General features: G+C 41.7%; 2 protein-coding genes, 1 long non-coding RNA gene and 1 pseudogene across 5 annotated transcripts; 2 read left to right on the top strand and 2 right to left on the bottom strand.

Annotated features, from left to right (window-relative positions):
• The first annotated feature begins 23407 nt into the window (after positions 1-23407).
• Positions 23408-23514, top strand: LOC121279481 (annotated as a pseudogene).
• A 5449-nt stretch (positions 23515-28963) lies between these two features.
• tram1 (translocation associated membrane protein 1) lies at positions 28964-56428 on the bottom strand. The gene is made up of 11 exons (XM_041190171.1): positions 56277-56428; positions 50662-50725; positions 46840-46958; positions 46643-46759; positions 46492-46550; positions 43202-43286; positions 41389-41459; positions 40849-40953; positions 38365-38508; positions 32513-32673; positions 28964-31669 (listed from the first exon to the last, which is right to left on the bottom strand). The coding sequence occupies exons 1-11, from the start codon at positions 56394-56396 to the stop codon at positions 31596-31598; spliced, it is 1119 nt and encodes a 372-aa protein (XP_041046105.1). The 5' UTR covers positions 56397-56428; the 3' UTR covers positions 28964-31595.
• Positions 56429-56656: 228 nt separating this feature from the next.
• LOC121279175 lies at positions 56657-60624 on the top strand. The gene is made up of 3 exons (XR_005943337.1): positions 56657-56869; positions 58387-58520; positions 60114-60624. It is a non-coding gene; the product is annotated as an uncharacterized LOC121279175 (long non-coding RNA).
• Positions 60625-64010: 3386 nt separating this feature from the next.
• On the bottom strand, positions 64011-130474 carry lactb2 (lactamase, beta 2). Of its 3 annotated transcripts, XM_041190172.1 has the most exons (8): positions 130316-130474; positions 121458-121621; positions 105106-105232; positions 90380-90469; positions 89348-89526; positions 86762-86910; positions 76074-76155; positions 64011-69978 (listed from the first exon to the last, which is right to left on the bottom strand). In XM_041190172.1, the coding sequence occupies exons 1-8, from the start codon at positions 130435-130437 to the stop codon at positions 69938-69940; spliced, it is 954 nt and encodes a 317-aa protein (XP_041046106.1). In that variant the 5' UTR covers positions 130438-130474; the 3' UTR covers positions 64011-69937. The 3 variants fall into 3 exon arrangements, 2 of the variants coding, with proteins under 2 accessions (XP_041046106.1, XP_041046107.1); XR_005943336.1 differs by lacking the exon at positions 86762-86910; XM_041190173.1 differs by lacking the exon at positions 90380-90469.
• Positions 130475-144179: the final 13705 nt, after the last annotated feature.

Here is a 144179-nt window from a genome sequence, read left to right as displayed (position 1 = left end):
GTAACATCAAAGCAACACAATATACCCAAAGTTATACATACAGGGAAATCTTTTATTGTTTTTACTTAGATGCATTAGTATATGAGAATGTATATAGCTAAGATAAAACACACTCTGGAAAAAACACAAATATCTAAATAAAAACAATGTAAAGGATTTGAATGAACCTGTTTCCTTTTAATTATAGCTTCTTATTATGTTGTACAAATGGTTTTATGGTGTATTAAACCTTTAAGAAGAGGAATCCCTGAGAATATGTTTTTAAATATCACATACTTATTTACAATACTCTTAGGAAAACCAGTAATTATCAACCACGAGTACGTGAAGTCAGGCAATATAAAGACACAAGGGAAAAGCTTCTTCATTAGTGATGGATAATAGGGAAGCCGTTAAACATGAATTGCTTTGATATTTTGGAATATTTTTGAGCCAGTGGGATTAGTCTCACTGCAACAGAATGAGCAAGCAAGTGTGAGGATATTGGGCAGAAAATCCTTTCTTCAGATCTTTGGCCTGTTAAAAATTCAGCAGGTCAGCCTTTAATAAACCACTTGCTGAAATCAGGGATTCCCTACCCCATATGCTGCAATGGATATGCAAGGCCAGGCACACTGTGGCCTTTCAGTAAATGACTTTTTAAATGGTGAACTGCTGCATTTCTCACTGGAGCAATTGGTGAAATTTCACTCTGAGTTTTTGACAGCTGAATTTGTGATTTTTTTGGTATCATCATCTTTTTATTTTTAATTGCAACAATTAAGACAATATGAGTATTTCTTTTTAGCTTAGATTTTTAACAAAGGAAATAAAACACAAAAGGAACTGTGCAAGGGAGATTTGGTTGCACTGTCCTTGACAAAAAGGCTGCTCTTACCCACACAGGCCTTTGTGCTAGCCCAGTTAATGCCCACCTGGAAATGTCCAAAGAGTATGCAAAGGCTCTGTTTCTCCAGGAGTTGTGATGGAGCACCATCTACTGGAATCTAACCTACAGATAACCTGCTGGACAGCGAGTCTGCACCGTCTTCAACTTTAATGCCTCAGGCTCATTTGAAACCAAAGACAACATTTATCAGCCCGGAGTGCAAAATGCATCAAATATTAATAGCCAGAACAAAATAATTTTCTCATTGGAAAAATTGCAACTATGAGGTGAGTTTAGCAGTTAGCATAAAAGGGAACCTAAAAATCTTTCATAAACGCCTAAAATGTTAAAGGATATTTAAAGGAATGGTGGGGATGATTAGGGACAAAACAATATATGTGTGGTTGCAAAGGGCATAACTGAGGTACCGGATGAGTACTTTGCATCTGTCTTCACAAAAGAAGAGGATGAAGTTAACTTTGGAGGATGGAGTAGATATTGAACAGGATGAAAAACGTAGATTGAAAGGAGGTGCACTTTGGCACTCAAAGTTGACAAATCACCCGGTCCAGATGGGATGCATACTAGCTTGCTGAGGGAAGTTAGGATGAAGATAGCAGAAACCTGACCACAATCTTTCAATTTTCCTTGGAAGGTTTCAAACATGGAGTTTAGGGCAAAAGGGCACAATTTGGGAAGCAACAACAATTAAAGGCATTTGGAGAGGAAAGGGATGTTGGAGATGGGGCAGTAATTTGCAAGGACAGAGGGATCAAGGTTCTTTTTATGGTGAGCGGTGAAGTTGGCAGATTTGAAAGAGAGAGGGATGGTGACTGACAAGGGAACCATTAACTATATTAGCTAACATGGGAGCCAGGAAAGCTGGGTGGTCAGCAATTTTGTGGGAATAGGGTCAAGGGAGCAGGAGGTAGGCCTCATGGGCAAGGAACTCAGCGAGGATATTGGGGTAGATAAGAGAGAAAAAGAGAAAGATGTATGTTCAGATCTAGGGCAAGGAGGAGCCTTAGAATAAATTTAGCACTATAGGCTAGAGGAAGGGAGGGAGGTGGCTGAAGCAGCTGAGTGGATGGTCTCCATGAACTCCTTGCACATGTTGGGGATGAGGATGGAGGAGGCAGGGTTCTGGGATTTAAGAAAATGGTTTTCAGTAGAGAAAAGAAGCTGGGAACTATATTGACGTTCCAGTATGATCTTGGAATAATTTTGGCAGATAAGAGCAGGACCTGAAAGTGCTTTATGAGGTCCAGGCAGATCTGGCGAAGAATGGCTAAACCAGTCATCTGCCATATCCATTCAAGTTGGTGTCTCTTAGACAGTTGGTGTTTTGAAAGTGTAAGTTAATTGGTAGAGAATCTTCTTTCAGGATGTGAACACACAAGGCAGTAGCTTTGAGAGGAGGCTGAGGGATGAGAGTTATAAAGGAAGCCACCAGTGTTGCCCTTATCTATAGTGGGACATGTGAGATGGCAAGGTCAAGGGGAGGGCTGTGAAAATGGTTTGGGAGTTTACATGGAGGGAGAGATTTAGGGAGGATAAGAGGGTGTGAAATCAGAAGAGAGAATATCATGAGTTGAGATGGAGGTTGAAACCACCAAGGATGAGAAGTCACTTGGTACAGAGGCTGAGTGAGGAAGCAATGAAGATATCTCAGTGAGAATTTTTTTTTCAATTGTCCTTGGGAGGATGATAGAGAATGAGAATTTTGAATGAGAAGTCCGGTTGTGGGGTGGGGGGGTGGGGGGGGGAGTGTTGGGGCGGGGTCGGGGGGGGGCGTGATCAAGGTGAGATGCTCAAAGAAGGAGAGAGTGTCAGAGGACTATGGGGCACACCAAAGTATGATGTGGTGATGTGTTCTACCACCATGGTCTGGGTGTGGCAAGGATAGAAGGTACAGTCTAGCAGGGAGGTTTCATTTCATCCCTTGGCCAGGCTTCCATCAAGGCCATGATGCTGATGCAATGAGCTCATAGACAGCAAGGTATTTGTTCACAAGTGAACAGAAATTTGGCAAGGAGATCTGGTGAAGGGTGGTGAGAGCTGATTGCTGGCAGAACCCACAGGGTTATGACTGGGAGGGGTAAGTGTATGGTGAGGAGACTGGCAAGATTACCTCCCCAATTGTCATGCTGTGCAGGAAGTTCGGTGAGATAATTGGATGGGGCAGTTGTGTTTAATTGCTTGTAAGGAGGCAGCAATGAGTGCCTCGAAGGACCATTCAGAGGATGCTAATAGAGACACAGAAAGAAGATGTACACTTATCTAACAGGGGGTCAAACTTGGGAAGATGGCAGGAGAGGAGGAAAGTAAGGGAGCACAGATTAGGTGGGATAGGAATTTTGGAAAAAAGAGTAGTTCAGATTCTATAAGTGAAAGGAGCCGTGATGACAGTAGGAACAGATCTAGGAAGGATAGGAGAAAATAAGTTAAAGGGATAAAATAAAAGTGGAAATAGGAATAAATAGTAAGCATGATAATAACAGACTTCAGGAGGACATGGTGAAATGGGAAGATACATACCAGATAAAATTTAATGTGGAAACGTGTGAAGTTGTGCACTTTGGAAGAAACAACATGAAGCAGCAGAATAATCAAAATGGCACTCTTTGGGGTGGGATGGGGTGGGGTGGTTGTAAGAGCATGAGTACCTGGGGCTGCATATACACAAACCTTTGAAGGTGATGGGGCAAGTTCAGAAGCCAGTTAATTATTAAAGACTATAGGATACTTAGCTTTGTAAATTGAGGCAATGAATTCAAAAACAAAAACATCATACTAAACCTTTACAAACCTCTTGTTAAGTCTCATCGAGAGTATTGTATATAATTCTGGGCACCATGCTTTAGCAAGAATGTGAAGGACCCAGAAGGGAACAGAGACCTAATAGAAGTATTCAAAATTATGAGAGCTTTTGATAGAGCAAGTAGGGAGAAACCATTTAGCTGGCAAGTGGGTCAGTAATTAAAGGTTGGATTTAAAATAATTGGCAAAAGGACTAGAAGGAAAGTGAGGAGATGTTTCTTCACATAGGGTTTCAAGATTTGGAATGCACTACCAGAAGAGATGTGGAATCAGATACTATAGGAACTTTTAAAATACAATTGTATGTGTTCTTGAAGAAGACTAATTAACAGGGATACAGGAGGAAAGTATGGGATAGGGAACCAAACTGGACAGCGCTTTTAAACAGCTAGCGGAGAATAGCCTGCTTCTATATTGCAACATTCTATGACATCCTAAAGTTCAGTGTCTTATTAATAGCATCCAAGTGACCACTCGGGCTCCTGTACACAATTCTCAAAGCCTTCACTAACCATAAGTGCTTCTACTCTGTCAGTGCCTAGGTGGTCAGTCACCAGCAGCATCAGAGAATGCAAGTTCACTTCCCACATAGCGATGATGCCTTTATTTTAATTTTGTTGCCTGTGGCAGTGCAATTTGAAAGAGAATGGAGACTGGAACAAAGACTGCAAAGATTCAGGTCTACCCTCATTCTCACAGTTATCAACATTAGCTGAACAAAGATACGGTGGCTCAAACCTTCTGGTATCTGGATTGTCAGAGATTGGACATAGCTTGGGAGATACATGTCAGGATACTGCATGAGTCCTGATGCACACACATGTTGAAATTGCCTGGGGAGTTTAAACTGCTGACGGTTTGATTTCTGCTGCCCAGGAGCCTCTGTGAATATCTCCGACACTGAGCTCAGTGTCAGAGATGTGAACCAGATATGTGGGACTTACCTGGATACTTACCCTGGAAATGTGATGCTGGTTAATACCTGGTTTAACTCAGCATTACTGAACTGAGCATCACGACAGATCCCTCCAATCATGCCCCCGACCCAACTCAACTAGCCCCCGACATGACGCAACTAGCCCTACAGCTTACTACCCAACCTCCACCCCACTACCCCACCCAAACCCAACCAACCCCACCCCCTCAGACCTGATCCAACTGCTAACCCCCACCTAACAACCTCCTTCCCCCAGCTACGCCCCCGACCCGCCACCACAACCCGACCCGACTACTCCCTGACCCGAATACACCCACTGGACTATCCCTTCTGACCACTTGGCTACCCCTGACCCAACTAACCCTGACTACCCTCTCACCACCCAAATGCTCCCCGACCACCTGATTATCCTTGACCTGACTTATCCACTCACGCACTCACCCACACACTCACTCACTCACCAACTTCGCTCACCCACTCACTCACCCACTCACTCACTCATCTATTCACCCACTCACCCATTCATCTACTCATCCATTTACCCACTCATCTGCTCACCCACTCACCCATTCACGCACTCACCCACCCACTCACTCACATCCATCCTCGCTCACCCACTCACTCACTCACCCACTCACTCACTCATCCATTCACCCATTCACCCATTCACCTACTCACCCATTCACTCACTCACCCATTCATCCCCTCATCCATTCACCCACTCACCCATTCACCACTCATCCATTCACCCACTCGTTCATTCATTTACTTATCCATTCATCCATTCACCTGCTCACCATTCACTAACCCACTCACTCACTGAAAGGTTTGAGACCTTTTAAAAGCTTACCTAAATATGGCAGCTACAGTGATGAAAAGGGGGTATGTCCTGTCCATGTCTGTCTTTTCTTGGGCTCAACGGTCTTCCTCATGAATGTCTGTGCTGACCCATCGATGCTTCAGCTGAGATCAGAGGTCCCAGCTGAAAAATCGCAAAAGGCCTGGGTCACAGAAATCTTCACAGGCAGTGGCAATGTGCGCAGCATCAATGCTGACCAGAAGATCTGGAGCAATGGCTTGTATACAGCCATTTCAGTCATTGTTGAGCATACTATAGTCATTTTGAAGCATCTCAAATGTCTGAACAAATCCGTGGGCGTATTACGTTATGGTGCTATCAGTCTTTAATTTGATTATGCTCCTGTGCATATTTATTCAGGATGTAGGCCAACATTTATTGCACATCCCTAATTGCCCTTGAGAAAGTGGTGGTGAGCTGCATTCATTACCGCTGCAGTCCATGTACACTCACAGTGCTGTTAGAACAAAAACAGAATTACCTGGAAAATCTCAGCAGGTCTGGCAGCATCGGCGGAGAAGAAAAGAGTTGATGTTTCGAGTCCTCATAACCCTTCAACAGAACTGAGTGAATCTAAGGAGAGGGGTGAAATATAAGCTAGTTTAAGGTGGGAGGTGGGGGGAGGTGGGGAGAGAGAGGGGTTGGGTGGGGGGACAGAAGTTGGGGTGGTGTGGTGTGGTTGTAGGGACAAGTAAGTAGTGATAGGAGCAGATAATCAAAAGATGTCACAGACAAAAGAACACAGGAGGCGTTAAAAGTGGTGATATTATCTAAACGAATGTGCTAATTAAGAATGGATGGTAGGGCACTCAAGGTACAGCTCTAGTGGGGGTGGGGTGGAAAGGCTAGCAGGGCATAAAAGATTTAAAAATAATGGAAATAGGTGGGAAAAGAAAAATCTATATAAATTATTGGAAAAAACAAAAGGAAGGGGGAAGAAACAGAAAAGGGGTGGGGATGGAGGAGGGAGTTCAAGATCTAAAATTGTTGAATTCAATATTCAGTCTGGAAGGCTGTAAAGTGCCTAGTCAGAAGATGAGGTGCTGTTCCTCCAGTTTGCGTTGGGCTTCACTGGAACAATGCAGCAAGCCAAGGACAGACATGTGGGCAAGAGAGTAGGGTGGAGTGTTAAAATGGCAAGCAATAGGGAGGTTTGGGTCATTCTTGCGGACAGACTGCAAGTGTTCTGCAAAGCAGTCGCCCAGTTTACGGTTGGTCTCTCCAGTGTAGAGGAGACCGCATTGGGAGTAATGAATGCAGTAGACTAAGTTGGGGGAAATGCAAGTGAAATGCTGCTTCACTTGAAAGGAGTGTTTGGGCCCTTGGACGGTGAGGAGAGAGGAAGTGAAGGGGCAGGTGTTGCATCATTTGCGTGGGCATGGGGAGGTGCCATAGGTGGGGGTTGAGGAGTAGGGGGTGATGGAGGAATGGACCAGGGTGTCCCGGAGGGAACAATCCCTACGGAATGCCGCCGGGGGGTGAAGGGAAGATGTGTTTGGTGGTGGCATCATGCTGGAGTTGGCGGAAATGGCGGAGGATGATCCTTTGAATGCGGATTATTTGAATGCGAATTTTGATTATCTGCTCCTATCACTGCTTGCTTGTCCCTACAACCACACCACCACCATCCCCCACTTCTCCCACACACACACCATCCCCCACCACCACCCCCCACCCCACCTTAAACCAGTTTATATTTCACCCCTCTCCTTAGATTCACTCAGTTCTATTGAAGGGTCATGAGGACTCGAAAAGTCAACTCTTTTATTCTCCACCACCGCTGCCAGACCTGCTGAGTTTTTCCAGGTACTTCTGTTTTTGTTTTGGATTTCCAGCATCCACAGTTTTTTGTTTTTATCCCAGTGCTGTTAGGTTGGGAGTTCCAGGATTTTGACACAGCCACAGTGAAGGAACAGCAATGTATTTCCAAGTCAGGATGGTGTGTTGCTGGGAGGGGACATTACAGGTGGTGGTGTTCCCATGCATCTGCTGCTGCCCTTGCCTTACTAAGTGATAGGGGGCAGGGGGTTGGAAGGTGCTGTCAAATGAACTTTGGTGAGTGGCTGCTGTGTGTAAGTGGTACACACTGCTGTCACTGTTCATTGGTGGTGGAGGGAATGAATGTTTAAGGTGGTGGATGGGGTCCCCATCAAGTAGGCTGCATTGTCCTGGGTGGTGTCAAACTTCTTGAGTGCTGTTGGAGCTGCACACATACAGGCAATGGAGAGTATTCCATCACACTCCTGAATTGTGCCTTGTAGGTGGTGGGGAGTCAGGAGGTGCATCAAATGCAGCAGAATTCCAAGCTTATGACCTGTTCTTATAGCCACAGTATTTGTTTGGCTAGCTCAGTTTAGTTTCTGGTCAATGGTAACACCCAGAATGTTGATCGTGGAATGCAGTGATGGTAATTGAATGCCACGGGAGGATGGTTAGATTCTCTCTTGCTGGAGATGGTCATTGCCTGGCATTTGTGTGGCGTGAATGTTACTTGCCACTTGCCATCCCAAGCCTGGATGTTGTCCAGGTCTTGCTGCATTGGACATAGACTGCTTCAGTATCTGAGAAGTCGCAAGTGGTGCTGAACATTGTGCAATCATCAGCAAACATCCCCACTTTTGACATTATAATAGAAGAAAGGTCATTGATGAAGCAGCTGAAGATGGTTGGGCCAAGGGCACTACCTTGAGGAACTCCTGCAGTGATGTTCTGGAGCTGAGATGACTGACCTCCAACTACCACAACCATCTTCCTTTGTGCTAGGTATGACTCCAACCAGTGGAGAGTTTTCCCCCTGATTCCCATTGACGCCAGTTTTGCTAGGGCTCCTTGGCACCACGCTCGGAGGAGGGAACCAATTTACAATGTTAGCTGACATGGGACTCAGGAAGTGAAGTTGGGTGGTCGTTAATTTAGTGGGAATGGGATTAAGAGAACAGGGATGAGTCTCTTTAACAAGATAAACCCAGTGAGAACATGAGGAGACAGGAGAGAAACTAAAGAAAGGCATTGGATTGGGCTAGGCTAGGGGTTGGGGTGCAGAGCTGAGGGATCATTTGATTTGGTGGGAAAGGTCAATGTGGCAGAGGCAGATGGATGGGAAGCCCATGAGTTCATTGCACTTGTTGGAGGTGGGGCTGGAGGGTCTAGGGGAAGGGGGATAAAGGAATGAATGGTTGTGAAGAAAAAGAGTTGGTGGTTATCCTGAAGCAGTTATTGCTTTTAGCAGTAATGCCCAATAACGCTTGATGTAGTCCAGCCAGATATAATGATGGATGATTAACCCTAGCAACCAAGACTGTGTCCTTTGGACTTACAGGAACAATGAGGGGCCCTTTCAGAGGGAACAGCTGTGATGGGAGAGAGTAAACATTTATTGGGACAAGAACATCAGAGGTAGAGGGGGAAGACTGATTGAGATAATCAACACCTACAGAAGTATTATACTGAATGGAAGGCCAAAGGGATTTTGAAAGTTTTATTTTAAGTAACTTGGGTGAGAGTTTTTCCCAGGGCTAAACAGAGGAAGTAGAATTAGCAAGGGGTTATACAGGAGTAAAAGGTGTGGTTGAGGTGACCTGAGCTTTCCATGAAACCATGCGAGATAGTAAGGTCTAGGAGTTGGCCATAAATATGGTTAAGGGAGATTATTTGGAGGAAAAGGTCTAGGGAGAACAGGAGGGCAGTGAAACTAGAGGATAGAAGACACATAAATTGAGATGAAGATTAAAATCACCAAGTAAAGTGAGTTTCTCGGTGCAGAGGCTAAGGGAAGAGAGAAGAGACAATATCTTAGGAAGAAACTCAGGATGGGCTTTGGGGGAATGATAGAGAATAATGATTTAGAAGGACAGCTGAGAAGATTAGAAAAAGATGAGGTGCTTGAAAGAGGAGAAGATACAAGAGGATTGGGGGGGCGAGTGCATTTTATGATTTAATAATTATGAAGTTCTTGGGAAGAAATGGTAATATTCAATTAGAAGTATTCAGAACCAGAACTGCCCGTGTTATTAAAACATGGATTCCTTTTACTCCCTTCTAGACTCCCTCTGCTGGTGTATATGTATGGTAGCCTTAAGTGGACTAAATACCCAATGCAATTTTCAATACATTGCAGTAATAAGGGCCACACCATTGTCACAGTGGTTTGGATGGGGTAATAATAGAAGGTATAGACAGGAGGTTTTTGTGTCATCACCCGTGAGTCTAGTTTCAGTCAAAGCAACGATATCAGTTAAATTATCCACATGTTACGACCTCAAGGAGCGATAGGCAACTAACTTTACTTTTAAAAGTAGATGAAATTTGAAATCCCAGCTATTTACTAAAAGAATAAAACCACAAGATTCTACAGTTTAAAACAAGAATTTTTTTATTACATAAGACTCAACAAAGCAAACAATAAATATTATCTATCTTATATGCTAATGTTCAGAATTAACATGATTGAAAATGAATTAACAGGCAAATTGTGGTTGGAAATAAATAATAAATTCCACATTAAATGACAAATACAACTAAGACAGTTCTTATGAGTTAGCTCAGCAGTCCACTCAGATTCCGGTGATCACGCTCAGTCACAAAGTCCTTCAAACTCTGTCTTCCTCATGAAGAATTTCAGCTCCTCTTCTAGGAGCTAGTCTGATCCCCAGCCACAATGCCCAACCACTCTGATACAGATACAGTCTTCACCACAAATGGTACATACCTGCAAAACTTGCTCAACGCAGTCTGGATGGGGTGGATCCACCAGTGTTATCTTCCAAAGCCAAAAACAGCTGCAACAACATATTCTCAGCTTCTGGATCTGCTACTGCTACTGCCCAGCTTGGACTGATAAATGTCCTTATATTTCCTTTAAGCAGGGTCAGTTTGCCCAGAAGGTTTGGTTTCCAAACCTCAGTTTGTTTTTGTTTCCTTAGAAACTGGGAGAATCAGTTTCCTTTCTTTGTTGACCTGTTCTGTCTCCCTTTCTGTTTCCCATTTCAGTTCAGTTTCTGTTTTAGCTCATGAAAATTAAATTTAAAGACACAGATTCCTTCACACACAATAAGGGTGTGGATTGCAAGGACAAAATTCACAAGTGAATGGATATTCTGGACAGAGATCTGGAGAGGCTGGTGATTGTTGGTCCTCTGTCAGAGTCCAAGGAGGCAGTGGCAGGTGGGATGAATGGATGAGTAGGGGGTTATTGATAGTGGGTACACTGGGTTCAGAGCTTCACAAGAGGAAAAAGGTGCCTTGATGAAGCCTTCAGAGAATTCCAAGAAAGGCACAGAGTAACAATGGCCTTATCAAAGGGGGATTGAAGCCTGGGTTAGCCTCAGAACAGTAGAAGGCAGAGGAGTCATCATGGGTTAGGTCAGAATTAGAAGAGTGAGGTGCTTGAGAGGGTGACAGCAAGAGTAAAGCCTAAGAGAGGGCATGGACGAAAGAAGGATGGAGGTAAAAATGGATTTGAATCCAGAGTGGCAGCAAAATTGGGCACCACAGATGAAACTCAAGTTCCAAAGGCACAGGGGAGATTAGGAGATGTATGTCCTGACTGCAAACAGGGGGCAGGGAGGAGACAGTATAAGAAAGTCCAAAGTTAAAGGCTGACCTTTCATAGTAGTTTGAAGTTGACTTGTAAACAGGGTGGAGTCAGCTTGGGGCATCAACAAAGTCCAGATCTAGAAATAATTGTGGAGTGAGGGTAAATTCAGGAGCTGTTTCGTGGACTGAATGTCAGTGGATTCATTGCCCAAGGCTGTCCATGGGAGCAGAGCACGGAGAAGAAGTGGGAAGCCAACCTTGAGCTAGCAGAGGTTGATTCAGGTATCCAGCAGAGTTGTGTACAGCCTTAGGTTAGCAGTAGACATTGGTAGATTTGGTACACATCGGTAGATTTGGCACACCGGGGGACTGAGAAGCAGTTATAGCGAAACTCAAGAACCCAGAGCAGTGAAACCCAGTGAGCTGGAGGACAGAGAAAGGTAAATTCATCGAATCAGTACAGGTGAGAGAGTGGGTCTGTAAATAGGTGAGGAGCACACAAGATCAGACATGGAAATAAAAGCACAGAATGATGATGGAGATGTGAAGGATGTGTGGAACCAGCAGCCACAAGAAGCAATAGGAAAACAGCAAAGCAAAGATCGTTTAGTAGTAATTGAGCAAAGTGGAAATTCACAGGAATAAACTCAATGTAGAGTGAAAAATTCCCAGCTAGGGGGCAGATAAATGCCCGCAGAAATCGGGGCAGAAAACAAAAAATATATAGTGTCAGTAGAAAGCAGCAAAGGTAGAGATTGTAATAAAGCCCAGATGTCAGCAGGGAAATGGACTTAAGCCCAAGAGAAGATGAACTTCTGTTCAGAACTCAGAGCAGCTGAGTAAAGCTAAGAAGGCAGGATTGCATTGAAATACACTCTAGGCAGGAATAGGCTATCTTAAACCTGAAATGACCGAATGGCATAACAGTCACAGCAACCAAAGCAAACAGCGTAATCCAACAAAGTAGTGCACCCCTGAAAGCAGGAAGTCCAGGAGTCCAAGAAACCAAATGTGAGCAGAGCTCCAGGGCTTGAAAAGAGAGCAGAGCAAGCTCTACCAGGAGCTGTTAAACTGAGGCCCTGCCTACAGTGGATGTTAAATATACCACGGTGTCCTGGTCAATTCTTAGCCCTCAAATAACATCACTGAAACAACACTAACATTACTAAAGCTACCACCTTTGCTATATGGCAACAGTGACAACACTTCAAAAGCTACTTCATTAGCTAAAAGCACTTTGGGATTTCTTGAACTTGTGAAAGATGCTGTACAAGTCTTTATTTTGAGGCCTATAAAACAGGAATAGGTCAGAGTGCAGACTACAAGAAGTGCCTTCAAACAATGCTTTTGTTGCAGTACCCTTACTGCATATGATATTTTCATGGTTGTTTTTATGCCTATGACAGTAAGTAAGAGACAAGTGCAGGATGTTACTGGCTCTGAGCTTTGCTTGGGTTTTGGCACCATCCTTCCCCTAATCCTTTGATATTCTTATGCCTATCCAGGATAGATTGCTTAAATAAACTCAAGGATTTGTGGTGTTTGTGACCTTCTCCAGTTCTGGTCTGTTCCATGTTATTCTATGAGATCTTGTCCTGTAAATAGAGGTTTTAGGCTTAGCAAGTTTTGGGAGTGCACACAGTGACATACACATGTCACCCTGCAGACCACCTTTCCTTACAGTAAATAAACACACATCATGCAGTTAGATAATTTTACGAGGAGTTACTGCTTCAAACCTGTGTACGTTTCAGTTTGGCAACATTTCTGGTTCTAAGTTGCTTATTTTATTTGTGCAGAGAAAGCATCCAGTAGGCTGGTCATCTCTCTCGGTCACACAGGATAAGCTGGTCCAAATGGTTAGGATAAGGTAGCACAAAACAACTTGCAGGTTATGAATTTATTCTTAGCATTGGAGCTGGCATACAAAGCTTTCTTCAGATCCACCAACTTCTTTCTCATCTGCATCCATGCCTTAGGGTTGTGTGGGCAATATTAACTCTTTCTGCTGTGTGCTACTTTTGAGAAAGATGCATGTAAGGCAATAGTCCTTTCCCATACTGTTTGTATTATCAACTTCAGTGCTGCCACACCAAAACAAGAAACTGCCATCTTTGAATAATATTAAAACTTAACCCCTGTCTTGCTGTTGCTGTGCCCTGAACAGTTGCAGCAGTATAAATGGCTGTCTAAGCTACTGAAATAACGCACAGCTGCTTAATGATACAGTGCAAGTACTCCATTGACAGCATACTGTGTGGGCAGGAGAGGCATAATTTAACCAATTTGCTTGAAAGAAACAGCAGTATTGGGGGTGGGTCAATTGTCAGCAGGCTAGTATTCTGTAATCTTTTTCTTCCTTGTAGGCAATCCTTCAGGATCAAGGATGACTTGTTTCCACTCTGATCCATTGGGTTCTGAAATGGCTGATAAGTCCTATGGGCGATCTGCAGACCCAGCTACATGTGGGCAGGCGATGCATGAAGAGTCGGGTAGATAGGTTGTTTGGAGTTTTGTGCGCTCCCTCCAATGCATCGAATTTATCTCTGCACGTTCCCAACAAATTCTCATGATGATCCTTCTCTATTTTGGTCAGTCACAAGCCAGGGACTCCCATGAGTCAACAGGCATGTTTGACCTCTTCAGGGATGCTTTGAGGACATCCTTAACGGATTTCTGCTACCTTCCTGGGAGTCTCCTGTTGCGATTGAACTCCAAGTAGAGCAATTGCTTTGGGAGTCTGGTGTCAGATATACGAATGACATATTCTTCCCAGATATAGTTTTGAATGATTAGCATCCTAATGCTGGGCAGGTTGGCCTGGGAGAGAGCACTGCTGTTGGACCAACTTTCTGACCATTGGATTTGGAGGAGCATTAATGCATTATTAGCTCCTAATTAACATAGCTACAGAATTTTCCAGACTCCAAAAGAGTTATGTGTATTAAATGGAATAATGGCTTGATAACAATAAGGAAAATGAGATGGTTTCCCTTTTAGAAATCAGACAGTTAATCCTGGCATTTTCTTTTTAATTTAACAGGAAGAGTGTGTTCGTTCAGTTTCATTTCAATTGCACCAAGTCTGATCAGTGAGGGTTCACCTACAAAAATCTTGATTTACATGGCTTAACAGCCACTTATCTATCTGGTCAAGTAACATTCTGTAATGATTGTGAGTATCAAACCATTTCCTTCTGTAATGGGGATCATGTGACTATATAGACCAATCATCCCTAAGTGTGAAGAATCTTAGGGGTGGAGCTTTTGAACCTTGGTCTTGGGAACTAGCATGTAGTCTCATCTGGAGTCTGTTCATATAGCTCACTGTTTCTTACAAGAAACCCATCCTGCACTCTCCAAGTTTATTACACATTCTAAGACATTAATCAAGTGAGGAATTGCAAGAAATGAACTACAGCAGTCAAACTGTACAAACCAATCGATTGGATTTTGGAAGAATTACTTAAATATTTGTAGGCAAAAGAGTAAAACTATTTGCTTTAGGTGTGTAATCAAAGCTGAATTTACAAATGAATAATAAAAAAAATTGCAATTCAACTTTAAAAAATGTATGTGCCAGCCTTGTGTATAGAATTAATTGCAAATATTTACATTTTCTGGTTTGTTTTGACATTCTTTGAGTTCATAATTATTAATTACTGGCCAAATCTTCAATTTGAATTTGGTTTATGCAATGTTTATTGCTGCCATCTAGTGGTGACTTTGATCACTTCAATATCAGTGCTAATTTAAAAAGCCTGACAAGTTGTTAGTAAGCAAGCAGCAATGATTTCATAAGCCATTCCAGCTATTCCACTGAAAAACATCGAAATAGTTACCCTGTCAGTCAGCAGAATTGAGTGTTTTTTAAAATTCTTTCACGGGATGTGGGCTTCGCTGGCTAGGCCATCATTTATTGCCCATCCCTTGTTGCCCTTGAGAAGGTGGTGGTGAGCTGCCTTCTTGAACTGCTGCAGTCCCCGTGGTGTAGGTACACCTGCAGTGCTGTTAGGAAGGGAGTTCCAGGATTTTGACCCAGTGACAGTGAAGGAACCGCGATATATTTCCAATTCAGGACGGTGAGTGACTTGGAGGGAAACTTCCAGAGGGTGTGTTCCCATCTATCTGCTGCCCTTGTCCTTCTAGGTGGTAGTGGTCGTGTGTTTGGAAAGTGCTATCGAAGGAGCCTTGGTGAATTCCTGCAGTGCATCTTGTAGATGGTACATACTGCTGCTACTGTGCGTCGGTGGTGGTGGGAGTGAATGTGGTGCCAATCAAGTGGGCTGCTTTGTCCTGGATGGTGTCCAACTTCTTCAGTGTTGTGGGAGCTGCACTCATTCAGGCAAATGGGGAGTATTCCATCACACTCCTAACTTGTGCCTTGTGAACAGGCTTTGGGGAGTCATGAAGTGTGTTACTCATCGCACGATTCCTAGCCTCTGACCTGCTCTTGTAGCCACAGTATTTATATGGCTAATCCAGTTCAGTTTCTGGTCAGTGGTACCCCCCAGAATGTTGATCGTGGGGGATTCGGTGATGGTAATGACATTGAACATCAAGGGGCAATGGTTGAATTCTCTCTTTTTGAAGCTAGTCATTGCCTGACACTTGTATGGTGCAAATGTTACTTGCCACTTGTCAGCCCAAGCCTGGTTATTGTCCAAGTCTTGCTGCATTTGGACATGACTACTTCAGTATCTGAGAAGTTGTGAATGGTGCTGAACATTGTGCATTCATCTGTAGTTATTCTCACCTCACCTCGGGAGTTCAGCTCTTTTATCCATGTTTGAACTAAGGCTGTAATAAGGTCAGCAGCTGAGTGGCCCTGGTGGAACCCAAACTGGGTATCAGTGAGCAGGTTATTGCTCAGCAAATGCTGCTTGATAGCAATGTTGATGACCCTTCCATCACTTTACTGATGATGGAGAGAAGACTAATGGGGCGGTAATTGGCCAGGTTGGATTTGTCCTGCTTTTTTAGTACAGGACATGCCTGGGCAATTTTCCATATAGCTGGGTAGATGCCAGTGTTGTAGATGTACTGGAACAGCTTGACTAGGGGCACGGCAAGTTCTGGAGTGCAAGTCTTCAGTACTATTTCCGGAATATTGTTTAAAGATTACAAGGGCTGTGACAGGATTTCCAATTGGATCCATGATGCTGCTGCAGATGGAGGTTGTGAGAGTCAATTTTACTGTCTGCTTCCAGTTTTACATGTTAGTGGCTAGTCTAGTTCCCTCACTCCCAGGCACAGGTCTCTCCAACAGACCCATCTCACCTTACTACTCCATTCTATATTCTCTAAAACCAAAAGGTATAGAAAACTTACTTACCAGTTTATTTTGTGATCATATTCATAAACAAAATCTCAATTCCATAAATCTTGTTAAAGTAAAGGTGTATAAATGTTGGTCAAGGGAGATATTTGATTACACTACCTCAGAAAATCAAAATCTTTTCAAGCCAATCCTACAATCATGAAACTCTTCTTTACGGCTGTAAAGAGTGTTATCCTTCTTGGGTGTCTCATCTGATACTGTTATCTTAGGAAAGCAGACTCTTTAAGGGGGCAGAGATTATTGAACCAGGAAGGAAGGGTATTTGATGAGCAGATCTTTCTTGATGAAATTTGCTCTTGAAGAATTTTAATGAAAGTTAAGAGCGTCATGAACAATGAGAATCACCCCTCATCTCGGTATTAATGCTATGCTGTTTGCATTCAAGAGAAGGGCTACAAACTCTCAGATGCAGGACAAGTTGGTTCCCGAACTCATTTGCGCCCTTTTCTACAAGAACTTTTAACAGGAATTTGATGTATGGATGAGGATATACACTCATGGTGGGACTCACTGACTGATTATTTTAATTGGAATGGTTTTTTAATACATATTTAATTAATGTTAGATCTCTGTGAAAGGGTAATTTTATTTATTTTATTGTTATTATTCATTTATATTGTCATGGATGCTTTAAATTGGTGTTTCCCCAAATCACCCCGAGCAATGTATTTGTATATGTGTGTGTATTTTCTTATCTGTGGAGTGAGAAATTCAATTTAAAATAAAATAGCAGCAAAGCCTTTTTCTTAGAAAAAGAAAAAGTTAGTTTACTTCACTCCATTGCTCTGAAGGTTACTTAAGAAAATATAAACTAGAAAAGATAATAACACTTACACATACAAAGATTAGTTACAAATAAAGATAAAATGATACTTATAAAAATTAGATCAGTTTAGTCCATATTTAATGCATGCTTGCTTGATATTTATGAAGTTGAGATGTTGCATTGTCTGAAGTGAAGGTTTTGAAGTTGTCGGATTGTCTCTGCAGCTATGATGGCTTCCAATGTCAAATTACTGGAGGTTGCTTTAACAGGTGAGCTTAGGTGAAATCAGGTTTACAGGGAGGAGAGAAAACTCCCTTTTTCTGGTTCTGTAAGCTTGGCACTTTCAAACTGCCTAGTTACTTACAACAGAAGCTGTGGCTGTTTCCAGATTACTTTCTCTGTCTTTCCCTGGGTTGAAGCTTCTTCAAGATGACCCTCTGTGGATTTGCCCACCTGCTACCCTTTTCAATGCTCTTTGCAGGTAAGGCAAGATGGCCACAGGGGTTCCGATGCTGACCAGAAGATCTGGGTGAATATATTGTTCTTTATTCATGTGGGGTACGTTTGGAGTCCTATGTGACAACAGCTTTTACCTTTGAGTTTCACAGGTACGATTATCATCAACAAGGCATGCTTCTATGAAACTTCCCTCCCTCAGGTAATTACATTCCTGATGGTGTAGCTTTCCAAAGTTCCTTTTCAACTGACCAACCAATGACAGCCCAGTTCACGGTTTGGCCACTTCTGGGAAAGCACCCAGCTCTTTACTGTCTCGGAGCTATTCACACAGCTTTTCAGGTTTTAGATCTTTGTAGTCAGCTCACACAGTACCTTCAAGAACTCCTTCTGTCAAACAGAAAAACTGATCTCTTCCTGACAGTAATTTGCTTCATCTCCTCACAAGAACTCTGTATGTTCCTCTTTCTGTCTCTATCTGATTTCTTGTTATGTCTGCATCTGTGCACTTCACCCTCCAGCTTGTCTGCCTGCAGCTCTCCTCTGTGCTTGCAGCTCTGCTTTGTGTCTGCCAGCCCACACAGCTTCTCTATTAATATTCTTCCTGTTGGTACTGCTGCCAGCTCAAGGGTTGCCAAGTCACATGGACTAGTATTTCTTATTATCCAAGAAAATTACAATTGATCCCTTTATAATTGATACAAACTCTTAAAAGTCCTTTTCAAACATTCTTGAAAACAATTACAGATTCCAGAGACCTTTTAAAGACATTTCAAATTTTCCTTACTGTATTATGTCAGGGTCAAAGATCATCACAGTATCAAGCTGAAAATGGGATTGGAGGTTATGGAGAAAAACAGACAGAAATAATCAAATATTCCAGAGACACATAGATCCCATGATGCTGATCATCATCTCATCTGCTGAGGGCAGTTGTTTTACAATGCAAAATATCATTCTACAGCCTTTATAATCAGGGTGGATTCTTCCTGGGCTTTCAGGTATAGCCCATAACAGTAAATTGATGGAAGGTGTGCACATTGAAATGTCATAGGTTGTCCTTTCCCTTTCCAGATTCCTCACAATTGACATTTAGCTTGTTACTTTACAGTGTAGATTCCACTAATGTCATCCCTTCCCTGATCAACGAACCATATCATTGCCCAATTTCTTAGGTAAAAGATAGAAGATACCATATGGCCAGGATTGAGGTACCAGTGCTTTTTAAAGTTGGTTCATGAGATGAGAGAGTTGATGGCAAGGCCAGCATTTATTGTCCATTCTATCTGCTTTTGAGAAGGCAGTGGCGCACTCCTTCTTGAACAGCTGCCGTTCATGTTGTGTAGGTATACCCAAGTGTTGTTAGGGAGGGAGATCCAGGATTTTGACCCAGCGACAGTGAAGGAATAACAATATAGTTCCACGTCAGGATAGGGTGTAACTTGGAGAGGAACTTGCAGGTACTGGTGTTCCCATGCATCTGCTGCCTCTGTAGATAATGGACAGGCTCTGGGAAGTCAGGAGGTGAGTTAATTGCTGCAGAATTCTCAACTTCTGACCTGCTCCTGTAGCTACAGTATTTATATAGCTGGCCTAGTTAAATTTCTGGTAACACTCAGGCACATCAATAAAAAAAATGGAATTCTGTGATAGGAAGAAAGCCATTAAGGGAGACACAGGATAAAACCACAGGGACAGAGAGAGAGGGCTGAAATATTAAATAATTAGAATAATTGGAATCAAAAATACAATTTTGAAATTTTCAGATGATACCAAATTGGGTGCAGAATAGTCAATCCTGAGGAACACTGCAATAAATTACAGCAGGATATTAAAAGACTTGCAGAATGGGTAAATATTTGACAAATGAAGGTCAACATGATAAATGTGAGGTAGTATAATTTAGTAGGAAGAATAGAGAGGTCACATTACTTGAAAGTTACAAGTTTAAGTTTGGGAGAGGGACAATAAATACACCAATCGCTAAAAGTTATGCCACGGTTCACAATGCCATTTAAAAAAAAAAACAAGCCAAGCACAAGGCTGCATTTCTAGACGCCTAGAATTGAAAAGTAGGGAAGATATACTAAACTTGCATTGAATCCTGATGAGACCGCAAATGGAATACTGTCAGGAAACTATAATAATTTTCATAATATTATTGTGGGTTATTGTAAAGTAGGTTTATAGGGGTGAGTATGGATGATTCTGTCTGTGTGATTTAATTGAATTGGAGTCAGCTAGACTGCAAGCTTGAGATTATCAAAAGGAGTGAAGTGTAGAGGGTACTTGAAGTGCTAATGAGGAAACATGGATGAGCATATAAATTGTGAAGAAAATGTACATTTTTCGATAAGTGAAGGAGTTATTTGGACTTCAAAAGGATGGTAGGATATTTACAACTGGCAAGATAAGCAAGGTCAAGTAGTGTGTTTATTTTTTCCAAAAAGAAAGAGATCATATTGGCAACATGAAAGCTTTTTATATTATGGGAAAAGTAAATTTGCAAAGACATATGGAACAATGGAATTTACAGATTAAAGAGAGAGAAACGTTTTGAAAACGGAAGGAAAGACCATGATGGGGGTTGGGGGGGGGGTGGGGGGGAGGGGCGGTGGGATACCATGTAAGATCTAACAGAAGTGTGTGAAACAGCCTTGAAGAAGCCTCCAGCCATTTTTGTAAAAGTCTTTTATGTCCATTAACTAAAGTTGGAGAAACGCTTTTGGAATTCTACTGTCAAGTGTGTGTTGTGGTAACTTGCTGGCTTACTTTTAAATTTAAAATCAATTTTGGACTGTTGTCTTAAAGTGGGTATGTAGTTGTGAGTTAGGTTAATTAAGAATTTTAGGATTTCTTGTAGTATCAAGTAACTGTAATCTTTTGTATGTGCTTGAAATTTTTTTGTTAATAAATATTTTAATTTAATTTTTAAAATCTCTAAATGTCTTAGTCGACTCATTACTTCTGAATTCAATGCGCACATCTTGTAATAAATATAAATTGCAAAACCGTTGTGATAGCTTGACCAAGTTTCCCTTGTGGATTTGGTCCGCCTGGCACATGTCACCTGCCACATCATAACCAAATTGGGGGCTCTTTATGGGATTTTTGAGATTCTTTGATTGGTTTGGAGTTGGTGAATTTTACAACTATGAGTACAAGAAGAACTCAGGAGCTGGTGTTGAGGGATCTTAAAGTGATGAGACTGCAGAAATGGCTTTATCCATAGCTAAGACTTTTCTGGGAGTAGAAGATATAACTCTGAGTTGTTAACAAAAAGTGTCTAAGGGTAAGTTCATAGAATTGATGGATATGTTGCAGTTGAAGTTAACTGTAGGGGCAAAACAAACAGACATCATTGAAGTGATGGCACAGCATATGAATTTGGAAGGGATACCTGAAACTAATGAGTCACAGCTGGAGGTAGTGAGACTTCAGTTACAAATGAAGAAGCTTGAACATGAACAAGCAATGGAAATGAAAAAAACTGAAATTCGAAGCAAAAGGAAAAGAAAGGGCATTTCAGAGGAAGCAAACAGAAGGCAGGAGAGAAAAAGAAAACAGGAAAGGGAACTGGCATTGGAGAAATTAGTAAGGGAAGAAAGAGAGAAGGAGAGGGAGAGAGAATATCAGATTAAAAAGCTGCAAGTTAAAAAAGAGACCTCAGAGGCTGAGGGAGGCTCTGAGGATCAAATGATCACTTCCAATCTAAAGCCCAGTGGGGAGATGTTTAAATTTGTACAAGCACTTCCAAAGTTTGAAGAAAGAGAGATGGAAGCATTCTTCATTTCATTTGAGAAGATAGCTAAGCAGATGAAATGGCCACAAGAAATCTGGACATTGCCTTTATAGTCTAGGTTAGTAGGTAGAGTTCATGAGCTTTATGCTTCACTCAGAAGAAATATCGGTGGATTATGATGCAGTAAAAAAGGCTATTTTGAGTGCATATGAATTGGTTCCTGAGGCATACAGGCAGACATTTAGGAATGCAGCATGGTTTTGTGAAGGGGAGGTCGTATCTCACTAACTTGATCGAGTTTTTCGAGGAAGTGACAAAGATGATTGACGATGGAAGGGCAGTGGATGTTATATATATGGATTTCAGTAAGGCCTTTGACAAGGTCCCTCATGGCAGACTGGTACAGAAGGTAAAGCCGCATGGGATCAGAGGTGAGCTGGCGGGATGGATACAGAATTGGCTTGGTCATAGAAGACAGAGGGTAGCAGTGGAAGGGTGCTTTTCTGAATGGAGAGCTGTGACTAGTGGAGTTCCACAGGGATCAGTGCTGGGACCTTTGCTGTTTGTAGTATACGTAAATGATTTGGAGGAAAATGTAACTGGGCTAATTAATAAATTTGCAGACGACACTAAGGTTGGAGGAGTTGCAGATAGTGAAGAGGATTGTCAAAGGATACAACGGGATATAGATCGGTTGGAGACTAGGGCAGAGAAATGGCAGATGGAGTTTAATCTGGACAAATGCGAGGTAATGCATTTTGGAAGGTCTAATACAGGCAGGAATTATATAGTAAATAGCAGAACTCTTAAGTGCATTGACGGGCAGAGGGATCTGGGTGTACAGGTCCACAGGTCACTGAAAGTGGCAATGCAGGTGGATAAGGTAGTCAGGAAGGCATATGGCATGCTTGTCTTCATTGGCAGGGATATTGAGTATAAAAGCTGGGAAGTCATGCTGCAGCTGTATAGAACCTTGGTTAGGCCACACTTGGAATATTGTGTGCAATTCTGGTTGCCACATTACCAGAAGGATATGGAGGCATTGGAGAAGGTGCAGGGGAGGATGCTGCCTGGTCTGGAGCTTATTAGCTAGGAGGAGAGGATGGAGAAACTCGGATTGTTCTCACTAGAGTGATGGAGATTGAGGGGCGACTTGATAGAAGTTGACAAAATTATGAGTGGCATGGACAGAGTAGATAGTCAGAAGCTTTTTCCCAGGGTGGAAGAGTCAATTACTAGGGGACATAGATTCAAGGTGAGAGGAGAAAACTATAGAGGAGATGTGCGGGGCAAGTTTTTTATGCAGAGGGTAGTGAGTGTCTGGAATTCACTGCCAGAGGAGGTGGTGGAAGCAAGTACGATAGTGGTGTTTAAGAGGCAGCTTGACAAATACACGAATAGGATGGGAATAGAGGGATATGGACCCCAGAAGTGCAAAATGTTTTAGTTGATGGGCAATATGATTGGTGCAGGTTTGGAGGGCCGAAGGGCCTGTTCCTGTACTGTACTTTTCTTTGTTCTTTGTTCTTGAAAATAAGGAAACTACCAGGTCAACCTTATATTGAGTTTGAGAGAGTAAACAAAGTAATTTTGACCAGTGGATACGGCCATTCAAGGCAAAGACAACATATGCAGCTCTTAGGGAAGCAATTCTTTTGGAAGAATTTAAAGATTCAATTCCTTTGGTAGTGAGAACTCGTGTTGCAAGGCAAGCAGCAGCTGATGATTTTGAGCTCGTCCATAGATCTAAACCTTTTTTGTCATGAAATTCCAACAGGGGGGACATTTAGGAATTAAGACTCAGGCAAAAATCCAAAAGCATTTCTATTGGCCTGGATTGCAGAGATGTAGTCAAATTCTGTAGAAAATGTCATACATATCAGGTTGCAGGAAAACCTCAAGCAATGATTAAACCGGCATCTTTAATTCTGATTGAAGCCTTTCGAGGACCTTTCACTTGGGTCTTGATTAATTGTGCAGGGTCCCTCCCTTAGACTAAAAGTAGAAATCAGTACTTGCTGACAAAAATGGATATCTACAAGGTTTCTGGAAGTGATACCATTATGAAATATTACAGCATAGAGAGGGGAGAAACAATGATCATGAAGGTTGTGCTCCCAGGATGAGGCTATCCCTTTGCACTTCGGGTGTGCTGACGCTTGTGATGTTCCCAAATGTGGGCTATTCAACTGCAAAATAGAGAATTGTAGAAGAGTTGACTAAATTTTTTTATCAGATATGGTTTACCAAAAGAAATACAATCAGATCTGTGTTCAAATTTCATGTCACAGCTGTTTAAGCAAGTAATAAACAGTTTTGGGATACAACAGTTTAAGTCAACAGCCTATCATCCTGAATCACAAGGTGTTTTGGAAAGATGGCATCAAACTTTAAAAACTATGATGAGGGCTTATAGTCAAGACTGTCCGCGAGATTAGGATAGGGGAATTCCATTCTTGTTTTTTGCTATTAGGGATGCTGCTAATGCATTGACCAGATTTAGTCCTTTTGAATTAATCTATGGTTATGAGGAAAGGGGACCACTTAAGTTGATTCAAGAGAAGTCAGTGAATCAGAATTCAGAAACTACTCTTCTGGATTATGTGACAAACTTCAGAGAACGATTGAACAGGGCATGAGAGTCAGCCAAGGAACATTTAAAGATGTCACAGCAGGTGATGAAGGTGAAGGCAGATAAGAGAGCCACACCGCTCGTAATTTTGTTGCCAGAGAATAAGTGTTAGTTTTATTACCGATATTGGGTGAGCCGTTAAAGGCAAGGTTTAGTGGGCCTTACAGGATTGACAGCAAACTGAGTGGAGTAAATTATTTAATAAATACTCCAGATAGAAGAAAGAAGCAGAGAGTGTGTCATGTGAAAATGCTTAAAAATTACTTTGACAGGCAACATGACAAAAAGGAAGTATTAGTGGTGGTAGAGAAAGAGGTAAAAATGAAAAATTCTAAACTTGATTTTCCTCTAATAAAATTGGATAATGAGGGCATATTTAAACATTTAAGTACAATATTGAGTTATCTTCCAGACAAATGTCAAAGTAATTTGGAGAAGTTATTGCAGTTATACAAGGCTATTTGTGGGAATAAACTAGGGAGGACAAATTTAACTACACATAATGTAAATGTAGGTGATTCAATTTCAATAAGGCAATGTCCTTATAAATTAAATCCAGCAAAATTATCACAAGTACAGCAAGAAATCAAATTTATGCTTCAAAATGACATCATTGGGTCTAGCTGCAATAACCGGAGTTCGCCTATCGTGATGGTACTGAAACTGAATGGAGCACAAAGACTGTGTGTGGATTAACAAAAGATGAATGCAGTGACAAAAATAGATTCATATTCTATACCATGGTTGGAAGATTGCATTCAGAAAGTGGGGCAATCAAAGTTTATCACACAGATTGACTTGCTGAGAGGATCTTGTGCTGTTTATTTTGATGACTTGATCGTTTCCACTCACACATGGGAGGAACACTTACAACATCTGAACAAACTGTTTCATCGACTGCAAGGAGCTAATGTGATGGTGAACTTGGCTAACAGTGGGTTTGCAAAAGCGCAAGTTACATATCTAGGCCATACCACTGGACATGATAAGGTGGCTCAGAGGGACGTGAAAATAAAACCCATCATGAATTTCCCCTTGCCTACAACAAAACAAGAAGTTTTGATATTCTCGATTTTACCGGCTGCTTGTATCAAATTTTAGTAGTGTGGCTGTGCCATTGACTGAACTATTAAAAATAATAAATTTCGATGGACACAAGAGTATTAGAAATCAATCAACAGTTTAAAAACTGTATCAACTATGACAGAAGTTTTGGTAATACCTAATTACGCCAAGCAGTTTAAGTTGGCAGTCAATGCAAGCAATGTAGGCATTGGTGCTGTACAGTTGCAAGAAGAAACTGGAATTGAGAAACCAATAGGATATTTTTCACGGAAGCTGAATATACATCAAAGAAGATATTCAACCATTGAAAAGGAGACTTTGGGTCTGTTGTTAGTGTTGCTGCATTTTGAGGTTCATGTTGCAAGCAATTCATCAAAAACAATTGTTTATACAGACCACAATCCTTTAAAATTTCTGGACAAATTTCAAGACCAAAGTGCAAGACTGTTCAGATGGAGTTTATTGCTACAACTGTTTAATTTACAGATTATATATGTGGCTGGACGAGAAAATCTAATTGCAGATGCCTTGCCGAGAGTTTAAAACTCAAGAGAAACTGGACAATTAAAACCTGGACACTGGACTGAAATGACCTCTGTTGGCACAAAGGATTTGTATATATTATGATGTTAATGCATGCACCTGGCAATATAATGGTTTGTTCATATAGATAAGTATAGTAAGTAATGTAAGATAGGTTGAGAAAATTAAGCTGTCCTTTCAAATTACGATGATTCATTTTTCCATAAGAGGTGTCACAAAACTATAATAATTTTCACATTATTATTGTGGGTTATTGTAAAGTAGGTTTATAGGAGTGAGTATGGATGGGTCTGTCTGTGTGATTTAATTGAATTGGAGTCAGCTAGACTGCAAGCTTGAAATTACCAAAAGGAGTGAAGTGTAGAGGGTACCTGAAATGCTAATGAGGAAGCATGGATGAGATCTTAGCATATAAGATGTGAATGAACTTTGCATTTTTAGATAAGTGAAGTTGTTTGGATTTCAAAGGGATGGTAGGATGTTTACAACTGGCAAGATAAGCAAGGCCAGTGTGTTTATTTTTCCCAAAAGGAAAGAGGTCATATTGGCAACATGAAAGCTTTTTATATTATGGGAAAAGTAAATTTGCAAAGACATATGGAACAATGAAATTTACAAAGAGAGAAACATATATAAAGGAGAATGAAATACCATGTTGGGGGGCAATGTAAGATCTAACTGGAGCTTGTGAAACAACTTGAGAAAGCTCCAGTCATTTTTGCAAAAGTCTTTTGTATCCAGTAACTAAAATTGGAGAAAAACTTTTGGAGTTCCATTGTCAAGTGTGTGCTGTGGTAACTTGCTGGCTTGCTTTTAAATTTAAAGTCCATTTTGGACATTTGCCTTAAATTGGGTGTGTAGTTGAGTTAGGTTAATTAAGAATTTTTGGATTTGTTATATTAACTTATGTATCTGCTTGAAATTTTTTTGTTAATATTTTAATTTTTAAAATCTCTAAATGTCTTAGTGGACTCATTACTTCTAAATTCAGTGCACACATCATCTCATAATAAATATAAATTGCAAAGCCATCGTGATAGCATGGCCAAGTTTCTCTTGTGGATTTGGTCAGCCTGGCACACATCACCTGCCACTTCATAACAATATTGCATGCAGTTCTAGTTGCCATTTAAAAAGGATAGAGGGGTGCTGGAGATGGCACAGAGAAGGTTTACAAAAGATGATAACAGATAAATGCATTTCAAGAAAAGGCGAACAGGCCAGGGCTCTTTTTTCTGAGGTGACTTAATAGAGGTCTTTAAGATTCTGAAAGGTTTCCGCTTCTGAGGAAAAACATAACTAGACACCATCAATATAAGATAGTCACCAAGAAATCCAATAAGGAATTCAGAAACTTCTTTATCCAAAGAGTGGTGAGAATGTGGAACTTGTTACCAGTGAGTGGTTGAAGCAAATAGTACAGATGCATTAAGGGGAAGCTGGACACACATATGAGGGAGAATTGAGGGATACGATGGTAGATTTAGATGAGAAAAGATGGGAAGAGGTTTGGGTGGAATATAAACGTTGGTATGGAATGATTAGACTGAAAGACTATACAACACAAATAAAAGACCAATGTAATCCCATGTTGATAGTGGGGGATTCAGCAATGATAATACCATTGAATGTCATGTTGATATGGTTAGATTCTCTCTTATTGTAGATGATCCTTGCCTGGAAATTTTTGGCATGTTACTCACCACCTATCAGCCTACATTTGAACGTTGTGCAGGTCTTGCTGTACGTGGACATGGACTGCTTCAGTATGAGTTGTGAATGGTACTGAACACTCTGCAATCATCAGTGAACATCCCTACTTCTGACCTTATGATGGAGGGAAAATCATTGATGAAGCAGCTGAAAATGGTTGGGCCTAGGACACGTCAACAACCACAACCATCTAACAGTGGAAATTTCTCCCTCTTCCCAACCTGATTCCCATCGACTTTAACTTTGTTAGGACTCAACGTTGCTGAAGAGACACATACGTTACCAAGCTTTTCATTTTGCACTCATCAGGACAGACGCAAGAATGCCAAATTTCAAACTATCACGATTTATAGTACAGGAGAAAAAGTGTGCTGATTGGTTGGCAAGTCAATTCTAATTGGCTGAGGTGTTGCCATGGAGAAAGTAACAGGGAACTATAGGCTTCCCAAGCTCCTGAGTAATTCAAAAAAGACACAAGGCTTGAACATATTTCTTTTGTTTGCAATGGATCCCCATGTATGAACTTATACATGTGCAAATGAGCCACATTATGAGCTGGACTTACATTGATTGTTGGTGTAGCTATTCACGCATTCTGGACTGATGAGCAATTGCTGCCCAATCACATCTAACAGGTGTTTTGGCTTGGGCTTTGCAAGAACTGCCTATTACAAACAACTGGAGGAACTTGCTGCATGATTTGATCAGTGAATTGCTCGCACTTACAACCTACATACCTGACATCACACTAGCTCTGAAATTCATACACAATGTTTGTCAACGTGTGGGAGGCCGAACGTTTTTTTGGACTGGTGGCAGCATCCTGTTAGTGCAAAATACCATTTGTGTAGCCACTGCATAGTAGTAACTCTTTAATGCCACTTGATCAAATGTTGCCTTAATGTCAAAGACAGTCACTTTCACCTCATCTGTGGAATTTAGCATTTTGCCACCTTTGAACCAAGGCTGTAATGAAGCCTGGAGTTGACTGGCCCTGGCAGAACCCAAACTGAGTATTGTGGTGCAGGTTATTGAGGTGTTAAGTGCCACTTGATAGCATTGTCAACAACATCTTCCATCACGTTGCAAATAATTGAGTACACTAATGGGGCAGTAATTGGCTGGACTGGATTTGGCCTGCTTCTTGTGCATATCTGGGCAAACTTCCACACTGGATAGATGCCAGTGTTATAGCTGTACTGGAACTGCTTGGCTAGGGGCACAAGTCTTCAGTACTATAGTCATACATGGCTCATCACCTTTGCTGTATCTAGTGTGTTCAACCATATTTTGATACCATGTGGAGTAAAGCAAAATGGCTGAAGACTGGCATTTGTGATGGTAAGGACCTCAGGAGGAGGCAGAGATGGATCAGCCACTCGTGCCATTGATTTATCACCAAAATATTTAAATGAAAGCCAGCTGTGATTATTTCCAAGTCTTCCTTTTCTCCCCATTGGTTAGGCTCTAACTTCCTCATTAGGATCCAACTCCATTTCTTCACTTGACAAAACTCCACTGCAAGCTGAGTAATGCAAGAATTTAAGTGCATAGTCATTAAGGTCACAGGTCAAAACATACAGCATAATTTCACCATTTACTTTTTCAATGATTGTATAATATTACTGAAGATTTTAAGAAATCTAATGATTAGATGTGTAAGAAATTAACAAATTCAGTCACAAAGTAGGATGGACAGTTTTACTTCGCGTTTGCTCTGCAATAACTGCAGTTACAGGAAACCAGGCTGCTCTTTCAGAACTGAAATTACAATTTTTAGACAATACACTTTTTAATAAAACCATGTCTCCTGTATTATAATCAGAACCTTGATCTTAGTTCTGTAAAATGTACCGCATCTTAATGTACTCACAACAGATGCTAGTCAAAAGATTACATTTTTCCAGCAACTTTAAGTGTCTAAAATAATAATCTGTACTAAGCAAACTTGAAGTTAAAGAAATAATCCCTGGATGTTCCATTCAAAATTACAGCATTGGACTTATTGTTTACAAGTATATTTTGGCAGCAAGATGAACTGGTGTGCTCACTGATGTGAGGAAGGATAGTACTTGTGAAGAAAATACTTTTCCACTTCAAACACTCAGCAACAATCAATCCCAGGTCAGGTTTAGTGGTCAGGCACAATAGGAAGCTGCTTTTACTCTGTTTCTACTCTTGACGACATGACTCATCCCAACTCCCAACCACTCCTTGGCCACCCTGAGACTGTCACTTTAATGAAAATTGTGGATGGTTTTTGTGCTTTGGGTCATTAACTGAGTTACAGCTACCCAAATTCATATCATTCAGGAACCACAGCCAGAGACAGAGGCCTTCACCTCATTACTCTGTTCAACTCAGAAGCGAAGAGACAGACCCCATTGTGCCACCTAGTCCCAGTGACCTTTGCAGCAGAGAGTGGTCACCTTCTTGGGTTTGAGGCTGCATTGCAGCAAAAAGAACAATCTGCAGCTTATCCTCTACTTCTAGCCCTTCATCCGCATACAAAAAATTAAGTTATATTCCAAATAATATTCAGGACTGTATTTTCCAGGAGAAAAGTATTTGAAGTGCTTCATCCAGGAACATTCCTTAATTTACAAAAAGAAAATGTATTGTAACAAGGCTCCATCATTCGTTAGCAACCTAGGAATGACTTTAAGTTTAAGGTAACAAAGATCTTCGTATATGAAATTTTCATTTATCTAAATTGTTTTATAAAATTAATAAACTTCTTTTGAAATCAACAATTCCCTAAGTAAAGATTGTTGTACAATAATTGTCCCCATAATAACAGTCACATAATTATCTATCACATCAGCCATTTTGCCACACTAAGGCCTAGTTTAAGTTTTATAAAACTGCTATTAAAATTTGGCAGCCCTTTTTGTGTCTTTTATTAGAGTAAAAAAATAAAAAAAGCATATTTCTTTTCTCCATGAAGCTCTACTGCAATGTAACTGTTGCATTTTAAAAGAAAAACTTTATTGCAGTGGTCTCTTCACAGACTGCTCCTGTTCAAAATTAACCTGAGAACATAGAGTTTGGCTTTGAAGTTATAAAACTGATTGAAAATAGTCAAGTAGATTAATGGAGAAGAATACTGCTGTTCCAATTACGACAAATTAAGGCATAGAAAATTAATCTATTAGTAGCCTGTCATAAGAACTTGCATTTATTTTAATCCAATTTATTTAGCTTTGAAAATATACATATCTCCTTTTCGATAATTTCACTTTCAAAATCATTTCCCATAAGTATCAGTACCAACAATGAACAATAATTAGAGACTCTTATAGAACTTGACAACTTATAGCATTTGAAATTAGAATTTAGGTGATGAGTTTCTGACTTCTAATATAATCAAGCTTGCAATTGGCAAAACAACCCTTCTTACAGGCGGGAATGGTTTCCAAAATATAACTTGACACACACCACAGGTGAAAACAAGCATAATGTTAAAAATCATTCTATTTTTCATATTGTGTCTGCCTGAATTCTTTCTCTGCAGCCCATCACAGTTTTACATGATGTTGGCAAAATTTTTCTTACTATTTTATTGGCATGCGGCACCCACCACCTCCTGCCAGACCAGTTGCTGGCACTTCCAGTGGGCAGATCATAGCAAATGCAGGCCCCCCTGCAATGTCTGTAGATGTGCCCATGCAAGTGCCACGCTGTACAGGGAGAACCAGATCACTGAATCATCCATGTAAGTTTTTAAAAAGTTATAGCAGAAGTTTTTTTTTGACACGTTAGCACAAACATGTTTCTTACTAGCACAGAGATCCTTAATTGCAGTCCTCCATGCTCAAAGACATCACACTGCGTCTCCTGAAGTGGTTCAGTTAAAAAAAAAATCAGGGATTTGTGGTTCTCTGACGAGTCACAACAGAGCTGTCCAAACTTGAGAAACAACACTATGGATTGAGAAACCTGGACTCTAGCTATAGTGTGGTTTCTCGAGGATAGCAGCTCTAAACCTGATCTCAGATCAGCTTTAAGTTGCTTCCCTCCATATTTTCTAATGGTGTTGCTCTGGGAGGCAAGATCTTACTAAAATGTCAAAAATAAAGCATCTGTTCAAGCTATTATTTTCCTTCTATAAAACAGGGGAATTATTTGAATAATGAGTAACCTCCCACCCTCCGCTTTTCTTTCCCTTTAGCTTTATTGGCTTTTGAATGCACAGCATTACACAAGTACTTAGAAGTAAATGTTGCTTGCTGCAGCAAATAAATAATGTTTGAGGGGAAATTGTCAAAGCAGAAACAAATCATGAAATTGGCAATTTATGTACCGATGTAGTATAACTTTCAAGACGATTTGACTTTTCTTGCACGAGGAGAATCTCTATCTTCAGAAGTGACGGTCCCATTTACTCCATTAGCTGTAAAACAGGAAGACCAGTTACAATTGTTTTTTTCCTGTGGGAGACCTGGGATTGAAATATGATATTTACAATTTCAATCAATTACAGTTCTGGACTGAAACCAGTCTGTACAATGGGGAATACAGACAAAAATCGGAACCAATATAAAAGCAGATGAAGTGGTAATAAAATACAGGCTAAACCATACAGGGCAGGACTTTCAGCTTCAGTGGCGACAAACTGGCAGTATCAGATGTAAGTCAACTTAAATGAGAAGTGGTTGAGGTGTATAATGGGCGGCCAATCAGACATCGCTAGTTTACTCTCCAGCTGGAGCACCGCTATGGACTACAATGCTTCAAATAAGAAACTAAGATGCAAGGAAAAAACTTGAGATCTTCGAACACATTTCAGAAATAGCATATTATTCCTAATAAACTTGCAGCCAGAGTCAAGAACCTTTAGCATTTCTTCAAATGAGAGAGAATACAATTGCTCCTCACAGAAGTACATATGATGCCTAACTAGGAATAGCCTAAAGATAGGGCAGAATAAACACAAAAAAACAGAAATGGTGCAAATCTGGTATGAAAACAAAATGCTGCAAATTTGCAGGTCGTTATCTGTAAGAAAAATAATAGATAAAGGAGTTCAACCTGAAATTTTCATCTATTTTTTCCCTTCCGCATGCCTATGGACCTATGAATTTACACCACTTTCTATTTTTATCAGTCAGAGAATCATTGTAACATGTTAGAATTGAATTCAACTTGCAACAGATTGAACATTACAACATGATCTGCATTACTGCAGTATGGAATCAAATGACATTTTTGCATTGTTTTAAATGATTAAACGAACCTTTATTTTCTCCTTTTTTAGCTGCTTTGCTCTTTGTAATGGTAGCTTTCTTTTTTAGAGCCTGAATTTGTGCATGCTCTTTCCACCTCTTAAGTTGGAAATTAATGAACTTCCACATCATATATGCTTGTGTCAGGCAAATGGCAGCCAGGGCACTTATTCTGGAAGTAATAATAGAATTATATTTGTGGTTAAATTTCTTCAACTTCAATTTTATTAGCTTCACATATATTGTTCACAAAAGACAAAAGTCTGTCTTACACATGTGCCTTAGTATATTCATTTACACAATCTGTGACTCAGTTTTAAAATAATTTCAATTTTCTTCCTGCCTGCCCATAAAAACTGCTGTTCTTGCTGGGGTACAGTTCAATAGGTAAGCCAGTACTTTCCCCAGTACTTATCTCTTCATGCCTGAGCCAATTGCACTGCAGAAGGTATCACAGTTGATCCTAATTTCACATGGGCCTGATTCTTCTGGTTGGTGGGTCCCGCTCACTGATGCATAAAATGACATGTGGTGATGTCTGGCGTGTGCTCCGATATCACTGCGCGTCATTCTGATCCTCAGTTGGGTGGGCATGCAGCGGAGTCAGCTGTGCGCCCGCCAAACTGTCAAAGGCCTATTAAGGCCATTATTAAAACTAATTGTGGTACTTGTCTGGGCTGCCCGTCCAACCTTAAGGTTGGCAGGCAGGGGAAGAGCCCAGGCGGCCTTCGCATTTTTCATGGAACCTCATCGATGGGCAGGATGAGCTTTCATGAAGCGTTTATAAGTTTAATCAAAATTTTTATTAACATTCATTGACATGTCCCAGCTCATGTGAAATTTAAAAAAAAAATTATTTCATTCAACTTTTCATTATCAAAGTAATCTCCCTGAGGCAGCTCTGTACTTCAGGGAGATTGCCAGGCCCTTGCGAATCTTTGCGTGCACGTGTGTGAAGGAGTGCAGACCCTGACTTTCCCTCCTCCCCCCACCCGCACAGGGAGCACTGAGTGCTTCCGGGTGCGCGTCACGCTGGGCGGGCCTTAATTGGCTCACCCACAGAAAATGGCGGCGCACAGCCGATCACGGGCAGCAATCGGCTACACGCCCACTCCCATACTGTCTACCCGATGGCGAGAAAATTCTCCCTATGGTATACGTACACGCCAGCCAGGAACAGGAACTCTGGTTGCTTTTTTACCTTGCTTATTAGCCCAGAGCCACTGATGTCAATTGTAGTTCTCAAACTGATCAGCTAACTTGGTATAGACAAAAGACTGAAAATTTAAAAAACAAACTCGTGGAGAGCGTGTGTCACTGGTAAGGACAGTATTTATTGTCTATTCCCAATTGTTCAAGGTGGTGGTTGAGCGCTGCCATCCTGAACTGTTGCAATCCTTGTGGTGTACGTATGTATGTCCCAGTGCTGTGTTATAAAAGCATCTGAAGACATTCAGCAATGCTGAAGGAATGGCAACAGATTTTCAAGACAGGATGGTGGATGATTTCTTGGCTTAATACTATACCACTTGGTTCAGTTACCAATGGGACATGGAGGGATGCATACCCGAAAATAGTTCTAAACCAATATAAAACCAGTTGGGTGGTTTGGTGGCACTGTCTATTGAGAAGCAGGCTTGTACTCTTGATTCCCCAAAATTTAAAATATTACCATAATTCAATAGGAAGGATGGCAAAAATGACCACCAATCAGGAACTGGTACAGTTAATGGAGAGGAGTGTTTCATTTCTCACGCACCCTTCTTTATTTCACAAAAGGCACCGACACAGCCATCATACTTGTCCACATTTTGGGAGACTGACAAATCTACATTGAGAATGAATAGTAGGGGTCTGTGTCTAATTTTACAAGAGCAGCTCATTTGAAAATAATTAGCATAAGCTCCTAACACAGCTCTGGCCTTGCATAGGCAGGTAACTTAAAAGGAGAAAGTTCAAAATTTGGCTAGCAGTTAAAGTGCACGCATTTCCTTAAATTTGAAGTGAAGTGTTGTTTCAGCATTTGTAAAGGATTAAAATGGATTTGAAATATGTCGCTCTTTGCCAAGGTTCAAAAGTGGGCGAGAGGAAGAAGCGGCATGCTCAAATGTGGCAAATAAAGTGACAGAAATTCCTGTTGAAGTGTAACACTAAGCCTACGGGTAAGTGACCAAGTGGGGCAGAGCCCTACCCAGTCTGACAGCTGGCAATGTGGACGCACTGCATGAGGTGGGCCTGAGGGACCTGACCCAGTTTGGTAGGATCTACTGAATCGCAAATGTAATTCATTCAGAAGATGCGCTCTTCCTAAGTTGGCTGCAGGTGGATCCAAGAGTCAGCATAACTATATATCAAGTAAAGGAACTAAAAAGTCTCTTGTCTGGACTAGCAAATGTAGGTATTGGATTAAGCACAGGCGTATACAAAACTAATTAAGTACTCTCACAACATTTCTTGCGCTCACCATGGGAGTATTATTTGTGAAGATTTTCTGTATCTGTTTCTCCCTGCATCTTTAAGAGGTACCAATACTGGCTATAATTACAGTTAGTCACAGGTAGCGCTTCAGTACCTTGTGCAACTCATGGTTCTTCATGTGTGCGCTTAACAAGGGAGTAGTGGTTGGTTATTAATGCTGTACCAATTCCTGATTGGTGGACATTAAAATTCAATCCTGATTCTGTCCTCATCCAACATCCACACTTACATTTTGCAGCAGGGGGATCTGGATCCTAAACAGGAATCACCACCTTAGCCAAGGGATGGTGAAACCAACTTTAAAATCCAAATACACACTGACCAGGATCAGCTAGTTCAGCACAGGCCAAGAAATGAATCCAGGACCCCTTTGACCATATGGCTTTTAACACAACACAAAATGCAATTATCCATAAAGCCACGAGGGAGCTATGGAGGACGATAGCATTTTTGATGCAGTGCAGCCAGCTTAACACTGAAAAATTCTTCCATGTTAAATTACACTTTATAATTGATACAATATAATTCTCTCTCATTGCCATTAACTGCATTGCTGAAAGTAGATGCAAATGCCCACCACAGGCCCTTAGTGCTGGACACCACAGACACACAGAAATTACCATAGATTGCAGCACATAAAGTCACTTTTGAAGCCTTGAAAAATCCTTCCAAAACAGGGGTTGACTTATACTCAAAGTATAAAATGTGCACCACCAATGTAGGGCAGCCAGTTGCCATTTCGAAATGAGAAAAAAAATGTACTGCCAGTAACTCAAATCAATGAGATATGTTTTATTGAATTAATTAATTATACAAAACCTCTAACCACAATCAAAATGTTTTTTTTTTTAAATTTATTTTTTCAAGGGATTGTAGTTGTCGCAGCATGAGAAGCATTTGCTGCCCATCCCGAATTGGCCTTGAGCTCAGTGACTCACAAGGCTATTTTCAGAGGGCTGTTAAGAGTCAACCACATTGCTGTGGATCTGGAGTCACATGTCGGCTAGGCAAGGACAGCAGATTTCCCTTCCTGAAGAGCATTGGTGAACCAGATGGGTTTTTATGACAATCGATGATAGTTTCATGGTCACCATTACTGAGACTAGATTTTAATTTCAGATTTTATTAACTGAATTTAAATTCCACCAGCAGCTGTGGTGGGATTTGAATTAATGTACCCAGAGCATTAGGCTGGGCCTCTGGATTACTGGTCCAATGACTTTACCACTATGCCAACATCTCCCCCAAAAACCACCAAACTAATCATCTTTGGCCAAAAATGCAAAGAGTTCATCAAATACATTATGATTCACTTTGGCCCTGGCATCATTCGCATTCTGGATCAGATTTGGCACTTCTCAGTTTCAGAATCATCCCTCCACAACAAATCATCTTTCTCTCCATCCATGGAACTGGGTATTCCACATTTTTTGAAGGATTTAATGACACAGTGCACAAATAGTATCCCACGATTTGATGATGAAACTACACAAAACATCAAACGGGGCAGTGTGCCTATCTCTACTCCATGCAGTTTTTTCCTCCAGCAACCATACATCTATTCCATTCAGTGCAACTATGATCCTTGAATGGCTTGTTGAGGCAAGGGTTGAATATGGACGTTAGGCCACTGCATTATCTGCAGTGTGGGTGTTATTTCTTCACAGGCGCCTCTTGATCTCATTGGTTATATAGGATCTAAATATGTCCCACAGTAATAAGCTGCATTCTTCGAGGAGGCCACTGGGATACCTATTCTATACATTATTGGTCCACAACTTCACTCCACCCTCATCCATCCAACCGTTGTCATGGACCTGCACAAAACCTCCTGCAGGGAACTTGATTTTACATTTGAAAATTACCATAGGCTTTAAATTTTGTTCCTATGGCCATGCAGGCTGGTACCACCATGAGTATTTTTTCTTTAGTCTTTCACAGGATGTGGGCATCGCTGGCAAGGCAATCTTGTCCTCTCATATCCTGTGGTTTTCAATAAACCCACTTTTGAACCTTCCCACTGCACAGGTTGCAGGCATATCGAAATTTATGGGAGTTTCATCCACCTTGCTGATGTGATTTAATGGATACTGATGTTTTTGCCGCTGTCTGATGAAGAATCACTGGAAACTGGTAATTTTGACATGAACATCTTTTGGTGTTCTGAGCAATCTTGGTCTTTTGCCAGAACACTAAAGATTTTCATTCCATAAAGTGGCTACACCAACTAGCTATTGCTCTGAAATCTTGGCTGGACTTGAGGTTTGATTTGCCCCACTTATATGTGCCATTTCGACAATTTGGGGACCCATTCTAATACATGCTTCTCAAGATCAGGCCAGTAGCTGGTCCCTGTTCTCATGGTGATTTTGGGCATCTTCTTCAGGACAAAATCTTCCTTCTTCCATTCTCTTAGCAGTTTTTCACCAACACCAAATTCTTTTGCTGCAGCAGTTACTTGACAAGTTAGCAAATGCTGCTACTTAGAGATTGAAAGCAGCTTTATACTTCATCCTTTCTGCCAGAGGACCCATTTCTATCCATAATTTGCTGTGCATGGTATTCTCTGTGTGGTTGTGTTCTGAACGCCCATGCATCTTCTTGGCAACACAGCCCATATGGTTGGCTTGATCCCATACACCAACTTATAAGGGGAGTAAAACATACATTTCTAAGGTGAAAAATTGAGGTTGACTCCTTAAGCAAGTCCAACATTTGTTAGCAGAAAAAAGTTTGGGAGTAGGGGGGTGTTCAACTTACATGCAGAGTATAAAACTAAGCATGATTTTTTGGCACTGAACAAAATGGGGGCGTCTTGTATGTTGGGTCAAATTATTCACCATGATCTATGGAATATCATGTAATGTTATTTCCTTCAGCTGAATGGTATTGTGACACTCCTGCATGTGCTTCAAGTGGTCTTTTTGATGGATACAAAAAGAGCTTAGATGTCCATCTGCCCAAGCAATGCTAGTTTCACCATGTAACTGGAAAGAAAATTCAGCATTGTGTTAGAAGTATACAATAATAATTGAGAGGTGAATTGTGGGTATCTGAAAAGAATCCCTTGGTAGCATTAAAAGAATAAGGCGGCAACTTTCTACCATTAAGATGTTTTATTTTACATGTTTTATCTCTGATGGACCATGATTGTCTTTTCTGTTTATCTCCCTTGGTCTGAAACAACTGAAATAGAATGTTGAATGTTCAATTAAATCAAACAGATACCATTTGAGATATACAAAGATCAATTTTGCAGTGTCTGTATTTAAAGATGATCCAAAAATGCCATGTCATTATTGACCTTAACACCTATTCTTCTATCCTGAACAAAAATTCAAGGAAACAATATATTTTTCAGCATTAATAGATGTGAAATGTTTACCTTACAGCCAGTATGTTAAAGTTTCCTGAAGCTAAATCCAGGCTTTGATTTTGAGCTCCAGCAAGGCCAAATCCAAATGTGAGGACAGATAGAGAGAGAGTAAGCAGACGTGCCACTACAAACAAGAAGGCCCAAAGGGTAAATCTAGAATTAGAAAGATAGATTAAATCGAAGATATTGCATTCAATACACACAGAACTGAGAAAAACAAGTGTCAGAAGGCTGGAAAATTCATTTAAAAAGCCAAGTGAATTTTAACTTGCTCTTCAGGAAGGAACCTGCAACACCAAATTATTTTTGCTCTTCTGTATTACGTTTCCTCCTCCAGCTCAGGGTAAAGAAATAATTTCTATTTATATAGCACCGTTCATGGGCTCAGGACATTCTAATGTGTTTCATAATTAACAAAGTATTTTTAAAATGTGTAGTTATTGTTGTAATATATGGAAACATGGAAGGCTTTTAAAGCCCAGCAAGGTCCCACAAAAAGCAACCAGATAAAAGACCAGATCATCAGTTTAATGATGTTGGTTGAGGAATAAACATTGGCCACGACACTGGCAGAATTCACCTGCTTTTCTTTCATTCATTAGGCAGAACAGACTTGGTCTAATGTTCGCTCATAACAGTACCCATGATAATGCAACACTCTCTGTACTGCACTGAAGTATCAGCGTGAATTATGTGCTTAAGACTCTGGAGTGGAGCTTGAACCCACGATCTTCCAGAAATCTGGACAGATGATCAATGCAAATTGCAAGAAGCTGCTGCTGGACTAAACCATTGCTTTCAATTCTTTCTCTGAGGTGGGGTGATTTTTATTTTTAGGTAGGTGAGTTACAAACTCAAATCTGTATGATTAGGAATCCGATCCTCCTTGCACGCATATTTGTAAGCTGTAGGTCAGTAGAGATGCCACAGAACAAGTCATTACACAATTGTATTATTTGAATTTGTGACACATCAATAACCATATGGCATTCTAGAATTAAATTGACTTTGTCTGCCAACAATGATTTATAGAAACCAAAGTGGTGGTCAGTATGACAAATGAAGCAACACACTATTTACACTTTAAATCATTTTTCTGTAACTCAGATAATTGGTTGTACAATGAATCCATATCAACAAAGGTAGAGTGTAAGGGTATCGCAAATACAGATCCATCCAAATATGTTTTCCTTAATTTTTCCTTTCTCATGAATATATTACAATTAGTTCTTGAAGAGAATGCAAATAATTCAGCTGCAGACTGCATGTAATCCTAATCTCCAAACTAAAGGGACCAAATAGTAAATCTGTTAAACTTTAAAATAATGCCTCTTATTTACACAGTCTAATTAATGTTGCTCCTATCCTGTTTCAGTGGACTATTCTAATGCTGGTTTAAGTTGAATCTCAACCATGCTCTTTGCTTTGTACTTGGCTAACTAAATGTTTTGGTGTTGTATATTAGGTGGCAAAATAAGAGTAAAAGCTGAAGCAACTGCAAGAAGGGTTGATGTCTCATGAAACTAACCTCAAATTGTTTTGTGTCATATTGTAGGTGTTCTCTATAGGTGAGGGAAATATCTGGTTGGATTGTGTTGATGCTGCAAACGGTCTCATTGTCTCTGTACCAAGAGTAAAAATAAGATCATCCAGGGGTTCTCATTCTGGAGCTCTGTCTGGTCAACCCTGCAGCAAAACTCATGTGTACAGCCAATCAAGTATTGACATGCGGTGGTGACTGGATTAGGTTAGGCTGTGATACTCCCAAGATGCACTGTTTCTGCTACCACCTGAGAATGGCCATTTTGATAAAATAATGGGGACCTAGCAATGCTCTTGGGAACCATATCACAATATAAGTGACCACACTAAAAAGGATGAAATCAGGAGCAAACAAAGGCCCACAAATATTTTTCAGAGGTGTCAAGTGAAGACGCCAGAGATTTTCCACAACCTAATGCATTTTCCAACAATAAAGATTCAGCAAGTAACCTGTGGAAAGAGTAACAGAGTTAACGTTTTGAGACCATATGACCCTTCTTCAGAGCTAAAGAGAGTAGAATATGATGGATATTACACTGTTTAAGAGTGGGTGGAGCAGGTGGAACAAAATAGAAGGTCAGAGATAAGTGGGAGTTCAGGAGAGATTGACAAGGATGTCATGGACACAAGACAAAGGGAGTGTTAAAGACACTACCATCAAAACATTAACTCTGTTTCTCTCTCCACAGACGCTGCCAGACCTGCTGAGTTTTCCCAGCATTTTCTGTTTTTATTTCAGATTTCCAGCATCTGCAGTATTTTGATTTTATTTCAGCAAGTAATGGTTAACTTGTATATGAACTTTTCATCAAAGGAACAGAGCTTCAAGGTGTCTTATTTTGAGTATTTGGATCACATTGAATAATTAAGCTTTCAGTGGTCAAAACTTAGAACAGTTTGCTCAACCTATCCACTAATCATTGAGCAATTGGAAATACTAGATGTACTTACCCCCTTTCATTCTTTTCATCACTGAAGTAAAACAGGCGAGAAATATGAAACAAAAGTTCCACAAAATAATGCAACACCAGTAGTACTAGGCCAAAACGGTTCAGGCTAGAAAAAAAAAGGTAAAATTATTCACAAAACTCTTTGTCATATTAGCAGGTAAAGGGCAATGGCATCTGCAAGTTTTGCTGAGGAGTTACCCCATTCAGAGCAAAGGCTAAAAGATCAGCATTGAAGAGCCCGATTCTCAATAGCTAATTATAATATGCACAAGTGAAAGCTGTCCAAACACATAACTACTAGTGTATTAGAGTGTTCCATCTCTAGATTAGGGAAAAATTCAGCTACAATTTACAGCATACCGAATTCCTAATTGAAGCAGCTGTGCAAGGCAAGACATGAAGGCCTTTTTTTAAAAAAAAGTATGTGGATGGATAAAAATCTGACTCCTGTACATAAGCTCATAGAAGACTATTTGCAAGATGCTTGTCTACTCTCTGGTTTGCGAAATACAAATAAATAAAACAAAAAAACCCCACTTACTTTAGCAGATAAGCTCCAGCAATATGAAAAACATACAAACTGGTATACAGAAGCTGCCGAGGAATATCCTCCTGAAAAAAGGTACACAATTAACAGCACAGAGTATAATTTGAATGTTCATTTTACAGGTCTTTGATTCAAACAAACAATCTCACTGGAATGCATAATGCAAAGCATTATTTTAGTAACATTTAGTAATCAATAACTTAAACCTCTGACTTATCAGGCCATAGTACAGCATTAGTACACCAACCATTTAGCTCTTTTAAATATAAATGACAAACCTTGCAAACAGTTAGTAAGCCCTCTCCAAATATTCACAAGGAAACCAATCTGCTCCTTCTTAAGGGAGCAAGGATCTGCGCAAGGTGTTGTAAAGCATTTACTCATTAGACACACTAGAAATTGCTTTACCCAATCTCCTTTCTTCTGAAAAGTACTGTTTTGTTGGAGTGTGGCTCCACATGTACTGATCATGCTCTGGTATCTCTCCCAATTGACCACTGTATGGGTGGAAATTAATGCTCTTCCTTGGAAGTAGGCTATAATCGGGCAGGAAGTTATGGGGTGGAGACCACATCACCTTCCCAACTCCCCCCCATTAAGTCCAGGTTGTGCAGAATCAAGGACAGCCTTCTTGCTCAGAGGCCAATTGAGGCCTGTGAGTGGTCAGTTAAGGGCCTCATTCCACTGCTGCTTGTATTCATCCTGGGGCCATGACATGTGGGTAAACCACCAGGTAAATCCTTGTGGGTGCCTGTGGAACTGTTTGGCTGGTGGGGGTGGGGGCTTGCCTCCTCAGGCAACCTGTGCCCAACTGAAGGCAAGGGAGGGACCACTGCCCTTCCCCCACCTTCACATAAGCGTCTCCAACCGGCCCAGGGTTCCCACTCCATTCACCTTTGTCTAGGGGGGACTCCAGTAACAATCTTCATTCTCAGGCTGCCAGCAGCAGGCCACCACTCCTCGTGGTGCTGCCAGTACTGAGGAGCTGTCAGCCTGGATGGCCAGCATTTCTTTGGTGGGACATCTGCACAGCACCAGAAACTGCAGCAGGAAATTGCCCTAGGGAATCAGGAACTGATGGCAGGCAACAGACTACCTAATTTGGTCACAATCCTGGAGGGACTCCCAGAAATGGCCATACCTCTCCAGCCAGTGGACTGGTCTACTGCCATGCCCATTAAATTCCACCATGGGCGAGAGCCTTGGCATTGTACGTTAGGCTATTCAATGACTAGGCAGGATAGGGGTTGGTGGGGCAGTGGGGGAAAGATGATTTGAGACACAAGTGTGGCAATGTCCTCATCCAATGATCACACACACTTGTACCCACTTTCCGGTCCATCATTTGACTGAAATCAGGAGTTTAAACTCTGGTGGTTTTTGTTCCTCTTCCTAGCTCAGAAGCTCTAAGACTAACTTCAGCTGCCTAGCTGCAAAAAACACAGAGTGGTAACTTAAACCAGAAGCTTCTTGTCTATATAGCTATGCCAAGCAGTGGCTTTGCTCTCTCAGCTACAAGGAAAAACTCAGAGTTGCTTTCTATAACATAACCTACCTCCAATATCTATGCCTACTTCCAATAACTAAGCCTTAGATATTGGAGGTAATTTGTCAATGGCCCATCATGGAGCTTTGTTAGCCATTAGTGTGGATTGGATCTGCCATCATGTTTGCTGCTAGGGACCCTCCACTGGGAGAGCAAAATCACTCCTATTATCTTTACTCAATTTTCATTGTTAAAACACTCATGCCTCCCACCTGTTGCTACAAAGATATGCACAACATCTTCTTAAGCCCTCAAGCTCACCTTCCGGGTTTTCTGAAAATAAAGTTCTGGCAAGGCATGAAACCAATATGCCAACTGTGCGATGTAGAAAAACTTCACCTGAAATCTAAAAGGACAACAAAAGCTATTACAAAAAATATACAAGAGAATGTGACAATTTAGAACAAAATATGTGCTGTATAGTCCCATGCCAAAGTCAAAAAATGCACAAAACAAAACAGGAATACAAACAGTTAAAGACATACACTACTAAATCAGCAGTACAATATTTTGAGAACCTTAACATTACTATAGGTTATACATAGAATTTCAGGCATTCTAAGGATTCTACATTATCCACGATCATCAAATAAAATTTTGCTGCAGCTCTGAATGGTTACTGCTAATAGCAGAATATAACAATTTTGTTCATTTTGAGAAGACATTACTTCTCTTTCCTACATTCATTCTGACAGGATGACATAATTATGATTGATAGTACTCTTTACCTGGGATGGCTGTAAGGTGCTCTAGCTAAGTAACTGAGTGATCAAATACACAGCATCATATTTCACCTATATAAAGAGTCATACGGACTCGAAACATTAATGCTGTTTCTCTCTCCATGGATGCTGCCAGACATTGAGTTTTTCCATCATTTTCTGGTTTTATTTCAGATTTCCAGCATCTACAGTATTTTGCCTTTAATCATATCTCACCTCTTGTACAAATGTTGCGACTGGTCAGCAAAATGTAACACTTTGGAAATTAATCTTCATTCTATTCATTGTCGTTATTGTTTTGAGCTTCTCACATTGAACATTGCAGTCCTAAGATTTATACAAATTTAATTAAGCAGAAAATGTTACAATTAAAATTGGGGTTACAGCCATAATCTCACATCACATGAAAGATGTGGCATCATGCCCAGTAAGTTTATCACAATGCCCAAGTTGGAATTTGGCTTGGCCTTTCCTTGTATCCTCTTCTGAAGGCAGTCAACTCCAGTGCATCACCCAAGTTACAGTTTTCAATGCAACAGTCTGGATAGTGAGTGTCAGCACAATATTACATTGTAGGGAACAGTAAAATCACAGTGTGGAATATCAACATTTTGGAAAAGGTTGGTGGGGGGAATAGTCTGGCCCCATGATAAGTCCCAGGATGTTGATGGTGAAAATTTAGAAAGATGGGCTCCTAAATGGACAGTGGGTAAGGACAATGTGTAACTCAATTAAACAAACCAGAAGGTCCCTGATTTGATACAAGTCCAAATGACCTTATCTTGTGGGTAAGGACAATGTGTAACTCAATTAAACAAACCAGAAGGTCCCTAATTTGATACAGGTCCAAATGACCTTATCTCAACTGAGGTGCCAGCTGTTATGCTCAGTGAAAGCATGTTAAACATGGACTCTAGTATTCATATAGAAGTTTCTGGAATTGTCTTTTATTTAAAATGGACACTAATGAACTATTAAGATGGCCACCCAGGGTCAGGTGGGTGGCCTTTGCAACTTCAACACAGGCAACCTGAAGCTTCTGGAAAGTTAATAATTGCATCACCCTGGGTGGGGCCTCCCCCTGGAATGAGTATATCAAGACAAATACTTTGTGTAATTTACACTCCCTGTTATCTGGGGATTTACCCAAAGCACAAGTCCAAACTCCATGGGCAGAATTTTACAGACCCATTTTGGCAGGGGCAGGACCATAAAATGCGGCATGGATTTTGGTGGGACTATAATATCCCGACCCCTGTCTCGGACTTGGAACCCTAATCCTGAGAGCTGGGCAGAAATCCTGAGTAAGTGTGAACAAATCATCCATTACCCCATTGTATAGCAATGGGTTTCAGCTAAGATATTCTGAATGGACAATACCAGTTTTGCTCATGACTGAAGCCAGCTGGAAATAATGAGTTTTTATCCAAAGACCCAGAAAGACCTGGGCAGTCTGCAGAAAACATGGAAGAGACAGCAGGTACCACAAAAGGCTGTGTCATATTGGCCTTTAAGGACCTGGAGGCCATACATCTTAAAAGAGCCTCCTAAGCGGATTCCAAAATCCCAAGTCCATCTATAAAGAAATTTGAGCCGCTATACAGAAACCACAAGTGCCTAGCTTCATGACCTACCGAACATTCATCTCTTCAAGGGAATCCTGCAACAATCCGATGTCTGATTGCAGCTATTTGAACCCATCTGAACTAAACTCAATAGTGGAAAAAGATTCCTTTCTTTATTGGGCCTGCAGTGACTATTCTTCTACTATGAACTCAACACACACTACGAACTATTCTTTTGATTTTCTTTAACTGTACCTTTCTTGTGTGTGTGTGTGTGTGTGTGTGGGAGTGACTGACATGGCATTTAGACTTTTGGGCTGAACGTATGAATAAATAACCCTCTATTTAAACCCACGAAAGCTTGCTGCTGTTACTTCTAAATTGACCACAGACTTTGGGAGCTAAAAGCCATATCTATCTTCCTCTCCAAAACCACACTGATTACGGGCAGTAACGGGAAGGGAGTTAGGGGTTTCAGTTTATCTCTTCTCCCCTGTCGTAACACAGCAAAATTATCAGTCAATGATAGAGGAAAGCTATCTAAGATCCCCTGCTTGCCACCCAGTTATTCCGACTAAAAAGCATTCATGTGTAGAAATGAGATAAACATGGAATCCAGCATGGCTGTAGTGCTTCCAATGTTTAATAGGCTAAAATGGTTACTGTGTAAGCTCATATGTAAAGAACTAGGCAGAGGAATATGATTGGTGCCCAATAAACCACAGGGATGATTCTATAGTCCTGAACTCTCAGCACAGAGCTGTGCTCTACAGGGGACACAGGGCAGAACAAAAATTACAACATTGCTGCCCCAATTCTTTGAGCCATACTACCTGCAAGTACATCTTTGAGAGTGCACCATCACCCCTCATATACCAGTATATGTCAGTGCTTCAGATATGGAAGGTAAACGGATAAAAATAAAGCAAAAAGAAACTATTTTTAGGAAGATAAAAGGTATCTCTATGATATATTTCGCAATCTCTCCTTTGCCTCCACCTATCGCTGGCCTTCTATCTAGCTTCACCTATTCCACCCCCCTTAAACTGTATACATTTCACCACATTCCTACTTCCCTTTAGCTCTGAAGAAGAGTCATATGAACTCAAAACGTTAACTCTGTCTTTCTCTCCACAGATGTTGTCAGACCTGAGTTTTTCCAGCATTTTTTGTTTTTATTTTTAGGAAGGCCCATGTTTGAATATGGCACTGATGTTTTCCAATTTGTGTTTCTTTTACTTTCAGGAATTAAAGAAGTACTCACGGCATCAGTGTGTGGGGATAGCTTTCCCATAAATTTGTAGGATTTGTTGCATAATTTTCCTATAAAATAAAGGAAGTGTTTATTTCGGCCATGTGATAATGCACTATATTTAGTGAAACTAATAACCATACAAAATAAATGTTATACTTACAGAGTATAGAATGCACGTTCCCCAGACAAAAGAAACCAGGTAAAAGGCGCCGAGTTGTCCAGATTCATTGAATTTGCTATGCTTTGTTTTTGAAAAGTGCATTCGCCTGTTGATTTTCTGTAAAGAAAGTTCGTGGTCATTTTTTGAGTGGAGAAATGCATCACTTTAGGGATTCGAAAAAATGTAACCATACTCACATCAAGCACGTACTCTTGTAAGATGGCATGGAGAATGATTGCAACCAACGTGTAAAAGAAAATTGTGGCCAAATCTTTCAAGCCGTAATGGTAAAGAATAAATTGTTCAGTCTTTTCATCTAAGAAATTAAACAAAGAATTCATGATTTATCAGGATAATCAAGACTCAAATTTTATATATAAAATGAAAGCACAAATAGGTCTATTATAGGTGATTGTCTCTAGGAATTAATACATGCAAATTGTGGAAGGAAATGGAAAAGGAAATCTACAGGCAAGGAGAGATGAAAAGCAACATTATCTTTGGGGAGGTTTTCAATTGTCAATTGGAACAGAAAGAAAAGAAAGACTTGCATTCATATAAGCACTTTTCATGGCCACCAGATGTCTTGAAGCACTTTACAACAAATTAAGTAGTATAAAATGTAGTCACTACTATAATGTAAGGAGTGTGGCAGCCAATTTTCACACAGCAAGCTCCAACAAACAGCAATGACCATGCAACTTTTTTGTGAAGTTGATTGAGGGATAAATATTGACCAGAACACAGAGGGTAACTCCCATGCTCTTCTTCTTCGAAATAGTGTAATGGAATCATTTGCAGATGGTGGCAGGACTGGTAGGGCTTTAAGAGTGCAGGTGTTCCTGAACCCCTCAGTAATGAAATAGATTAGCTATATAAGCTAAATAAATGAGTATCTTGAGAATAATGATCAGCATATTTTTTGGTTTAAGATTCAACTATAAAGGGAAGATATCAGTACACAAACTGGAACTCTAGATTGGATTAGTATATTTTAGAAAGATGAGCTGCAAGCTAGCTCAGGTGAAGTAGCAGGGGAAATTGGCATACAGGACTGCAGAGCAAGAATAGGATTAAGGACATTATATTCCATTAAATTAAAACAACTAGCAGTTTTAAGATGCCATGGATAAAGTTAGAGGTTAGAAACGAATTAAAATTGAAGAAAGCTTACAAGGATTATAAAAATAAACAAAAAACAAAAGGAGAATTAGAAAAATAATGAAGTGCAGGACAAGGTAGGCTAAAAACAGCGGAAATTTATATAGCACATTTACTGTAATAAAACATCCCAAGCTGCTTCGCAGGAGCATTATAAAACAAACTATGCCACTGAGCCACATAAAAAGATATTAGGTCAGGTTACCAAAAGCTTGGCAGAAGAGATAGATTTTAAGGGGTGTCTTAAAGGAGAAGAGAGAGTTAGAATGCTGAGATGATTGAGAGAAAGAGGTATAACATTATGGGCAAAAAAGAAAATTTTAGCTACTTTAGTTAGGCTAAAGTAAGACAAAGCACCAAGGTCAACCAGCTACATTCTCGGATCCTGAGGGAGATTAAGGAGGAAACTGCTGAAGTCAAAGGAATTATGGATGCGATTTTAACCTCTCCAAGGAGGTGGTAGTCAGTGGGACAGAGTCGGGGGTCGAGGTTAAATTGTTAAAAAATGGAAACCCGACCGTAAGATGCTGCAAGTGTGCTGACATCCAGTTTAACTGGGCTGTGTTTTTAGGTCAGATAAGTAACGTGCTCTGGAGAGGCCAGCTGGTAATTATAATATATGAATGAGGACGTCTGCTTCAGTTTTTAGCAATTTGAATGTAATGGCTATGGATCTAGTTTCCCAGGGCTCAGGAAACCCGGCAGCTGAAGGGAAGCAAGAGCGACCAGATGTGGGCTGGCAGAGCAGAAGTAAGTTCCCCTGGCCTCTCAAGGAAACCTGCCACAATCTCTCCCCTCATCTGCTGATCTCTACCCCACTTCATGTTAATCTCTCAGATGTCATCTTCAGAGTTTCCCCTCTCTCTCCCTCTACACCCTGCATTCTGAATCTCACAAGCTCACACCAATTGATATTCTTGATTGCTGGACTAAGTCCTGCTGCACTTTTTCCATAATTCTTCTTTCTGAAAGTTATTATTGAATCTGTTCTCACCACCATTTCAGGCATTGCATTCCAGATCATCATAACTCACTATATTAAAAAAAAACTCCACGTCTCCCCTGGTTTATTTGCCAATTACATGGTAACGGATCCTTCTGCCTCCGGAAACAATTTCTCCTCATTTACCCTTCACGATTTTGAACGTCCCTATTAAATCACCTCTTCAGCTTCTTGGCCTTAAGGAGAACAACCCAGTTTTTCTACTTTCACCACCCTGCAATGCTGGGACCATTCTGGTGAAACTCCTTTGCACCCCCTCTAAGGCCTTGACTGGCTTTCTAAAATATAGCACCCAGGATTGGACACTATACTCCATCTGCAGCCTCAGTGACTCAAAAGTTTAAAATATCTTCCCTGCTTATCTATTCTATATTTAACAGTTTCCCAATTTGCCCCACCATGTTTAAAGCCTATGTACATACACTCCACGCTTCTCTGTTCCCCTTAAAAATTGTAAGGCGTTAGAACAGGGAGCAGGAGAACTGCTCACAAAGGAAGAAATGTCACTCAAATGAAGCACAGACAGCACCTCAGCAAAGAGCCAATGCCTTCAAGACAAAATAGAAAAGGGAGAGAAAACAAGTCAAATAGTCCAGGACTCCCAAATATTAAACTCATAATTAATCACTAATCTACAACAAATTAACTGCAGTATGGTGAGGACACAAATCTATATATCAATACTGTGCAATAACCAATCCCACCCTTTTTTTCTTGCTTTGGTGTCAGATCAGAAAGAGGAAGAATGGAAAATGCATTAAATGAAAAATATAAAAATGGAACTTTATTTCAGTAGAAAATTACCTCAAAATATGTTTATTTAATTCTCAAAGTCTAGAGATATTTTGCAATAGTACTTGCCTCACTTTTAGGTAACTTAGCACCTTTGAGAACCATAACATTTAAAAAGTAACCCAATGAATTGGCCGATCTTAGTTACAGCAGTAATAAAGAAACCAAAGTTGGTCCAAGTTCCCATAGGAAAAGGAAAAAAAAACTCAACCAAGTCTCCTGATTGCTACCAATCCTGTCTGAAAATGTACATGCAGTTGGCAGATAAAGCTCAGCTGACTTACATCACTGCTTCTGTTCAGTCAAATAGCCTTCCAACATTCACCATCCATCTTCATAGGCACAAAATACGTGTGGGCAACCAATGCCCATGTGCCAACAAGGAAGCAATAGACTTAGGAGAGGATGGGAAAGGGAGAAAGCTGGTAAGGAAACACCACCATCATTAAAATGTACAACTCTGCTATGAAGGCCAGTGGCCCACATTAGCAATTCTTCTCCTCAACTTTTTTGTTGCTTCTCAACTCAGCTATTTCACAACTCTCCTAGCCTTGCACCCTCCAACACTTTGCTGCCTGTGTCATGAATCGCACCAAGACCCATTCAGTCTTTATCTCTGTGCTCACTTGACGTACATTGGCTCCCAGTCCAGCAATGCCTCAATTTTAAAATTCTCATTCTTCTTTGCAAGTCCCTCCTTAGCAACACCCCTCCCTATCACTGTAAACTCCTCCAACCCTCCGCGATCTCTGCACCCTCTTAACTTTTGCCTTTTGCACATTCTTGGTTTTAAGTGCTTTACCATTGACGGCCATACCGTCAGCTGCCAAGGCCCTAAAGCTCTGGAATATCCTCCCTCAACCTTTCCACCTCTTTACGTTGCTTTCCTCCTTTAACATGCTCTTTAAAACCTACCGTTGTCCTAATATCTCCTGACATAACTCTGTCAAATTTTGCTCGTTAACATTTCTGTTAAGCAACTTGGGACATTTAATTACATCAAAGGCAGTATACAAGTGCAAGTTATTGCTGTGAGAAATCTTAAAAAGGTGAGAAAACATACCTGTTGCAGTGAATGTAACATTATATTGAAGAGTGACAAAAGAAACAGCTATCTTAGCGGTCATCTGCAAAACAGGAAAGTTAAAATATCAGCTCAGCTACCATAAATAAGAAATGACATCTTAATCATTAGAAATCTTACCCAATTTGCAAGCACCAAATAGAATGTAAAATACAGCACTTGACCTCCACCTCCTTTTCAATGGCTATGAACCAAGTCCAAGAACTCGAGAACAAAACTAAGGTACCATCCCAAGCTCTGTTTTAACCTTGTCTTCCACACATTCCAGTCAACAATGCAGCGGTCAAAATATTATGGGCCACATACACTACAATAGCTGCAAAACAGTATTATTCTTTTCAAATTTATGTACATGCTGGTGTATGAACAAAATATGTTTTGATCAGTCTTAAGTCAGTGCTGGAAGGAAGGACTTTAAAAGTTGTTCATCTTGATCTGATAAGGGCAGCACTTGAGGCAATAATTTATTTAGGAGGGAAAAATAACATCCACAGTTCACATCTGATCATGTGCATGTTTTGGCAAGGGATGAGGTCAGAATTGGACTTCACAGTCAAATGTTAATCTGTATGGTTTAGAGTCACAAGTGAATTAATGGTCACCATGGTGAAATAACAGGACTGTAGGGATGTATGGTGGGTTGTAGGACTGGAATTTTGAATGTTCAGTTGGAAGGTGGAAGTCAGCAGGAAAACATTGCAATAGTTGATTGTGGAGCTTACAAAAGCAAGGATGAGAATTTCAGGCATAAAGGCTGAGGAAGGAGCAGAGGTTGGAGATATTATGGAGCTGGATGTAGGAAGAACGTATATAGAATACAGAATTGGAATTTCAGCTCAGGGTTAAAGAGGATGCTAGAGTTGCAAATATGCCTGATGAAACATTAGACAATGGCTAGTCAAAAGAACTGAAAATTCCCAATGTTTAGTTGGAGGAAACTGTAAACAGTCCAGAGAAGCTTTTTCAAGACTGATTTGGTCAAATAGTCAGATAACACAAGAGGCAGAGGAGAGATTGATTGGTGGTGAAGAGATAAAGCTGGGATGTCAACACCATGCAGCTGACTCCACATCTAACGCATGGTATTGTAGATAATGCATGGTATTGTAGAAAAGGAAGAGAGTTGATTCTTAGGGGACTCTAGATCATTGGTTTATGAGGCAGGAAGAGAAGCCATTAACTGGAGATGACCTGTCTACATTGGAGAGGTAAGAGTAGAATTAAGTGGGGCAGTTCCACTAAGTTGTACATTGGAAGAACTGTGTTAGAGCAGGGTGGTATGGACAAATGTCTCAAATACTCCAGAAATCAAAGAGGGAGAATATACCATGCTTACAGAGGATGGCAATTGTGACTGATAGGAGAATTTCAATGCTGAGGCAGGGGCAGGAAACTGAGATCAAGAGATGCAAATGTACCGTTGTGGGAAAGATGAGTATGGGAGGTGACACATGTTCAAGAAAAGGAGATTTGGAAATGGACAAATAGATTGTGGGGTTTTTTTTTCCCCCAGAAGGGATTATCAATTCTCTAAGATATGGGAAGCCAGTAAATTTTTAGTGAGAATGGGGGTGATAGGTGTGCAAACTATAGTGTAGATGAGTGGAAGGAGTCTGACAGCCAACAAGAACTGCCAAAAAGTCCATTTGTAAGATTATAAAGATAAGTTTTTACTGGAGAAAGGCGAGAAGCAGCCAGGAAATGTTGGAAGGGTGAAGATTGGTATTCGAGGATGATGTGTGGACTTCCATGTCAAAAGCTTTAGGGCGGTCAAGGAGCTGCTGGATGACTAATGCACCAATGTTCACACACTGGTGACAGATTGAAACTGGTGCAGAAAGCTGAGCTCAAGTTCAAGCAATAAAAGAAAGGTTCCATATCTCTGATGGGGCAACTGAGGCAGGCAATGGATTTGAAGCTCAAGTCAGGTAGGTGTTTAACAGTGGTGTACAAATTCTACAATTGGGAAAGTAGCAAGTGTAATGACAAAATAGGAAAAGACATTCAATGAAGGTTTAGGAATGGAGAGATTTTAAAAAATGAACTTTAATTTAAGATGACAAATAACTTGACCCTACTTCATGAAATTTTTTTTAGAAGTGACTTACATTATGTTTATATTTGTTCTTTAAGCCATCTCTTAGTTTTTCAGATGAAGAGTCAAATATACTCTTCAGGCGAAGCAGCTTGAAAGAGCAGAGGATAACTGAACCAGGGTACACACATTACTTCAGTACCATTTTAAAACCAAAAATGTTACCCTTATTTTTTTTTTAAATAAATTATAGGTTCCTATGTCTACATTTATGTTGGAAACTGCTTATAATGCAAACAGTTTATAACTATACCTTTTTGCCAAGCAGGGCCTCCTCCACGGAGAGTATAATCACAGTGTGGCAAGTCTGTTGTGCAATTTGATTTTAAGCACAATTATAGGAAATTAAGAAACATATGGATATACAGGAGAGGTTTTCCGGGGAATCAAGGAGTATGGAGAGTGGGCGGGAAAGTACAGTTAAAGTCGAAGATCAGTCATAATTATACTGAATGGCAGAGCAGCCTTCACAGGCTGTATGGTCTACTCCTCCTCCTATTTATGTTATGTTCTGTTCTTATGTCAAGTGTGGTTAAGATACAGGGTCTGCCCCTGTGATTCTACACGAAGCAAATTTCCTACATCAGTGAGGCCATTTAGGACAAAAACAGCATTAGCTGCACGATGTCTCCAAACGTCTCTAAGAGGAACATGTGAAAGAGACGCCAAGTTAAAGTGAATACAACGATAATCTAACTCTGCATTTGGATCAGGTTGTATTATCCTTTGACCCAGTTCTGAAGATGATTTATATTTGACTTGAAACGTTAACTTTATTTGTCATTGGGAAAATGTTAGCGTCTATAAGGACGTAGTAGCAGAGCATTTAGAAAAATATAATATAATCAAGCAGAGTCAGCATGGCTTCATGAAGGGGAAATCATACCTAACAAATTTATCAGAATTCTTTGAGGAGGTAACAAGAAAGATTTATAAAGGGGAACTAGTGGACTAATATATTTGGATTTCTAAAAGGCGTTCGGTAAGGCATCGCACATAAGACTACTTAAAAAGTTGAGCGCTCATGGTGTTAGGGGTAATATATTAATATGGATAGAGGATTGGCTAACTAATAGAAGACAGAGTTGGGAAAAGGGAGGCATTTTCAGGATGTCAACCTGTAACTAGTGGAGTGCCAAAGAGATCAGTGCTGAGGCCACAATTATTTACAATATATAATAATTACTTGGATGAGGGAAGCGAATGTACTATTGCCAAGTTTGCAGATGACACAAAAATAGCAAATGGTGAGGATGATACAGAGTCTACAAAGGGATATAGATAGGTTAAGTGAGTGGGCAGAACTTGACAGATGGAACATAATGTGGGAAAATGTGAGATTATGCACTTTGGCAGGAAGAATAGAGGAGCTGAATATTACTTAAATGGAGAAAGACTGTAGAAAGCTGCTGCACAGGGAGATTTGGGGGTCCTCGTGCATGAATCACGAAAAGCTAGCAGATAAGTTTGGCAGGTAATAGGGAAGGCAAATGGAATGTTGGCCCTTATTTCAAAGGGAATGGAGTATAAAAATAGGGAAGTTTTGCTAAAACTATCCAAGATACTAGTTAGACCACACCTAGAATATTGTGAACAGTTTCGGTTCCCTTATCTAAGGAAAGATATACTGGCATTGGTGGCAGTCCAGAGAAGCTTCACTCGGTTGATCCCGTGTATGGAGGGATTTCTTATGAGGAGAGGTTGAGTAGGTTGGGGCTGTTCTTATTGCATTTTAGAAGAACGGGAGGTGACCTTAATGAAACATATAAGATTCTTAGGGGCTTGACAGGGTAGATGCTGAGAGGTTGTCTCCCCTTGTGGGAGAGTCTAGAATCAGAGGGCGTAATCTCCAAGGGGTAATCCATTTAAGACAGATGAGGAGGAATTTCTTCTCTCAGAAGGTAGTGAATCTGTGGAATTCTTTGCTGCAGAGGGCTGTTGAGGCTGGATTGTTAAGTATATTCAAGACTGAGATTGACAGATTTTTAATCAGAAAGGGAATCAAGTGTTTTGGGGAAAAGGCAGGAAAATGGAACTGAGGATTAGATCTCATTACATGGCGGAGCAGACTCGATAGGGCAAATGGCCTACTCTTTGCTCCTATATCTTATGGTCTCTCTCCATAGATGCTGCTCATTATTTCCGACACTGTTATTATCTTTTTAATATCTTTTGCGTGTATTTAAAACAAGTACAGGAACATCCAATAATTCATATATCTAGATATTAATGTTGGAAACTATGGGTAAAGATAAAGCAGAAAGAGCTGGGAAACTACACAACACAGAATTGTACACGTCAGCCCAAGCTGTTCCTCCAGAATGAACAAGAGCAGAGCCCCCGCCTCTCCCATCGCGCACGGCACACTGGGTACTATAGTCCACAGCCTCGCCGCCTCCATTCACTGACATCGCAAGGGCACTACAGCTCCCATAGCACTCCGCGGCAAGAGCCCGTGGATGCAGCAGGCAGTGTGGTCGCCGGACGGGGGGGGGGGCGGTGTAGGTCGGTGTCGTCGGGGGTTGGGTGGGTGGGTCGGGTCGGGGTCGTCGGGGGTGGGGGGGGTCAGGTCGGGGTCGTCCGGGAGAATTGGGTTGGGTCGGGGTGCTTGGGGGGCGAAGAGTTGGGTCGGCCCGGTGTAGTTGTGCGGGGGGGGGGGGGGGGGGGATCGGCCCGGTGTGCTTGTGGGGGAGGAGATCGGCCCGGTGTGCTTGTGGGGGAGGAGATCGGCCCGGTGTGCTTGTGGGGGAGGAGATCGGCCCGGTGTGCTTGGGGGGGAGGAGATCGGCCCGGTGTGCTTGGGGGGGAGGAGATCGGCCCGGTGTGCTTGGGGGGGAGGAGATCGGCCCGGTGTGCTTGGGGGGGAGGAGATCGGCCCGGTGTGCTTGGGGGGGAGGAGATCGGCCCGGTGTGCTTGGGGGGGAGGAGATCGGCCCGGTGTGCTTGGGGGGGAGGAGATCGGCCCGGTGTGCTTGGGGGGGAGGAGATCGGCCCGGTGTGCTTGGGGGGGAGGAGATCGGCCCGGTGTGCTTGGGGGGGGGGGGAATCGGCCCGGTGTGCTTGGGGGGGGGGGGGGGGGGGTGGGAATCGGCCCGGTGTGCTTGGGGGGGGGGGGGGGGGAATCGGCCCGGTGTGCTTGGGGGGGGGGGGGAAATCGGCCCGGTGTGGTTGTAGGGGGGGGGTGTCGGCCCGGTGTGCTTGGGGAGGGGGGGGTGTCGGCCCGGTGTGCTTGGTGGGGGGGGGGGGGGGGGGGGTGTCGGCCCGGTGTGCTTGGTGGGGGGGGGGGGGGGGGTGTCGGCCCGGTGTGCTGCGGCCCCCCCCCGCCGCCGCCGCCCGGCCGAGAGTGCAGTGACTCATGGGCAGGGCGGCTCTGCCAATAATCGGCTCCGGTCCGCCGGGGACACTGAGCAGAGCCGAATGCCACGTAATCCGAGCCCGGACAGCCGGCCCGATTCCACTCATCCCCGTCCCAAGCGCAGTTTCCCCTGGTCCCGCTCACCTCGAACATGAGTCCGAGCAGGAAAACCATGGCGACACACGACACGATGTCGGCGTGGTTCTGGATGATGAATTCGTGGCTGAGCACCGGCGGGTTCTTGCTTTTCTTGCGCAGACCCATGGCAGCGGCTTCCGAGTTCAGCTACACTCGGCAAATAGCGATGGGCCCCCGAGCCGGTACCACGTCTACAGGAGCCGTGCTAACCCCACCCCCCTGGAGCAGGGAGGGCCAGGCTGAACCTCCCACTACAGCGCCCCTTTATAGCCCTCGCTAGTCATGTGTGACCCTTTGTATGAAAGACTGTGAGATGTAACTGTTCAAAATCACACGTGAGGAACTGCAATTTAACTAAGATACCAGGGGGCTTTTGATGTCAGTGATATAAACATCTCCTGGGAGTTGGAAGGATCATTGTATAAGTAGGATTGCTGGGACAAAATGAATGTATGTTGAGAACACGGAAAAACTTGTGACAAAACCACAAAGCAAGATCCAGGAGCTATGTGTTACAGCACAGTTTGGGAAGTCAACAAATTAATGTGAATGCAGGACCATTAGTTGAGAATTAGATTGGGTTTCAACGCAGGCTGCGGGTAAGTTCTTAGTGCCGGGGTCAGAAAATGCCGAGAGTAGTGAGATAAACTGTTTTTTGAGGAAGAAGCTGTTCAATGTTACGTTTACATTAGATAAGGAAAGGTACTGAGGAAATACATCTGGCTACAATAACGTAGCTTTAAAGGCTTCCTATATCACAATGAACTTGTTTTTAAATTAGCAGTATACTATATATACTTTGATCATATAAATATTTTTATACTATTGTGAAATTTTCTGTGAAGGCTGGAATGCAATTTTAAGGCTCTAGACCTGTAATCAAGTACAATCAATGTAAACACTATGGGTTGAAGGAGCTGAAACGTCACTAATAACATCCTGTTGAGATCACAATTAAATGTTACATTACCAGAATATTTATAATTAATCTCCTAATGAAAATGTAATTTACTATTTCTGTTCAAAATCTCAATGGATAAGCATTCCATAATACTGCTCATGTAGAAAAGTACTTTTCTTACAAATATTCTCCTTGCAAAATGTTTCACTTAAATGCTTCAGCTCTCTCGCACTCATGTCAACTACACCATGATTGAGCATAAACATACTTTATGAAGTTTCCTTCTCCTGTTCTCCAGATGTCCACCACAATTCTTGATTAACTATTGTGCTTCTATCCTACTCTAATCCTTCGTGTATCTCTTATTGTTTCTTTTTCGTTATACAGTTGTCACACTTTCAAATTGGTCCATATCAGAACATTTTTCTCACATCTTTCTTTCAGTCTTTATGTAAGCCTCTCCTCGGCTTTCTCTCCAGCATTTCTCTTAATTATTCCATTAAACTTAAGCCTTTTGTCAAATTCCAGGGTATACAGAAAGATGGCAGCCAAATTGCAGTAGCTTGCATGTTAGGTACCAAGATTGGTTGCAGACAGACTGCTTAGGTGTTGGTATAACGTGCTTGAGTGAAAGAAAGTATGTGGAGTTCGGTTTGGAGAATGTGGCTTGGAGGAGTCTGGGACAATTTGTGGTGGGTACTTGGAAACATTGGATCAACAGCCTTGAAGATTTTGGGGAATTGTAGTTTGAAATAATAGAACACTTGGAGGAGTGCAGCAAGTGTTTGGGATCTGTGGCTGTGGATGTTGTTTGATGTGTATAAGCACTTGAAGCAGTGAGCTGTGTCACTGTATACATGGCAAGGCTGGGGAGGAAAAATGTCCCCAAAATGCAGGATTAGATCTAGAAGGCCTGGGCCTGAGCAACAGAGTATTTCACAGGGCAGGGATAATGAGAAGTCACTGTGAAGGGGAGTGGGCAAGAGCAGTGTTGGGGCACTTCCAGAAGGAGCATTACAACAAAATTTAGGCTTGGAATTTTCATCAACACATGTATTGTAAAAACATGCGGTGGATTCAATACCAATGCTTTTGGATTTTAGTTGGGAAAGGTTGCCCAATACCTGCGCATTTTAATCTTTCAGTTCATCTTTCCTGTTGAGCTATCAGTTTTTATATGTTCCTGGTTGCTCATCTGGTTTGCACTCCATGCAGTGACTCATCAGGCCCAGGCAGCTGAAGAGCACTGTAGGGACAGAAGAATCTAAGGCTGGACAATAGGTCTTGGAACCAAGTTGATGATGAATACATGAATGAAAGAGGCCAGAGGAGACAAGTCCAGAGTGCAGGTAAGTGCTTAAAGTAGTCGATTCTCCTCTATTTTAGTGTTCAGAGATAATAATGAAGGAAGTCTGCAACCAAGAGTGGCATGAGCCTATGTCACATTTAGCCACTTTCAATCATTTGTTCTGATGAAGGGTCACAGACCTGAAACACAAACTGATTTTTCTTTCTATAGATGGCACCAAACTTGCTGAGTTTCCACCATTTTCTGTTTTTATTTCAGGTTTTCAGCATCTGCAGTATTTTGCTTTTGTGTTGTTCCAATCATTTTGTCTCTGAAATATCTCCAATTATCACACAAGCAACAATGCTTGTCCCAACAGGACAGTTTTCTAAAAAGGGATAGGTCTAGAAAAGAACAGATTGCATTCAACGTTTTAATATTATATTGATAGCTGGTATTTTATTGGAAGCTAAGTAAAATATAAAAATATCTACATACTTAGGAGAACTTACATACTGATTTCTTAAAATTGAGTGAAAAACTATTTTAGTATCAGACAAAATAAATATTTACTGATTGATAACATAAAACAGACTTGGCATTGCATTGTGGTATTGCAAGTACACTACATGTTCACCTTCACAACTGGGCTTAGCAGATCACTTGCCTATTATAGTATATGGAATTAGGACACAAATCAACCATGATCTCATTGAAAAGCGAATCAGGTTCAAGGGGCTAAATGGCCTACTCCTGTTCCTATATTTGAGATTTTCATCCCATTGATTTGAATTAAACAAAAGTAGCTGGATTCTACAGTAGGTGGGCAAATTTTTCCCAGGCAGTGATTATTCCTTGAATGTCTTAACAGTGATACCTGGATGTGGATCCTGCCTAGATTTTTAGGATGAATAACTCCTTTTTATGCTGACTGTAATGGACTTTTATGAACTGACTCTATGAATTCTGAATCTAGTTTTTAGTGGTGAGCTAGCCTAAATTTGGACAAACTTGCAATCTCATTCAAAAAAAGGCTGGATGCTTGGCTAGTTTAGGACCCTGGTACATTTAGAACAAGGTTCCTTTTTCATGTTGCCATTAGGCATTTTACTGGAGCAAAATAGGGATACTGTTACCTTATGTCTATCTCTGCAGTACTTAACTGGGAAATGTTTGATGTTGTCACTAGGTACAGTGTTTCATTCTCCAATATTAACATTTACTTCGATGACTATTAACTATTTCAAAATATATTTGCAAGGTGCAGTTTTTAATTATTGAATCATAGATATGATATGTTGTAGTTCAAGGAAAGTCTCAACTAATATTTAAATATTTTTGAATAAAACCTGCAATTTACTGTTATTAATCCAAAATATACCCGCAATTATTTAACTAAAAATAGCAAAAGGTTACTTATGAAACTATATAAATACATGAAAAAGGACAGTACAAAATATTCATTAAAACGGAGAGAATAAACACATTTTTTGACTGAATAGTAATACAATTTCTGTCAAGTCTACTCAGGTTAACTCACTGTACAAGAACATAAATACTTAAGACTGTTATTAAGTAATCAATCTTAATTTCTCAATTATCTAGGTGAAATGGTAGGTTACCAAATAATACATTTCTATTGTCTTCTTACTAGGTTTCTGATGTTGCCTGAAGAAAGTCCTTGCTGGGAAATGTTTCAATGGACATTGATTGTGTTTTGGTACCACACTCAAGTAGCCGTTCTTCATGTATGAGTCTGCAGAATGGTGTCACTGAATTGACAATTGAGTGGAATCACAGGATCCTGCTTTCTTTGAATGTTCATAAATACATTATTTCATGGCAATCAGGAGCAGGAACTCTGTTGCACTTTCCTCCTTATAGCTTGGATACCGAGGCCAACTGCTGATTTAACAGATCAGCTTGCCCAGTACGAACAAGGGATCAAACTGGAGATATTTCTGGACTGTTTAGCTCACCTATATATCCAGCTTTCAAGGCATCTCTAAAATTAAGTGTCTAATCCTCTGTATATTTGATTCATTGGACAAACCATTTTTTTTTCATTGTGCCAAGTCTGGATTATATTTCTAATTTTACTTTTTATGTAAAAATTAGAGTTAAATTAGGTACAGAAATTGTAGAATATTGTTGCTTCAACCCTGGTTAGTCAGTTTCAGCATTTTAATGACCAGAGGGAACACTTCTCAATGTCACATTCTTATTTTAGAACAAGTTTTAATAAGCAAAATGAGACAAGTACATAGAGGCTTTCCTTTCTACACCTGTTGTTTTTATCATTTTATCAAGGTAAACACTCATTTCAGAGTTTCCATTTGAGGCAGGGTGAATGGTTTAAACACATGAAGTAATAGATTAGGGCCTGCAATTCCGGGAGGGTGCTACTGTGCTCGCATTGACTGGAGACCAATGGGAAGCCCAAGGAAAGAGCATTCATGGCAGTTTTTAGCTATTTACATCATTTTTCGGGAGGGCTGGAGTTGAGTAGAACTCTTGCTGAATTTCAGGGTCTAGATTTATTACTTATTTTAATTAGTTTTGAATTTGCTTTGTACTCCATCACATACATTAGAAAGCAACATTTGTGCAGGTACAAATTTACATACGATAGCATTTTCATTTGGAGTGGTTGCACTGTGGAGCCCTGTTTAACTTTAATTTCAGTTATGGAATAGGAACTAGCATATTGGATTCTTTGAGAGTATTCAGTTTTTCAAAATGTTTGTTGATGTCCTTATTCTTTATATCCTTGGTCAATTAAATTAGATGTTTTAACACCTGGACTCAACTAAGTGCAAGCACAAACTCCTGTGGGAATAAATATTCCTATAAACTTTAACAAACATTTTTGAATGGGTGATGGGTGACCTTTTCCCTCTAGTACTTGGGCTTGAATTCAATCCTGTATTATGACATTAAGGATCATCCATTCTCTGTTGGTCTTAAGTCTGAAATGTGTTTAGATGGTCTCAATTCAGATTTTAGTGGATGTGAGCCCAGAACACAAGACTGCCCACAAGTTAGCATTAACTGTGCAGTCTGATCTAAGAGCTCACTTGCATGGCTGGTGTAGGAAATGGAATAGATGGTTTTCTCCTAAGGCTGGAGATAAAGCACATCACTGAAATAATTTAGGGGGAACCTTAGGGGATATGTTATAGCTTTCCTGGAGACTGGATGCCCTAGATGAAAAAAGTTTGATTTCTAGCATTATGTTCCAAGAGAGGAGACTTTTATTTTCAAAAAAAGTTTTCAATTGTGTTCCCATGGTAAGAAGCAGAAAGGGAAAACAAATAGCCTGCCTAAGTACCCTGCCAGTTTTCTCAATGAGCTATCTTCACAGATTTCCTTGCTGAGCTTCTGCACTGAGTGACTTCTCATCCTCAGTGACTTCAAACTTCATCTAAATTCATCATGCTCCCACCCCACCACTGCCCTCTTAACCTCCCTAAATCCCTCCCTCCATGTAAACTCCCCAATCCATGTTCACGGCCATCTGCTTGACCTTGCCACCTTATGTAGCATTGCTACTCCCATAGTATCCATCAAAGATAAGGCCATTCCTTATTGTTCTCCAACCATATTGCACACCCTCTTCCAAACTCTACTTCCTTCTGTATCTGCCCCTGAAGTTTTACCAAAGTTTGCTTACAACTGCACTATTCACAACTGTCTAGCCTTTGGCCTTCCGTTCACCACAACATTTTTGCAGCTACCAATCTGTTCAAACACACTCTCACCTCCACCTTTGATGCTCTTATCCCCATTAGTAAGGACATAAGTACATAAGAAATAGGAGCAGGATTAGGCCATTTGGTTCCTTGAGCATGTTCTGCCATTCAATAAGATCATGATTGATCTTCATTGTCACAATCTACTTTCCTCCTTTCCCCCATAACCCTGGACTCCCTTGTAGATCAAAAATCTGTCTAACTCAGCCTTGGATATATTCAATGACCCAGCCTCCACTGCTCTCTAGGGTATAGGGTTCGAAAGTCTCAGAGAAGAAATTCCTCCTCATCTCCGTATTAAATGGGAGACCCCCTTTAAACTTGAATGGATATGACAAACAACAGATTTAGCCATTCATTGCCTGATCTGGTTGACCACAAAACACTATTGGTCCTGCCTTCATCTACTAGAACTGCTCACTATTCCAGGATCATTCTGGACCGCACAGATAACCCACAGCTTCTTTTCTAATGCAAACTGTCTTAAACCCCTCTTCCCTGTCCCCTCTACTCTCACCTCCAACAACAAATGTGAGGAATGACAGAATTTTTGCAGCAGAGAGCTCATGCATTTTTTTGTCACCAAGATTTAGATCAATGCCAGGATTTTTGCAGTGGAGAGCTTATGCATTTCTTTGTCACCAAGATTGAGATCAATGCCTCTGCCACTTCCCTCCCTTCCATTAGCCTTTCGGGCTGAACCTCTTCTAAAACTCCTATCTATAAGAGCTCTGAACTTGTATCTTTCACCAATTTCTCTCCTATTTTCCTCTCAGAGCATCTTATTCCTGAGACCCATCTCTTGCTCTCTCAACCCTATTCCCAAACTACTGACTCCCATGTTAGCTGACATTGTTAACAGTTCTTTCCCTCTATCCTTCAAATCTGCTCTTATAACCCCTTTCATCCAAGAACCCTTGACTCCTGTCTTTGCAAACTATTCCCCTATCTTGATTTCCTCTCCAAAGTCCTTGAACATGCCGTTGACTCCCAAACAGATTGAGAAGAAAATTGAGGATAAAGAAAAATTTGACTTCTCACAATATAAGTTCTGATTTGGGACATCTCTGTTTACACAATCATGAAATTTAAGTTAATATCATAATGAATAATTCTGAGGATTAAAGGAAGCTGCAAGTGCACACTGGTTATCTGAGCAAAACATGTGGCAGATGTCACTAAGTGGGAGGTGGCACAATTTGGCTAAAAAACAGTAGTAATTATATTTTGAGTGAGAGAATGCTGGATACTGTGGAAGAGAAGCTGGATCTGGGAGTTCCAGTTAACAAGACATGAAAAGCAACAGCTCAAATGATAAGACCTTAAAGAAAGCTAATGGAATACTGGGTTTTATGAGTAAGAAGTATACAATATAAAAGTCAAGGTGTAATAGTGAATCTATACAAAACCTTTCGAGTTAGTGTCTGTGTACAATTTTGAAAGGATAGAAAGGCGACAGAAGGGGTACAGCACAGATTCACTGGTATGCTGCCATGTGTGAAGAAATAGATAGTTTTGAAAAAATTGGGCTGTTTTTGTTATGGAACGTTGGAAATGAAGGGATGATTTGATAAAAGTATTTAAAGTTATGAATGAAATAGAAAAACTATTTCCAGTGATACTGACATATACAAGATTAAATCTAAGAGATTTAGTACTGAAAGGTGAAACTTTTTTTTTTACAAAGAGGGTTATGAAGTTGGACTATCAAAGTTCGTGCTTAAAATGGATGCCATGTCCACAATTAACAAATATTAAATAGTTAAAGGAGGAAAAAAAGGATATGAGAACAGAACAGCTCAATTTCAATTTTCACTTTATTGTCCATCCATAGTGAAATTCATTTTAGCTACATTGCTCATTTGTTAAAAAATTACATATAAATGAATAACAATAAAAAGAAAATTACCCTGTCACAGAGGTCTGATTTTAACTAAAATGTGTATTACAAACTATTCTAAAGTATTAAAATAATCAGTCAGCAAGTCTCACCACAAGTACATATCCTCATCCATAAATCAAACTCCTGTTAACAGTTCTTCTAAGTGAAGGACACAAGCAAGTTCAGAAACTGAGTTGTACTGCATCTGAGGGATTATAACCTTTTCTCTGGACACAAGCAGTGGTAATACTGAGACAAGGGATAATTCTCATTGTGCGTGACACACTATACTTTCATCAAACTTCAAGAACCGATTTCATCATGATTAGGACTACTATCTGGAGGATAAATCACATCATAGGTAGGTTGGGCTGAATGGCCTGTTCCTGTGTTGTATTTGCTATGTGATTCTATGTAAATCAGCATGCTGATGCTTATTATCAATGATGGATTGAGGTAGCAAAAGGTTTCCTCCCAGCATAATTTTTATCTTTAGAAGAGGAGTAAGGATGGAGGGGAGCAGTATTTGCACTAATTATTTTATGTAGTAAATTAACTGGTGAATCAAAAAAACCTTGTTGAGAAGCTAAAACACTGCTTTCTCTAGCAGAAATATTAAGATAATAATATGGTTATTTTGACTTTAGCACAAGCAGAAACCAGAAAATGGCAGGAAAAGTGCAGTGTTGATTTCTTAAGTATGCAAAAATTATATTGGAAATAAGTAAAAACATATACTCACTTCACATGACAAAGTGGCAAACTGGTATCACTAAGCAGTTTCCTTAGCCTCAGTTATTGATGCACTGATCAGATGTTATTTGTAGCCATAACACTTGTGGGGTAGATTTTAACTCCTGTCACTTAGCAGGAGCAGGGTAATAGTGCCTACAAAACTGTGGGGGTAAATTTACTGTTCCGGTCCTACATGCTGTCATTTTCTCAGAGGCCTCTTCATGGATGTCTTAAGCATCAGGCAGGAGCCTAATTCTAAATCAGAGCCAAGTGCCTTATGTAGGAGTTTGAAACAATTTTGAATTACCAATAGGAAACAGCTCCATTCCATTGGCACCTTGCATTGAGCTGCTCAATCAGCGATTCTTAAACGACCCACTGGAGGCTGCTGTTCAAACCATCAAGTTTGTTTTTTAAAAAAAAAGATTTTTCTGCGGTCAGAGGAAGCATGATTATTGCTCCTGGCCCACCAAAAAATCCCACCCCAACATTAGATAAAAGCTTTGGATTGCCTTCATGTCAGAACTGCTTGATTTTTCATCCACTTTGATCAGCAAGCTGCTTGTGACCTGAATCAGCACTTACAGCTCACTGACCAAATATAAATGTAGGCTTGCCATTAAAATGGGTCAGACTTCATGCAAAGAATCAGGCAGGTGTTGCACTTCCCCACCTGATGTTCACTTGGTTTTAAATCAATCCCATCCTCCAGATCACAAATGACGTCATCTACACAGAAATGAAAGGGGATAAATTCATAGGTATAATTTTCAAAAATGCATTCTTCCATGGGATCAGGATTTGTTACCCATTGCTAATAACAGATTTTAGAATGGAACTATTTTCACACAAGGTGGCAGATATTATTCTGAGTCTTTGCTAATCACTAGTAGATATAGGGAAATGGGCAGTGAGGTGAAGATTCAGAAAATTTACCCTCAAGTCTTTTTTAATCATTTCTAGGATTAGAGCATTGCTAGCAACGTCAGCATTTATTGCCCATCTCTAATTTCCTGTGAAAAAATGGTGGTGAGCCACCTTGTGAGTCTACAGTGATTAGCTTTAGAACATGACAATTATTGGCCCTTAATGCTTAGCTGTGAAACGCAAGACACAATTAGATCTCATTCAGTTCTCTCTCTATGATAAATTAGTTGACCTTAGTTGGGGGTTCAAATGGTTTCAGACCTCTGCTGTTAGGGAAATATTAGGTTGGGTTCATATTAGGCTATAATGCTCTCATATTCAAATTGTCTGTTGCTATAGGCTTACACTTGAGCAAAAAGAAAGCCACTGAGCTGCTGCAAGTTCTCAGAATTGCATCTTGCAAATGTTTCTAAAAATAACAACTGCAGACATCCTGTATACTGAATTTCCAGCTTCGTGCACTGACAGATAACACTACTATTATACTGAGATCTAGTAACATTACAATACATAGAATTACATCAAATCTGCCGTACAGAAACAGGCCTTTTGGTAGACTATTGTTTCAGACTATTCCTGCTGTACTGAATTAATTTCTACCTTTCCCAACTCAATTCTTTTTCTCCCCTTGTCCTGTCTCTTCCCAGCTACACCAACGACTCTTCCAATGCCTCCCCATCACTTTAACAGTTTCCCTGTCTCCTATTCATCATGGATGTCCAATAGCTCTAAATCTCAACCCCCCCCCAACAGGATGTTCTGAGGGCACTTTTTTCTTGAATGAAGAACCAACCAAACTCCATCCACCATCACCCTCCTCCACCTCATTGAACTTGTTCTCACAATAAACAACTTCTCCTTTAACTCCACTCACTTCCTTCAAATAAAGGTGTTGCTATGGATACTTGCATTGGTCCTAGCTGTGCCTGCCTTTTTGTGAGATATGTGGAAGATTCCTTGCTCCAGTCAAACCTGGGGTGCCTCATCCCTTTTATGGTACATTAAGGTTTGTGTTGGTGCCATGTCCTGCTCTTATCGTGAACTGGAAAATTTAATTAACTTTGCTTCCGATTTCCACCCTTCTCTCAGCTTCATCTCTGATTCTTCTATTCCCTTCCTCAACTCCTTTGTCTCTATTTCTGAAGAAAGGCTATGAACAAATATTCAATATAAGCCCTGTGACTTCTACAACTACTCGACTACACTTCCTCCTACCTCACTTCCCATAAGGACTCTATTCCATTTTCTGTTTCTCTGTCCCCAGTTGTTCTGATTATGTAATCTTCCATACCAGCACTTCTGATATGTCTTCCTTTCTCCTCAATCGAGCACTCCCCATACTGTGATTGATAGCACCTTCGACCACGCCCGTTCCATTTCCCACATTCCTGCTCTTACCCCTCCTTACTCTTCCTCTCAGAACCATAATAGGATTCTCCTTCCACTCCATGAGTCTCCGTGGATGATCCATGGATCATCTCCCAACATTTCCACCATTTCCAGTGTGATACCATCATCAAACACATCTTCCTCTCCCCTTTCAGCATTCTCAAGGAACCATTCCCTCTGTGACATCCTGGTCCTCTTCTCAATTACCCAAAACATCCCATTCCCTTCCCATTGTATCTTTCCATGCAAACGCAGGAGATGAAACAGCTGCTCTTTTACTTACTCTCTCCTCAACAACCAAGGCCCTAAACATTCCTTCCAAGTAAAACAGCGATTTAAATATACTTCTTTCAATTCAGTATAGTGTATTTGCTTCTCATAGTGCTCTGTACTAGGAAGACCAAACTCGTATCAGGTGACCTCTTTGTTCAGTTTAGCAAGTGTGACTCCAAGCTTTCCAGACACCTGCCTGAATCACAGAATCACCCATTTTAATTCTCCACCTTGCTCCCATGCTAACCTCTCTGTCCATGGCATTCTGCAGTGTTCCAATGAAGATTAACATCAAATTGATGAACAACGCCTCATCTTTTGATTAGGCACTTTACAGCCTTCCAGACTCAGCACTGAGTTCAACAATTTCAGACTGTTACCTCTGACTCCATTTTATTTTCCTTTCCTTTGCAGGTTTTGGTTTTAATGTCTTATATTTCACTTTCTTTGCTTTCAGGTAGGAGCTGTTCACCCTTTTACCATTCACACCTCCTCTAAACACATCTTTTGTTTCTTGACTTGTCCCATTACCACTGTCTTTGGCCTTGTACCACAAAACCTTTTGTCACTTAATCTTTCCTGTCTTCCACCCCTTCATGGACCTTCTCTTTTGTTCATTTTCCAACCTTCTCCCCTTTCACTGCTTAAAATATTATATTTCTGTTTCCCAGTTCTGATGAAAGGTCATTGACCTGAAATGTCAACTTTGTTTCTCTCCACAGATGCTGCCTGACCTAATGAGTATTTCCAGAATTTTTTGTTTTTATTCTAGACTCTTTTCAGAATAAATACTATCAGAAAAGGAAACTTCAATTTTCAAGATGATGTGGATAAAAAGATTTGATTCAAACTAAAATTGGAGAGGTCATATAGGCTCTGTGGGTAAGATATAAATGATAAAATAAGAGACGATGACAAAATAAGGAAAGTTAACAGACAGCTATGGGAAGCAAAAAGAGCATATTGGGAGCAAATCTCAAAATGTTAAAATGTATTCTAAAAATATATCAGTAAATAGAGAATTGTAAGTATGAGGTGGGAGCTCAGGCCCCAGCAGGCTGAGTCAGAGCTGGCGCAAAGTGACAACTGCTGCTGAGGGCTGGAATCTTATTCTTCCACTCCGGGGCTCAGAGCCGGAGCCTGAAGCTGAGCAGCGAGTTGCAGATGAGTCGGGGCTGAGTTGCTGCATCAGTAATGGGGCCTGGGATGGCAGCAGATTAAGGAAAGAGAGGCTGAGTGACAGTTGACCTGGGCCAGGCAGAGGTCCGGAAAAAAAAATTAAAAGGGCTTAATTCTGTGATCCAAAAGTTGGAATTCCGCCAAAAGATAGAAATTTCTCATTTCTGAATAATACAGCAGTGGCACTATTCCAGAACTGGCAGTTTGCGTACAATTGGCACTGAAGACTAGATCTCAATTTCTCCACCTATTACAAAGAATGTTTTCCTTCTATTTTCTCCTTGACTCCTCTCAGTCCCTTTCTCATTGCTTTCTTTCTTCTGCTTCCCTAAACTTCCTCTTCCTGGTTTTCTCTCATTTTATAGTTTATCTTTACCTTGTCTGCATATTTTTATTACACTGAGTGAATTTTTTTTTAACCATCCAGCAATCCAACTCCCTTTGACCAGTGTGATAAATATATTTAATGTTATTTTGATAATTATTACTTTAAAACTCATAGTGCAAAGAGAGTTTTCTTTGTAAAACATTGAAATACATTTTAACAGTGCTGTATAATTGCAAATTGACTGTTAATTATGTATAAGTATATACATGTCTTCAAGGTTAGAAGTAAAATGACACTAGTGTCTCTTTAAAAATTAAATTCAATGCTTTGACTGGTTGAAATTTATATATGAGTTTGATGTTTCAGTAAGTCAGTACTATAAATTGCTTCGCTCAGCCATTAAGAAAAAAGTGACACCTGAGTTTTTCTACTACAGGTACATTTAATATGGCACCTACAGATTCAATGTGTGATGCATTATACAAAGACTGTTAATTACATAGATGCTAGTTTGAAGGTTTATAAGAATTATTTTCAATGAATATAATCACTTGTAAAGTGACATCTAATAAACTACAAAATTACAACATTCAAGACACTAATAGAATTATTAGAAAACCACAGTGGGGCTGAATTTCCAATAGGGATCTCTTGATCCCCATATAACTTCTGTGAAAATCCTGAGAAAACTCATTTACTCTAGTTTAACTGCTGAAGCTACAGCAGATGATCGCAGAATGCCTGTGGAAATTCTACCCCAATCCCTTCTACAGCATACTTATTTTCGATTCTTTGATACTAAACCAACAAACAGTATACAGTTTTGACGAAAGGTCATCAACCTGAAACATTAACTCTGTTTTTCTCTCCACAGAGGGCATTTGCTGAGCATTTTCTGTTTTTAAATCAGAATATTACCTGTAATTCAAAATCAAATCTTTAAGAATTCACACAACCTTATTTGAAAAAAGATATACAAGTCCATTTTATACATTCAAAAGGACGGAGAAGCATTACAAATTACTTTTCCATTTCTGTGTTGCACCATCTTGGGCTGTAAGACAAAATGATTCCATTAATGTTATTTACAACTTTGCAAAATACTGCACTTAATTCATTTTGAAAAGTGCTGAATTAAATATGGTCAGTAGTTCAGTGACAGCAACATATTGCTTCCCTGATTCATTTCTTGAAGGTAGTTACTGAGATTATTACCACAATACAGCAATTACTAAACCAATTTCTAAACTATTGATTGACCATTTTCCTTTCTCTGCCAGTTTTCATTCCAGTCCCTCACCAAATTACTGACTACTTGCTGTGAAGAGTTCCATGGGGGCAGTCATTTTCTATAACTTTGCCCAAGTGACTGTTCTTTATGAATGAGTTATGTAAGAAGTCTATTTGACGACAGAGGCTAATCCAGCTTTCATTCGACATCTGTAGAACACACATATCTATAGCAGCAAATCAGAAGTGGGAACAATCCCAATTTTCTCCTCCCTTACAATGGCACAAAGGTGAATTGTGGTAACATAATTGCCACCCCAGCTCAGATCAGTCAATTTAGCGCCGATCAGAGATTGAACATGGTAGCATCTTAGTATCTACGGCTCAGCTATTGTTTCAATCACAATAAACAAGACAAATCATGATTCCAAAGCAAGTGAACAAAGTCTTAAATATTAAATAAAAACAAAAAATGCTGGAAATGCTCAGCAGGTCAGGTAGCATCTGTGGAGAGAGAAACAGTCAATGTTTCAAGTCGATAACCCTTCAGAACAGTTCTGATGAAAGGTCATCTACTTGAAATGTTAACTGTTTCTCTCTCCACAGATGCTGCCTGACCTGCTGAGCATTTCCAGCATTTTTCGTTTTTATTTCAGATTCCAGCATCGGTAGTATTTTGCTTTTGTATTAGTAGTTCCCAAATATTAAAATTTCATTCTATTTGGGACTGTGAATGTTTAGTTTGGAAAAGTACCATCTTGTTTCAGAATATTCAGAACTGTAAAGCCTAGACTGCCAATGTGAACTTCTGGGTGCCTCTTTGGAGATCAGGAAGTTCCATGCTGATTAAATTTACAAACATACCAAAAACCCTTTGGAAACACTGAATATTGGTAAAGCTGAAGAATCATCATCTTCCCCAGTTCAGCAGAGAAGGAATGGTGGCACTTACTGTCTACATTTATTTATCCTGTGAAGATCATGGTAGGTCTTCTTGAATGGCTTTGTTTATGTAACAATGATACTTTCAATAGTGTTAGGTGGGGATTTTAAACCAGTGACAATGAAAGTATGACAGATTATGTCCTTATCAGGATAGTATGTCTCTTGGAGGTTACTGTGTTCCCACAACATTGCTGTTCTCATCTTTCTCAATGTTCAATATCAATGGCTCGGAGGTGCTGTCAAAGTTTGGTGAGTTACTACAGTGCATCCTGCAGACATTACTTAATGCAGCCAAAGTGTGTCAGTGGAAAAGAGAACTAAGTGCAGTTGCAGGGGTGCCGATCAAGTGAACTATTGTCCTACACGTGGAAATGAAGTGCTTCAAAACTAGCAATAACCTTAACAGGACAAACAAATATGAGTCAACAGCATCTTGCAGGAGTGCATTTTATATGGTGCGTCAGACAATCACAGTGATCTCCTCTCAATGTGTTAATTTTAAAAATTCATTTATGGGATGTGGGCTTCACTGGCTGGGCCAGCATTTATTTCCCACCCCTTGAGAAGGTGGTGGTGTGCTACCATCTTGAACTGCTGCAGTCCACATGGTGTAGGTACGCTCACAGTGCTGTTGAGGAAGGAGTTCCAGAATATTGACCCAGCGACAGTGAAGGAACGGCGATATATTTCCAAGTCAGGATGGTGAATGGCTTGGAGAGGAACTTCCAGGTGGTGGTGTTCCCATGTGTCTGCTGCCCTTGTCCTAGAGGGCAGTGGTTCTGGGTTTTCCATTTTTCCACTGACACACTTTGGCTGCATTAGGTAATGTCTGCAGGATGCACTGTAGTAACTCACCAAACTTTGACAGCACTTCCGAGCCATTGATATTGAACATTGAGAAAGATGAGAACAGCAATGTTGTGAGAACACAGTAACGTCCAAGAGACATACTATCCTGATAAGGACATAATCTGTCATTCTTTCATTGTCACTGGTTTAAAATCCCCACCTAACACTATTGTGAAAGTATCATTGTTACATAAACACAGCCATTCAAGAAGACTCACCATGACCTTCATAGGGTAAATAAGTGTAGACAGTAAGCGCCACCATTCCTTCCCTGCTGAACTGGGGAAGATGATGATGATTCTTCAGCTTTACTAATATTCAGTGTTTCCAAAGGGTTTTTGGTATGTTTGTAAATTTAATCAGCATGGAACTTCCTGATCTCCAACGAGGCACCCAGAAGTTCACATTGGCAGTCTAGGCTTTACAGTTCTGAATATTCTGAAACAAGATGGTCATTTTTCAAACCAAACATTCACAGTCCGAAATTTTAATATTTGGGAACTACTAATACAAAAGCAAAATACTACAGATGCTGAAATCTGAAACAAAAACAAAAAAATGCTCAGCAGGTCAGGCAGCATCTGTGGAGAAACAGAGTTAACATTTCAAGTTGATGACCTTTTTTTGATTTTTTGTTTTTGTTTAATATTTAGGACTTTGTTCACTTGCTTTGGAATCATGATTTGTCTTGTTTATTGTGACTGAAACAATAGCTGAGCCGTAGAGACTAAGAATCTACCATGTTCAATCTCTGATCGGCACTAAATTGACTGATCTGAGCTGGGGTGGCAATTATGTATCTACAATTCACCTTTGTGCCATTGTAAGGGAGGAGAAAATTGGGATTGTTCCCACTTCTGATTTGCTGCTACAGATCTGTGTGTTCTACAGATGTCGAATGAAAGCTAGATTGGCCTCTATCATTGAATAGACTTGCTACATAGCTCATTCATAAAGAACAATCACGGGCAAAGTTATAGAAAATGACTGAGTGCATGAGTGCTCAGAAGGGGCTAGGAGTGAAATATGAGGAGGAACAAATTGATGGCTAGAAAGTAAATACACATTATACTAACTGTAGAAGAGTCTGGGACCCACATCTCATAGGTGCTCTTTTTTAAAAGAAGAATGCTTGAAAATCACTAAATGTACGTGTAGTCACTATGAATAGTCTATGGCAAAATGCAGTATACCACCCAAATTATTGACTTCTTCTTTTCTCTACATTCCAGCACATCATGGGAGCAGTGTATGGCATCTCCAGGCCAATCTGCATGGGAACACCTCAACCACAGACGCTCGTAGTGGTCTGAGGTATCAATTTTCTCTTCCAGACTCCAAACAATGCAAGCTAGGAAAGGGGAAGGTTTTCTCTCAGAACTTCACTGATGTCATTGATACCATTAGGTTTGCTTTTGTAATGATCAGTGACCATGCATAAGCATTGTCCAGTACTGGTGGCATGGCAGAAATATGCTCACAATGGTGCTGTCTCCTAGAATAGCAGCTTATAAATACTTGCTTGTCAGTACCTTCACAGGACTGCCCATGGCAGAAAGGAAGCAGGGCTAGACTGCCCATGTAACAAGTGGAATAGTGCAGTCTGCAGAAGATCCATATCTGGGCAATGCTCCTACAACATGAGGATGATCTCAAATCCAAGGCTCATAATAATATAGCAACAGGCCACCTCTCACACTCCTGCTTCTAATAGTAGCAGCAGTAGCTTAGATTTAAAAATCACAAACTGACCCAAAGTGAAGGACAATGCTAAATAGTAGCTATGCTCCACAGTATGGGTTGTAAATAAAATTGTAGTTTTGTCTGCAGACCTTGTTTTTGGCAAAATTTGAAACTGACCTTGTTAAGGTGGCAATGAATGGGAGCAACTTAGACTGCTGCACACAGAGAAGGGGAAGATGGAGACAGGACTATTGCACTGCATAGATGTGGTAATCAAGGCATATTTTCCTGCATCACTTTGGAAAGAATGGCCAGAATTTCAGGGCCCTTTGGGAAGGGGCTGAGAGATTGGGAGGCTGGCAAAATGGCCAGGGAGGGTGGGTACCTGACATCCTCCTGTTGCCATTGTATTTTGTCAGAAACAGGAAAAAAGTTGACAGAACGGCTGTCCATCAGAAGGCCAATTAAGCCACTTATGTACGCAACCAAGGGCCACTGCCTGCCTCCCTGGGAATTTTGGCCACCCTGGAGGCTGGGGGGGGGGGGGGGCCTGCGGGTTAGGGGCTGGTGGATTGTTGCAGTGTGGGTAGACTGCTTAGTGAAATCTGGTGGCCTCTCAGCGAGCTGCTGAAGGGGGTGAGAGCTTCCTTTTTGGGCACTTCATGGCTCTCCACTGGCAATGGCCAACCCAGAAACAATAGCACCACCAGTGCACCTCAAATGCCACCCCATCATCAGCCCCATTCCCAATCACTGGAGCCTGCCTGTCCGGCCCTGGTGTTTTCGCAACACCACTTCAAGGGCAGTTGGCTATTGAGGCAACCCTCCTTTGAGCTGTAGCCTCAGCACTGGCTGCTGTCCTTAATTGTACAGCTACACAGTGGTAGCCGTGTTACAGGCCACTGCCAGCAATATGTCTTCCCGGGTCTCGGTGCAAGTGAAGCAGGGTCGCCTCCTGCTTCCCCCATCAGTTCCGGCAACGACACATCTGGTGGCCCAGGAAAATTCAGTCTAATGTCTTTTGCAATTAGCAATGAATTGTCCTTTGAATCCTCTTCAGGCTGTTGCTGTACCTCTGGTTTATCCAGCGATCCCCAAATAATTCATGCTGAGGCCTTTATGTATGGAAAAGCTGTGCAGCAAATAGCACTCAACCACAGTCTTCAGACTACAATGCAGAGCAACTACAAACCGATCTAGGCACCTGAGGAGGGTGGAAAGTGTTACTCACTGCGGTGATGCTCAGCTGGTGCCCTGGGAAACTAGAAAGGTGTCATCAACTATAGTATAGGGTTAAGCCTGATCTCCCATGATCCACCCAGAGATTTGCCTTTCTGTGTAAAGAGCACTGGAGTGGCTGACCTCCTTAAAATGGAGGCATCATAGCAGTTAGAAGGCAAGCAAGCATTTACTTGCAAGGCATAGTACTGCTGATCATAATTTAGCTGAACATTTAGAGATAAGAATTCTTTTTCATTGATGCAGGTGGTGGCACTGAACAGGAGAGCACTATGGCTCCATAGGTGCAATCTCTGAATCCTTGGACCTTGGGAAAACCTGTCACTTCGCAAAAACGTAGTTCCCTGTCATGATGCATGGGCAGCTTACAGGCAAGTTAGGTAGACCAATACATTACTTTTTGGATATTAAACAACTGTTTGGATAAATCAATGACCCCGGCAAAGTATCAGGAAAAATAATTTAGCTCTCCAATGCAAATTCTCCACTCTGTTTTCTGACAAACCCAGATCAAATGATATAACGAGATATTAAAATGACAAAAAGGTTACTGCTTCCACTATTATTCCATCAAAGAACTATTAAATTTGTCAGACACAAATTGCCTTTTGTTCCACTGAATTAATATTGAATTATTGCCTGTGGCCACTTACTGAAATGTTTAATCCTGCTTGTGCCATATAAGTGGCTGAAGTATGTAGGTGAGAACTACTAAGGGCTGACAGCTCCTGTAAGGAGAGCAAACTGATAAAAGAATCCTGCAATTTGGCATCTTACTGAAAGTTATCCTGGCTTCCATATGTACTGCATCATAATCCATCTTTTGAGCAGCTCTTTTTACAAGGATCAGAAATATCCACTAAATTCTCCTTTCATCTAACAGTTCTTTTTTCCCTTTTCAGTTACCTTAACAAATTCTAGCAAGCTCTAGCATCAATTTATTTGTGACTTCAACTAACAAGGCAAAGATCATGATTTTTCATTTAGTTCACCCCATCAGCGCTTACACAGACTTACTCCCAGGCTTAACGGTCAACAATATCCTTCTAGTGGATGAGTGCCTTGGCCCAACTATCATTTGGCGTGTCAGTCACCCTTTGTCTTCAGGGCTGAAATGTAAATGGGCCTCCATGTCTCACTAGAACATAAATGTAGCTATTACAATTTTATAGTATTTTATTATTCATTGCTGAGAATACTCACTTAATTTTCCTTCTTTTCCCAACTTCTTCAGGTGGTGGGTAAGATTAACTTCAGCTGCTTGATGTAAGTGTGGTGGAGTATCCTATTGGAGAAGAAAACCCAGATATTATATATTGCATTCATCTAAGAATAGACTGCAATGTTTCTCAATTAAAAGTAAACGTTTAAATTATTTTCATTCTTTTATTTAATGTTTATGTAGGACATATAAAGCTGACTTGAATTTGAAGTCATTATCAACATAAATTAATGAATTCTAACTTGAAATGATCAGTCTGAGCAATTTTAACCCAGTTCCCCATAAAGGAAGAATAAACAAAGAATTTGCATTCATATAGCACTATCACAACCTCAAGCTGTCCCAAAGCACTTTACAGCCAATATGTTTGGCATGTAGTAATTGTTGTAAGAAAGGTAACAGCCAATTTAAGCACAGCAAGGTCCCACAAATGGTAATGTAATAACCAGATAATATATTTTAATGGTACCAGTTGAGATGAATATTGACCCAGTCATTGGGGAGAACTTCCTGCATTTAACTGCAATTAATTCTGCTTTATTTAACCTGGAATGAGCACAAAGGCTGCCCATCCCTACTTTCACAAGATTCAATCTTGGGATGTGGGCATTGTTGGCAAGGCTAACATTTATTGCCCACTCCTAGTTGCCTTTGAAAAGATGTTGGTGTATCATCTTCTTCAACTGTGGCAGTCTGTACGGCGAAGGTGCAATTAACAATTAACAAATTAGGGAGCTCCAGGGTTCTGACCCAACAATGATGGATAGACTTATTTGTCCAAGTCAAAATGTTATATAGCTTGGAGGTGGTGGGCTTTCCACGCACCTGCTGCCCTTATGCTTCTAGGCAGATCTAGAAACTTAGTCAAAGATACTACAATGACTTGCTTCAGGGTATCCTGCAGACAGTATTAACTGCAGAAATGTAAAATGCAAGTGGACAGAATGGATGTTTAGCTTAGTGAGTAAAGTGATGATTAAATGGATTCCTTTGCCTTGATGGTGTCAACTGTTGTCTGTAACTCTTTTGAGTACAAACACGTTTCCATCTGTTTCAGATGAAGTTACATTGTTTCATAGTTTGCCATTGTGAGATTTGAACTCTTGATCTTGGGGTTACAAACCCAGTACCATAACCACTTGGCTATTTAGGCCAAGCTCCTTGATGGTGTCAAGCTGCACCCATCCAGGCAAGTGGTGAGTATTCCATTACATTCCTGACTTGTGCCTTGCAGGTGCTGGATAGACTTTAGGGAGTCAGGAGCTGAAACACTCACCTTAGATTACCCAGTGTATAATCTGCTTTAGTAACCCTGGCATTTATGCCACTTTAACAAAAATTTTTCTCTCTTCCCTTCAGGTGTTAAGGAACGCAAGTTCTCCATGGATACCAATGCCCTGCCAGATCTTTCTCCCCTTCATTTCCCTCTGACCCCATCCCTTCTTCTAATCCCACCTCTTGCTGTGTATTCACAATACCCTCTGATCTTCCTATCCCTGACGCTGAATGATCTGTACTTAGCAGAGGACTTAGCTTTATCCCCTCATGCCCCCACCTCAATGAATTTGAGCTTGGCAAGACAGTGAGCTCTTCTTCCACTACCTTCGTCTCTGTGCTCACTTCTTTGGTAAGGAGTCCCTATCATCCCCACCCTCCCCCAACTAGCAGACCCTTTCACCCATCCCCAGTATTCTACCTCCACCTGGACCTCTCCCTCCGGCCTCTTACCTGCTCTTGATTTTTTCACTGAGAATTGTTGGTGTGACATCAGCCATCTTAATTTCTCTGCTCCCCTGACTCACTCTAACCTGTCTCCCTCTGAACTTGATGTACTCCATCCTCTTAGGTCTAACCCCCGACATTGATTTTTTAAAAATGTATTCTTTCTCATTTGTGGGTGTTTTTGGCTAGGCCACTATTTGTTGTCCATCTCTAATTGCCCTTGAGAATGTGGTGGTGAGCCACAATTAAGTCAGGTCTAACTCCGACATTGTTTTTTTTTCAATCAAACCTGCTAACAAGGGTAGTGCTATTGTTGTTTGGCAAAGGCAGAGTGCCAACTCTCAGGCGCTTCTTCATACATCCCCCCTGGACCAAGACCCCACCACCAAACATCAAGCCATTGTTTCCAGGAGTGTCACTGACTTCAGCTCCTCTGGAGACCTTCCCTTTACAGTTTCCCACTCACAGTCCAACCCTGAACAGCCTGCTTCCACCTCCTTTCCAAAACCGCAAACAGGACTGTTCAGGTAGACCCATCATTACAGCCTGTTCCTGCCCCATTGAACTTATTTCTTCCTATCTTGACTATTTTTTCTCCCCTTATCGTGTCTCTTCCCACCTACATCTGTGACTCTTCTGATATCTTACATTTTTTCAACAATTTAAACTTTCCTGGGCCAAAGCGCCTCGGCTTCACTATACATGTCTAATCCCTCTACACCTCCATCCCCCAACAGGACAATCTGAAGGTACACTGCTTCTTCTTTGAACACAGGCCCAACCAGTCCCCATCCAGCACCACCCTCCTCCACTTGGGTGAACCTGTTCTCTCATTTAACTTGTCTCACTTCCTCCAAATAAAAGATGTTGTTATGGGTTCTCCTTGTCCTTACTTCCAACCACACCTGCCTCCATATTCAAATGATCATCCTCCTCCATTTCCGCTACCTCCAGCATGAGTCTTAGTTGTGCCTGTCTTTTTGTGGGGTATGTGGAACATTCCTTGTTCCAGTCCTATTCAGGCTGCCTCCCCCAACTCTTTTCCCGGTACATTGCTGACTGTATCAGTGCTGCTTCCTGCTCCTGCCCAGAACTGGAAAATGTAATCAACTATTCTTCCAATTTCCATCCTTCTCTCACTTCGCATGGCCCTCTCTGACATTTCCCTTCCCTACTTTGACTTCTCTGTCTCCATATCTGGGGGTAGGCTATCTACTAATATTCATTACAAGCCCACCGACTCCCACAGTTACCCTAACTACACTTCTTCACACCCGCCTCCTGTAAGGACTCCATTCCATTCTCCCAGTTTCTCCATCTCTATTGCATTAGTACTGATGATGCAATCTTCCACAACAATGCTTCTGACATGTCTTCCTTTTTCCTGAACTGAGGAGTGCCACCCTATCCCCCCAACATTGTGGTTGACAGGGCCCTCAACTGTGTCCAAATCAATTCGTGCATTTCTGCTGTCACCGCTTCCCCTCCCTCCCAAAACCACGATAGGGTTCTCCTTGTCCTTACTTCCAACCACACCTGCCTCCATATTCAAATGATTACCTCCTCCATTTCCACTACCTCCAGCATGATGCCACCACAAAACACATCTTCCCCTCCAGTCAGCATTCTGAAGGGACCATTCCCTCTGTGACCGGTCATCTCCAACACCTCAAAACCTTCCCACTGCACCTTCCCATGCAATTCCAGAAAGTGTAACACCTGTCCTTTTACTTCCTGTCTCCTCACCGTCCAAGACCCCAAACACTCCTCCATGTGAAGCAGCAATTTATTTGTACTTCTTTCAATTTAGGATACTGTATTTGCTGCTCACACTGTGCTCTTCTTTACATTGGGGATACCAAACGCAGACTGTCTGACTGCTTTGCAGAACACCTCTGCTCTGTCCGCTTCCGGTTGCTTGTCATTTTAATTCACCACCTTGCTCACGCTCACGTTTCTGTCCTTGGCCTGCTGCAATGTTCTAATGAAGCTCAATGCAAGCCTCAATGAACAGCACCTCATCTTCCGATTAGGCACTTTACAGCCTTCTAGACTCTACATTGGGTTCAACAACTTCAGACCATGCATTATGTCCCCCATTTTGATTCTTTTTTGCCATATTCCAGTTTGAATGTTGTTTTTCATTTTTGCTTATGGATAGAGCTGTTCATTATTCTGGCATTTACACTCACTCTGGACAAATACTTTGGTCGTCACTATAACCATCACAACACCTTTTGCCTTTGTTCCATGATGCCTTTGTCATTTAATCTCTCCTGCCATCTACCATATTCCAGACCTTCCGTTTTGTTCTCTCCCCCACTTTCAGTGGCATAAAACCAAACACATTTCTACCCTCCTTCAGTTCTGAAAAAGAGTCACATTCAACTTGAAACGTTAACTTTGTTTTTCTTTCCACAGAAGCTGAGCACTTCCAGCATTCTCTGTTTTCATTTCTGTGTCCTGTCCAGTTGAGTCTGGTCAATGGTGACCCCAGGATTTGATTGCAGAGGTCTTAGCAATGGTAATGTCATTAAATGTCACAAGGAGCTGGTCAGACTTCCTCTTGTTGGATGTGGTCACTGGCATTTGCGTGGTGTAAATGTTACTAGTCATTTACCAGCCTAAGCCTGGATGTTTTCCAAGCCTTACTGCATTGTGAGAAGGATCTGTTTCATTATCTGAGGAACTAGAAATGAAACTGGACAACGCAATCATTGGCTAACAGCTCAATTTCTGGCATTATGTTGGAGAGAAGGTCATTGACGAAGTAGCTGAAGATATTTGGACACAGGATTCTACCCTCAGGAGCTCCTACAGCGATGTCTGGAGGCTGAGATGATTAACATCTAAGAGCCACAAACACCTTCTTTTGTGCTGGGTGTGACTCAAGCCACTGGAGAGTTTTTTCCCTAATCCCCATTGATACCGGTTTTACAAGGACTCCTTGGTGCCACACTCAGTCAAATGTTAGCCTTGATGTCAAGGATGGTTATTCTCATCTCACCTCTGGCATTCAGCTCCTGTCCTTGTTTGAACTAAGATTATAATGAGGCCTACAATATAGGAACACACACGCTATTTGGCCCTTCGAGCCTGCTCAGCCAATTCAATAAGATCATGGCCAATCTAGTTGTGGCCTCAGTTCCACTTTCCTGTCTGTCCCCCATAACCTTTCACTCCCTTGCCTAACAAAAATCTGTCTAATCTGCCTTTAATAAATTCAAAGACCCAGCCTCCACTACTTTCTGGAAAAGAGAATTCCACACACCAACAACCTTTTGGGCGAAAATGTTTCTCCTCATTTCTGTCTTAGGGAGACCTCTTACTTTAAACTATATCCTTAGTTTTAGTCTCCCCCAAAAGAGGAATCATCCTCCAGGTATCCAACCTATCAAGTCCCCTCAGGATCTTATATGTTTCAATAAGATTACCTCTCATTCTTCTGATGGATACATGTCTAGCCTGCTCAATCTTTTTTCATAAGACAACCCTTTCATCTCAGGAATGAGTCCAGTGAACCTTTTCGCGAGAGGTGTCTGGAGTTGAAGAGGAGCACGAGAGGAGTCTGCAGTTGGAGAGGAATGCGAGGGGAGCTGGGAGTTGAAGAGGAGCGCGAGAGGAGCCGGGAGTTGAAGAGGAGCGCGAGAGGAGCCGGGAGTTGAAGAGGAGTGCTAGAGGAGCCGGGAGTTGAAGAGGAGCCGGGAGTTGAAGAGGAGCCCGAGAGGAGCTGGGAGTTGAAGAGGAGCCCGAGAGGAGTCGGGAATTGAAGAGGAGTGCAAGAGGAGTCGGGAGTTGAAAAGCAGCTGGGAGTGCAGAGATGACTGAGGGTGTTCGAGGGAACGAGGTGATCCTTTGAGTACTGTGAGTAAGGTCGGGTAAGTATTTACTACTTTTATCACTTATACTTCTTAAGTTCTTATTTTGTGGTTCATTGTTTGTTAGGGCTATATTCTGTAACAACGAGGAGCAGGGAAGAAGGGCCCTAGAGTAATTGATTTTATTTAATATTAAGTATCTTCCAAAAGGTTTAATTTAATTTAAAGGGGTAAGTCATGGCAGGAGAGCTCAAATCCGTGGTGTGCTCCTCCTGCTCTGTGTGGGAAGCTGGGAACATTTCCAGTGCCCGGGGCCAGCATGTGTGCGGGAAGTGTCTCTAGTTGCAGCTCCTGGAAGCCCAGGTTTCAGAGCAGAGTGGCGGCTGGGGACACTGTGGAGCATCTGCGAGGCAGAGAGCATCATGGATAGCACGGATAGAGAGGTGGTCACAACGCAGGCTAAGAGTCCACAGGCAGGAAGGGAATGGGTGACCACCAGGCAAAGCAAGAGGACTAGGCAGGCAGTGCAGGAATTTCCTCTGGCTATTCCCCTGCAAAACAGATATACCGCTGTTGGGGGGGAATGGCCTCTTAGGGGAAAGCAGCAACAGCCAAATTCATTGCACCACGGTTGGCTCTGTTGCACAGGGGAGGAGTAAAAATTGTGGGAATGCAATAGTTATAGGGGATTCAATTGTAAGGGGAATAGATAGGCATTTCTGTGGCCACAAACGAGACTCCAGGATGGTATGTTGCCTCCCTGGTGCTGGGGTCAAGGATGTCTCAGAGCAGCTAGAGGACATTCTAAAGGGGGAGGGTGAACAGCCAGTGGTGGTGGTACATATTGGTACAAATGACATAGATAAAAAAAGGGATGAGGTCCTAAAAGCAGAATATAGGAAGTCAGGAAGTAAGTTGAAAAGTAGAACCTCAAAGGTAGTGATCTCAGGATTACTACCAGTGCCACGTGCTAGTCAGAGTAGAAATTGCAGGATATATCAGGTGAATACATGGCTAAAGAGATGGTGTGAGGGGAAGGGTTTCAGATTCCTGGGACATTGGGACCAGTAAAAACTGAACGGGTTACACCTGGGCAGGACCGAGACTGATGTCCTAGGGGGAATATTTGCTCTAGTGGTTGGGGAGGGTTTAAACTAAAATGGCAGGGGGCTGGGAACCTATGCAGGGAGTCAGAGGAGGGGGAATCAAGGACAAGAACAAAAGACAGAAAGGGGAATAAGAAAAGTGAAAGGCAGAGAAATCAAGGGCAAGAATCAAAAGGGCGTCAGTGAAAAATAGTGGGAACGGGACAAGTAATGTTAAAAAGACAAGCCTTAAGACTTTGTGCCTTAACGCGAGGAGCATTCGCAATAAAGTGGATGAATTAACCACGCAAATAGATGTAAACAGGCATGATATAGTTGGGATTATGGAGACATGGCTGCAGGGTGACCAGGGATGGGAACTGTACATCAAGGTGTATTCAGTATTTAGGAAGGACAGACAAAAAGGAAAGGCAGTGGAGTTGCGTTGCTGGTTAAAGAGGAAATTAACGTAGTAATGAGGAACGATATTAGCTCCGACAATGTGGAATCTGTATGGGTAGAGCTGAGAAACACTAAGGGGCAAAAAAACGTTATATAGTATAACGTTAATTGTATACAGACCCCCAAACTGTGGTAGTGATGTTCAGAATGGCATTAAACAGGAAATTAAAGACGCATGCAATAAAGGAACATCTGTAATTATGGGCAACTTTAATCTGCATATAGATTGGGCAAATCAAATTAGTACCAATACTGTAGAGGAGGAATTCCTGGAGTGTGTACGGGATGGTTTTCTGGACTAATATATTGAGGAACCAACTAGAGAACAGGCCATCCTAGACTGGGTATTGTGTAATGAGAAAGGAATAATTGGCAATCTAATTGTGCGAGGCCCCTTGGGGATGAGCGACCATAATATGATAGCATTCTACATCAAGATGGAGTAACGTAGTTGACTCTGAGACTAGGGTCCTGAATCTTAATAAAGGAAACCACGACAGTATGAGGTGCGAGTTAACTATTATGGATTGGGATGACGGTGGATAGGCAATGCTAAATGTTCAAAGAGCGCATGGGTGAACTGCAACAATTGTTTATTCCTGTCTGACGCAAAAGTAAAATAGGAAAGGTGGCCAAACTACGGCTTACAAGGGAAATTAGAGATAGTATTAGATCCAAGGAAGAGGTATACAAATTGACCAGAAAAAACAACAGACCTGAGGATTGGGAGCAGTTTAGAATTCAGCAAAGGAGGACCAAGGAATTGATTAAGAAGGGGAAAATGGAGTACGAGAGTAAGCTTGCGGGGAACATAAAAACTGATTGTAAATGTTTCTATAGGTATGTGAAGTGAAAAAGATTGGTGACGACAAATGTAAGTCCCTTAGTCAGAAACAGGGGAATTTGTAATGGGGAACAAAGAAATGGCTGACCAACTAAATACATACTTTGGTTCTGTCTTCACAAAGGAGGACAAATAACATGCCAGAAATGTTGGGGAACACAGGGTTTAGTGATAGGCGGGGGGGAACTGAAAGAAATCAGTGTTAGTAGGGAAATGGTGCTGGAGAAACTGATGGCATTGAAGGCTGATAAATCCCCAGGGCCTGATAATCTACATCCCAGAGTACTTAAGGAAGTGGCCCTAGAAATAGTGGATGCATTGGTGGTCATCTTCCGAGATTCTATAGACCCTGGAACAGTTCCTACAGATTGGAGGGTAGCTAATGTAACCCCACTATTTAAAAAGGGAGGTAGAGAGAAAACAGGGAATTATAGACCAGTCAGCCTGACGTCGGTAGTGGGGAAAATTCTAGAGTCCATTATAAAAGATTTAATAGCTGAGCACTTGGAAAACAGTGGCAGAATTGGACAGAGTCAGCACGGATTTACGAAAGGGAAATCATGCTGGACAAATCTACTGGAATTTTTCCAGAATGTAACTAGTAGAGTTGATGAGGGGGAACCAGTGGGTATGGTTTATTTGGACTCTCAGAAGGCTTTCGACAAAGTCCCACATAAGAGATTTGCATGTAAAATTAAAGCGCTTGGGATTAGGGGTAGTGTATTGAGATGCAAAGGGAACTGGTTGGCAGACAGGAAACAAAGAGTAGGAATAAACGGGTCTTTTTCCGAATGGCAGGCTGTGACTAGTGTGGTACCGCAGGGATCGGTGCTGGGATCCCAGCTATTCACAATATACATTAATGATTTAGATGAGGGAATTAAATGTAATATCTCCAAATTTGCAGATGACACAAAGCTGGGCGGGAGGGTGTGCTGTGAGGAGGATGCAGAGATGCTTCAGTGTGACTTGGACAAGCTGAGTGAGTGGGCATATGCATGGCAGATGCAGTATAACGTGGATAAATGTGAGGTTATCCACTTTGGTAGCAAAAACAGGAAGGCAGATTATTATCTATAAATTGAGAGAGGGGAATGTACAACGAGACCTGAGTGTCCTCGTACACCAGTCGCTAAAGGTAAACATGCAGGTGCAGCAGGCGGTAAAGAAGGCAAATGGTATGTTGGCCTTCATAGCCAGAGGATTCGAGTACAGGAGCAGGGATGTCTTGCTGTAATTATACAGGGCCTTGGTGAGACCACACCTGGAATATTGTGTGCAGTTTCGGTCTCCTTATTGGAAGAAGGATGTTCTTGCTATAGAGGGAGTGCAGCGAAGTTTTACCAGATTGATTTCTGGGACAGCGGGACTGACATATGAGGAGAGATTGAGTCGGTTAGGATTATATTTGCTGGAGTTCAGAAGAATGAGGAGTGATCTCACAGAAACCTACAAAATTCTAACAAGACTAGACAGGGTAGATGCAGGAAGGATGCTCCCAATGGTGGGGGAGTCCAGAACCTGGGTAACAGTCTGAGGATACGGGGTAGACCATTTAGTACTGAGATGAGGAGAAATTTCTTCATCCAGAGAGTGGTGAGCCTGTGGAATTCGCTACCACAGAAAGTAGTTGGGTCCAAAACATTGTATGTTTTCAAGAAGGAGTTAGATATAGCTCTTGGGGCGAAAGGGTTCAAAGGATATGGTGAGAAAGTGGGAGCAGGCTATAGAGTTGGATGATCAGCCATGATCATGATGAATGGTGGAGCAGGCTCGAAGGGCCAAGTGGCCTACTCCTGCTCCTAGTTTCTATGCTTCTAAAGTGATTTTATCTTTTTTTTTAACGAGATCAAAAATGCACACAGTACTCCAGATGTGGTCTCACCAAAACCCTGTACAGCTTCAGTAAAACTTCCCTACTTTTATATTCCATTTCTCTTGCAATAAACAGCAACATTCCATTTGCCTTCCTAATCACTTGTTGTACCTGCATACTAACTTTGTGAGATTCATATTCATGTGATTATTACTACATCCCTCTGCACCATCGAGTTCTGCAGTCTTCCTCCATTTAAAAAGTATTCTGGTTTTCTATTCCTGCTAAAGTGAACAAATTCACATTTACCCACGTTATACTCGATCTGCCATTTTTTTCCCCACTCACTTAAACTGTATATATCCCTTTGCAGGCTCTCTACCTGCTATTGAAAACTTTCTTTCTTACTTATCTTACTATCATCAGCAAATTTAGCTATCATACATTTGCTCCCATTATCCAAGTCATTGATATAGATTGTAAATAGTTGAGGCCCCAGCAATGATCCCTGTGGCACTCCACTAGTTACAGCTTGTCAATCCGAAGAACTGAACAGTTCTGGTAGAAACAAAAACAGAAAATGCTGGAAAAACTCAGCAGGTCCAACAGCATGTGCGGAGAAAAAAAGAGTTAACGTTTCAAATTCGTATGTCTCTTATTTAGAGCGGGTTCTGGCGTAATCCTAGCTCAGTAGGATATTGATAAATTTCACTTGATTCCACTGTTAACAACTCTGTCCATTGAATCATAGAATGGTTACAGCACAGAAGGAGGTCATTGAGTCTGTTGTAGCTAGTCCCACTCCCCTGCCCTTTTTCTGCTGTTGTGCAACTTTTCTCTCTTCAGGCGCTTATCCAATTCCTCTTTGAAAGCCACGATTGAATCTGAATTATGTTCATATATAAATAAAAATAAAGTTTACCTGATAAACACTTTTAACAAGTTCCATTGAGGTGAAATACTCCTCCGAATGCTCCTGAAAAACCTTTAAAATCTGCTGTTCCCTCAAGTTTCTGTGAGCTATGTACTCCCTAATTTTATCAGATGCATCTTGCACAACTGGGCCATGTCCTGGATTTCAAAAGAAATATACATAGAAGATTAAGAGGGGAATTTTAAGGCAGCGTTCTGATTGGTCATCCAGAAAACAGAGGCGCGCATTTATGAAAGCCAGAATACCTGAGACTTGGATGACTAGCTCCCTCTGACATGTAAACTAGTTGAGGTTATTGTTCCATCTGGCTAGATATCTTATGGTTATTTCTGTTCTCTATAGATATGAACAATATATAGAAACTGAGATGTGCAGCTAGTTGAAAAAAATAAACAATGAGGAGTTTGATTTCAGGTGTTCAAATACATTTATGGTTTAATGAAGGCACATCAGTGAATTTTTGAAGTGTTTTCAAAATATTTGGCTGCCTCACACATTCAGGTTTCTAATTTGCTCCCATTCCATGTTTTCTTAAAACCAGCTTAATGATATATAACAAACACTGTCAAACACTGGAAGGAAATATTCAGCAATAGTACATAGACAAGCGCAGAATTACTACTTGGATCTATGACTGCTGATTATATACATTTTGTTTACTTTGACTGAAAGGCTTCTGCTGGATGTGTATGTATTTGCATTATGTTTTCCCTCAGCTGCTTCCCCATAACTTTAAAATATCAGCAATTAGAGGAACAGGAGTAAGCCATTCAGCCCATCTTGCCTGTTCTACCATTCAATTAGATCATGGCTGATCTATATCTTAACTCCATTTAACAATCTTTGTTCCATATCATTTTTTAAAAAATACAACTTTACAATAACTTGTACAAATACAGGTATTTATGTTGTCTTGCCATGAGTTGGTTGTCAATGTGCTGCAGTTTCAGATTTAAAATGGGATACTATAGCCTATAAAAATGTACATATCCATATTGTGACTTCCTGTTGTCACATTTTTTGCTACATATTTTATGAATTGCTTTCCCACTATAATTTCTGTCCATATTTACAATGAGTTTTGTCTATGCAAACTTATAATGCTGTAATTATAGTGCGGCTACTTGCTGGCTTTCTACTCAAATTGTGAATATTTTCACAATGCCTCTTTGTAAAATTTGAGTACCAGGCTGCCATCTCCAGGTAGGTTTCATTTAAAAGTTAGAGGGTATTTTTTTTGTTTAGTTTGTTCAGTTTCAAATTCTATGACTTTTTTCATTATTTGTAGTCTCTCAGCTTTAAACATCATACTTAACCTTTGTATTTTAAAATAAACTTATTTTTAAGCCTCCATTATAAATCTTGTTGCAGTGTTAATGACCTATTTACGATTAGATCACAGGTGGAAATGCCATTGCCAATGCAGAAACCTATGGTGTAAGATAATTGGAAATAGTTTAGAAGAAATCTTCAAACTTTTACTGTTGGGCCTCATAGCGAAGGCCTACCCACATCCATGACGCTTGTTTTAACTCTCAACCAGATAGCAATTGAGTTCCCAACTGTGACACACAGTCCCAGTGGAACACATCATCTCTGAATGGAAGCACTCATTTGAGTAAGTATTTACCACTTCTGAAAAACTTCGAGACTGTAATTAAGTGGAAAAGAAAGTTATCTTGCCCTAAACTCCATCACTTAGCAACATACTAACCCACCTGGCCCCTTGCCACTAGGGTAGAATACACCAATAAACGAACAGTAATTGTACCTCACAAAACACTCTTCCATTTCCACTGAACTATATAGCCACTCCTAAGAAGTCCACACCTCCCCACAAAGCAGCATATGCAAATATACAGCTGCCGGAATGAAAAAGACACAATCAAGCATTGTTTACAAGAAACACCCCACCACCGCAGTGAGTTACATCACCTCCATTTCCTTCCACTTTAACCTTTCCCTACTCATGTATTCCTCCCCCTCCTCATTCCCACCCTTCTTCCAATTCCTCCTCCCAACTCCCTTCTTACTTCATCTCCCCACTCACAGAGTACATTCTTTGCCCATGCTTCCTTCATTACTTCCAAGTAATATTCAACATGGAGCAGTATGGATTTTTCAGTTGTGTGTGCATGGGGGATGGTGGGATGTTGACTTGCAGAGAATTTCCTTAGCTTTGTATGACAGCTTTCCCAGCTTGGGAACCTCAAAATATTACTGAGGAAAAATATGCAAGGTCAACAGGGTGAGACTACCAGTTATGTATATTTAAGGAAATAATTAGTTAAATAAAACATGATGCTCAAAACACTTCAGTTATGAAGTAATTACCAAGCAATTATCAAGGAATTGGCTATAATTGCAGTATTTTACATATGTGCTTCTTCAATAATCCTGAGGCAAATTGTTCAGGATTCGGTGACACTTCCGTTCCTGGGCAAGAGGAGGAAGTTGGGAATATAAAGGCAAAACCCAGAAAGTTGGAGTTATGAACAAATATTTATAAATTACTGAACTATAATGAAAGTAAAACAATGAATGATAAAGGTAAAGATTTAAAAACCATCTTACCTGGATATATTAAGTCAGCTTTTAAATTTAGCAGCTTTTCCAAAGAAAGCATATAAGTATACAAGTCCTCAAAGACTGCTGTCCCTTCTCCCAGAACACAGTCTCCAGAAAATATAGCATTTTCCTCTTGTAGTAATAATGCCATATGATCACTAGTGTGTCCTGGTGTGTAAATAACCCTAGCAGCAAAGGCAAAGATGGAATTCAGTTGTTCATATTAAAAAGAACTTCATACACTATTGTACAGAACATTGGTTTGTCACAGATACGCTACATAATGCATGGATGAATAATTACAAGACAGCAACAGAATTGAAATGACAACAAATCTCCATTTACATAACTTATACTTATGTAGCAACTTTAAGGTAATAAAACATTCCAAGGTGCTTTACAGGACCATTATGAAACAAAATAAGACACTGAGCCACATAGGAGAAATTAGGTCAGATGAACAAAAACTTTCTCCAAGAGGTAGGTTTTAACGAGTAATTTAAAGGAGAGCGAGCTGGAGAGCTTAGGGTCTAGGTGAGCTCAAAGTGCAGCCACCAATGCTAGAGGAAAGATATCTTGGAGCTTTGTGGGGCTGGAGAAGATTACAGAGATTGGAAGGAGTGACTATGGAGGGATTTAAAAACAAGGATGTGAATTTTAAAGTCAAGATGTTGCTCCACTAGGAACCAATGTAGGCAATACTTCCAAGTTTTGTATGGTCAGTGATAATACTTCCAAGTTTTATGTCATCTGCAAATTTTGAGATTGTGTTCTGTTCATCCAAGTCTAAAGATGGGATTTTCCGGCTCTGCCCACTGTCGGGATTGTCTGGTCCTGCTGAAAGTCATTGGACTTTTGGCTGGGCTGTTGCATCACCCACGGCGGGGCCGAAAAATCCTGGCCTAAGTCATTAATACATATCAAGAATAACAGTGCTGGGGGAAGGGGACTTGATGCAAGTTAAGACAAGCGCAGTTGAGTCTTGAATGACCTCAAGTTTATTTAAAGTTTCAAGTACACATATTCAACATTAATCACCTCTGCTCTCTCCATCCAATCCCAAATTTTCTTTTGACCTTAAGGCAATGGCCTAGAAATTCGATCACAGTCAAAATAGTCACACAGGAGCTGCAATAACATCAACAGGCATAAGCAGTGTGTACCACAGGCAGCACATAATGTTTTTTGTGTTGGCATGGCTCTCGCTGTCGGCCAGTTCTGTTTCTTTTTCTGGCAGGAATAATGAGCCACACCAGCCTGCTGAGAATGTACCGACTCTCTACAAAAGCAATTCAGCTAGTCCCACTCCATCGCCCTTTACCCTTAACCCTGCAAATTTTTCATCTTCAGGTGCTTATCCTATTTCCTTTTGAAAGCCACAATTGAATCTGCTTCCAACACCTTCTCAGAAGAAGCATTCCAGATCCTAACCACTTTTGGCATAAAAGCATGTTTTCTCACATCTCATGCCATTGGTTCTTTTACCAATCACCTTAAATCTGTTCCCATTGGTTCTTGGCCCTTTGACCAAAGAGAACAATTTCTCTCTCTATACTCTGTCTAGAGCCCCCATCATTCTGAGTACCATTATCAAATCTCCTCTCACATTTCTCTAAGGAGAACAACCCCAGCTTCTCCTATCTATCCTTGTAACTGAAGTCCCTCATCTCCAGCACCATTCTCATAAATCTTTACTGCATTCTATTAAGCCTTCACAGCCTTCCTAACATGCTGTGCCCAGAATTGGACACAATACTCCAGTTGAAATTGAGCCAGGGTTTATAAAGGTTCATCTTAACTTCCTTGCTTTCGTACTCTTATGCCTCGATTTATAAAGCCCAGAATTCCATATGCCTTTTTAAACACTTTCTCAACGTGTCATACTTCCTTCAATGATTTACGGACACATACTCCCTCACCTCCAGCATCCCTCCGGTCGCTCTGAACCTGTACCCCTTTAGTTTATGTTATGTCTCCTCATTCCTCCTACCAAAATGAATCACTTCATACTTCCTTGCATTAAATTTCATCTGCCACGTGTCCTCCCATTCCACCAGGCTGTGTCCTCTTGAAGCCTATCACTATCCTCCTCACAGTACACAATATTTCCAAGTTCTATGTCATCTGCAAATTTTGAAAATATGCCGAGTATACTCAAGTCTAAACCATTAATAGACATCAAGAAAAAGTGTTCCTAGTGCCGCTCTATGGGGGACACCACTGTATTCGCTCCCATAGTCTGAAAAACAACCATTCACCACTACTGTCCGCCTCCTGTCACTCAGCCAACTTCGTATCCATGCAGCCACCACCCATTTTATTTTTTGAGTTTCAACTTTGATGGCAAGCCTATTATGTGACACTTCAAACAAATGTCTTTTGGGAGTCCATGCACACCACATCAACCTCATTATCCTCATCAATCCTTTCTGTTACCTTATCAAAAAACCCAAGTCAAATCAGATGAACATGAGTTGCTTTAACAAATCTGTGCTGGCTTTCCTTATTAACCCTATACCTGCGTGAGTGATGGTTAATCTTGTCCCAGGTTATCGTTTCTAAAAGCTTTCCTGCCCAGCACTGAGGTTAAACTGACTAGGTTGCAGTTGCTGGGTATATCCTTACACTTTTTTTTGAAATAGGGTGTAACACTAGCAATTTTCCAGTCCTCTGGCACCACCCCTGTATCTAAGGAGGCCTGGAAGATTATGGCCAGTATATCTGCAATTTCCATCCTCATTTTCCTCAGCGTTTCCTAGACAAAGCAGGGAACTGGCACAAGGTAACAGTTATTACTGTTGCCTGGTTGCTGGGCACAGACCTGTATGGCGTGCCATCTGTGCATGCAAATGTTTGCACGATGTGGGAACTTAATCCTTTTCTATTGATAAAGATGCCAAACTGGTGATGGGGTGCAGGTAAAGCAATCCGTTGCAATATATAGCACCTTACGTCCCGAGGAAGCCTGCAATGTGGTTGAAAGCTGGTACGTTCTTGTTCCATTTCACTTTGTCCATGGGTAAAGAATATAGAGAACCTTGGTGACCTCCCTGATAAATTTCTGTACTGCAAATTATGAGGTGTTGCTCAAGTCACCTGCTTGAAAGGAGACTTTGACATGAAAGATGACCTTAATAACCATTGACAGTGCTATCTATGTCAAGGTGTGTGGCTGCAGCAGGTGAAATAGCTTGGTGGCAGCTTCCTTAGTGCAGCGAAGTTCATGTAAAAGTGCTCCCTTAATACCCACTGTGGGTTTGGAGTAATACCTGCTTCGTCACAGGTGCTCCTCTGACTTCCATCCTACTCCCCTCATCCTTCAGTTCCAAAGGCAGCCTTGCCAGACTAGTCAAACTGTTTAGAAGGCAGTCAACACCAACAAAATCATCACAGCAGTCAAACTTAATTTCCAGTTTCAAAAATGCAGGCCAAACAAACAACCATCATGGGCCAGCATTTGGCAATGATAAACCAGCAACTAATCCTTAAGTATGATCCCTTTTTAATAATATTGGTGTGGAGTCCTTTCTGTCTGTTAGCACCATTAGTTCATGAGTTTAATACATGGCAAGTCAGGCGTTGGGGCACACCAAAATCAGGAAAGGATCTTTCAACAAGAGCAGGATCCTAATCTAAGTTATTTAATATTTTAAATAATTCTGCCGTGAGCTCTGATCACCTGTGCAAAAGCTCGATCCCATATGGTGGGCTGTGTACTTTCAGCTCGAAACGAGTCTGTGCCTACTATTCTACGTGTTAGAGGCTTATGCATCCATTTAGTGTCTGACTGCATGGTGTCATTGAATTTCTAGGCTGATGATTTTTGCTGTTGTGGAATTGATGGTAAACATGCTAATGGCATGTTGCCCACCTAGCCCTTCTTCATGTGTGAAGAATAAGTGCCATTAAGTGATACCAACATAGGGACATCAAGCCAAGCCAAATCTATCCTCGTCTGATTACCATTCACCACAATTTTCAATCAGAGTCAATGGTGAAGATCAGAAGTGGGAATTGTGGGTGATTCCCTCCTCCTCATGTCAGGCATTGAAACCAAATGTTGCACATTTGCAGCTACTTCAGCTGAGGTTAATTAAATCAGATTTTCAATGTTTAAATACACAGTATATATACTGTGGACAATTACAGAAGTTATGAATTAATGATTTGAGTTACTACCGGCTCCTATGGGGTGATTTCCAAGTTCACAATACAATCCTTGTGGTGTTGGAAAATGCATGATCCTAATTACAGCCTAAACGTTTTCTGGCATTCACTCAATATCTTGTTTCTGTATTATTGCTGTTACTGACTAGGACAGCTTGTTCTCGCCTTTCATTTTATTACTCTGTCTCTTACCTTACTTCCGCACCAAGCTATACTAACCCTAATGCTGCACATCGAATTCCAAATTGATCCAAAACCAACTGTGCACCAACACAAAAATGAAACATTAGTACAACTGCAGAATTAGTGGGATGAAATTAAAACATGAAAAAATGTGTGCCTCAAGTTGGTGATTTCCTGATATGTACTCCTAACAGGCCAGGCTCCACATCAGAATTCAGAAAACTGGCTCTTGGCATTTGAATGCTCTCCCATGTATCAATTCTCTATCAGGGAGTGGAAATCCAAAATTGGCCACAATAACCAATTTAGACTTTACTAAAAAAAAATTAAGTTTGAAAACACTTTTCAACTTATAAAAAAATCCCTTTCAAATGCAAAATAACCTTGGTTAGCCTAGTAGATAATAGCTTCATACGATATAAGTTTTCTATAATCCAACCCAAATCTTTTGCTTTTTCTATCTTCATTGAAGGTCATTCATTCATTGTGCACATTATATACTTTCTGTACCAATCTGCATTACCTTTACTTTATTCACATTAAAACAAAGTTGACATTCATTCCGATATCTTTAAAGACTGCATAACACTAGGCAGGATCTACTGGTTTTTGGGAGGAGAGGTGAGTTAGAGACCCTTCATCAGACATAATGTTGATGGGGAAGATGGTATGCAATCCTTTTTCTTTTTTATTTCTAACAGACTTCCCCAGTATTTTAGGTTTTAACTTCAGACTTGATTTGGCTTTCAGCGTTTTCAAATATATTTTCTTTGATGGGCCTCTCTCTGCCTTAGCTAATTCTCACTTTTTCCTTATGTTCTTTAATACTTTGCCTGACTGAGGTGATTGTTTACATCATCTAATAATCTGCTTTTCTTTTAAGCATATTACAGGTATTTCACCAATTAATTTTCTCCATATGGTTTGATCATCTCTTTGTTTGACACTTCTTCTCAGGCAGGGGGAGGTGATGGCGTAGTGGTATTTTCACTGGGCTAGTAATCCAAAGACCCAGGGTAATGCCCTGGGGACCTGGATTCAAATCCTGCCATGGCAGATGGTGGGATTTGAATAAAAAAAAAACAAATCTGGAATCAATTAAACCATTGTTGTAAAAGCCCATCTGGTTCACTAATGCCCTTTAGGGAAGGAAACCTGCTGCCCTTACCTGTGACTCCAGACTCACAGCAATGTGGTTGACTCTTAAATGCCCTAGCAAGCCAGGGTTGTAACAAACCGCAAGAAAAAAAGGGAATGAAACTGAATGGACCACCCAGCATCAACCCAGGCACCGGAACCCTGCAAAGCCCTTCTTACTAGGGGTGACTGTCTCACAGACTAGTCAAGCAACAGCCTGACAGTCAACCTCACGGAATCATACCTTACAGATAATGTCCCAGACATCCCTGGGTATGTCCTGTCCCACCGGCACTGTGGTATACAGTCAGGAGGGAGCTGCCCTGGGAGTCCTCAACATCGACTCCAGACCCCATGAAGTCTCATGGCATCAGGCCAAACATGGGCAAGGAAACCTCCTGATTACCACATACCATCCTCCCTCAAATGATGAATCAGTGCTCCTCCATGTTGAACATCAAGGGTGCAGAATGTACTCTGGGTGGGGGACTTTAATATCCATCACCAAGAGTGGCTCGGGAGCATCACTACTGGCTGAGCTGGCAGAGTCCTAAAGTACGTTGCTGCTAGACTGAGTTTGCGGCAGGTAGTGAGGGAACCAACAAGAGGGAAAAACATACTTGACCTCATCCTCACCAACCTGCCTGCCACAGAGTGACCACCGCACAGTCATTGTGGAGACAAAGTCCCGTCTTCACATTGAGGATACCCTCCATCGTGTTGTGTGGCCCTACCACCGTGCTGAATGGGATAGATTTCAAACAGATCTAGCAACTCAAGATTGGGCATCCATGAGGTGCTGTGGGCCATCAGCAGCAGCAGAATTGTACTCAAACACAATCTGTAACCTCATGGCCCGGCATATCCTGCAGTCTACCATTACCATCAAACCAGGGGATCAACCCTGTCTCAATGAAGAGTGCCAGGAACAGCACCAGGCATACATAAAAATGAGGTGTCGACCTGATGAAGTTATAACACAGGGCTACTTGCGTGCCAAACATCATAAAGCAGCAAGTGATAGACACTTGCTCCTACAACCAACAGATCAGATCTAAGCTCTGCAGTCCTACCACATCTCGTTGTGAATGGTCGTGGACAATCAAATCATTTACTGGAGGAGGAGGCTCCACAAATATACCCATCCTCAATGATGGAGGAGCCCAGCACAGCAGTGCAAAAGATAAGGCTGGAGCATTCACAGCAATCTTCAGCTAGAAGTGCCGAGTGGATGATCCATCTCGGCCTCCTCAAGAGGTCCCCAGCATCACAGATGCCAGGTTTCAGCCAATTCGATTCACTCTATGTGATATCAAGAAATGGCTGAAGGCTGTGGGCCCTGACAATATACTGGCAATAGTACTGAAGACTTGTGCTTCACAACTTGCTGCGCCCCTAGCCAAGCTGTTCCAGTACAGCTGCAACACTGATATATATACCCAGCTATGTGGAAAATTGCCCAGGTATGTCCTATACACAAAAGCAGGACAAATCCTGCTTTTTTTTTCTAACCCAGCCAATTACTGTCCCATCAGTCTACTCTCAATCAGTAAAGTAATGGAAGGGGTCATCAACAGTGCTATCAAGCGGCACTTGCTTAGCAATAACCTGCTCATTGATGCCCAGTTTGGGTTCTGCCAGGGCCACTCAGCTCCTGACCTCATTACAGCCTTGGTTCAAACATGGACAAAAGAGCTGAACTCCTGGGGCAAGGTGAGAGTGACTGCCCTTGACATCAATGCAGCATTTGACTGAATGTGGCATCAAGGAGCCCTAGCAACACTGGAGTCAACAGGGATCAGGGGGAAAACTCTCCATTGATTGGAGTCATAGCTAGCACAAAAGAAGATGGTTGTGGTTGTTGCAGGTCAGTCATCTCAGCTCCAGGACATCACTGCAGGAGTTCCTCAGGGTAGTTTCCTCGACCCAACCATCTTCAGCTGCTTCATCAATGACCTTCCTTCCATCATAAGGTCAGAAGTGGGGATGCTCGTTGATGATAGCACAATGTTCAGTACCATTCGCAACTCCTCAGATACTGAGGCAGTCCATGTCCAAATGCAGCAAGACCTGGACAATATCCAGGCTTGGGCTGACAAGTGGCAAGTAACATTCACGCCACACAAGTGTCAGTCAATGACCATCTCCAAAAAGAGAGAATCCAACCTTCACCCCTTGATGCTCAATGGCATTACCAGCACGGAATCCTCCACTATCAACATCCTGAGGGTTACCATTGACCAAAAACTGAACTGGACTAGCCGTATAAATACCGTGGCTACAAGAGCAGGTCAGAGGCTAGGAATCATGCAACAAGTAACTCACTTCCTGACTCCCCAAAGCCTGTCTACCATACAAGGCACAAGTCAGGAGTGTAATGGAGTACTCCCCACTTGCCTGGATGAGTGCAGCTCCCATAATACTCAAGAAGCTGGACACTATCCAGGACAAAGCAGTCCACTTGATTGGCATCATATCCATAAAAATTCACTCCCTCCACCACCGACGCAAAGTAGCAGCAATGTGTACCATCTATAAGATGCACTGCAGGAATTCACCAAGGCTCCTTAGATAGCACCTTCCAAACCCACGTCCACTACCACCTAGAAGGACAAAGGCAGCAGATAGATGGGAACACCACTACCTGGAGGTTTCCTCCAAGTCACTTACCATCCTGACTTGGAAATATATCGCCATTCCTTCACTGTCGCTGGGTCAAAATCCTGGAACTCCCTTCCTTACAGCACCGTGGGTGTACCTACACCAAATGGACTGCAGCAGCAAGAAGGCAGCTCACCACCACCTTCTCAAGGGCAACTAGGAATGGGCAATAAATGCTGGTCCAGCCAGCGAAGCCCACATCCCGTGAATTAATAAATAAGAAAAAAGATTCTATTAAATTGATTGTTTATGTTTCATTTTTCAGTCCTAAAGTACCTTGGCTACAGAATCATCCCCTCTTCCTTTTCCATTCGACTGAATAGTCTTCTATGTATTTCCAACCTTTCCTGTTTTTGTTTCAGATTTCCAACATAAAAATATTTTTTGCTTTTTATTCTACAATTTAAATCTTAACCCTATTTTGAAAATCAGAATTACACTGTCTATCCTTCAGTCCAGTTCTTGAATTTATGGAACTTCTTAGCAACTTTTGCTTAAAATTTTGGGTTCAAGATCACAAGTAATGTTGGTGGTCACTTAATGTCAGTATCAACACTCGTGGCCAGTAAGAAAAGAAAGAAAAATAACATTTATATTGCATCTTTCATGTCCTCAGCATACTCCAAAGCACTTTACAAACTGCTTTTAAGTGTAGTCCATGTTGTTTTGTAACCATATGGAGTAGTCAATATGTGCACCGGTTGAGGGCTAAATGTTGGTCAGAGTTGGCTGAGGAATAAAGGTTGGTCAAGGTACTGGGGAAACTTTCTGCCTCTGCTTTGAGTAGTGCCACGGGATCTTTTGCATCTACCTGAACAGGCACATGTGGCCTTGGCTTGACGTTTCTTCTGATTGACAGCCCCTTCTACTGTACAATGTTTCCTCATAGCTCACTGTACTATGTGCTGCCATCCTAGAATGGGTCTTCACCTATCAACCCTTCGACTCAGAATGACTCAAATAAATATATACACCATCCTTGTTCTTCTAATTGGATTCATTTTCCCAAGGACGATTATCACAATGACTTTCCTGTTTGACTAGTTTGTTAATTGTTCACTTTGAGTTGACAGTAATGAAACAACTGTTTTTATCATTACAAATTGCCAGACAAACTGCCTCTACACTTTCCCCTTCAGCTATTATAGACATGTAACCGATAACATTTGTAAACAAAGCATTTATATTTGGAGGAGAAGCAAACATGTGACTTTCAAAGTTAAAATGTCACCATGATGGAACTAGGTTCTCGTCACAAGATTAAAGTTTCAAAGCCCATTCTGGAGACTTGAGCACAGAATTTAAGCTGACATGTCAGTGTGGTACTGAAGGAGTGTTTTAGCGTTGGAGGTGCTGTCAAACTGAAGCTCATCTGCCCAATTGGAAGGATCCCATGATAGTATTTAAAGTGGATAACATTTTGTCCTCTCTCAATACATTTAAAACAAATTATTTGATCATCATTTTATTGCTATCTGTAGAACCTTGCTGTTTGCAAATTGGCCACGACCTTTTCCTATTAACTATACCTCAGATATACTTAATTGGCTGTATAGTGATTTGGGATGAACTGAGTTTATGAAAGGTTCTGCATAAAAGCAGGCCTATTCTTTCTTTCTTAGGCTTCTGTGAATGTAAATGAATACTCTTTGCTAAATGGCTCAGGAAATGAGGTAGCACCCATCAGATATAATTTTCAAAACTGTACAGTTTCTTGGCATAATATTTAGACTCAATATTTAGTTGCCTTTGCTTCAACTGTTTTCAAAAGAAAATTGTGTTAAATGGCACTACATCCAGCAGCCACTATGCTATCAGACAGCTGTGGCAATGAATTTTTACCCTCCATTTTGAACAGATATGGATATCACAATCTGCTGCAGTAAATTAATCACACATTACTTTTATTCATACTTCCTGATTTCTAAGCTTAGCAAATAAGATTTCTGTTTGTACCTGTAGCATAAAATAAAAATATATCAAGAACCTAAATACAAGACCTGTACATATTCTAATAGGTCAAATTCTACATATGTAATTAAACAACCTTGGTCAAGAAAAGAGGTCAGAGGCTGTATAAAACTAGAAGAAAGTACCTACACGGATGTAAAGAATAATAATAGTAATAAAGAAGAGATCCCACGGCGAGGACAGGACAACAAAGGGATGTTAGGTAGGTAGTAAGAACTGCAAAAAAAAAATGTGAGAAATACTTTATGAGATATGAAGGATGACACTAAAGTCTATACAAATGTGTTATGACACAGCAGATAGTAAATGCTGAGCTGTTCAAATCTCAGAGGGAAACTTGAAACAACTGTCACAACTAATTTTCAACTTGTATGTTTTGAGATGTAGGCTTTGAATTGAGTAATAAGACCACCGAGTCTTAAGAGGTTTTTGTAAAACTAAATTAAACATTAATTCATAAGAGAAATGATTTTAAATACATACAAAGATCTACAAATTACTAATATGATCCTTCTAAATCCCTTAATCAATCTAACTCCCATTATCTAACACTTTCATTAAGGCAACAGTAAGACACCTAGATTTTAAAAGACCCAGGCAAAGAAACATGATACCCTGAACAAGTCGAATTCAAAGTGAGTTCTCTTAACTTCAGTCCCTGGAGGTAGCAGTTTGGTATATACAGGCTACAGGCTTTTCACACTTGTTGGATTTTAAACTGCCTACCCTTACACACAGCCTTCACTCCTTTATACATATTTCCCCCTTTGAATGCAAATTCCCATTGCTTCACTATGTATTTGGACTTAATCTTCCTGATAATAAAAACCTCTCATAGCACTAAGTTTTACCAGTAATCTTTGGGAAAAAATAAACACACTGTTTCTTAACTTCACCTGGCTAAGTGACACATTTTCCCCTCCTTTGAAAACAATCCAGTTTGATTTATTTAAAAATGCAAATGTCCTTTTACCTTACATTCTAAACTTCCATGTTTACCTGATGAACATTTCAAACCTAACTTCTCTTCTTACATCAAAGTACCCTGACTAACTGCCTCTAATTCAATTAAGTCTCACGCACACACATATACACATCCTACTAATACTCTATTTTACAATAAATTCCAATAACATTATAGAAATTGTATCTTCCTGACAAATGTACTAAGAGAAAGAGGGTAGCTGAGCTAATATGGACCCATTAAAGACACTTGTAGATAAATTGTAATTGAAAATAAGGAATTGGCAGATTTGTTAAATGATTATTTTCTATCAGTCTTCTAGGAGAGGAAGAAGATAAACTATCAGAGGTCCAACAAAAACTAAAAACAAACCACTGATAGGATTTTATTTGATTGAATACAAGTTAAAAGAAAATAAGGTAATCAAAAATATAATGAGACTGAAGATAGACAGATCACCATGACCAGATGGTTTTCATGTCAGTATATTAAAAAGTAAATGACAGCTGCTTCAGTTATGATCCTCTCTCTTGTTTCAGGAATAGTACTCTTGTACTGAAAATTACCAACACCACTCCATTATCTAAGAAGGGTGGGACAGAAAAACCAGGAAATTATAGACATATTTAGGTTAACATCGATTGTGAGGAAGTTACTGTAATCTGTCATTAAGCGCAGAATGATCAAGCACTTGGAGAAATATGAACTGATTGGAGCACCATAGCATGGATTTGTAAAAGTTGTTACGTCTAACTTGCGTAGTTGAACTTTTTGAGATCATTAACATAGTTGATTAGGAAGTGACTATTTACATGGACTTCCTGAAAGCATTCAGTAAAATTCCACATAATAGATTGCTAGCAAAAATGAATGTATATAGAGCTGGAAGCAACCTATTGAAACGATAGAAAATTGGCCAGGAGTAGTGTAGGAATAATTGATATATACGCCAACTGGTGTGAAGTGATACCACCTAACCACCGCCACCAATGCCTCCCTCCCAACACCCCGCTCTCCCCACCCACCCCCAGATCTGTATTGGAGCCTTAGCCTTTCACTATATTTATCAATTGCTCAGATGAAGGAATAGAGAACATATATCCAAATTTGCTAAGTTAGTTAATGCAACAAGTAGATGGGAGCAGAAACTTACAATGGGACTCTGATAGATTAAATGGAGAAAAACTGTGGCAGATGAGGCTCAGTGTGGGGAAATGTAAGTTCTTGATTTTGGACGAATTGGAAACATCTTCTAGAATGTCTACCCTATTGAACTCTTTCATGATTTCAAAGATCTCGATCAGGCTACCTTTACCAGAAAAAAAAAGTCTGAGCCTAATCAGTCTTTCCTAGTAGTTGTAACCTGTCAGTTCTGGTACCATCCTTGTAATTTTTTTGCACTTTTTCTCGTGCCTCTATGTCCTCTTCGTAACATGGAGAGCAGAACTGTGAATAGCACCTCTTGCTTTTTGAATTCTATTCTGTTGCAAACTGTTTTTTTTTTGTATTTGTAATAGCTTCATTAACTTGCACTGCTACTTTTAATGATTTAGGAATCTACAACCCTACATCTTTGTTAAGCAAGGGTATTAAGGGATGTGGAACAGAGGCAGGTAAACAGAGATAAGATACCTATCAGCCATGATCTAATTGAATGGCACAACAGGATCATGGAACTGGATGTTCTATCTCTGTTCCAATGGTGGTTAAAGGTCACCAATAAGTGATCTGATTATCAAAATGCACTTATCCAACAGAGAAAAGAACATCTGACATTCCCATAAAAATACCATGCTACTCAATTACATCAAATTACAAAATAACAAGTGTCTATTATCACAGATAAACAAACCAACAGAATTAGTTGATCACATCTGAGATGTTTCAAAGTTCACACATAATATGAGACCAACAAATATATCACGAATTGATAAGTTTTATTTATAAAATGCAAAGAACTTTTTTTCTAAATAGATTGTAATTATAAATCACATTAAATGGCAGGGAAAATATTGTTTTCAAGAACATAGGAAATAGAAAAATGACCTGTCAACCTGCTTCACCATTCAATATGTTCATGGCTGATCTTGGGCTACAATGCCACGTTCACACTCGCACCCCATATCCCTTGATTCCCTGAGACACCAAAAATCTATTTAACACAATCTTAAATATATTCAATGATGGCTCATCCACATCTCTCTAGGGTAGAAAATTCCAAAGATTCACAACCCTCTGAGTAAAGCAATTCCTCTTCATCTCAGTCCTAAATGATTTGCCCCTTATCTTGAAACTGTACCCTCTTGTTCTAGATTTCCCAGCCAGGGGAAACAACATTTCAGTATCTACGCTGTCAAGCCCCTTCATGATCTTGAGTGTTTCAAAGAGATGTTAGCTCATTCTTCTAAACTCCAGGGAACATACAGGCAATTTACTCAGTCTCTCATCATAGGACATACATGCTCACAAGATAATTACAGACGGGGAAAGGTCATTCAGTCTTAGTTTTTCCATCAAGAATGACCCTAAAGTCCTCCCACTGCACAATGCAATTAGTTCAAGGTTTTCATTTCTACTACCCTATCATTCATGTATTGGTTACTCATTGTGAGAAGAAGAATTTCCTGATATCAGTCTTATATTTGCTTTTTAATAGTTTGAACCTGTGTTCACCTGCACTACACTTGCAGTTTTAACATTCAAGATTCAGTTGCATTATGTTAAATATTTTATATACTCTACGAGATCAACATGCAGCCACTTCCTTTCCTATCCTTCCTCGTAACTCACACCTCTGACACTTGGGTTCACCTTTGTGGTTCCCTACACTTCCACCACAGCTTTAATGTATCCCATGTGCGTTGGTGATCAGAAATGGATATTGTACTTAAGGTGAAATCTGACCAGAACAATGCTGTTTAATTTCCCGAAACCTTATCGTTTTCAAGCTTGTGTGGCTGCTGCTCTGCATTGCTAAGACATGACAGGGTCAATTTTGACATTTCAGTAGGCAACTGACAGAACACATTGGCTACCTGCCCATTTGACAGCGAAGAGGCTGCTGTGATTTTGAGGCCCCAGTCTCATTTGAATTTGGCAGTTGAGCAGTGAATGCCAAACAGGACTGCTGCAAATTGCTGCTCTTCAGTCTCAGGGATGTCAGCTGGTTAAAATACTGACAGAGGCACACAAATAGGGGCTTGGAAGGAATGAACATGATTCTAGTCAGGCATTAGCTTGCATTTTTTTTAAAAAAGCTCATTTGTGGGATGTCGGTGTTGCTGGCAAGGCCAACATTTATAGCCCATCCCTAATATCCCTCGAGAAGGTGGTGGTGAGCCCTTTATAAAGGGATTTGCAGAATTTTGATCCTGTGCCTGTGATGAAGGAACAGTCAAGATGGTGTGTGTTCTCAAACACCTGCAACCTTTGTTTTTCTAGGTGGTAGAGGTCGCAGGTTTGGGAGATGCTGCCAAAGAAGCCTTGGTGAGTTGCTGCAGTGCGTCTTGCAGAGGTACAAACTGTAACCAAGTTATACTGGTGGCAGAAAGATTAAATATTTAAGGTGGTAGATGGAACGTCAATCAAGTGGCTGCTTTTTCCTTGCATGTTATTGCAGCTACACCCATTCTGACAAGTGGAGAGTATTCTATTACACTCCTGACTTGTGCCTTGTAGGTAATGGAGGGGCTTTGGAGAGTCAGGAAGTGATGCACTCATTGGAGCGTACCTAGCCTCTGACCTGCCCTTACAGCCACAGTGTTTATGTGGCTGGTCCAATAATGTTTCTGTTCAATAGTAACCCCCAACATGTTGATGGTGGGGGATTCAATGATGGCAATGCCATTGAATGTCAAGGGGAGATGGTTAGAGACAGTTTACTAGTTGGAGACAGTTGGATGTCATCCAAGTCTTTCTGCACTTTGGAAAGAACTACTTCATTCAAGGAATTGTGAATTGGATGAAACATTGCAACCATCAGTGTGCATACCCACTTCTGACCTTATGATGGAGGAAAAGATGTTGATGAAGCAGCTGCACATGGTTGGGCCTGGGACACTAACCTGAGGAAATCCTGCAGTGATGTTCTGGGGTTGAGGTGATTGGCCAAAAAAAACCACAATCATCTTCCTTTGTGCGAAGTATGATCCAGCCAATGGAGAGCTTTTCCCCTGATACTCAGTTATTCAATTTTATTAGGGCCAAATGCTACCTTGATCCCAAGGGCATCACCGCTCCTCACCTTTATGTGGAGTTAGGAGTGTTCCTTTATTTCTCGGTTCCAAAAAAGTCATACAATTAAAAAAAAAAATTCCAGCTGTTTCCTGATCAGAATGTAAGTATGCATGTGTGGAACAATCTTGTTGCAAGTTGTCCTCTGTGCAAGTTACAGAGTGACGATTGCTGAGATTAACGAGGGAATAGGGATACTGAGCCTATTTCAAGGCCCTTAATGCCCGTTAATACTGATTTTTCCCAGGCCCTGTATAACTTGGAGTCTATTAACATTTCTAGATTCTTTCAACTTCATCCTTTTAAGCACTGCATTTTACCCATTTTGCTGTTAATTCTGACTCAAATAATTCTTTGATTTCTATCAGATGTAATATTCATACATTTACGAATAGAGAAAGAATCAAAAGCTTGCTCAGTAAAATGGCAACATTTTGTCCATGAATACCTTAGTGTGGCTCCCTCAGTTTCCAACACATCTCCATCCTTTAGATATGCGTACTGATTGTCACCTTTTCCGACTGTCTCTTTCTGAGGTGGTTGGTGTGAAAGTTTGCTAATGCGAACATCGCCACCTTATAAAATTCAAACAGACACATTAAAAAACTGATCTAATTTATTTACAATCTTCAGAGGATATCCTAGACCTAATTAAGATAAATATAGACTGTTTACAAATCTGACAACAATAGATATAGAGTATGTACAAATAATGAGTTCCGAAGAAGTCATATTGGACTCGAAATATTAATTCTGTTTCTCTTTCCACAGATACTGTCAGATCTACTGAGTTTTTTCAGCATTTTGTTTATTTCAGATTTCCAGTATTTGCAGTATTTTGCTTTTATCTAATTTCTAGCTATATAATGACAAAAGCATATTTTTAATTCTTTTCAGAGTAAAGAAACATTCTTTATTAAGATTCACTAATGGTACTTAACAAATAAGACTTGTACTTATGCAAATAAGTCTTGTATGCCCAAATGGAAATCAAAAGTATTGTAATTTGCAGTTTGCTTGGGTTTCAGTTACCAGTACTGTACAATTTGTTGTCTCTACAGTCTCAATCTTGCTATAGAACAGATATAGAAAATGCAACATCATTCGCCTTTCCTTTGGAGCAACTGACACCACTTGTATTTAGATAGTACCTTTAATGAAAAATATCCCAAGACATACACTGAGGTTTAATCCAAAAATGGTGATGAACTAAAGGAGGAGGAAGGTTAGCTGACATGGACTTGATGGGCCAAATGGCCTCCTTCTGTGCCATAATGACTTTATGGGTGAAATGGGGGTAAGGGTGTTGAGATTTGGCTTGGTGGGGAAGAGAAAAGCAGCAAAGCTTACTTGAAAAAATGGTCTCAATATTCACAGATTCACCAGCCTGAGTGAAGAAATTTCTCCTCATTTCAGTCCTGAATGGCCTACACCTCAGACTGTGACCCCTTGTTCTAGATCCCCAGCCAGGAAACACCATCACTGCATCCTATCTGTTCAGCCCTGTCAGAATTTTACATGTTTCAATGAGATCCCCTCTCATTCTTCTAAACGCCATTGAATACAGGACTTGTTGACCTAATTTCTCCTAATATAACAATCCTGCCATCCCAGGAATCAGTCTGGTAAACCTTCACTGCACTCCCTCTATGGCAAGTATTTTCTTTTCCTAGGTACAAGCCACATGCACCAAGATCTGGACAACATTCAGGCTTGGGCTAATAAGTGGCGAGTACCATTCATGACATGCAAGTTCCAGGCACTGGCCGTCTCCAGCAAGAGAGAGTTTAACCGTCTGCCCTTGACATCCAGCAGCATTACCATCGCTGAACCCTCACTATCAACAGCTTGGGAGGTCTGCATTGACCAGAAACTTAACTGGACCACTGACATAAATACTGTGGCTACAATAGCAGGTTAGAGGCTGAGTATTCTGTGGCAAATGACTCAGCCTCTTGATTCCCAAAAGCCTTTCCACTATGTACAAGGGCAAAACAGGAGTATGATGGAACACTCTCCAATTGCCTCGGTGAGTGCAGCTGTTATGTGGATGGTAAATGCAAAGCTGCTCAGATTCCAGAGGGAAACTTGAAACAACTGCCACAACTGTTTTGCAATTTGTATATTTTGAGATGCGTGCCTTGAACTCAGTAGTAATAAGGCCACCAAGTCTTATAGGTTTCTTACAAAACTAAATTAAACATTTATTAATAGAAGAAATGATTTTAAGCACGTACATAGGTCTAGAAATTACCACTATAATTCCCCTAATTAATCTAACTCCCAGTTACACCTCTATTAAGGCAATAGTAAAACACACAGATTTAAACAAACCCAGGCAAAGCACATACCCTGGACAGTCAAATTCAAAATGAGTTCCTTGTAGACAACAAGGACTCCTGGCTAGGTAAAACATTGCACCCCCTCTTTTGAATTCAGGTCACTGTGGTTTATTTAAAAATGCAAGTATTGCCTTTATACCTCACATTCCCTACAACTTCAATCATGTTTACCTATTTAACATTTCAAACCTAGCAACCTAGCTTCTCTTCAGACATATCAAAGCCTTCATACCAGCTATCTTTAATTCAGTTAAGTACCCCCCTATATACACACAGACCCCACTATTACTCCACTTTACAATAAATTCCAAATAACATTATGAAAATTATTATATCTTCCTGACAGCAGCTCCAACAACACTCAAGATCAATGCCATCCAGAACAAAAGAGCCCATCTGATCGGCATGCTAAGCAGCAGCTTAAATATTTGCTTCCTCCACCACTGGCCTACAACAGGTGCAGCATGCACAATCTGACAAGATGCACTACACCAACTCGCTAAAGCTTCTTTTACAGCATCGCCTAAACCCATTACCTCCCCCACCCACCTAGAAAGACAAAAATAGAAAGTACACACCATCCTGATTTGGAAGCATATTGCCATTCGTTCATCGCTTGGGTCAAATCCTGGAAATTCCTACCTAACAGTACTATGGCAGTAACTTCACCATATGGACGGTTCAAATAGGCGGTTCACCACCATTCAAGCTAATGGACAGTAATTTTTGGCAGGGTGTAAAACCAGAATTTCAACCAATATGGTGGGTTTCCCGTTGGTCGTTTAGGTTAAAATTATCCCCATTATATCTGTTAGTATTTTTTTATAGTGTCATGTGTCTGGCGTGCGGGGCTAGCCATTATCTGTTTCGTAAATGATCTGCTTAATTTATCATTGAGTTTGCTGCACCATTGCTGAATCGATTTTCCAGAAAAAACTAGCCCAAACACAGAGTAAGATATATTATAATGCCATATTAAGAGTGTATTGCACTTCATACTGTTCTAGCAAATTCTGGCCCAATCTTTCATTATTTAACCTCTCAAATAATTTGATTATTTTGGTTGCTTCTGTTAGATCTTTTTCACTTATTCTGCCTTGGCCTTTTTCAAACCTGCCATCATGACTATATCCTCTCAATCCTGACATCAATTCTTCCATGGTTCTTATGACTTCCCATTATAGGAAGGGTATAAACAACACACTACTCTAGCTGTGGTCTAACAAACACCTTCTACAGATTCAACCTTACATGGTTTTTGCATTCAGTGGTCTTATACATAAAAGACATATTTCCTTTTGTTTGCTATTTCCACCTGGAATCTTGCTTTTAAAGATCTGCAAATTTGACTCCCAAATATCTTTGTTCCTCCATTTCACTGAGAAATGATAAAGGGATTTGATAGGGTAAATGCAAAAAAACTATTTCCTCTGGTGGGGAAATCCAGAATAAGGAGGCTTAACCTAAAATTAGAACTAGACCATTTACGTGTGAAATTATAGAGTCATAGAGGTCTACAGCACAGAAAAAGGCCCTTCGGCCCATTAAGTCTGCGCTGGTCAAACAAGTACCTAACTATTCTAATCCTATTTCCCAGCACTAGGCCCATATCCTTGCATGCCATGGCATTTTTAGTGCACATCCAAATATTTCTTAAATGTTATGAGGGTTTCTGCCTCTACTACCCTTTCAGGCAGTGGGTTCCAGACTCCCACCACCCTCAGTGAAAAAATTCCTCACATCCCCTCTAAACCTCCTGGCCCTTACCTTAAATCTATGCCTCCTGGTTATTGATCCCTCCACCAAGGAGAAAAGTTCCTTCCTGTCTACCATTAGGAAGAACTTTTTCCACAAAAAGGGTAGTGGAATGTGAAATGTTTCCACTGTTCCTCAAAAGGCCATGGCTGTTGGATCAATTGAAATTTTTCAAGATTGATCACTTTAGGTTAGATAAGGGTGTTAAGGGATATGAATCAAAGGTGGGTAAACGGAGGTGACAAACAGATAGCCACAATCTAATTGAATTCTGAAACTGACTCCAGATGCAGAATGGCCTAATCCTGTTCCTAAGTGCATATATTTAGGACATATTCTAATTCCTTTTTTCTTCAACATATACCACTTCACATTTCTTCATTGAACATGTCCCAAACAGTGCCCATACCCCCTAATGCAGTTCCTTCAACAATTTCTCAGTTCTCTGTATATTTATTTACAACTTATATTTATTTACAAAGTCATTTAAGTTAATATCACCAAATGTGCCTCCTGATAACTGAATGACAAAAGGAGATTAATAAATTAATAAATCACATTTATTAGCTGGGCACTTCGGACAACCCTGGGACTGAAATTCCAAATACACTTTATTATAGGTGCAGTTGGCAATTTTTATTTTGCAAGACACATTTTGGATTTCCTTTATTCCTGGTTAAATTTCAAAGGGTATTTATCTTCCAGTTCACCAGTTCTACAGAGGGCATCAAGAGGGTAGTGGGAAACACTTGGGGGAAAGGCAAAGAAAATCACTAACATATTGCTATTTTATGTGATATTTCTTATGAGAGATTCTGAAAGTCCAAATATATCACTTTCACTGCATTTACTTTTGTCGAGACATTTAGTAGTCTCCTTTAAAAATGTCATTAAATTACTTGAATGGCCTACCATTTACAAATCAGCTTAGACAAATAAAAAGCTCACTGTTGCGTTCTCCTCATACTGCAAGCTGTGCACAAAAAAAAAGTTTTGCCATGTTATAATGGAGCAAATCCAGACAGAAACATAGGTTAATTCACTTAATTACATTTGATTTGAACCAATGCACTATAATTTTGACTTTAAGTAAGCTTTCTGATGGAGGTCAAAAAAGATTTAAGGTGATTTACAATCATCAGTGTTAGGGCTCTTAAATTTGGAGGCTACATAATTAAAAGTTACCAATATTTGAGAATTGGGGGTGGTGGACGATGCTGGAGAAAATTTCTGAATGCAGATTTGTTTCATTTGACTTCCTTCATTGTATATATAAAATATTGCAGTAAATATAACATTTCAAAGTAAAACTTTACACAATGGAGTAGAACTGTTGCAATTTCTGCTGTAGTAGGCTTGCACATATCCCATTTATACTACCTAGATCCAATCCACTAAAACACAACTGGATTTTGAATTACAGTAACCAGCAAATTACACAAATTCCAGCGATGACAAATTATATTTCAGGTATTCATCCTTAATAATACTGCGTTACAGATTTACCATAAAATCTTATTTTACACCACTTCATTTTAGAGTTTTGGAAAACCACCTACAAATTACCTGCTACCTGAGTTGCTCCTGTTCCTGGAGGATATAAAAACAACTTGTATTTCTAAAGCAACTTTAACATAGTAAAACATTGCTGGCCTAGATGTAGTAAAACATTGTAAACATAGGAAAATATTGCTGGCCTAAATGCTGGAATAACCAGTGACGCTCACATGCTATGAATGAATGAAAAAAACATCCCAAGGAGTGTTATCAAACAAAGGCACATGGAGAGATACTAGGGCAGATAATTTATTTATTTGTTCATGGAATGAGAGCATCCTAAGGAAGGACATCATTTATTTCCCATTCCTAATTGCCTTTGTAAAGGTGGTGGAGAGCGCCCCCGACAGTTCAACTGGTGTAGGTACACCCACAGTATTATTAAGGAGGAAGTTTCAGGATTTTGATCCAATGACAACGAAGGAATGGCAGGATAGTTTGTGACTTGGAGCTGTGACTTAGAGGAGAACTTGGAGAGATTGTGATATTTCCATACTTCTGCTGCCTTTGTTCTTCTAAGTGGTAGAGGTGGTGCATTTAGAAGGTGTTATCGATGGAGCCTTGGCTGCAATGCGTCTTGTAGATGGTACTTACTGCTGCCACTGCACATCAGTGGTAGAGGGAGAGAATGTTTAAAATGATAGATGAGTGCTGATTAAATGGGCTGCTTTGTTGCACTTCTTGAGTGCTGTTGCAACTGCATTCATCCAGGCAAGTGGAGGGTATTCCTTCACACTCCTGACTTGTACTTTGTAGATGGTGGACAGGCTTTGGAGAGTTAGGAGCTGAGTTACTTACTGCAGAATTCTCAACCTCTGAAGTGCTCTTGTAGCCGCTGTATTTATATGTCTGGTCCAGTTAAGTTTCTGGCCAACGGCAAGCCCCTCAGGCTGTAAATGGTGGGGGAATTCAGTGATGGTAATGCCATTGGACGTCAAGGGGAGAAAATCATTACCTGGCACCTGTGTGGGGTGAGTGTTACTTATCAGCCCAAGCCTGAATATTGTCCAGTTCTTGCTGCAAGAATCTAGGTGTAGGCCATTCGGCTCAATGAGTCAGCTCCACCATTCAATGAGATCATGGTGATCTGTTAATCCTCGACTCCACTTTCCTGCCTTTTCCCCATAACCCTTGATTCTCTTACTGATTAAAAATGTCTATCTCAGCCTTGAATATAATTAATGACCCAGCCCTTTGCGACAAAGAATTCCACAGATTCACTACCCTCTGAGAGAAGAAATTCCTCCTCATCTCTGTCTTAAACGGGTGACCCCTTACTCTGAGATTATGCCCTCTGGTCCTAGACTCTCCCACAAGGGGAAACAACCTCTCAGCATCTACCTTGTCAAGTCCCCTAAGAATCTTACACGTTTCAATAAGGTTGCCTCTCATTCTTCTAAATTCCAATGAGTACAGGCCCAACCTACTCAACTCTCCTAATAAGAAAATACTTCCATACCCGGGATCAACCTAGTGAACCTTCTCTGGACTGCCTCCAATGCCAATATATCTTTCCTTGGATAAGGGAACCAAAACTTTTTACAGTATTCTAGATGTGGTCTAATTTGCGCCTTGTATAGTTTTAGCAAGACTTCACTATTTTTACACTCTATTCCATTTGAAATAAAGGCCAACTTTTCATTTGCCTTCCTTATTACTGCTGAACTTGTATGCTAGCTTGTGATTCATGTACGAGGACCCCCAAATCCTTCTGTGCTGCAGCTTTCTGCAGTCTTTTTCCATTTAAATAATATTCAGCTCCTCTATTCTTCCTGTCAAAGTGCATAACCTCACATTTTCCCACCTTATATTCCATCTGCCAAGTTTTTTGCCAATTCACTTAACCTATCTATGTCCCTCCGTAGACCCTTTGTGTCATCCTCACCACTTGCCTTCCCACCTATTTTTGTGTCATCTGCAAACTTGGCGATAGTACATTCAGTTCCCTCATCCAAGTCATTAATGTGTATTGTAAATAATTGTGGCTCCAGCACTGATCTCTGTGGTACTCCACTAGTTACAGGTTGCCATCCTGAAAATGCCCCCCATAACCGAACTCTCTGTCTTCTATTAGTTAGCCAATCCTTTATCCATGCTAATATACTACCCCCAACACCATGGGCTCTTGTCTTATTAAGTAGCCTTATCTGCAGTACCTTACTGAATGCCTTTTGGAAATCCAAATATATTACATCTACTGGTTTCCCTTTATCTAACCTGCTTGCTACCTCCTCAAAGAATTCTAATAAATTTGTCAGTCATGATTTCCCCTTCATAAAGTCATGCTGACTCTGCTTGATTATATTATACATTTCCAAATGCTCTCCTATTGCATCCTTTACAATAGACTCTAACATTTTTCCAATGACAGATGCTAAGCTAACTGGCCTGTTTTTGTCCCCCTCCCTTTTTGAATAAGGGTGTTACATACGTAGTTTTCCAATCCTCTAGGACTTATCCAGAATCTAAGCATTCTGGGAAGATTACTACAAGAGCATCACTATATCTGTAGCTACTTTCTTCAATATCCTAGGATGCAACCCATCAGGTCAAGGTGACTTATCGGCCTTTGGCCCTATTAGTTTCCCTAGTACTTTTTCTCTAGTGATAACTATCGTATTTATTTCCTCCCCTCCTTTTGCCCCTTGATTATTTAGTATTTTTGGTATGCTATTAGTGTCTTCTACCATGAAAAGACTGATGCAAAGTATTTATTCAACTCCTCTGCCGTTTCTCCTGGTTCCCCATTATTATTTCCCCAGCTTCATTCTCTAAGGGGCCTATGTTCACTTTGGCCTCTCTCTTACTTTTTATATATTTAAAGAAGCTTGAACATCAATCATCAGCAAATATCCCCACTTCTGACCTCATGATGAAGGATTGACCAAAAAAGGTGGGCTTTAAGAAGTATCTTAAAGGAAGAAAGGGAGGCAGAAAGGTGGCAAGGTTTAGGAAAGAAATTCCAGAGCTTAGGGCCTTGGCAAATGTAGGGACAGCCATCAACAACAAAGCAATCAAAACTTGGGATGTTCCAAGGCCAGCACTTGAGGAGTTCTGAGAACTCGATGGATTCTAGGGCTGACAGAGATTATAAAGACAGTGAGGGAGAGAGACAGTAGATAGATTTGAAAACAAGGATGAGAATTTTAAAATGGAGGCATTGCTTAAGTGGGAGCCAATGTAGATTAGTGAGCACAGGGTTGCTGGGTGAACGGGATTTGGTGCAAAGTAGGACATGGGGAGTTTGTATGATTTCAAATTTAAAAGGGATGGAAGAGGGGAAGCTGACTAGGGATGCATTTGAATAGTTAAACCTAGAGGTAACTAAGGCATGGATGAGGATTTCAGCCACAGACGAGGTGAGACAGGGGTGGATTGACAATGTTACGGAGCTTGAAAAAGATGGTCTTAATGATCACGCAGATACGTCATTGGAAATTCAACTCAGTGAAATAGGACACCAATGTTGCGGATATCTGGTTCAGCCTCGGACTTTTCCTTGTGAAAGGGATTTGTCAATTGCTATGGAACGGAGCTTATGAAGAACGGCTTTGGTCTTCCAACATCAATGTTGGAGGAAATTTTTGTTTTTCCAGTCCTGGATGTCAGACAAGTAGTTAGGCACTTTAGAGACAGTGAGGAATTGAGAGAGGTGGTGGTGAGGTTAGAGCTGAGGCTGTAAGAGTACACGGACAAAGACACTTTGATGGGATTTTACGGGACCTGGCAGAAGAAGGAAGATGGAAGTGAGTAGCAAAGCAGCTCTTGCTCCGACTCCCGTTTCTGTAGAACTACTGTGCCAGTTAGCCAATTAATGGCCAACAGTCCGATTGCTCAGCAGTCGGAGGTGGGCTTTGAGATGGCAGCAGTGTCATGTTTAAATGGCTGCCAGCACCCAAGCACTGACACAAACATTCACTGCTTTAAACATCCTCTGAGCAACCATCCTCCAAAGACTCAGGCATGCAAGCATCCAGCTCTGAGTGACCCCCACCAACATCCGGCCACCAGTGACCCCCACCAACATCCGGCCACCAGTGACCCCCACCAACATCCGGCCACCAGTGACCCCCACCAACATCCGGCCACCAGTGACCCCCACCAACATCCGGCCACCAGTGACCCCCACCAACATCCGGCCACCAGTGACCCCCACCAACATCTGGCCACCAGTGACCCCCTCCAGCATCCGGCCACCAGTGACACCCTCCAGCATCTGGCCACCAGTGACCCCCACCAACATCCGGCCACCAGTGACCCCCTCCAGCAATCGGCCACCGGTGACACCCTCCAGCATCCGGCCACCAGTGACCCCCACCGACATCCAGCCACCAGTGACCCCCTCCAGCATCTGGCCACCAGTGACCCCCTCCAGCATCCGGCCACCAGTGACACCCTCCAGCATCCGGCCACCAGTGGCCTCGCCATCATGTGACCCCTTAAGTATCCGGCTACCGCTGACCCCTCCAGCATCCAGCTCCCAGTGATCCCTCCAGCATCCAGCCACCATTGACCCCTCCAGCATCAGGCCACCACTGACTCCTCTAGTATCCGGCCACCACTGACCGCTCCAGTATCCGGCCACCACTGACCCTTCCAGCATCTGGCCATCACTGACCCCTCCAGCATCCATCTCCCAGTGACCCCTCCAGCATCCAGCCACCAATGACTCCTCCAGCATCCGGCCATCAATGACTCCTCCAGCATCCGGCTACCAGTGACCATTCCAGCATCCGGCTGTCAGTGACCCTTTCAGCATCTGGCTGCCAGTGACCCCTCCAGCATCCAGCTACTAGTGATCCCTTTATTGAACTGTTTCCAAGAAAGTATATCCCTCCTTAAGTAAGGAGACCATAACTGTACAGTTTTTCATGGGGTGTGACATCGCTGGTGAGACAGGCATTTATTGCCCATCCCTAATTGCCCTTGAGAAGGTGGTGGTGGGCTGCCTTCTTGAACCGCTGCAGTCCATGTCATGTAGGTACACCTGAAGTGCTGTTAGGGAGGGAACTCCAGGATTTTGACCCAGTGACAGTTAAGGAATGGCGATATATTTCCAAGTGAGAATGGTAAGCGTATTGGAGAGGAACTTCCAGGTAGTGGTGTTCCCATCTATCTGCTGTCCTTGACCTTCGAATTGGTAGTAGTGGATTTGGAAGGTGCTGTCTAAGGAGCTTCAGTGAGTTCCTCCTGTGCATCTTGTAGGTGATACACACTGCATTGTGTCAGTGGTGGGGGAGTGAATGCTTGTGGATGGGGGTGCCAACCAAGCGGGCTGGTTTGTCCTGGATGGTGTCAAGTTTCTTGAGTGTTTTTGGAGCTGCACTCATCTAGGCAAGTGGTGAGTATTCTATCACACTCCTGATTTGTGCCTTGTAAATGGTGGACAAGCTTTGGGGAGTCAGGAGGTGAGTTACTTGCTAGTCTCTTACCTGCTCTTGTAGCCACAGTATTATGTGGTTAGTCCGATTCAGTTTCTGGTCAATGGTAACACCCTGATAGTGGGAGATTCAGCAATGGTAATGCCATTGAATGTCAAGGGGAGATGGTTAGATTCTCTCTTGTTGGAGAGGGTCATTGCCTGGCACTTATGTGGCACGCATGTTACTTAACACTTATTATCCAGGCTAGGGCTGATGTCCAGGTTTTGCTGCATTTGTAACATGGACAGCATCAGTATATGAGTCATCACAAATGGTCCTGACCATTGTGCAATCATCAGCGACCATCCGCACTTCTGACCTTATCATGGAAGGAAGGTAATTGATGAAGCAGCTGAAGATGGTTAGGTCTAGGACATTACCCTGAGGAACTCCTGCAGTGATGTCCTGGAACTGAGATGATTGACTTCCAACAACCACAACCATCTTCCTTTGTGCTAGGTATGATTCCAATCAGCGGAGAGCTCTCCCCCAATTCCAACTGACTCCAGTGTTCCTAGGGCTCCTCGATGCCACACTTAGTCAAATGCTGCTTGACGGAAAGAGCAATCACCCTCACCTCACTCTAGGGTTCAGCTCTTTTGTCCATTTTTGAACCAAGGCTGTAATGAGATCAGAAGTTGAGTGGCACTGATAGGACCCAAAATGAACATCAGTAAGAAGGTTATTACTAAGCAACTGCCACTTGATAGGACTGTTGATGACCTCTTCCATCACTTTACTGATGATTGAAAGTAGACTGATGGGTTGGTAATTGGCCAGGTTGGATTTGTCCTGTTTTTCGTGGGCAATTTTCCACATTGCTGGGTATATGTCAGTGTTGTAGCTGTACCAGAACAGGTTGACCAGGGGCTCAGCTAGTTCTGGAGCACAAAGTCTTCAGAACTATTGTGGAATATTGTCAGGGCCCAGAGCCTTCTGCTGTTTCTTGATATCACGTGGAGTGAATTGAATTGACTGAAGACTGGCAGCTGTGATGCTGGGGACTTCTGGAGGAGGGCAAAATGGATCATCCATTCAGCACTTCTGGCTAAAGATTATTGCAAGTGCTCCAGCCTTATCTTTGCACTGATGTGCTGGGCTCCCCCATCATTGAGGATGGGAATATTTGTCGAGCATCCTCCTCCAGTAAGTTGTTTAATTGTCCACCACCATTCACGACTGGATGTGGTAGGGCTGCAGATCTTAGATCCGCTGGTTGTGGAATTGCTTAGCTCTGTCTTTCATTTGCTGCTTATGCTGTTCGGCATGCAAGTAGTCCTGTGTTATAGCTTCACCAGGTTAGCACCTCATTTTCAGGTACGGCTGGTGCTGCTCCTGGCATGCCTTCCTGTACCCTTCATTGAACCAGTGTTCAGCCCTTGGCTTGGTGGTAATGGTAGTGTGGGGGATATGCTGGGCCATGAGGTTGCAGATTGTGGTTCAGTACAAGTCTGCTGCTGCTGATGGCCCACGGCGCCTCATAGTTGCCCAATCTTGAGTTGCTAGATCTGTTCAAAATCTATCCCATATAGCAGAGTAGTCGTGCCACACAACATTATGGAGGGTATCCTCAATGTGAAGATGGGATGTCGTCTCCACAACGACTGTTGCCAGTGTCACCCCTATTGACAGATGCATCTGCGGAAGGGAAGGTTGGTGAGGATGAGGTCAAGTACGTTTTTCTCTCTTGTTGGTTTCCTTACCATCTGCTCTAACCCAGCCTAGTAGTTATGTCGCTTAGGACTTGGCCAGCTTGGTGGGTTGTGATGCTACTGACCCTGCTCGGTGATGGACTTTGAGGTCCCTCACCCAGAGTACATTCTGCACCCTTGCCACCCTCAGTGCCTCCTTCAAGTGATGTTCAACATGGAAGAGTACTGATTCCTTAGCTGGGATGGGGGTGGGGGGACGGTACATTATAATCAGCAGGTTTCCTTGCTCATGGCTGATCTGATGGGATGAGGCTTCATGGTGTCATGAAGCTATTAATGTATATAATATTATTGAAAAATATTTTTCTTTTAAAAAATAGGTTTAGTCTGTGGGTGTGTCTTAATTGGATTAAAACCAGCTAGTCTGGGTGCTTTGATGTGTACTAGTTTTGAGATGTAAGAAAGGTAGAGGTAGCATTTTTTTGAATAGAGCATTCAAGAAGTGTGGTGAAATCTGACACCTAGCTGGTAGAGACCAATTAATGTTTATATTACTAATAAAATTAGTACTATGAAAGGACTTTTATTGTTAGAAGAGATGGAGTGCAAAGGAGCTGGTGATACAATGGGAATTTACATTCAATGAGCTGTGCTACGTATAACACTCAGCAGTTTTGTTTGTGCAGGGCAGAGGCAACGTATGATCAAAGCAGCTGTAAGTCTACAACAGTCTCCACAGGAAGCAAAGTGAGAGGAACCTCATTTTGAATTTGTAAGGTGAAAATGCTTTGCCTGGTAATGTATATGGGTTATTGTTACCTTAATGGAGATTAGTCTGGGAATTTGTTAAAAGTTATGATCATAATAATTTGTAGCCATGTGTATGTGTTTAATGTGTTGTAACTTAATAAAATGTTTCATTTAACATAAAAACCTCTTGAGAATTGATGGACTGATTCCTGAATTTAGAGTTGCATCTCAAACATACCACTTAAAATATATGTTATGACAGTTGTTTAAAGTTTCCCTCTGGGATTTTTAAGTAACTCAGCTTTACCAACTGCTGAGTCATAATATCCAGAATCAATGTTGATGACTCCAAGGGCAACTCCCTCCCGACTGTATATCACTGTGCATCAGCTCTGCTGGGTCTGTCCTGCTGGTGGGACACCACTGTTTTCCTTTTTATATATTATAGAAGCTTCTATAGTCTGTTTTTCTAATTCTTGCTTGTTTTCTCTCATTGTCCAATTTCTGCCTCTTTATTTTTTTTGGTTATCCTTTGCTGTTTTCTAAAATTTCCCCAATCTTCTGGCCTACCACTAATCTTCACAGCACTGTATGCCTTTTCTTCCAATTTGATACCTTTCTTAACTTCCTTAGTTAGCCATGGGTGCTACACCCTTTTCATAGTCTTTCTTTTTCTATAGAAAATTTCTTCATTGAGTTACCCCAGAGTTCTGAAGGAGATAGCTGAAGAGATAGTGGAGGCATTAGTGGTGATCTTTCAGGAATCACTGGAGTCAGGGAGGGTCCCAGAGGAAAACAAAAACAGAATTACCTGGAAAAACTCAGCAGGTCTGGCAGCATCGGCGGAGAAGAAAAGAGTTGACGTTTCGAGTCCTCATGACCCTTCGACAGAACTAGGTGAATCCCAGGGAGGGTTGAAATATCCTCAATATTTCAACCCTCCCTGGGATTCACCTAGTTCTGTCGAAGGGTCATGAGGACTCAAAACGTCAACTCTTTTCTTCTCCGCCGATGCTGCCAGACCTGCTGAGTTTTTCCAGGTAATTCTGTTTTTGTTTTGGATTTCCAGCATCCGCAGTTTTTTATTTTTGTTCTTATTATTAGGGTCCCAGAGGACTGGAAAATCGCTAATGTAATCCCCTGTTTAAGTAGGGAGTGAGGCAAAAGACGGGAAATTACTGGCCGATTAGCCTGAAGTCGGTCGTTGGTAAGATTTTAGAGTCCATTATTAAGGATGAGATTTCAGAATACTTGGAAGTGCATGGTAAAATCAGGCAAAGTCAGCATGGTTTCATCAAGGGCAGGTCATGCCTGACAAATCTGTTAGAATTCTTTGAGGAGGTAACGAGTAGGTTAGACAAAGGAGAGCCAATGGATGTTATCTACTTGGACTTCCAGAAGGCTTTTGACAAGGTGCCACACAGGAGGCTACTCAGTAAGATAAGAGCCCATGGTGTTAGAGGCAAGGTACTAGCATGGATAGAAGATTGGCTGTCTGGCGGGAGGCAGAGAGTGGGGATAAGGGGGTCCTTCTCAGGATGGCGGCCGGTGACTAGTGGAGTTCCGCAGGGGTCAGTGTTGGGAACATAACTTTTCACTTTATACATTAATGATCTAGATGAAGGAACTGAGGGCATCCTGGCTAAGTTTGCAGATGATACAAAGATAGGTGGAGGGACAGGTAGTATAGAGGAGGCGGGGAGGCTGCAGAAGGATTTGGACAGGTTAGGAGAATGGGCAAAGAAGTGGCAGATGGAATACAATGTGGGGAAGTGTCAGGTCATGCACTTTGGTAGGAAGAATAGAGGCATGGACTATTTTCTAAATGGGGAGAGAATTCAGAAATCTGGAGTGCAAAGGGACTTGGGAGTCCTAGTCCAGGATTCTCTTAAGGTTAACTTGCAGGTTGAGTCGGTAGTTAGGAAGGCAAATGCAATGTTGGCATTTATTTCGAGAGGACTAGAATATAAAAGCAGGGATGTGCTGCTGAGGCTTTATAAGGCTCTGGTCAGACCACATTTAGAATATTGTGAGCAATTTTGGGCCCATATCTCAGGAAGGATGTGCTGGCCCTGGAGAGGGTCCAGAGGAGGTTCACGAGAATGATCCCAGGATTGAAAGGCTTAACATATGAGGAACGTTTGAGGACTCTGTGTCTATACTCGATGGAGTTTAGAAGGATGAGGGGGGATCTGATTGAAACTTACAGAATACTGAAAGGCCTGGATAGAGTGGACGTGGGGAAGATGTTTCCATTAGTAGGAGAGACTAGGACCTGAGGGCACAGCCTCAGAGTAAAGGGAAGACCTTTTAGAACAGAGATGAGGAGAAACTTCTTTAGCCAGAGAATGGTGAATCTATGGAATTCATTGTCACAGAAGGCTGTGGAGGCCAGGTCATTGAGTGTATTTAAGACCGAGATAGATAGGTTCTTGATTGGTAAGGGGATCAAAGGTTACAGGGAGAAGGCGGGAGAATGGCGTTGAGAAACTTATCAGCCATGATTGAATGGCGGAGCAGACTCGATGGGCCGATTGGCCTAATTTCTGCTCCTATGTCTTATGGAAATATCCCCTTAGATGTCTGTCACTGCATTTCCACATCTTACCTTTTAACTTATTTTCCAAGTCCACTTTAGCCAACTGTCTTTATGCCCTTGTAATTGCCTTTAAGTTTAAGATACTAGTTTTAGACTCACATTTCCCACCTTCAAACTGAAGTGAAATTCTATCATCTTATCACTCTTGCCTAAAGGATCCTTTACTATCAGGCCATTAATTAATCCTGTAAAATTGCACATTACCAGGGCCTTGACCTCAGTCAGTGGCTGCCTGACTCCTTTCAAGCAACAAAAGATAAAAAGTCTTACTTCATGGCTACCAAGTGTAGCAATAACAACAGCTATCAACCCATTCAATTTTACCCCACCCCCCACCTCATTGCCCTCCATTTCTGAGGTTAAAAATCCCAGCATGTTTTTGGATAATGTCAATGAGGCGAGCATGTAGATGGGAAGTAGGAGGACAGATCATGTTCAAAGGCACAACTGTACTTTAATATATTGTATCAGAACTCTGTATTGGTGATGCCACATGGTGAGCTTCTCAGGAACAAGTTAATCACCGTTTACTACTACAGGCAAACTTTTAACAGCACTATCTCCTGTTCCCCATTAAAATTACAAAGCAATATAGTTCCCATTTACAAAGTGGCATTTACTTAGGCATGAAAATTCATTTTACAAAGTTTTAAATACATATGATTATATTTTTAAATACTGGGCACTAGGATCTGGGAGACCGCTTGCCTCTGTATACTCACCGTCATCAACATTCTTCAATACATCTGGTATACCTCCAACATGATCTATGTGCCAGTGTGTCACCAGAATTTCTTGAATACTGGCACTCAATTGGGTCAAAGTTTCTTTTAAACAGGTGATGTATTCAGGCACACCTGGCTCGCCAGTATCAATCAAGAATCGTCTGTCAGAAAAATGTTATAATATTCAGTATCAACTTAATCTCTTTCAACTACATTACTTGGTTCACTTTTTCAACTCATATTAACTGCAGGACATTTCCCTAAAACAATGTGGCAATATAAACACAATACAGTTGTTAAAAAGTAAGGAGTAAAGATTAATTTGATTGTGGCATGTTTTTACCCTTTGAAGATGCACCTTACAACAGTGCTGGTGCTGAACCAGGTCTGGATCACGTTCTAAGATACCATGTGGGCACCCAGTTTCCACATTTTACATGATGTGTGTGGAAGTCAGGTAACATTGACTCTCATGGCACTTTGACTCCTGCACTTTTTAAAGTCTTGTACATGAAATGGAACTGCAACTGTTTACATCAACGCTAATTATTATACAACCAGTACATGCACTCCCTATAATTTTCCAGGGGACAGTTGGGCAGGAATGCATTGTGTGGGCAATGCATGTGCGAAGAAAGACAAGCTTCACTCAGTTTCCTCACACAACACAGAAACTGATTCATAGCATGTGGTGGAGGGAGAGGCCAACAAGGAGGCGGAGACCATATCAGCAGTGCTTGGTGAAAGTATATGAATTACTTCATGTAATAGCTTTGCAGATACAGTACTATCTATGGAAATTTGACTCAATAATGTACAAGCTTCATCTGTCTAACAGGTAGCGTGAGCTCCAAGAGCTACTGGTTCAACTACAAGATAGATAGTAACAGTGCAGAATGCATTACACTATCCAGAGGTTTGTTGGAATTGGGGGATACATAGCTGCAGTAGAACTAATTTAAGATCCTAATTTGGTGCTTCATTTTCAAAATGCCTTTGCAAAATGAGAAAGCATGTGCCCTAACAACCAAATAAAAAAAGACTTGCATTTAGATAGTGCTTTTCATTCCCTTAGGCCATGCCAAACCACTCTACAACCTATGAATTACTATTAGCGTACTCACTACTGTTATGCAGATAGCACAGCATCCAATTTGTACACAGAAATATCCTACATATATAGCAATGAGATACAAGTAAAATTTTTTCTGTTCTTCTTCGAAAAACTCCATGGGATCTTTTACATTCACTAGCACAGGCAAATGGGGTCTCAGTTTAACATTTCAGCTCAAAGACAGCACCTTTGACAAAGCAGCACTCCTCAGTACTGCACTGAAGTGTCAGCCTGGATTACATGCACAAGCCCTACAACAGGCTTGTCCAACCCGTGGCCCGCATTCATGTGGCCCCAGAATGACTGTTGAAAATGCTGGTAAGATGACTCAGTGTATTTGAAGATTTCTTCAGGGGCCTGCTCCTCCAATCACAGCTTGTTTTTTCTCCCACATTTGCTGCTGATAGACTCACTATTGAATTTCTCAGCATCAAACATGGGAGAGAAACAGGCTGTGATTGGAAGAGAAGCATACACCGGCAGCTGCAGGTATTTGAAGATAGAAAGAGAGAGGCTTTGGAGCGCATGTTCACCATGCTGCCGGTGTTCTGGGCCTGCTGTGGTTGCTTTACCCCAGCTGCCAATGCTCTGGCCTGGCTGCGTTTCCCCAGTACTCATCGCATCCCACTGGTTCTCCCCTGGTTCCCCCCAACGTTCCCCAGGCTCTCGGCCATCCCCTTGGTGGGCAGCTGCGTTTGGGTGCTGCTAGGCCTCAGGTCTCGCTACAGCTCACATCACACCTACCCCCACCCCACGCTGATTTTGTGAGTGACGGTGAGTGAGTGTGTGGGTGAGTGAGCGAGGGTTTGTGGGTGAGTGAATGAGTGTGAGGGTTTGTGGGTGACTGAGCGAGTGTGTGTGTGTGAGGGTATGTGTGTGAGGGTTTGTCCTGCAAGTGTGTGTGCAAGAGAGGGTGAGTATGCACGAGAGGGTGAGCGCACAGAGAGTGAGCATGCGCGTAAGTGATAGAAAAGATAAGCACTTGAGTGTGTATGAGAGAAAGTGGGGTGATTGGGAGGGGATTGTGTGTGTCTGACTCCCTCCCAGTCGCAGGGTTCTCATTCACCCTCACCCCACACACCAACAGGCACTCTCAAAGTGGGTGAAGGTGAGTGAGTGGGCATCCTGAGACTCAGAGTTAGCTGGGCACACACACTCTCAACCTTTCACACTTGAACAGTTGTCTTTATTTATTACTCATTTTTTAATTATCAATTTATTGTTTGTGATTTTTTTTGCTCAGCAAGTTGTTTCTAATCATATGTCAGCTTTTTTTTTTCAAATTCATGTTTAATGTTGCGCCAAACCTTATTTTTCCAAAATTTGCTCGTTGGCAAGTACCAAGTGTGAGGTAAATCGAAATGTGGACCCCACGTGAAAAGGTTGGACAAGCCTGCCTTAGAGGGATTGGGGTCAAGATGACTGTACATGCAGCCTAGAAAATTAACAAAAGCTGGCTAACGGTTTTAAAAAAATCTGACTATTCTCTGACATACCAAAACAATTTGTTACAGATGCTTTATAATTTATGTTGTATTGTTAAGATCTCCTTAGAGACTGATACCTGTTAAAAGAGATACGAATTTCCCAGTGACCTATATAAAGAACAGCATCGCAATGTTTCATATTTTAAGATTTTTACTGTAACAAACAAAAATTATTAGTTTGAAACTTTACAAAATAGGCAACGAATACACTATAGAAAAGGTAGTGCCTTAATATAACTGAAAACCCCATGCCATGTTTCTATGTTACGTCACAATCTCAGCAGATACTCAGCCTTGTATTTAAAGTCCCAAATTCTGGTGATTTAACAGACCCTCTTCTCCCTGCCCTGCCAGGGTGAATCCTCCAGTGTCCTTTTAAACAATGCCCCCTTTGCTAAATCTTCTAAGCATACTTGAATGGACTTCCAGCACCCACCGGTAATTCCCTGGTCTTCAACCTTCCACAACAAGCTTTGTCCCTTTGAACAGGGGTTCCGCCCTCACCAGAACTCCTCTTGGTGATTAACCCAAAAGCAGTCCTTTTCTTCAGCCTGGCAAAGCAGCACCTGCTTTTGGTCTGACAGCCACTGAGAGTCTGAAAGCAGCAAGAACAGCTGCCTTTGTGTTCAGATGTTAATGCTCGCACCTAGCTTTCAAAAGGGCTTGACCTGGGCTCCTTGTCCCCATGGCAAACTGGTCACATGGGTCCGTCGCTGGGCAAAGTTCAGTACAACTTCACACCATCCCCCATTCCAGGGTATTCTGTTTACCTTAAACTAAAAGGGACAATTTAAAACGTAACAGTCTTACACATCCAGTGGTCATAACAATCATATAGAAGTTTTTTCATCCCGTATAGATGAAAAAATTTGTACATAACAATAGAAGGCGCTATGCAAGGCACAAGGTTAGCTATACATTTCTAAAGGGATTGGTGGCATGCTGCCTTGATTTTGAATGTTTACACTATAACAAATGGATTTTGGTTCATTTTAAGCAGATTTATCTGTGGTAATTTAGGTGTTCAGCAGGCCATCACATCTCTGAAATTTACCTCAAATGATCATTGTCTCGAATCCAAACCTTCCTTCCCCTCCCCAAGAAAAAAATCCTCTCGGCCTAATTTTAACTTTGCCCCAAATGAGCATGACATCAGTGGTGTGTCTATGGCAGTCCGCTGTAGTTTTATAAAGGCTATGTTTCATGTTTCACTTTCTCTGGGACCTAAAATAATCTCCCACAAAAAAATTTCCAGACTTGACTGAAGCATTCTCCAGCAGTCCCTTTAAGAAACCCTGCTTAGGCCCCTCAACATCTGGTACAACTGAGCCTAGAATGTATTGTGGATTCTCCACTCATTTGAACATTAAAATGGCACTAGTGGCCCTGTAGCCAGTGTAGGATCCCATTTTTTGTATTTAAAACATCCTTCCACATTTTCTGGGTGGGGTAACTTGATGCCCATTTAAAGATTCAGTTGAGAATTGAATCAGATAAGCTTGGGAATTAGAGGGGTGTCCAATGCTCCTCTGATCTTCCTCTGCTAGTTGCCCATTTATCATGAAAGAAATGGGTGAGTGGCAGTTGAAAAATCATCTCCTCCCATCTTTTCTGGATCCGGTTCAGAGATAATGCATTCCATCAAATTCCCTAACCTTTCAGATACACATTTTCCTCCAATTTTTCCAGTTCAGACTGGCACTCTTATAAATATGCTGTCAATTCAACTTGACACATTTCTTCCACTTTTCCCCATTCAATTATACCACTCCCACAGAATTCATGCTGGTATTCTTGTTTCTTTACCCATTCTTTTCATGGTCTCTCTCTCTCCATGCATTCTCTCAGTTAATGCTGGTATTGACTTTCTTCCACCACCTTAAAGTGCCGATGCTTTTCACTGCCATCCACCCCTCTTTCTCCCCTCAGTACTTTCACATCTCTAAGAAGGCTGTATTACCATCTCTATATAATTTAGGCAATAAATGCGAGAACTTCCATGAACAGTAATGGAAAGAGCAATCCTGGCACTGGGAGCACACTGAAAGACTAGGAACAACCATGAGGGGCTGGAATGGAGAGGTGGATTGGGGGAGGGAAGGAACGGTCAAGAGGGAATGAGAGGGGGGCAGCCACAGCCAAAACAGGCCAAAGTGGGGCATTCTCTGAGCAGACTCTCAAAACAATTTGGAGAGCAAGATTAACATCAAATGAGCACAATTCAGTTCCAACATACTGCAACCAGGGCCGTTCCTAGAGGGGTGTGGGGCCCAGAGAAAATCAGTGTGAGCCTCCCATAATATTTTTAGACAAGTTTCCTCTGACGGCTGGGCCCCTGAATGCATGTGTGAAAAGGGGCACCAGCAGTATCCCAGCTACTGAGCACTTGGTTACAAACACATACTGCACTATTGACTGTGATAACTGTGTTGCACATAAAACTACTCCTTGCTTCAAGGCTGAACATAACTGTTGGCTCTCCTGTTGTTAAGGAGCAATCCATGATCTCCATGGGATTCCATTATAACATTTTTAGTAACACATCCCACATCCCAACTGGAGAAAACTTTAAGGCTGGAATTTTCCAGCCCCTCACACCGCCAGGATCTGCCAGTCCCACCAACGTGAACGGAGATTTTAAAGGCTTGCCCGCCTAGCCACAGGAGAACCTGGCACAGGGTGGGGGGTTGGAAAATTGTGGAGATGAAGTCCCGCCTTCACATTGAGGATTCCCTCCATTGTGAGGTGTGGCACTACCGCTGTGCTATATGGGATAGATTTCGAACAGATCTAGCAACTAAAGACTGGGCATCCATGAGGCACTGTGGACCATCAGCAGCAGCAGAATTATACTCAAACAAAATCTGTAACCTCATGGCCTGGCATATCCCCCATTCTACCAAGCTACGGGATCAACCCTGGTTCAATGAAAGAGTGCAGGAGGGCATGCCAGGAGCAGCACCAGGCATACATAAAAATGAGGTGTCAACCTGGTGAAGCTATAACACGGGACTACTTGTGTGCCAAACAGTATAAGCAGCAAGTGATAGACAGAGCTAAGTGATCCCACAACCAACAGATCAGATCTAAGCTCTGCAGTCCTGCCACATCTAGTCGTGATTAGTGGTGGACAATCAAACAATTCACAGGAGGGGGAGGCTCCACAAATATCCCCATCTTCAAAGATGGAGAAGCCCAGCACAGCAGTGCCAAAGATAAGGGTGAAGAATTTGCAACAAACTTCAGCCAGAAGTGCTGAGTGGATGATCCATCTCATCCTCTTCTTGAGGTCCCCAGCATCACAGATGCCATTCTTTAGCCAATTCAATTCACCCTATGTGATATCAAGATACGGTTGAAGGCACTGGATACTGCAAAGGCTGTGGGCCCTGACAATGTTCTGGCAATAGTACTGAAGACTTGTGCTCCAGAACTTGCTGTGCCCCTAGCCAAACTGTTCCAGTACAGCTATAACACTGGCATCTACCTGGCTATGTGGAAAATTTCCCAGGTATGTCCTGTACACAAAAAGCAGGATAAATCCAACCTGGCCAATTACTGCCATCAGTCTACTCTCCATCATCAGTAAAGTAATGGAAGGCATCATCAACAGTGCTATCAAGTGTCACTTGCTTAGCAATAACCTGCTCACTGATGCCCAGTTTGGGTTCCGCCAGGGCCACTCAGCTCCTGACCTCATTACAGCCTTGGTTCAAACATGGACAAAAGAGCTGAACTCCCGAGGTGAGGTAAGAGTGACTGCCCTTGACATCATGGCAGCTGGGTGGCATCGAGGAGCCCTAACAAAACTGGAGTCAATGGGAATCGGGGGGAAACTCTCCGCTGGCTGGAGTCACACCTAGCACAAAGGAAGATGGATATAGTTGTCAGAGGTCAGTCATCTCAGCTCCAGGACATCAGTGCAGGTGTTCCTCAGGGTAGTGTTCTAGGGCCAACCATCTTCAGCTGCTTCATCAATGACCTTCCTTCCATCATAAGGTCAGAAATGGGGATGCTCGCTGATGATTACGTGATGTTCAGCACCATTCACGACGCCTCAGATCCTGAAGCAGTCCATGTCCAAATGCAGCAAGACCTGGATAATATCCAGGCTTGGGCTGACAAGTAGCAAGTAACATTTGTGCCACACAAGTGTCAGGCATTGACCATCCCTAACAAGAGTGAATCCAACCATCGCCCCTTGATGTTCAATGGCATTACCATCACTGAATCCCCCACTATCAACATCCTGGGGGTTACCATTGACCAGAAACTGAACTAGACTAGCCATATAAATACTGTGGCTACAAGAACAGGTCAGAGGCTAGGAATCATGCGACGAGTTATTCACCTCCTGACTCCCCAAAGCCTGTCCATCATCTACAAGGCACAAGTCAGGAGTGTGATGGAATAGTCCCCACTTGCCTGGATGAGTGCAGCTCCCACAACACTCAAGAAGCTGGACACTATCCAGGACAAAGCAGTCTGCTTGACTGGCACCACATCCACAAACATTCACTCCCTCCACCACTGACGCACAGTAGCAGCAGTGTGTACCATCTACAAGATGCACTGCAGGAATTCACCATGGCTCCTTAGACAGCACCTTCCAAATCCACAAGCACTACCATCTAGAAGGACAAGGGCAGCAGATAGATGGGAACACCACCATCTAGAGGTTCCTCTCCAAGTCACTCACCATCCTGTCTTGGAAATATATCGCCGTTCCTTCACTGTCGCTGGGTCAAAATCCCGGAACTCCCTTCCTATGAGCACTGTGGATGTACCTACACATGGACTGCAGTGGTTCAAGAAAGCAGCTCACCACAACTTCTCAAGGGCAACTAGGGATGAGCAATAAATGCTGGCCCAGCAGTGAAGTCTACGTCCCGTGAATGAATTTTAAAAAAAACTGCAGCTTAAACGTCGGAGTGAGGACAATCACTTCGTTCAACTTTTTAAAAAAATTACAAACAAAACGCAATGAGTAATTCGGCTTTAAAAAAAAATGACTGTCCATCTTCCAATGTTAAGCAACCATTAGTTGCAAATGCATACTGGAAGAAAAATAAGAAGCAGAGAGTTTCAATTGCCTAGGGCTGAAAATAAACACAGCAAGCGAGTGACTTACCTCGCAGTTCAGAAGCTATGTGCTATACCCTTTAAAGATATTAACTAGTTTGGAATAGTTCACCTTGCCCCCCTGCGTTGAGTTGGAATAAAAGCCACACCGCTGCTGCTGAGGTCAGCACTGTCGTCTTTAAGGGCGACGGATGGTGTTCAGCCCGCCCCACGCTTCCGGTCACCCAACCCGCTGCCTTGGCAGGGATTTATCCCAGTTCACATGGTTTTAATCTGCTTTCTCTGCTACCCTCTTATGAGGTTTGGAGAGGGGGCACTTGCTTTGTTTATTCATTTATTTTGAACTTAGAGTGCAAGATACAGTGAATCAGCTGGAATGTACCACAGGCTGTATTACAACTGACACCATGATTTCAAAGCTCAGGACCTCGGGACGTTGCACCGATTCTCTATACCCTCGGGGCAGCTCTGACTGCAACATATATCACTAAGTTGAAAATTTAGCAATGCAGAGTAAACCCTAAGCTATGTAACTATGGAATGTGTACGAGGGGTTGGCTGTCAAAGAAATGTGGGACAATGAAATAGATGGATTAAGCCATGACAGGTGAAGTTTAATGAGATCTAACAGAGGAGGCTAAGGGGAGGTTAAATTGAAAGATACAAGATTATGAGGGACCTGGATAGTGTGGGTAGCAAGAATCTATTTTCTCTAGCAGTGAGTCAATGACCAGATGGCATAGATTTAAAGCAATTGGCAGAAAAATTAGATGCGTTGAGGATTTTTTTCATCTCGTGGGTGGTGCAGGTCTGAAGCTCGTTGTTTGAAAGTGTAGTAGAGACAGAAACCCTCACTGAATTTAAAGGATACTTGAGTATGAGCCTAAGGTGGTTTAACCCACAAGGTTGTTGACACAAAGTCGGAAAACAGGGATAGTTCTTTTTCAACTGGCACAGATTCGATGGGCTGAATGGTCTCCAATGCTGTAAATTTTCTATGTAGGTGAGCTTCAACATGCAGCCGTTGGGCAGAGGAGACAGATCAGGAGCAACTGTTCCTGGATCAGTCCCTCCTGAGACTGTATTCCTGGCAGATCCGAGAACAGGCCCTGCCGGGGGAGCGGCCACGGCTTCCAGCTCTGTCCCTCCCGGAGGCCTCACTCTTTACTCACCGGGGCCCAGTCCCCACCAGGTAGGTGTTGGTTCCCTGCAGAGTCATCGGGCCCGGGTTACAACCCAACACCCGCACCACCCGAGCCGACAGACGCTGCACCTTCGGCAGAGCCACCGCCATCCTGCCGCCGGCGCCTTACCAGCAGAAGGCGCGCTCCCGACTGAGAGCACGCACTCTCGGCCACGGCGCCGTCACCCCGAGCGCGCTCCTGCTGCTCATGTGGGCGCGCCCCTGCCGCCAGGGTTAGGAATCCGGTCCGGTGCGTGTTCAGAGGCACGGAGCAGAATGCAGCGGGGGTTGGGTCTGGCAGTAGTTGGAGGAGTGGGAGGTTTGGGTCTGGCAATAGTTGGGGGAGTGGGAGGTTTGGGTCTGGCAATAGTTGGGGGAGTGGGAGGTTTGGGTCTGGCAATAGTTGGGGGAGTGGGAGGTTTGGGTCTGGCAATAGTTGGGGGAGTGGGAGGTTTGGGTCTGGCAATAGTTGGGGGAGTGGGAGGTTTGGGTCTGGCAATAGTTGGGGGAGTGGGAGGTTTGGGTCTGGCAATAGTTGGGGGAGTGGGAGGTTTGGGTCTGGCAATAGTTGGGGGAGTGGGAGGTTTGGGTCTGGCAATAGTTGGGGGAGTGGGAGGTTTGGGTCTGGCAATAGTTGGGGGAGTGGGAGGTTTGGGTCTGGCAATAGTTGGGGGAGTGGGAGGTTTGGGTCTGGCAATAGTTGGGGGAGTGGGAGGTTTGGGTCTGGCAATAGTTGGGGGAGTGGGAGGTTTGGGTCTGGCAATAGTTGGGGGAGTGGGAGGTCTGGGTCTGACAGTTGTTGGGAGGCACGGTCTGGATCTGGCACTAGTTGGGATGTTTGAATCTAGCAGTAGTGGGGGGATCTGGGCCTGGCAGTAGGTGGGGGAGGGCTGTGGCGGGGGTGGGGGGTTATTGCAATCTGGGTCTCACAGGAGAAGATGGGGCAATTTTTAATTTTGTCGTTGTGGATCGGCTGCTTGACTTTCTATTCCATATCTGCTAGTTTCCTAGAAATATAGTTTTGCAATTTAAAGTATTAGCATGTATTTATAAAGTTGACAAATACATTGAGCGTTTTTAAAAGATAAACAGTTGGCTTTCCCCACTCAGAGTGGAGCAGCATCTGAGGAGAAAAGCTGCAGCATCTGGCTGGGGAAAACCTGAGTCCTAAAGCAGGCAGATAAGGACCCGTATGTGGGTGGAAATCAGCTGATGGAAAATGATGTGGGAGGTTGGGGCTTCTTGAGGAGAGATGAATGTGAAAAGTAGTTGAAGAGGCAGGTAAATTTTAGAAACAAAATTATAAAGTAAAAAGTAAACATTTACAGAACTGAGAAAGGAGAAACAGAGCCACTATGGCAGAAATAATGGATATGGTAGATACAATTTGAAGGCACAGCAATGTTAACTCTTTTATGGAGGCCTGAAAGAAGTCTAACATACAAACTTTAATGTTTATTTTGTACGTTAAAAGTACCACACCTCCTGTGCATCAGCACATATGAAAGAGCCATTAAAAAGGTGATTTAATTTAGAACAGCCCTGATTTCTCCACTCGAGATAAGGTAAAATACTCCTCTTATTTTACATACACACAAAATATGGGCATGGAGTTTCACAATGTCCACTCCTTTTTGCTCTCATACAATAAAAGAGGGATAAGAGAAAGAAAGGAGTTCAGGGCAAAGACCAGGATAAAAATAAGAATGATGGTCTCACATGAGACCAGAATTAAAGAAGTCCAATAGTGTTTCCCCTCAGAGGTTAATAGGCTGAAACTTGCAGGGTGTTCTACTTTTCTAGAAGTGATGACTTCCACAATGGAGGAAGGCCCGTAGAGATTAATTAGTCTTCTAGGCACAGATACAGAAGTTCAAATGTTCCAGTAGTACACAGTGTAGATGAGGGCCAGGTAATTTAAAACCTGGACAGAGCCCTGGTTCTGTTGCTGCTCTGTTAGGTGGTAAATGGTGGACAGAGCCTGGAGTCCTGTTTCTCTTCTGATGTTAAACAGTGACTGCTGATAAAACTCAAAAGCTGTTTAATTATAGCAATTCAAACAGCTCAAGTCTTGGTCATGTGATAGGGTGGTTTCGGTAGAGTTACTCAGCTAACTTGTTAAAACCCATTGTATTTTGACCAGTTAACTGTGGAACCATTAGCACAGTGTTGGAGATGAGGAATCACAAATAGCTTTGCCTTTGTTCATAGCTGGCTGGTGCAGATGCTTCATCAACAACCTTTGTGCTGGCTTGGCTGGAATGTTTATACAATGTAAGGAGTGTTACACTCTAGGGTTTTGATGCGTTAGCCTTTGTACATTTTTTTGTCCGGAACTACCATCATGTGGTCAGCAGCGGCCATTTCATCAGTCCAGCCATTTGTCCATTTAAAAAAAAACAATTTAACCAAGAGAATATGGAAGAGAAACAAATTTATTTTAGATGCTTTTCTTTTTTGTGCCATCTCAGTGGGACAGAGTCATGACTCAAAAATCATGAACAATTGTTTACGCAGACAGAAGAATTTTTAATATATTCATCATTTGGAACTCCAGGAAACTTCTCATGTCCTGGACATCTACATGTGCAGTAAGTGTCATCAGCTGGAGGAGCTTGAAATTTGGGTTCTGCAGCTTGAGCAGCAGCTGGAGTGACTGCCATGCATCCGCAAAGCTGAGAAATACATGGAGAACATGTTTCTAGAGGTAATCACCTCAACATTGAAGAGCATGCAGGCAGAGAGGGAATGGGTGACTGTCAGGCAGTCAAGGAAGAACAGGTAGGTAGTCCATGGGATGCATCTCGCTCTCCATTCAGTATTATACTGATGAGAGTGATGGTTCCTCCGGGTAGTGCAGCCAGAGCCAAGTCCATGGCACCATTGCTGGCTCAGCTGTACAGGTGGGCAGGGGGAAGATGGGGAAAGCAATTGTGATAGGGGCTTCTATAGTTAAGGAACAGACAGGTGTTTTTGTGACCAGAGACGTGAATCCAGGATGGAATGTTGCCTCTTTAGTGTCAGGACCAAGGATGCCCCTGAGCACTGCAGAATACTCTGAGGGAGGAGGGTGAGAGAGAAGGATCCCGAATCAGGCAGTCAGCAGCACCTAGAGGAGATGTGAGAGTAGGACCCTGGAACAGGCAGTCAGCAGCATCTAGAGGAGAGTGCGAGAGAAGGACCCCAGGACAGGCAGTCAGCAACACCTAGAGGAGAGTGCAACAGGAGGACCCTGGGACAGGAAGTCAGCAGCACATAGAGGAGAGCAGAGGAGCTATAAAAACACCACGAGAAGTGGCATGAGTTCGAGAGCAGAGCTGACTGAGGGAGTTCGGTGAGGAGGGAGGAGGTGCTCCTTTCCTAACTTTCCTCAGAAACTAGGACGGCAGCCTTGGTAAGTAGGACCTGGTGAGTAAATTAGAAAAGTGTAATTCTTTTAAACAAGTAGTTATACTTGGATTTAACTGAGAAGCACCAGAGATAAGGGACATTTCGGGCCAATATAATAAACTAATATAAATAATCCAAAGTAGAATAAAGTTAACTTAAAGGAAGCAGAGTTAACACATAGCAGGGCAGCTCAGTCGAGTGGAATGTGTGTTCTGTAATATGTGCGAAGTCATGGACGCTACTGGTGTCCTAGACGATCACATGTGCAGGAAGTGTTGCCAGCTGCAGAAACTTGAGCTCCGGGTTTCAGAGCTCGAGCAGCAGCTGGAGTCACTGTGGCATCTGTGAGGCTGAGACCTACGTGGATAGCCTGTTCAGTCTGGAGACAGAGACAGAATGGGTGACCACCAGGCAGTCCAAGAGAAATAAGCAGGTAGTGCAGGAGTCACCTGGGGTCCTGCTTATAAATTGATTTTCCGTTTAGGAAGCTGGTGAAGGCACTGGTTCTTCAGAGGAGTGTAATCAGAGCCAAGTTTGTGGCATCAGGAGCAGCTAGGCTGTGCAGGAGAGGAAGAAGAAAGAGCAATAGTGATAGGGAATTCATTGGTTAGGTGGACAGACAGGCATTTGTATTTTTTTATTCATTCATGGAATGTGGGCTTCACTGGCTAGGCCAGCATTTACTGCCCATCCCTAAATGCCCTTGAGAAGATTGTGGTGAGCTGCCTTCTTGAACTGCTTCAGTCCACGTGGTGTAGGTACACCCTCAGTGCTGCTAGGAACTTCCAGGTTTTTGACCCAGTGACAGTGAAGGAATGGCGATATATTTCCAAGTCAGGATGATGAGTGACTTGGAGGGAAACTTCCAGGTGGTGGTGTTCCCATCTATCTGCTGCCCTTGTCCTTCTAGATGGCAGCGGTTGTGGGTTTGGAAGGAGCCTTGGTGAATTCCTGCAATGCACCTTGTAAATGTTACACACTGCTGCTACTGTGTGTTGGTGGTGTTTGTGGATGTGGTGCCAATCAAACAGGCTGCTTAGTCCTGGACAGTGTCAACCTTCCTGAGAGTTGTGGGAACTGCACTCATCCAGGCAAGTGGAGAGTTTTCCATCACATTCCTGACTTGTGCCTTGTAGATGGTGGCCAGGCTTTGGGGATTCAGGAGGTGAATTACTCATCGCACGATTCCTAGCCTCTGACCTGCCCTTGTAGCCACTGTATTTATATGGCTAGTCCAGTTCAGTTTCTGGTCAATGGAACCCTGAGGATGTTGATAGTGAGGGATTCAGTGATGGTAATGTCATTGGAAATCAAGGGGTGATTTCTGGAGATGGTCATTGCCTGACACTTGTGTGGTGTGAATGTTACTTACCACTTGTCAGCCCAAGCCTGGATATTGTCCAGGTCTTGCTGCATTTGGACTTGGACAGCTTCAAGATCTGAGGAGTCGCAAATGGTGCCGAACATCATGCAGCCATCAGTGAACATCCCCACTTCTGACCTTATGATGGAAGGAAGGTCATTGATGAAGCAGCTGAAAATGGTTGGGTCGAGGACACCACCCTGAGGAACTCCTGCGGTGATGTCCTGGAGCTGAGATGACTGACCTGCAACAACCACAACCATCTTCCTTTGTGCTAGGTATGACTCCAATCAATGGAGAGTTTTCCCCCTGATTCCCATTGACTCCAGTTTTGCTGGGGCTCCTAGATACCACACTCAGTCAAATGCAGCCTTGTTGTCAAGGGCATTCACTCTCACCTCATCTCGGGAGTTCATGTCCATGTTTGAACCATAATGAGGTCAGGAGCTGAGTGGCCCCAGCAGAACCCAAACTGGGCATCAGTGAGCAGGTTATTGCTAAGCAAGTGCCGCTTGATAGCACTGTTGATGACCCCTTCCATTACTTTACTGATGATGGAGAGTGGACTGATGGGGCGGTAATTGGTCAGGTTGCATTTATCCTGCCTTTTGTGTGCAGGATATACCTGGGCAATTTTCCACATAGCTGGGTAGATGTCAGTGTTTTAGCTATACTGGAACAGCTTGGCTAGGGGCACAGCAGTTGTGGAGCACAAGTCTTCAGTACTGTTGCCGGAATATTGTCAGGGCCAGTAGCCTTTGCAGTATCCAGTGCCCTCAGCCGTTTCTTGATATCATGTGGAGTGAATAGAATTGGCTGAAGACTGGCATCTGTGATGCTGGGGACTTTTGGAGGAGGCCAAGATGGATCATCCACTCAGCATCCCTGGCTGAAGATTGTAGTAAATGCTTCAGCCTCATCTTTTGCACCGATGTGCTGTGCATGAGGATGGAGATATTTGCGGAGCCTCTTCTTCCACTGAGTTGTTTAATTGTCCACCACCATTCACGACGGGATGTGGCAGGACTGCAGAGTTTAGATGTGATCCGTTGGTTTTGGGATCGCTTAGCTCTGCCTATTCATTGCTTATGCTGTTTGGCACGCAAGTAGTCCTGTGTTATGGCTTCACCAGGTTGGCACCTCATTTTTAGGTATGCCTGGTGATGCTCCTAGCATGCCCTCCTGCACTCTTCGTTGAACCAGGGTTGATCCCCTGGCTTGATGGTAATGGTAGAGTGGGTGATATGCTGGGCTGTAAGGTTACAGATTGTATTCAAGTGCAATTTTGCTGCTGCTGATGGCCCACAGCGCCTCATGGATTCCCAGTCTTGAGTTGCTAGATCTGTTTGAAATCTCTCATTTAGCACGTTGGTAGTGCCACACAACACACTGGAGGGTATCCTCAATGTGAAGGTGGGACTTCGTTTCCACAATGACTGTGTGGTGGTCACTCCTACCAATACTATCATGGACAGATGCATCTGCGGCAGGCAGGTTGGTGAGGATGAGGTCAAGTATGTTTTTCCCTCTTGTTGGTTCCCTCACACCTGCTGCAGACCCAGTCTAGCAGTTGTGCCTGTAGATATGACTCCAGGATGGTATGTTGCGTCCCTTGTGCCAGGGTCAAGGATGTCACAGAGCGGCTGCAGAACATTCTACTGGGGAAGGGTGAACAGCCAGAAGCCGTGGTCCACATTGGTACTAATGACTTAGGTAGGAAAGGGGATGTGGTCCTGCAATCATAATTTAGGGAGCTAGGTAGAAAATTAGCAAGCAGGACCTAAAATGTAGTAATCACTGGGTTACTCCCAGTGCCATGTGCCAGTGATTAAAGAAATATGAGGATAAGGCATATGAATACATGGCTGAAAAGATGGTGCAGGAGGGACGCCTTTAGATTCCTGGGACACTGGGACTGGCTCTGGGGAAGGGCACCTGTACAAGGACGGGTTGCACCTGAACAGAGCTGGGACTGAGTTCCTTGCGGGGCGTGTTGCTAGTGCTGTTGGGAGGGCTTTAAACTCACTCGGTAGGGGTGTGGGAACCAAGAGAAAATATTAGAGAGGAATACCAGGGTGTACAAAATACTGGGAGGGACAGATAGCACTTATAGAGAATAGTAAGTCGGGGTGGGGGAGAAAGTAACAAAATCTAAATCAGGGTTGCTATGCATGTGTGTGAATGCATGGAGTATAGAAAATAAGATTGGGGAGCTACAGGTGCAGATTGCAACATATGATGTTGTGGCAATAACGAGACCCGGTTCAAGGAAGGGTAGAACTGGATGTTAAATATTTCTGGGTACAAGGTGTTCAGAAAAGATAGGAAAGGAAGGAAAGGAGGAGGGGTGTCGGTATTGGTTAAGGAGAGCATTGCAGTGCTGAAGAAAGTGGATGTCCAGAGGGTTCAAGGACAGAATCAATTTGGCTAAGGTTAAGGAACAAAAAGGGTGCAATTACATTGCTCGGTGCAGTCTGTCGATCACCAGCTAATGAGAAGGATGTAGAAGAACAAATCTGCAGGGAAATTGCAGAGAGATGCAAGCATTATAAGTGTAGTTATAATGGGACAGTTGTAGTGTAAAGGGTGGAGGGGGCAAAAGTTCCTAGATTGTGTTTCAGGAGAATTTTCTACAGCAGTATGTGTCCAATCCAATAAGAAAAGACACACTGTTGGACTTGGTTCTTGCAGATGAGGCGGTCCAAGAAGATCAAGTGTCAGTGGGGGAGCATTTAGGAGACAGTGATCATTGTATTGTACATTTTTGGATGATGATAAAAAAGGACGATAGGCAATCCAGAGTACAAATAATTAACTGGATGAGAGCCGACTTCAATGGGACAAGAACAGAGCTGGGCCAGATAGACAGGAATGAAAGATTGGTGGGAAAAACTAGCTGGACAATGGGTTACCTTCAAAAAAGACTTTGTTTGGGTATATTCCATCGAAAGGGAAAGGAAGGCAAACAAACCCAGAGCTCCCTAGATGAAAAAGGAGATAGAAATTAAGATAAAGAAGAAAAAGTGTGCTTTTGACAGGTATCAGGTAGAAACTACAATTGAGAACCAAGAGGAATACAGAAGGGAGGTGAAAAAGCATATTAGAGAAGTGAAGAGGGATTATGAGAAAAGCCTGGCAGCCAGCATAAAGGGGAATCTTAAAGTCTTCTATAGGCATATAAATGGTAAAAGGGTGGTAAAAAGGGGGAGTTGCCTGATTAGAGACCTAAAAGGGAATTTACACATGGACAAAGAGGCATTTAATGAGGTATGAAATGAATACTTTTCATCCGTCTTTACCAAGGAGGTAGATGCTATCCAGGCCATGGTGATAAGTGAGGAAACTCTGTCAGTAGAAGGGTTCAAAATTGATAAGCAGGAAGTGTTGAATAGACTGTCAGTACTTACAATTGACAAGACACTGGGGACCAGATGAGATGCATTCAAGGATATTGAAGGATGTGAGAGTAGAAATTGCAGGGACACTGGCCATAATTTTTCAGTCTTCCCTAGACTCCGGGGAAGTGCCAGAGGACTGGAGAGTTGCAAACATTACACCCTTGTTCAAAAAAAGTTTGTAAGGATAAGTCCAGCAATTATAGACCAGTCAGTTTAACTTCAGTGGCAGGGAAGATTCTAGAAACATGTATTCAGGATAGAATTAGTAGTCACATGGAAAAATATGGGTTAATAAGGAAGAGCCAGTATGGATTTCTAAAGGGGAAATCATGTTTAATTAACTAGCTGGAGTTTTTTGAAGAGGTAACAGAAAAGGTCGATGAGTGTAATGCTGTTGATGTGGGTGTACATGGACTTTCAAAAGGCTTTTGGTACAGTGCCACACAACAGACTTGTGAGAAAACTTATTGCTCATGGAATGAAAGGGACAGTAGCAATGTGAATACAAAATTGGCTGAAAAATAGGAAGCAGAGAGTAATGGTCAATGGATATTTTTCAGGCTGAAGGAAGATTTATAGTGAAATTCCCAGGGGTCGGTATTGGGACCCCTGCTTTTTCTTATACATATTAATGACCTAGATCTTGGTGTGCAGGGGACAATTTCAAAGTTTGCAGATGATCCGAAGCTTTGGAGTGTTGTAAACTTCAAGGAGGATAGTGTAGAACTTCAAAAGGTTATAGGCAAGTTGGTGGAGTGGGCAGATAGGTGGCAGATGAAGTTCAATACGGAGAAACGTGAGGTGATGCATTTTGGTAGGAAGAAATGGACAGACAATATAAAATAAGGGATAAAATTTTGAAGGGGGTGCAGGAGCAGAAAGACCTGTGTGTATATGTGCATAGATTATTGAAGGTGGCATGATAGGTGGAGAGAGTAGTTAAAGCATATAGTATTTATCACTGTCCCAGTCTACGTTCAGGCTTTATTAATAGGGGCATGGAGTACAAGAGCAAGGAGGTTATGCTGAATTTATATAAGACACACGTTAGACCACAGCTGGAGTATTGTGTACAGTTTTGGGCATCACATTATAGGAAGGATGTGAACACGTTGTAGAGAGTGCAGAAGAGGTTTACATGACTGGTTCCAGGGATGAGAAAATTCAGTTACGTAGGTAGATTGGAGAGGTTGGGACTATTCTCCTTGGAGAGAAGGAGGCTGAGAGGAGATTTGATAGACATGTTCAAAATCATGAGGGAGCTGGAACAGAGTAGATAAGGAAAAGCTGTTCCCACTTGTAAAAGGATCAAGAACGAAGGGGCACTGATTTAAAGTGATTTGCAAAGGAAGCAAATGTGATGTGAGAAAAACTTCTTCAGGCAATGCGTGGTTCGGGTCTGGAATGCACTGTCTGGAAGTGTGGTGGAGGCAGGTTCAGTTGAGGCATTCGAGAGTGCATTAGATGATTGTTTGATTAGAAACAATGTGCAAAATTATGGGGAAAAGGCAGGGAAATGGCACTAGCTTATAATGCTCATTTGAGAGCCGGTGCAGACATGATAGACCGAATGGCCTCCTTCTGTGCCGTTAAGATTCTGTGAATAGCCAGAGGTCCTGGTCCACATCGGTAGCAATGACATAGGTAGAAAGAGGGATGAAGTGCTGCTGGCAGATTTTAGGGAGTTAGGAAAGAAACTAGCAAGCAGGTCTTCAAAAGTAGCAATCCCTGGATTACTTGCACGCTAATGAGTATAATAATAGGAGGATAGAGCCGATGAATACATGATTAGAGCGATGGTTCAGGAGGGAGGGCTTTGATTCCTAGGACATTGGCTTTGGTTCTGGGGCAGTTAAGACCTATACTGGCCAGATGGGTTGCACCTCAACAGATCTGTACCAATATCCTCACAGGGCAGTTTACTCATGCTTTGGGGGCAGTTTATACTAAGATGGCAGGGAGATGGGAATGAGGATATATCATTAGAGAGGAAAAATAAGCTACACAAAGAATTGGGAGAGACAGATAGCTCTAGAGTAAGAAATAATAAAGCATCAGATGGAGTCCAATTGAGAGGGAATGCAATAACATCAAACTTACGTTTAGAGTGCATGTATATGAATGCACAGAGTAAGCTAAATAAGGTCAGTAATTAAGCTGATAGCCAAGTGGGAATATGATGTGGTGATAATGGACAGCTAGCTCAAAAAGGGCAAGAATCAATACTAAATATTTCTAGATAAAAGGCGGTTAGAAAAGATAGTGATGGTTAGGAAAGAAAGAAGGAGGGGTGGCAGTATTAATTAAGGAGAATATTACAGTGCTGGACAGAGAGAATGTTCTAGGAGATCAAGGACAGAATCTATTTGGTTAGAGCAAGAAACAACACAGTACACTGCTCTGCATTCTATAGGCCGCCAACTAATGGGAAAGATTGAGGAGCAAATTTGCAGGAAGATTCACCGTCTGCATGAAGAAATTCCTCCTCATCTCAGTTCTAAATGGCTTGCCCCTTATTCTGAGACTGTATCCCTTGGTTCTAGTACCCACAGCCAGGGGAAACATCCTTTCTGTATCTACCCTGTTGAGCCTTGTAAGAAGTTTGTATGTTTGAATGAGACCACCTCTCATTCTTCTAAACTCCAGAGAATAAAGGCCCAATCTATTTAATCTTTCCTCATAGGACAGTCCATCCATCTGAGGAATTAGTTTGGTGTACCTTTGTTGTACTCTCTATGGCAAGTATATATTTTCTTGAGTAAGGAGGCCAAAACTGCACACAATAGTCCAGGTACCACTCACCAAGTCTCTATGTAATTGCAGTAAGACACCTTTACTCCGACACTTAAATCCTCTTGTAATAATTTATGAATGGGAAATCATATTTGATGAACCTGTTGGAGTTTTTTGAGGATCTTACTAACAGAATTGATAAAGGGGAGTCGGTGGATGTAGTAAACTTGGATTTTCAGAAGACTTTTGATAAAGGCCCCTCAGGAGGTTGGTTAGCAAAGTTAAAGCACATGGGATAGGAGTTAACATACTGGCATGGATTAAGAATTGGCTAAAAGGTAGAAAACGAGAATAGGAATAAAACGGTTGGCAGGCTATGACTAGTGGAGTACCACAAGGATCAGCCCCTGGGCCCCAGCTGTTCACAATATATATCAGTAGTTTGGGTGTGCAGATGACAAAGCTAGGTGGAAATGTGTGTTGTGAGGAAGATACAAAGCAGCTTTAAGAGGATTGGACAGAGCTAGTGAGTGGGCGAGAATATAGCAGAGATATAAATATTAAGAAATTAGAAAGTGTAGATGTACAAAGGGACCTATATATCCTCATCAATAAGTCACTGAAAACTAACATGTAGGTGCAGCAAATAACTAGAAAGGCTAATGGAATGTTAGCATTTATCGCAAGAGGATTTGAGTACAGGAGTCGCAAAGTCTTGCTTCAATTGTATAGAACCTTGGTTAGACTGCACCTGGAGTACTTTGTGCAGTTTTGGTCCCCTTACCTTAGGAAGGATATTATTGCCAAAGAGGGAGTGCAAAGAAGGTTGACTGGACTTATTTGCGGGATGGTGGCACTGTCCTATGAAGAGAGATTGGGGAAACTGGGCCTGTATTCTCTAGTTTCGAAGAATGAGATGATCTAATTGAACCTACTGAAAATACTGAAAGGGATAAACAGGGTGGATGCAGGTAAGATGTTTCCCCTGGTTGGGAAGTCTAGAACCAGGGGACACAATTTCAGAATAAGGGGGAAGCCACCTAGGACTGAGATGAGGAGAATTTTTTTTTTACTCAGAGGGCTGTGAATCTTTGGAATTCTCTACCCCAGAGGGCTGTGGAAGCCCAGTCATTGAGTATGTTTAAAACAGAGATTGACAGATTTCTAAATACCAATGACATAAAGGGATATTGGGATCATGTGGGAAAAAGGCATTTGAAGTGGATAATCAGCTATGATCATATTGAATGGCAGAGCAAGCTTGAAGGGCTGAATGGCCCACTCTGGCTCCTATGTTCCTAAAGGTTAACATCCCATTTGCCTTCTTAGTTGCTTACTGTGCGTTCAAGTTAGCTTCCAGTTATTCATGAAGAAGAACACCCAAGTCCTTTTGAAGTTCAACACTTCCCAGCCTCTCTCCATTTAAGAACTATTCTGTTTTCTGTTTTTCCTACCAAAGTGACCTTACATTTCTCCACATGGTAGTCTGTTTTCCAATTTTTTGCCCACTTCTTAGCCTCTCCAAATCCCCTTGAAGCTTCTTTGCATCCTCAACACAACTCACTTCCATCTCTTTCTGGTGATCTCCCTCTGTGCCTTCACTTCAGGTGCTTTTAATCAGGTCAGAATGCTCTTCCTTTAGTTTTCCAGCGTTTGAATTTCTGCTTCAATTTCTCTGAGGTTCTGGGGTTTTCTATTCACTGCCATCATGTTGCATGTTCTGTGTTCAGTAGGTCTCACGAAGAGGTCCTGAGTCTTGTACGGTTGAACATTAAGTATTTGTTGATAGCGCATAACTATGTACACATAGTTAGGGTATATCCCAAACTATGAGCTAACTTCATGCTTGCTTCTACACAGGCCTCTTCCAGTCCAGAACTGATCCTACTTTCAAGTAGTATGTCTCTTTACATCACACTGTGGATAATACTGTTTCCCAGTCCCACAGTAACCCTTTCTATGCCAGATACCCTTATACTACATTGAAGGGAGAGGGGGGGACAAGAGGTTTTGAAATGTAAAATGAGAATTTGCTAGATCAGTATGTTTCTGACCCAATGAAGAAGGAGACATTGCTGGATCTGAGGTGGAGTCAAGTAAAATGGCAGTAGGAAAACATTTAGGGGACAGTGATCATACTGTCACAAGATTTAGGTTAGCTCTGGAAAAGGACAAGGAGCAATCCAGAGTAAAAATAATTAATTGGGCGAGGGCCAATTTCAATGGGGGTAAGAACAGATCAGGCCTAGGTAAATTGGAATAAGGGATTGCCTTTAAAAGCAGTTCAGACACAGTCGAGGTACATTCCTACAAGGGGGAAAGGTAGGTCAAGCAAAGCCAGAGCTTCCAGGATGCAGAAAGGGATAGAGTGTGTGATGGAGCAGGAAAAAGGGGGATCTTAGGTTGATATCCAAGTGAGAACCAGGCTGACAATAGAAAGTTCAGAGTGGAAATGAAAAAAGAAATGGGAAGCTAACAGAGAGTATGAGAAGAGACTAGCCACTAATATAAAAGGAACCCAAAAGACTGCTATAGGCATATAAATAGTAAAAAGAAAAGTAGTGACAAGTGGAGTAATGTCGAATAGGGACTAAAAAGGGGATTTTTGCATGGAGGCAAAGAGCAAAGTTGAGTAACTAAATGATTGCTTTTCTATCATAGTATACCAAGGAAGGAGATAATGCCAAACTCAAAATGAAAGAGGCTAAAACACTGGATGAGTTAAAATTGATATAGAGGAGGGATTAGATAGGCTGACTGTTTCTAAAGTTGATAAATCACAAGAACTGGACGAAATGTACCCAAGGAATTGCGGAAGCCCTGGCTATAATTTTCCAGTCTTCCTTAGATAGCAGCATGGTGCTAGATGTTTGGAGATTTGCAAATATTAAACTCATGTTCAAAAGCAACTACAGCCCAGTCAGTTTAACCTCGCTGGTGATAATACATGAAGAATTGTGGAAGGTGGT

Source organism: Carcharodon carcharias, chromosome 6, assembly GCF_017639515.1.
Source record: "Carcharodon carcharias isolate sCarCar2 chromosome 6, sCarCar2.pri, whole genome shotgun sequence".
In the NCBI taxonomy this organism is placed as follows: domain Eukaryota; kingdom Metazoa; phylum Chordata; class Chondrichthyes; order Lamniformes; family Lamnidae; genus Carcharodon; species Carcharodon carcharias.
Note: the sequence above shows the minus strand (reverse complement) of the source record. Positions and strands in the feature narration are given on the sequence as shown.

Bases quoted from the DNA above. Each gene is read 5' to 3' on its own strand.
- tram1 (XM_041190171.1), bottom strand. From the start codon at position 56,396: ATGGGTCTGCGCAAGAAAAGCAAGAACCCGCCGGTGCTCAGCCACGAA. The intron at 32,674-38,364 runs GTAAACATTTCA...TATTACTTCCAG, and splicing joins TTTAACATACTGGCTGTAAG to AATAAGTGCCCTGGCTGCCA. The intron at 31,670-32,512 runs GTTCGTTTAATC...CCTGTTTTACAG, and splicing joins TAAAAAAGGAGAAAATAAAG to CTAATGGAGTAAATGGGACC.
- lactb2 (XM_041190172.1), bottom strand. From the start codon at position 130,437: ATGGCGGTGGCTCTGCCGAAGGTGCAGCGTCTGTCGGCTCGGGTGGTG. The intron at 90,470-105,105 runs GTATTCATGGAC...ATGTTATTGCAG, and splicing joins ACTGAGGGAGCCACACTAAG to CTCCTGTGTGACTATTTTGA. The intron at 89,527-90,379 runs GTGATTAATGTT...CTTTGCTGCTAG, and splicing joins ATTGGATGGAGAGAGCAGAG to GGTTATTTACACACCAGGAC.